The sequence below is a fragment of the Leptosomus discolor genome, chromosome 24 (genome assembly GCF_034619465.1).
Source record: "Leptosomus discolor isolate bLepDis1 chromosome 24, bLepDis1.hap2, whole genome shotgun sequence".
In the NCBI taxonomy this organism is placed as follows: Eukaryota; Metazoa; Chordata; class Aves; order Leptosomiformes; family Leptosomidae; genus Leptosomus; species Leptosomus discolor.
The window spans coordinates 6995428-7117323 of NC_141414.1; the positions used below are offsets into that span (position 1 = coordinate 6995428).

Consider the following 121896-nt stretch of genomic DNA (forward strand, 5'->3'; position numbering starts at 1 on the left):
TCACTCCAGATAATAGTTCCTCCAGAAACAGCATTACCTTTAATTATTCAGAGGTAACTTGATCTCAACCCTCCTGATGTTAGGACGCTGAGCTGATGGCCACTTTTCCCCCCTCAACTTGTCCTCTCACTCCCCAAAACCCAAATAGAGCCAGTATGCTACACGACCGTGTTCACAAATTAGGGTATCTGGTACAGGATCACAGACATATGGTATCTCTTCAAAGTCTACCTAAACCCGTGCAGCCACTCCATCCATTCAAATGCATTCTCTTGTGCATTAGCAGCAAAACCACTAAGTCAGCCAAAATGTATTCTTCTCCCATGGATTAGCTGGCACAAATTAGTACGAGAGTGACGCATGCAGTCTGTCCCTTCCCATTTTTCAACATGCACAAACACCAGGGATTTGGAGACGCTTCACAAGTTTATGCTTTCAAGTTACAGGCAGAACCGAGTTCAAATCGCTTGAAACGTGCAAATTGTTGAGGAGATAACACGTTCATTTACGAACGAGACCTCAAATGCTTTTTCAAACAAACTTCTCCTCCCTCACCAGCAATAAAGGCTCTTCTGCTATCCCAACAGAGTCGGCACTATGCAAGTGCGCTATTTCAACAGTCACCATCCCTCTGCCAAGCAGCACTATGACAAAAACTAACTAAACAGGACAGAGCACTTCAGACGGGTTCAGAAAAAAACCCTGATGTTGGAGGATCACCCGTAGACTCCTCGCTCGGCGAGCTGACTGGCTCGGGGCGAGCGCAGAAGCCACTCGAGGCAGGACCGGCCGCAGCACATGCTGGCCAGGTAAGAGGTCCCAGGGAGACGGACCGCTCTGAAGACGCTCGTCTGCGCACCGTGTTTGATCAGATCTGCTTCAGACAGAAGTGAAAAAAAAATTATAATAGCTTTCCCTTCTCCCTCTGGTGCTGTTTAAGTGGAATAAGAAACCGACTATAGAATATGCCGAAAAAGAGTGAGGGTTTAGTCTTGCTGGGTAATGAATATAATCGCCAGGATCCAGCTGCTAGAGCCATTGCTACGAGTGCCAAAACACTCCACTCGCCTATCTTAAAAACAACAAACAACCCCAGCCTCATAATCTAAGGGTTAATCTTCAGCCTGCTTCCCCCAGCATTGCTAGAGAGCAAAAAGTTATTAACGCTCAAATTCAACTTCTCCTGGTTAATGGTCTCGTACGCTTTGCTGATAAAAAGCAGATCACGTTTGGGGCGGGGTGGGGGTGGGGGGTGGGAAGCACCGTCGGTCACAAGCATTCTGTCACAAACTTTCTATTTTCCCTTGGCACGTCACCAATTAGACCTACTTCTGCAGTCTGCTACCACCAGTATATAAAAAAAAAGGCATAATGGGTTTATAATTTGCCACCGAATCCCATAGCAACTGTACGTCACTTTAGATGTAAATTACAGACAATTCTTTCCCCGTGCAATTTGAAAACTATAGAGATGAATCTATAATTTGAGCAGATCCAAATGGTATATGGTTGAGAGAAAAAGCTACCCTAAATAATTGAAAGGAAACTGCCACAGGCCAAAACATTCCTCCTGCACGAATGTTAAATGTCTCTTTGTCCCCTTCCTTCAAATGGGAGGTGCCACATTCAGGTCAATGTTAAGAACATTTAGCAGGAGTTTAGCAGTTCAGTACGTTCTGCATATCCTGTCCCATTTTTGCTGATTGCGAGGAGAGGTACGTGTACAATGAGCTTCCTTTCCAGCCAGCCTCTCTGATTCATTTAGTCATGTCACCGACTCATGTTCCCGATGTCGTAATAGCTTCAATTTTGACGGACTACAGCATCAGTGAATTAATAGGACAGGAAAAAACAGGTTACAGGAAAGGAGGAATGATGCAAAAAGCTTTAAGATAATTCAATGAATTTTGATTTGAAAGCTGGGTGGTTGTTCTCCTCCTGACACCTGCAAGCAGCTTTCAATTCCCCAGTCAGCACGAATACGCATTACCCTAAAGACCCTGTAACGACAGCAGGAGCCTTCATTTTGTATTTCGTGCTTTAAACACAGCAAGATGAAGGCGTCTGTAACAACCTGCTCTAAAAGCAAAGTCTGAAAAAGTTCTTTCAGTAAGTGGGGACTACAAGGGGTCAGTTTAACCCGAACCTCTGAGACATAACTTCTGTCACAGTCGGTTTAGGAAGAGCAGGGGGAGATGACTTGGGAAGCCACGTCTGTTCCGAAATTCAGCTGGGCTAGTAGAGCACAGGGGCAATGTGCTTTGGTTATCTTGGCTTAGCCCCCAGTAAATATTTGTGCATCTGCCAAAGTTCACCAGTGAACCAACCGGTGGCTTCAGTTCAAAATACTCAGTGTAGCAGGGGCGGAGAGGTACAACGGGAGCAGGACGGTGGAGGAACAGGGGTTCGGCGGCTGCCACCACGCACTGACCGAATCAGGGTTCTACGACCCTCTTCACATCCTCCTAAAGTCACGAGGCTGCCGGGCAAGGCAGGACTAGGGCTCAGCTGAGCCCAGCCTGGCCTCCATCAGCCATGGTGAGGCCAACACATACTACAGATACTAGAGAAAGGCGGGCAACTGCCGTCACGTCGTCTGCTATCAAAAGACGATCCATCATGCAAGCTCACCAGTACTGCTCCTCAAGCCACTGAGAGTTTTTAAATAAATATGTGAAAGTCAGGAAATTCCCAGGTAAGGGTTCCAGGAACAGCTCTAACACTGTTTACAGGCCATCGGCACCTACACCGCAACAGCGTGAGGACACGTACCCACTGCCCAGCGACATCTGGGTCTGCCCTGCAGCATTTTAAATCATCTGTTAAGATTTCTACTTACCCCAAACCCCCCACAATGTTGCTAAAAAAACATAGGCGTGAAAAGCAAAGGATGAGTGCCATGGATGGAGACCTGTCTAGGTTGATTAGGAGAGGACAGATAGATACATCTCCTGCGGATCACAGGGTCCAAGATAAAGAACGAAAGAGGACAACGAGGCAGGGGCACGAGGAGTTCCCTTGTACCTCAACACGGGCAGCAACAAAGCTGGAAGCGGACCAGAAGAGACAGGCAAAAGTCATGCCCTGCTTTTTTGGGGGGTGGAAGGGCCTAACCAGAGCCTGTACACACCCCCAAAGGGAACGCAGAAAACTGCAAGCTACTGCAGAACTACGCTCCTTGGAGAACCAAGAGCTGTTTCAGGCTAACACACCAGACCGGCTCCGCTTCATCAGTGGACAAATCGACCTGGGACGCATTTTCCACCGCTCGGCCGTCAGCTCTGGAGCTCAGCAGTCAGCGCTCGCTGTTTCACAACGGCACGGAAGCACTTTCAGGGGCAGCAAGTTTCACAAGGAGCCGACGGGCGACATCTTAAAGCGTCCCCTATGAAGCTGGTGTTATTTTTAAGGCTCTTATTTCTTTCAGGTGAGCGTACCCCCCTGCTACTGGAGAAAGAAATCCTTTCACAGCCCGCAAAGAGCCGGCAGCCCTGCGATCCAGGACCTCTTCAGCAGCAGCTCCACGTCCTCCGCACATGACGTAGAAACAGCTTGCTGAAACACAGGGTCGGGCATCAACGTGCGGACCCGGGACCATGTTCTTCACCAGGACACGGCCAATTTAGCAGAGACCCAAGCAGGTCAAGACGACAAGTATCTGTTTCTCCATGGACCTGCTGCCCGATCCACACACGGTACAGCTCCACACCAAGAAGGCAACTGCTCTGGCACAAGGGACACTAAAAACAAATGGCAGCTCGCCCGGCTGGGTGATCATTTTTGGATTATGTAATCCCAATACATTATTATTAGACCAAGAACAAACTCAAGCAAGCAACTGAAGACATTACCCTGCCCGTTCTGGCAAAGAGACAGAGTCTTGTCGCAGAAATCGCACCGACGTGGTATCCCGGCGCATAAAACAGGTCAGACTGCACACATGTTGGACTGCAGGTAACACAAACAACAGTATTGGATTCCAGGCCATTATACATATTACACAACGCTGTCGTCAGTTATACCACATTTCAAACCAAACCAAGCAGAAGAAGCCTTAGCAAATTTTTTCCATTTACCTACTGGAGACTCAAATTAAATCAGAGCCTAGACTGGACAAACACACGCTCCAAAGGTGTGTTCTGAAGTCGCTTCTTGGCATCGCCAGAGCCGAGCGCTTCAGAGGAAGCAGAGACGTTCAACAAGCTGGAGAAACTGTTTATAGAACAAATGCAGAACGAGCATATGTGTTTAATAGCCCACTAATTGTTGCGTTATTCACTATACAAACAAGCGAGCTCTTCTGCCCTTATCCTTTCCTGCCCATTTAATCACCAGTAGCCTTTGACTATTTCTCTTTTGGGTGGTGGTGAAGGAAGCAAAGTTCATTAGTGGCCGTTGGCCACCAAACAATCTAGAGACCAGACTTCATTTAGAAAATAAACACCACTATTCATGTGTGACACGGACTCGGAATAGCTTCCCAAAATATTTAACACAGCTGCCTGTAGTCTTCCTACTCTCCCTCCCCCAAAAGAAAAGGCTTTCCTAATATACAGGAAAGCATTTCTTTGGATTTTTTGTTTTCTTTCTCAGAGGGAAAAAAAGCTGATAACTCAATCTATCCAAGGCAGTTATTGCTACTGACTTCTCATAATGGTGATAAACACTCATTAAAATATAAGTTGATAAACCCTGGTACAGTAATTACCTTCGTCCTCATACAGAAATTGCCCAATTCGGTGATGTGATGTAACCAACACCCTAAATTAAAAATAGTGTTGTGACAACATATGGTTTATCCTACAGAAGCTGGCAGGCCGGACGCTTCTAATGACAAACGGGTTAGGTTCCCAGCTTCCCCCAGCTCCCTGGCAAGGTGAGGAGACAGACATGCTCTTTGCAGGGTCGGAGGCAGAAAGAAAAAAAAACTAAAAACCCAATAAAAAGGACAGCTTTTAATCCCTCTCCGGTCCATCCTAAGGACAGATGCCAAGTATTGCCATTATTCTTTATTTACATGACTAATAATCTCTCTGGATGCATTTCAAGGAAATATCTCAGAAAAGACAATCTGGAATTTTCAAATTACAGCCCCAACCTGAAACTGCCTCCCCCTGGGGAGCAGAGCACCGGGTCCGGGGGGCGGGGGAGTGGGGAGCACACACACAACCGGGTGCCCCGGGGAAGGTGACAGAGTGGAAGGGACACCCCCCCCACACCCCAATCCGGGATGCCAGCACCGGGGGGTGGACCCACCCCACCCCCCCACGACACGTCCCCAGGGTGAGCCCGGCCCCCCCCCGGGCCCTGGAAACCCAGGTCACGTTCACCGGAGCGGGGGGGGGGGGGGGGGGGGGGGCCGCACCCTCTCACACACTCACCGGGTGGGTGCGTGGGGGGTGGGGGATCGATGTCCCTCGCCCTCCCCAGCCACTTACCGGGGACTGACGGTGGCTTCCAGTCACCCACCGGGAGGGACACCGAGACCTCCACTCCCGGGTCCCCCAGTCACCCACCGTGGCGGGGGTGCGGTACACTGGGGTCTCCCCAGCAGTTACCGGGGGGTACACCGACACCTCTCAGTCCCCCTCAGGCACTTACCGGAGGATCACGACCCCTCCCCAGTCACCGACAGGGGCCCCTCAAGCACTAACGGGGGAGGGGGCGGACGGGGATGCCCCTGGGGCGTTACCGGGGGCGGGGGCTGGGGGGGTGGGGGGTGTACAGCGAGACCCCTCCGGTCTCCCTCAGGCTCCCGACAGCAGGACCGTGCCCCGCCCCCCCCCCCCCCCAGCTTCCCCAGTCACTCACGGAAAATGGGGGGGGCGGGAGGAGCCCCCCCGCATCTCCTCAGTCTCTCACCGGGGAGGGCCTCACACCGAGCGACCCCCCCCCCCCCATTTCCCCAGCCATCCACCGCCGTCCGTTCCCCCCTCCCCCCCCCCCGTCACACACCCCGCAGTGGCAGGACCGGGCCCCGTGAGGAGGCCTTCCCCCCCCACCCCCCGACTCTACCACAACGACGCCGGTGCCAACCCCGCCGGTGCCGCCCGCGGGGCTCCGGCCAGGGCCTCGTGGCGGCCGCTCGCCTCGCCCCGCCGCGGGGCCGTGCCCACCGCCCCTCGCCCGCCGCCCCTACCTTACAGGCCTGGTAGCTCTCGAAGGCGCGCAGGGCGCTCTCCGTGAGCTTGACGTGGAAGACGGAGACGCGGGTGCCGCGGCCGAGGCGACCGCAGGACAGCCCGTACCCGCGCTCCGCCTGCAGCGCCGCCATCTTGGGACCGTCTCCCCCTCCGCGCCTGGGCCGCCGGGGCCTCCCGCCGCCGCCACGCCCCCCCTTATACATTATTCATGAGTCACCCGGCCGCCTCCCCGCCAGCCCCGCCCACCCGGGGAGCCTGTTGCTGGGGCGAGGAGGTGGGGAGCGAGCTCTCCCATTGGCCAGGTCCCGCCGTCGGCCGCGTCGGATTGGGAGATAGGGAGAGGAGGAGGGGATATGCAAACGACGGCCGCGGGGCATGCCGGGGAGGATGGTTTGGTGCAGCCCTCCAGCGCTGGAGGACCCCGGGGGAAGGGGCGGCGGGCGGGCATCCCCCGGGCACAACCCCCCCCCCCCCCGGGCACGGCCTAAGGCATCCCCCCCCTGGGCAGGGCCTGCAGGCTGCGGGTCCGTCTTCCCCCCTCCCCGGGCAGGGCCTGTAGGCCCAGGCCTCCCCCTTGGCATCCCGCCCCCACCCGCCCCAAGCAGGGCCCGGAGGTCCCCGTTTCCCCCCACCCGCGGGGCAGCAGAGCTTGGGGACACCCCAGGGTGCAGCTCCGTGCTCGCCAGGCCTCTCCAAAGCCAAGCAACCCCGGCCGTGGAGCATCCCTTGCAGCAGAGGTTGCTCCCACCTGCCACGGCTGCAGCAGAGCTGTGCAGGGGTCCGTAAAAATTGCCCCCCCCCCCCATTAAACACCCGTTCCCCAGCCCCCGGTGCAGCCATGGACGCGTGGCAAGTGGTGGGGACAGCCAAGAGGAGCACCCCCCCCCCCTTGCTCGCAATGAAGACGCTCGGGTGCGAAGGAATTGTCCTTTATTTGGGAAGTTCACAGTCGGTTGGGGTGGGAGGACAGTGCTACAACCCCCCTGTGAGCAGAGCTGAGACGGGGCAGCAGCAGGGCCCTGGGGGTGGCCCCAGGCTAGAGAGAGCTACAGGGCAAAGAGGGACCCCCCAAGAGCTTGGACCTACGAGAGACAGCCTAGAGAGGAGGTCTCCAGCGCTCCCCTCCCGCCGCAGGTTTCTTTGGCTTCCTTTGGACATTGCACGCTCCGGGGAAGTGCCGAGGAAGGGAGTGGGTGCCCGCGGGCGGGCTGAGCCACCAGCAGCCCCCCCAGGACACGGGGAATCTCGCTGCACATGCCCCATGGCACGTCCCTACTGCTTCCCTTCCCGCAGCTGGGCCCAGCTGCAGAAACCACTGTGCCCGCTCATACCCACGCGGTTTCCTTCCATGTGCCTCCCCCTGCCCATCTCGCCGTGTCGGCAGGACCATGGCGCCTGCTGGGGCTCATGGGGCTGGGGACAGCCATGGCGTACCGGTGTGCAAGAGCTCCCGCTCCCCCCCGACACACTCGGGGCTGGAGGCTGAGCCCCTGACCGCCGGGAGGGTTCTTGGGGGGTCTCTGCTCTGCCTGTGGCTCGGTCCCTGCAGCCGCACCCCGCCTGCGCTGGGAGGGATACGGGGGTGGCGTTGGGAGGGGGATCCGGCACCTCTGGCAGAGAAAGCATCTGTATTTCTGCAACTTTGAGTCCGTGGGGAGGGGTCAGCGGAGCCCCAGGGAAGCCCCTTGGCAGGAGAGAGGCACGTCCCAGCGCAGCTCCCGCGCTGCAGGGACATCGCCGCCATCCTTAGTTCCTTGCGGCGATGACCACGGACAAGGCCACGCCGCCGAGCGCGATGGCTGTCGCACCGAAGAGCCACTTCCAGGGGATGGACTACAGGGAGGAGAGACCGGCGAGGTGATGGGGGTGCACGTGGCGTGCCGCGAGCCCCGCCGGCAGCGGGGACGTGCAGCCCTGCCTGCGCTGGCGCGGGGCCACGGGGCAGCACCGAGCTCCCGACACGCATCCGAGAGAACACAGCCCAAAAAGGCAAGCGCCGCCGTCGGCTCTGCCCAGCGCGTGGCCGGCACGTCGGTGGGGACAGCGTGTGCTGCCGGCAGCCCAGCTGACAGCCCTTTCCACCGGCGCAGCCAGCGGGCTCCCGAGCACGGCAGCTGGGAGCAAGGTCCGGATCCTCCAGCTGGCATCGCTGGGACGCGGCGGGCAGTGCCAGGAGCGCAGCCGCACTTATCGGCGTGTTCCTGGCGAGGCTGTCGGAGCGTGGGCCCTCCCCCCGGCTCCCGGCAGGCTTGCTGCCCTGACACGGCCCATCAGCACCCCTCCCCTACCTGGAAGCAGGACTGTGTTGACCCCCCAAGGATGTAGGGGATGCTAACCTGACCCCTGTGCCCAACCCAGCCCTCCCCACCCCAGGGATAACCCCCACACCCCTGGGAGGTCAGCATCAGCCCTTACCCAGGGCAGCTTGTCTTTGCACTTCCCCGGGGCGCCGGCGGCGCTGGGATTCCCGAGCATCTTCCTGTACATCTCTGTCTCCACGGTCTTCTGGTCCGCGTGCTTCTTCACCAGCTTGGAGAGCTCAGCGTGGATGGTCTGGGGAGGAGAGGGGGGTGCTGCGGTTATCAGCCCCACGCCATCCCCGCGGTGCAGGGGAGGGGATGGGGACCACGGTGCACCACCACCACCAGGTCTGATCACTCCAGGGCCGCGCGGGAGCATCGCGGAACAGCTTAGAAGCAGCTGGCGTGGAGGGGCTGATGGCCTGATCCTGCCCCACGCCCCTGCACGGAGGAGCTGCATCAGGCTGGCATCGGACACCCAGGCTGGGTGCCCTGGGAGCAGAGCCCAGGGCTGATGCCAGACGTTGGGAAAAGGATTTTATCCATTCATCGAGGCAGAAAAGTGTCTGCCTTGGGGACAGACATGCCTGAGCTCTCCCACTTTTCTATCTGGAAGCAGGCTGGAAAAGCAGGCTTAAACTCAGCCTGGTCTGAAGCGGGATTGCAGCAAGACCCAGGAGCGTGTCAGTGCCTGCCCGGCTCTGCCAAGCTGTGGCGGTGGCTGGGGCTGGAGGGAGCGCCGCAGGAGAAAGCTCCGCGTCCTGCGTGGAGCTCACAGGCTCCCAAAAAAGCAGCCAGAAGCACCGGTGAGCCGAGCACGACCCTGCCACCCGTTCCCCGAGCCCACGGCGGCAGGAAGGACGTCGTGGTGGCCGCGGTGGCGCAGCCATCCAGCACCACGGCCATGCTGTGCCCTCTGCTGGGGAACGCTGCCCCGAAACACCAGCACTGGTGACCCACGCCAGCTCCGGCCCACGTCGGCTCACCCAGAGCCCGGCCAGGGCTTCACCACGCCACGCTCAGCACCGCTGCCTTGAACACGAGCCTTTGGACATCTGGAGGGTGCAAAGCACCAAAGTGCCACAGGCTGCCCCGAGCTCACCGGGGCTGGCACGTCGGTGTAGGACAAACGTTGGCATCCCCTCCTGCTCCCAGAACGTGCGTTTCCAAGGGGCTGGGAGAAGGGAGCCCAGCGGGTGACGGTGTGTAACAGCTGAAAGGTGCTGACAGCTCCAGAGAACCAGGTTTCCTCACCCACGGCAGGTGGAGCCGAGCATTTCTCGAGTCTGTTTTCACCACCGGTAGCCATAGCCCCGTGACTCACCGACGCGTGTTTAACGCTGCCGTCTGGAGCGGCACTGCCACTTCCCCGGGAGTCCCGGCAGCCAGCCGGAGAGGCCAGTAATTTGCTGTCCTTGTGGTTTCACTGGTAACGTCACTGCTGGGCATTTTGATTTTTCACCCCTCTCCAATTAAAAGCTTCACCCGAATGGGCTGACGAGCAGCTGCCCCACCAAAACGACGGGCCGGAGACGCACAGGGGGAATTGCTCCCGGTGCTGCCCGCATCACTCGTGCACCACGACTGCCCACTCTAACCTCACTGGGAAGCAAAGGGTTTGAGATCCTGCTCACCCTTCCCCGTGGGTGATTTCAGGCCATGAGCTCTGCAGGTGCTGTGCCCGATCCTACTCGTGCCCTTCAGGCACCGGATCACGACACAAATCACGACGGTCTGGTGAAATTTCCAGAAAATAAGTGGATAAAACAACAGACGCGGTCGAGGGCTAAAGCCCACCTGTAGAACCAAGCCCCCCGCCTCGACCCTGCACGGGCAGCACCTCCCTGACTCTCCCCCTGCTCGCCCAGGCTCATTCCTGCTGGGACCATTTCCTGGCACCAGTTTTTGATTTCTCCCGAGGCTCCAGTCCTGCAGCTGATCATTAACCGACAGGAAATTCCTGACCCAGAGCTTGCCCTGGCCCAGGCGCTGGACCGAGGTCTGGGCTGCTCCTGCCGCCCAGTGAATCATGCTCTGGGCTGCTGAGCGAGTCTGAGGGGACTCAGCTCTGCTCCACTTCCCGCAACCACGGCACGAGCTGCTGGACCCACCCGGGGAAGCTGGAGCAGCCAGGACTGTACACCCAGGATGACTGAAGCAGGGACGGGTTGGCAGGGAGTCCTGTCACCGCAAGGACCAAAGGGCAAAGCAGGAGTCTCGTAACACGGAGATAAGGAACCCACCAGCCCAGCCAAGCTCAGACGTTGCACCACAGGGTGCATCACCGCATGGCTGCCCAGGTCCTAGGGGCTATTTCCAGCCTCCCTTCGTGGAGGAAGCTGGGAACAGCTACAGGGGGCTTCAGCCCTCCATGGTGGACACCAAGGTTTGTAGGGACCTGGCCAAATTTCACCAGCCAGCTCAGCAGGATCAGCAGCAGCCTACCTTGTTTGAAGGCTCCAGCTTCAACGCCGCCTTTAAGATGGGGATGGCCTCTCTGTATTCACCCTGCTGAGCCAGGACCTGGAAGGTGACATACGGCTTGAGCAGGACATCTGAGCGCTCTGTCCCTCATCCCTGCCCTTTGTCACACCGCGGAGGAGGGACAGCAGCGCCGAGCCTCACCTTGCCCTTTCGGAAGAGAGCCTTGATGTTCCCTGGCTGGTGCTCCAGGACGAGGTTACAGGACTTGAGGGCTGCCTCGTAATGGTCCAATTTAAGCTGAGATGCTGCCAGGTTGTTGAGACATTTCACCTTCACATCCAGCAGCTCGGCCTCCTCATCCGGGCTGAAATCGACTGCAAAGACCCCAGAGCCGGGTTACAGCAGGTCTGGATCCCAGACAGCCCTCGCTGGGCGGGAGCAGGTACCTTTCGAACTGGAGCTGATGATCTTGAGGGCGATGTCGTAGGAGTTGATGGCCAACACGTAATCTGCCTGCTGGTAGAAGAAGTTGCCACGCTCCCGCTTGCGGTTGGCCAGCTCTATCTTCTCCTTCCCGCTGAGCAGCTCCATGTCCGGCGCGTCCCGAGCCGCCAGCAGCTCTACCTCCAGGGTGAGGGCCGCATTGGGTGGGACGTCAGGGCTCCTGGGCAGAGAAGGGTACAAACCCGTGGCACAACCTCTGCCAGTTCCACCAGCCACCGCGCCGTGTAGATTTAGCCCCACGGCCCAGAAATCAGAGCCATGGAAGCTCCCCGGGACAGGGTGCGATGCAGATTGTTCGCCCCCGACAGGACACGCTGCCATCCCCTGCATGTGGCAAGCAAGCCGGGTCTCCCTGCCCCGTGAAGCTGTGGCTTGCCGGCTGGGCTGTCACCAAGAGAGCTGGGGACAGCTTCCACAGCCCTGTTTGGGGCCATCCTGCTCCACCCTGAGCTCTCCCCGCTCACCTGCCCTGCACACCGTAGCAATACTTTGCATCTGACACAATCAAAGCCGTTTCCCCCATTTCCAGGAGCTGCACACACAGGTCCAGAGCCTGCAGGGAACAACACGGTGGGGAAGGAGCAAAAGCAAGGGCAGAGGGGCCGCTTCCCACCTGCAAATGGGGATGTCACCAACCCCAAACCCTCCCCACACCCCCCAAGACAAGGTCCTGCTCCACAGGGTGAAAACAAGGCAGCGATAAAGCCAGGCGAGCTTTCTCCCAGCCCTGACCTGCAAGACATCGCAGTCCCCCAGCGTGAAGGTGAGAGCGGGGTTCTCCTCCACCACGCTGCCGTCCTCCAGCGTGGCCTTCAGGCGGATGGTCACGTCCTGGCCCTTGCGGGGACGGGTGTCCACCCCCTGGCCCGGCACCAGCGTCTTCTTCTTGAGCAACCCGCTCCCTGGGCAAGGAGAAGCCAGAGGCGCGTCAGTGGAGAGGGAAGAGCCCGACTCCCGCTGCCCTGCTCTGATGCCGGCCTTCGTGGCGCAGGGAGCACTGGCAGAGCCGCAGGGAAGCCCAGGAGACCCCACAAGGCGAGGACCCTCTTTCCCCAGGCTCTCACCCAAAACATCGAGCCACTCCTGGGGGTCCTCAGCCGCTTCCCCCCCGCCCTGCTCCGAGGGCTGGGTGTCCTCCCGCGGCGGGGCCGGCGGCCTGCCTATGTCCTCCAGCGGGGGCAGCTCGCTCATGTCCTCCTCCTCCTCCTCCTCTTCTTCTTCTTCCAGCACCTCGAAATCCTCCGCCGTGTCCAGCTGACCGGCGTCGGCCGTCGGCGACGACTCGGTGCCGGTGCCTGCCCGGCCCGGGGAGCCGCTCCTCGGTTCCTCCCCGCTGGAGGCCATGGCGGCGGAGCAACCTGGATGGGGGGGGGGGGGGGGAGAGAAGACGGGGGTCGAGCCTGCGCTTACCGGGGGCGGGGGGCGGAGGCAGCCGCCAGCCTGGGCAGTGCCGGGACCCTCCGGGGGGGATGCGGGGCTCGGGCAGGGGAGATCCCGCCGGCCCCGGGGAGGGAACGGGCCGCGGGGGGCGGGGGGGGGGGAGGAGACGCGGCCCCGGTGCCGGTACCGGGAGAGGCCGCCCCCCACCGCCACGTGCGTTCCCCCCGCCCGCGGGACCCCACGTCACCGTCACGCGCCGGGACTCCCCCTAGCAACGGCCACCGCCGCCGCGCGCCCCCCGCCGCTCCCACCTGGCCCGCGAACCAGCGAGCGCCGGCCCCGCCCCACCGTTCCTATTGGACCGGTACCGCCCACTGCGCTGACACCATTGGGTGGTGAGAACGCTCGTCAGCGAAACGCCGGAAGGGGCTCGGCGCCGCTTTAAAGGGGCCGCCGCGGGGCGGTGGGAGGCCGGGCGGTGCCCGTGCCTGGGCCGTGGGGCGGGGGCCCGGGAGTGCCCGGAGGGGCGGTGCGGGGGTCCCGGCACTGGCGTAACTCCCGACCCTCTCCCTCCGCCAGTCGCCAATACTTCCGGCTCGGCGCTAGGACGCAGAGGCGCAGTGACGCCACGGGGTCGCGTTTGACGTGACCCCACACCCGGAAGCGAGGTGCGGCCGCCGGTGCCGCCCCCGGTGCTGCTCCCGCTCCCATCATGTGAAGCGGCGGGACGGGCTCTACGAGGTGCGCGGGCGCTGCCGGCGGGAGCCTCCGGGGTCACCGGGAGGCGCACAGGCCCGCGTCCCCCCGAGGGAGCCCGGTACCGGGAGGGGGGCGCTACCGGGGCCGGGAGGCGGCGGGCGGGCGGGGAGAACCTCGTTACCGGCGTCGAGTGCGTGTGGGGCCGCCGCGGGACCGGGCACGGCGGCGGGGGTAGCTGTGGTACTGGCGGCATGGCAGGGCGGTGGGAGCCCCGTTACCGGGGACGTGTCGGGAGGGGGGGGGGGGTTCTCCGTTACCGGTCCTGGGGGCGCGGGAGGCTCCCGCCCTCCGGCTGAGCCACCCCCCGCGGTCCCGCAGGCCACGATGGAGCCCACGGCCTCGCAGGTGTTCTGCGGGCGGGTGCTGGGCATGGTCAACGCCGAGGACGTCAACGCCATCATCCTGGCCCAGAAAAACATGTGAGTCCCGAGGGAACCGACCCGCGGAGGGACCCCGGTACCGGCACCGGGAACCTCTCGGGATCTTTGCTGAGCTCCTCCTGCTCCTCCCGCGCAGGTTGGATCGATTCGAGAAGACCAACGAGATGCTCCTCAACTTCAACAACCTCTCCAGCGTCCGCATGCAGCAGATGAACGAGCGTTTCCTCCACCACACCAAGACGCTGGTGGAAATGAAGAAGGATCTGGACAGCATCTTCCGGAGGATCCGGTGGGAAACGGGGACGGGAAACGGGAACAGGAACGTTGCTGCTGGGGGGGAGGGAGACGGCACGGAGAGCGCGGGGTGGTTCATCAAGGTCTGGGGGGGGTTAAAGTGGGAGACGAGCAGGAGCTTGGGGTGGTCTTGGGAGTAAAAATCATCAGAGAGGGGGGAGACATGCGGCCAAGCGGCGTGTGGAGGCAGCGGGAGCGGAGCTGCAGAGAGCAGAGCTCTGGGATTCCCCGGTTCTGCTCCGGGGGGGAATGGTCCGTGCTCCCTCGGGATGGCAGGAGGAACTGTTGTGAAAAGGTGGGGCTCGGAGAAACACCTGATGTGCTGAGAGGGGGGCGCTGGGGGATGATGAGGGGACTGGGGAGGAAGCCCCTCGGCCTGAGGAACCCCCTGGGATTCGTTTACGTTGTCTGGAGAGCAGAGGGAGGCAGCTGGGCGGCTCAGCTCTGGCTTGATCCCCTTCCCCGTGGATTTAGCTCTCTCTCTCCTCCCCCAGGGCGCTGAAAGGGAAGCTGGCCAAGCAGTACCCAGAGGCTTTCAGCAGTGAGTGACTCCTTCCGGCTTTCCCGTCGGTTTTCTTCCCGCGTGAAGGGTCCCTTTTCCCAGGAACGTGCCAGGCGGCTCTCGGGAGTCAGGAGAGGCCGACACGACGTCCAGGCGTGTGGCTGCTGTGCTGGGAGCCTGGAGAGCTTCTAGGCTTATATGAAAGGCGGTTGCACGAAGTTACAAACCGCCACTAATTTATGTGCCATCGGGTTTTTTTTTATTATGATGATCAATTACTGCTACAGGCAGACAAGATTTAAAGCTAGAAATTAGCAAATTGTTCTGCTGGGGCGTCTCTCGTCCCTGGTGTCTCATCTCGTGTGGCCGCAGCAGCAAAACTAACGTTTGAGCCTTCCCTTCCAGACATCCACGAATCTCCCATCCTAGAAGACGACGATGACTTCGACCCCATCCCGAAAAGCACGACGACCACCATCGCTACCTCTGAGCAGAGCACGGAGTCCTGTGACACCAGCCCTGACATCATCTCTCCCACCATGAGTCAGGATTTTGAGGATTTATCCCAAGGCCAGTACGATTTACCGGCTGTGAACGGACAGAGTCTCACAGATGAAGACACGGCCAACGACCTGGACTAGGCGTGCGGGGTCTGCACCCTGGAGAACTTTCTATCCTGTATTTATATTTGTGTCTTTCTTTTTTTTTTTTGGGAAGAGGGAAGCAAAGGCTGTGAGAAGCGCTGGCCGAGTGAAGAAGGCTGCCCTTCTGCCTCTAAACTGCCACCGTAGTGTAAACCCCGCGACTCGCTTCGGGGTGAATCAGTAAAACGTGGGTTTGAAACGCCTCTTGTCCCTTCTCGTTTGTGAGGTCAGGAGAGCGGCGAAACCCCACCTTCGACGGAGACTGTGGTGCAGAAGAGCTATTTTGGGGCATGGGTGTGTTTTTTTTTCCTTTTCCTTAAGGAATGTTGTCTTTGAGGCTCAGGCGTGTGCCCACCAGCGCTCCGGCTTTCCTGCGGGGCTGTCCGTGCTGCTCGTGGACTCGTCTCCCTGCGGCCACCGTGTTTCCCGCCAGCGGGAAGAGCCTCAGCCGGGTTTCCCTTTGGGGCTCACCTGCCCTGTAGCACAACCTCAGCCCCCACCCAGGGCCGCCCATCGCCGCACGGGCGGACTCACACCGGCCTCTTCCTTCCCTGGCTCCTTCACGGTGTCCCGGGGGATCGGCCCGGGCTCTTCCTGCCCTGCTGCTGCCTGCGAGGGGAGGAGGTGGCCAGGGCTGAGGGGGGAGTGTGGGGCTGGAGGCCCGGGGTGGGGCCGGGGGGGGCCGGTTTGGGGTCGGTCAGGGGAGCGTGGGGGGAGCGTGGGGCCGGGGCCCTGGGGTCGGTTTGGGGCTGGTCCCGGGGCCGTGGGGCCTGTTTGGGGCTGGCCGTGGGGTCGGTCAGGGGAGCGTGGGGGGAACATGGGGTGGGACCAGGGGGTCGGTTCGGGGTCGGTCAGGGGAGCGTGGGGGGAGCGTGGGGCCGGGGCCCTGGGGTCGGTTTGGGGCTGGTCCCGGGGCCGTGGGGCCTGTTTGGGGCTGGCCGTGGGGTCGGTCAGGGGAGCGTGGGGGGAACATGGGGTGGGACCCGGGGGTCGGTTCGGGGCCGGTGCCGGGGCCCTGGGATCGGTTCGAGGCCGGTGCCGGTCCCCTGGAGGCCCCGAGGGGACGCGGCCTGTGGCACCGAGGCGGGCGGGGACCGTTAGCGCCTGCGCATTGCGGCTCCGCGAAGAAAGGGGCGGAGCGAGACGCGCCGGTTGTGACGCAGCTACGGGCGGGTTCCGGTTCCGGTCGCCCTTTTTTTCCTCAGCAGCGAGGCGGCGGGTGCGTGCGGTGCGGATCCTCCGCCGGGGCCGGGAGCGGGGCTGGGGCCTGGGCCTGGATCCCGGATCCCCGGGGGCGGCGTGTCGGGGGCCCGGGCCCGGGAGCGGGGGAACGACGTCCCGGCTGCGGGCGGGCAGGGCGGTGGCGTGGGCCCTGGGGGGCGGGGGGGGGGGAAGGCGGGGCGGGGACACCGGGGCCTCCCCCCTCAGGGCCTGGCCGGGGGTGACGGTGCCTCCGCTCTCCGCAGGCGCGAACGGTGCCAAGATGCAGATTTTCGTGAAGACGCTGACGGGCAAAACCATCACCCTCGAGGTGGAGCCCAACGATACGATCGAGAACGTGAAGGCCAAGATCCAGGACAAGGAAGGTACCGGTGGGACGGGGGAGCCGCGGCGCTCCAGGGCCTAATCGAGGGACCACGAGGCTCTCCGCAAGGTTGTCCCCGGGAGAGTCTCTTGGTTGCTGGTGGCGAGATGAGGACACCCTGGAAAAGTGGCTGCGGTGTCCCAGCTGCCCTCGCCACCACGGGAGTCCCCTGCCGCCATCGCTGACCTCCACCCTGGTGGTTTTTCTCTCTCTCTCTCTCGCAGGGATCCCCCCTGACCAGCAGCGGCTGATCTTCGCGGGCAAGCAGCTGGAGGATGGCCGCACCCTCGCAGACTACAACATCCAGAAAGGTTCCAAAGCCGGCCCCCTCCCGGGGTGCTTTTTTTTTGGGGCGGGGGGGTGTGTGGGGATGATGCTGATGCTCTCCAGCAGCCCCTGACCCCTCCGTGACGCTTGTTCCTTGTTCCAGAGTCCACCCTCCACCTGGTGCTGCGCCTGCGGGGGGGCATCATCGAGCCCTCCCTCCGCCAGCTCGCCCAGAAGTACAACTGCGACAAAATGATCTGCCGCAAGTACGGCCCCGCACCCCTCCACCCGGTCCCCTGCGCCCCCTGTGCCCGGCCCTACGCCCCCCCCCCACGCCCGGCCCTGCTCCGGGCCCCCTTCTCCGGGGAAATGGGGCTTTGGTGACGGGTTTTCCTCTCCCCTCCGCAGGTGCTACGCCCGCCTGCACCCCCGCGCCGTCAACTGCCGCAAGAAGAAGTGCGGGCACACCAACAACCTGCGCCCCAAGAAGAAGGTCAAGTAGAGCAGGCAGCGGCAGCCCTGCCTGCACCCCTGCCTGCACCCCCCAATAAAGCATCACGGCGTTCAAGGCCTTCGCGTTTGGTGGTGGTTTTCTTTCCTTTTTTTTTTTTTTTTTTTTTTTTCCCGAATTGACGTGTTTTTCAATAAAAAGTGGGGCGGGGTGCTCTGGAACAGCCTGGGGCTGGCGGGGTGCCCGGGATCCGGGGAGGGAAACGGAGGTGGCAGCGGCGGCGGTGATACCGGACGGTGCCTGCAGGTGGCGGCGGAACCGCGCTCCGCTACCGCGCTCCGCCTCCGCGCCCCGCCGGGCCTGCGCGCCGCCGCCACCGGGGTTGGGGCCCGGCCATGGTGAGCGGCACCGGGGCACCGCGGTGGGGCGGGGAAGGGTCCCCGGGGCGTGGGCAAGGGGGGTACCGGCCCGCTTCGAGCACGCGTGGCTGGGGGGTGTCCCGGTATCGGGCCGGTTCGAGCACGCGTGGCTAGGGGGGGTCCCGGTATCGGGCCGGTTCGAGCACGCGTGGCTAGGGGGGGTCCCGGTATCGGGCCGGTTCGAGCACGCGTGGCTAGGGGGGGTCCCGGTACCGGGCCGGTTCGAGCACGCGTGGCTGGGGGGAGTCCCGGTACCGGGCCGGTTCGAGCACTAGGGGGTGGGGGGTGTCCCGGTACCGGTCCGGTCCGTGCACGCGCGGCTTGGGGGGTCCCGGTGCCCGTGTGTATCGTAGGCATATGGCGGGGGGGTCCCGGTGCCCCGGTACCGGTCCGGTTAGTGCGTGCGGGGGCGGGGCCGTGTCGCGGTGCTCCTCTGTATTATGTACACATGGCGGGGAAGGGGTCCCGGTGCCGGAGTGTGCTCAAGCACCGCAGCCGGGCTCAGCCCGGGTTCCCCCGGGGCCAACACCGGGGATGGGGGGGGGAGCCTTGAGGCCCCGGCCCCGGGGGGAGACCCCCGGGCGCTGCCCCGGAGGCCCGCTGGCGGGAGCAGAGCCACCCCGCGTGGTGGCGGGCGTCGTGCCGGTGGCACCGTCGTCCCACGCCGCCACCGTCCCCTTCCCTCCCGGCAGACGGGCGAGGCCGTGAAGGCGTTGCTGCGGCGGCTGCAGGCGCTGCAGGGCGAGCGGGCCGAGGCCTACCGGCTCTTCGAGGAGTGAGTACCGGCACCGCCGCCGCACCGTGGGGACGGGACCCACCGGGGTGGGCAGGGGCACACGGCCCCTCCCAGGGCGGGGGAGACCCAGCGAGGAGCGGAGTCTCCCCATCCCCATTTTTTTTTGGATGGGAAGAGGCTGTTGGGGCGGCTGATGAGCTCCAGCTGGCAGGGGGGACGCCCGCGCCGGACACCTGTATCCTATTTTAGCATCCGACAGGAGATGACGGACTTCCCAGGACGCAGGCTCGCGAGGGAAAAGGAACAAAAACCCCAAAACACACCCCCCACCGCACCCCACCCCCCAAAAAAAAAGCAGCTGCCAAGCCTGTCCTGTGCGAAGGGCGAAGCCGCCTGGTTGTGGGGGATCGAGAGCTGCCAAATCTGGGCAGGAAAACTCTCCCGGTGCTGCCTGCGGCGGGGTGGCCAAGGGAGCTCCGCACTGGGATGGGGACCATGGGGGGTTGCCATCCCAGTGCCCCCCAGGTGTGGTGACGGCGGCTTCTCCCACCCCCCTCAAACTTGTCCCCAGGGGCCACCGGGCGTACCTGAGCAGTGCCCCCCACTATGACTTCCCCCGTTACCGGCAGCTGGTGCACGAGATCACGCTGGCCTTCAGCGGCATCTCCCGGGAGGTGCTGAGCATCGCCGGGCGCCTGCGGGATGAGCTTGCCCGCCCCGACCTGGCCCAGCACCTCGCCCGCCTCCAGGACCGGGAGCAGGAGAAGCTGCAGCTGGTGAGTGCTGGGCTAGGGGGGCACCACAGCCCTGGGGCAGGGCTGGGGCTGCTTTTGGGGGGGGGGGGTGGTGTGTCTCAGCTCCCGCCGTGTCCCGTCCCCCCCGCAGACGGCGCAGCTCCAGCTGGCCCGGCAGCAGGCGCAGGACCAGCCCGACGTGGACGCCCATCAGCAGGAGGTGCGGGAGCTCAAGCACAAGTAGGTGGTGGCCCCACTGCCGTCTCCCCCCTGTTTTGGGATGGCTCCCACCTCCCTCCCCCCGCTGCCCCAGAGCCCTTTCCCCGCGTTTCCCCTCCTTCCAGCCCAAGGGGGGCCCAGATGGTGCCTTCAAAAGCGCTCTCGGCCGCAGCCCCGGGGAGGGTTTGGCGATGCCGCGCGGCCACGGTCCCCTCGGCCTCCCCGGGCTGAGTGTTTCATAAACAGCACGGGGAAGGCGAGGCGGCCCAGATAATACGCTCCATATGGGCTTTATTTATAGTTTCCATCCGCTCTCGTAGGCTAATTAAAACCATTGAGGCAATCAGCGAAATTCTCCAGGACCTCAAGTACGATTCGGAAGAAGTTGAGTGATGGGTGTCCCCGTGGGAACGGCTGGAGGGGCCAGCCGGTGGAACGGGGGCCTTGCTCACTCCCTCCAGCCCCGAGCCGCTCCCGGTGCAGCCCCCTCCAGGCGCCCACGCCACCCCTACAAGGTGGGCATCTTCCCCTCGCCCCCTTTTCTTGAGCACAGGCTGGAAGGGGTAGAGAACCACATCCTCCCGCCCTGGGAGAGGTGGGAGTCCCCCTAAATCCTGAGCGTCCCTCAGCAGAGGGGTCCAGCGTGGGGCTGGTTCCCCTCCCTGGCTCTGCTGGCCACACTGGGGCTTTTCCCAAGGAAAACCACAACCCGCAGTGCCAAGGGGCTGCCTTGCTTTGACCCCCCCATCGAGACAGGCACTGGCCAAAAACCCCCAAAACCTCCTTCTGGAGATCAGCTGTCCCCCAGCCCCACGGCAGCTCCAGTGCCCCACAAGTGCCCTTTCTCTAATCATCCAAAATAAACCTGTCCCCACAGAGCTAGCCTGAGTCGTGCGGTCTAAAGGGCTTGTCAGCGTCGTCGTCCCCCCAGTGCCACCCCCTCCCCCTTGGCTCGGGCCCCTGGGAGCCCCGGGACGGGGTGACGAGGGACACGGGTGCCATTTGGCTGCCCGCTGCATCCCCATCCCCGCGCGCTGCTGCCGCTCCGCTGACGCAGACCCCGGTGGGGTTTCAGAGGTTTATTGGCATTAAGCTTAAATCTGTTCCTAATTGACTGAAATGGAACCAAAATAAGGCTGGTTTGAATCAAAATTGGAGCAAGCACTGGGCAAACCCCAGCAGCCTCAAACCAGCCCCTGTGGCTCCCCGGGGACTGACTCCCCCCCGCCCCACCTTCCCCGTGCACTCGCACGTGGGTCCCCGGGGAGAAAAAGAGCCAAAATTGCTTCCCAGGGGTTGGGTGGGCTGCGCGGAGGATGAGGGGGGACACCCCCGGGGGAGCCCCCACCGCCCCTTTCATCCCAGAGGCTGCTCTGGCTGGCGGTTAAAGAGCAAAGCCTCCGCGCCCCCCCTGGCCGGGCGAGGCTGGGGGGTCCCCTTGCTGCCACGGGGTGCGAGCGGCGTGGCGGGGGGCCGCGGTCCCACGGGGCCAGCGGCACGTGAGGGGCTCCCGGGGCTGGCCCAGCCCGCCCTCCCCACCTCACCCCATCCCGTCCCCCAGGGCTGCGGGGCTGCGCTTCGCCCCGGCCGCCTTCCTGCTCCCCCCCGGCGGGGCCGGGGCAGACGCGGGTGGTCCCGGGTGGGTGCCGGGCGCCCCATGTCATCCTGCCGGCGCTCGGTCCCCCGGGGGCTACAACTTATCGCCGGGAAGAACCTGCAGAGAGGAGCAGAGCCCCGCGTCGCCGCCGGCCGCGCGCCCCAGGGTGGCTCTCACCCCGCATCCCCACCACCCCCCCCCCCCCAGCATCCCAAGGGTAGGGGGTCACCCCACGTCCCCCCGGATCCCCACCCAACCGGGGAAAAGAAGTGCGAAAGGCTCCTTACCTACCTGGTTGCGTGTTTTGTGCGATTTCTGCAGCCACACGCGCCACTGGTCGTAGAGCTTGATGCCGAGGTTGGAGCAGCCGTAGGCGTGTTTCTTCACCCACCCGAAAAACTGCTTCAGCTCCCGCCGCAGCGTCGTGTTTTGCTCCCCCCCTTTGGGGTCGCAGCCCCCCGCCGCTCGCTCTGTGGGGACAAGGAGGGGGTCGGCACCGCCATGGGGGGGACACATGCTTCAACCCCCCCCCCTCAATCGCTGCCGTGCCGGCGGGCGAGAGGAAAAACGAGCGGCTTTGTGGCTCCCAGCTGGGAAAGCCGAGCTCCAAATTGGCTCCTTTGCAAGAAATCCAGGTGCCGGGCACGGAGCGGGGAAGGGGGCCCCCCCTCTCAACATCCCATGGGCGCAGGGGAGGGGTCGGCGTCCCCTCCCTGCCCGCCAAACGGTGCCCACCCCCGGCTCACCGCTGCGCGGGGTGGAGGCGGCGGTGGGGTTGCTCCAGTCGCTCCAGATGCCGGCTTTCTTGGAGCCGTAGATGCCGAAGGGATTGCAGCGCACCTGGACGAAGTAGACGGTGCCGGGGCGGAGGCCGGCCAGGCGGCAGGACGTCTGGTTGCCCACGTCATCCACCACCTGGAGAGGAGGAGGGGGAAAGATGGCAGCGCCGGCGGCGCGGTCAGGCATCCCACGCCGTCTCCCACCGCCGGTGGGTGACGCCGACCTGACCTTCCACTCCGAGCTGTCCTCCACCCGGTACTGGATCTGGTACTTGGCTTGGAAGAGGAAATCCTTGAGGGCCGGCGGGGAGCTCCAGCGGACGCTCAGCTGGTCCTCCAGGTCGCCCACCCGGCTGACGTGCACGTCCGACGGCGGGTCGGTGGTGACTGCGGGGACAGGGCAGGGGCTGGCGGGGCCGGCGCAGGCAGCGCCGTGGGGCCGCGGGGGTTAAGGAGCCGCAGATGCGGCGGGGGAGGAAAAAAAAAAAACCCCAAACCAAACCCAACCTCAAAACCAGCCTAATTCGATTAGGAGCAATTCTGCTCACATATCGCCCATTTCCTGCTGCCCCTCCCCAACATCCCACCGGCGTGAACCCGCCGCCCCGCTTCCCCCCTCCGTGAGGTCACCGGCGTGGCGGTGGCGTTTGCGGCGCCATCGCTCACCCACGTCGAGGATGTCCAACATGACGACGTCGGAGACGGCCACCCCCAGGCGGTTGGACGCCTCCACCCAGATCTCGTAGGGCGTGAAGAGGGCCAGGTCCTTGGGGATGTGGCAGGAGTAGGGCCCGGCCGTGTGGTACTCCTGGCACGTGTTGTCCCGGCCGTACCACCTGCGGGCGGGCGCTGAGTGCCGGTACCGGCACCACCGGGTGCCGCGGTCAAGCCGGGGATGCTCACCCCCCCCCCCCCCCCCCCCAGGGGGAAACAACCGGTCCCGGCGGGGACCGCGGCTCGTTTATCTGCCGCTTGACACCACCGGCACCGTGCCGGTGAGGTGTTGGGTTACCGGCCCCACGGCTGTTTCGCCTCGCCCTCCTCCTCCCCGGCACGCACGAGGCATGGCTGCCCGCCAGCGCCTGCGGCGGCCGAGACCTGAGGAAACTCATCACCCCGGGCAACACCCCCAGCCAGGGGCCAGCCAGGAGGCACCGGGCTCCCCGTTCCCTGCCAGCCTTTAAATCCCACGCTGGCAGCGTAAAGAATAACAGGAATTAAGGCAAATTAATTAAGGAATTAAGGCCCCCACCTGAGCTTGTACTTGAGGGTGTAGTTGGTGTGCAGGAAGGTCTCGCCTTCCGTCCCCGGCGCCCACTTGCAGGTGAGGTCCTTCATGTTTTTAGACCAGCAGGTGATGTTGACTGGTTTTTCTGGGGGTACTGGGAGAGGAAAAAAAAGAAAAAAAAAAAGAAGAAAAAAAGTGTGGCAGAGTGGGATGAAAAGGCGCAGTGGCAAATCGCAGCCCCCCCGTCCCAGCGGGTGATGCCATTGCGGTCCCCACCAGCCACAGGTTTCCAGCCCCGTGGCTGCGAACGTGTTGGCTGGAGGGGTTTAGGCCCCTGCCCGCACCCGGCCCCTGCCCGCACCCGGCCCCGGAGCTGTTTTCTTTCAGCAACAGCAACCCAAAAAAATCCAAGCTGTGTTCCCAGTTAAGCCTCTGTATTCCTAGGACGTAGCATCGTCCTTAAAATAGCCCGAGATAAAAATCTTACGATTATTGATTCGGACAAGTGTAATTTTACCGAGGGTTTGCCAAAACAGCCTTTCTGCTGCGCGCTCCGGCGAGCCCGAGGCCGCGGGTTGGGGCACCGGGCGCGAACCGCGGGGAGGTTAAAATCGAGCAGCCACGAGCGACCCTTGCAAGCTCACGGCGCATTTTGGCAAGAACCGGGGGGTGTTAATCCTCGTGGGGATCCCCACATCCTCCCGTGGCTCCGCCAGGAGCCCCGGCTCTCCCCGCTGAAGCGGTGCAGCCCGGCCGGCGAGGCCATCCCGGCACGGAGAGCCGGGGCTCGGAGCAAACCCGGCACGTGCGACCGCGCCGGCGCCGCCGACGTACGTCCAACGTAAAGGCAGGAGCCGGCCAAGATGCCGCCGTCTCTGCTGTGACACACCAGGTTGTCCCCCGACTGCTGCTTGGAGCCGTTGAGGCGGGCGAGGGCCACGCTGAGCGTGGTGGGGCCGAGGGCGGTGTAGGAGGCGGCGGGCAGGCGCCGGCCATTGAGGGTCCAGTACAGGTCCTCGGCTTTCAGGTGAAAGTCCGGGCTGACCGTGCACGTGGCGACCAGCGAGGAGCCGATCAGCAGGGTGGGGTCTTGGGGGGAAATCACGGCGGGGTCTGCAGCCGGAGAAACAAAAGAGGGGGTAAAACCAAAAAAATGCATGTAATTTTAGAGAGAATATTTTATCTATCTATACCTAAATGTATTCTCTATACCTAAACGTATTTTCTATCTATTTTAGGTATACTTAAATGTATTTTCTATCTATTTTATGTATACTTAAATGTATTTTCTATCTATTTCTATACACTTAAATGTATTTTCTATCATTTATATATACTTAAATCTATTTTATACCATTTATATATATTTACATGTGGTTTTTATCCATTTATATATACTTAAATCCATTTTATATCCATTTTTATATATCTATTTTATATATATTTAATTTTTTTGGGTGTCTGTTTTACATATACTTAGATGCACAATTTTTAAAGTATATATCTGTTTATCACAGTACAGCCCCCGGCAGCAGCGCTCGCCCTCCTCGGAAGCCGAGGCAGGAGCACACGAGGCGCCGGGCTCGGCCGCGCTCTCCCTACGAGCTCAGGGGCTCCTCGGCTGAGCCGGGAGGGGCGGGTTTGGGCTGGGAAGCGCCGACAGCCTTTGGGGAGCTTTGCAGCACGAGGCTGGGGGGTCTCGGCGACGCTGTGGTTTTTCCAGGGCTGGGCGGGGGCTGGGTTGTGGCTTTCTGAGGTTTTCCACCACTAAAGGATTTCGAAAGCAACTATGGAAAGTTTTTGGGGGTATTTTTTCCCCCCCGCTTTTTCCAACGAGGCCGGCCGGCAACCCCCCCCAGAGCACGCTGCCAAGGGCCAGGCAGACCTTCCCGGCCAGGACCAGCACTGACCACCCGCCTAATCCCCCCCATGTGCCGCCGGGCTCTGCCAAAACCCATCGCTCACACCTCGGCGCCCCCAGGGGCCCCCCCCGAGGGTGGTCCGCACCGGGCAGCCCCTCCGCCATGCGGAAGCCCCCCACGCTGCCTTCTTTCGAGACCCCCCTCTGCCACGAGGCTTCAAAGAAAAGGCTTCTCCGACCCCGCGCCGGGGTTTTCCGTGTCCATCAGCCTTATCGGCTCCATCCGCACGCGCCAGGCTAATATCCCAAATTACCTCCCGGAAAGTGCCGCGACCTCCTCTCCCCTCCGACCTCCCCGGCCCCGATCGGCTTTCAGCGCCCGCCGGCTGCTCCGGCTACCGCCCCGGTGCAATTAATGCTCCAAAATCCTCGTTATCCTGGTGATATCTTAATGAGCAGTGCCCCCCGTCACTCAGGGGATGCTGGGGTGGGTGTAAAAGCATCCGGGTGTAAAAACATCCGGGACACGTTGGCGCTGGATACCCCGGGGTACCCCAAGCACCCATGGGTGATGGCACGGATCCATCCCACCCACCCCCAAGCAAACCCTTCCCCAGGGGGGTTCAGCCCCCACTTCACCCCAATCCTCCAGCGAGGCCTCCGAAAAAAGCATCCCCAGCTCTGCCAAGGCGCCCACCCAGCCCGGCTCCTCCATTAGCCGAACGCCGAGCTGCGGCTGCTCCGCTCCGCCGATAACAGACCCGGCGCTCCGGGCCCTAATTCTCCTAAATCTTAATCTAAACAGCACCAGAAACACACACAAGCGCCGTAAAACAGACACGTTTCCCGTCCTCTAAGCAGGACCCTCTGGAGGGGCAAATTTTATATTATTTTTTTTTCTTTTTTCCTGCAATTTTTTTTTTTCCTCCTCCAAGCACAAGCCTCTGGAGGGGCCAATTTTATATATATATTTCTTTTCCCTCCCCCCCATAATTTCCCCCCCCTCCTCGGTACAGACACAGCGCCGAACATGTGTTTTAAAAGGGAAAAGTGTGAAGTTTTCAGATCGGAGAGGAAAGGGCCGGAGAGACGCAGGCAGCCTGTGGAATGTGCAAGTCGCAACGAAAATACCTGCTTGGGGTTTTTATGGCTTTCCTATTAAAAAAAAAAAATGTTGATCAGGTGCTAAGTAATGCTATAAAGTAAAACCACATTTCCAAGGTGTTGGGAACGTTTATGCTTTTCTTCCGAAGGGCCGGATTTCATTTTATTTTTATATCAGGAGTTTTAAGGAGTTGGGAAAGAAAAGAAAAAACCCTCCGATAAGTGTTGGAGATCACACAGTTAAAAAAGATTTATGAAGACGTGCAGAGGGTTAAGGAAAAATATAAATAATTGCCCTGAAGAACAAAAGGGAATTTGGGCAGCCCTGAATTCTTCAAGAAAAATAAATTTTAAAAAAAAAATATATATATTTAGAGCTCTGCTAAAGCTCAAGCAATGAGGTTTGCAGGCAGATACGGCACCCGAAAATGCTTTCTCCCTCCTTTCCACTATCTTTTTCACTTTCTCTTCCCCGAGTGGCATTTCTCGTGCCCATCCCTCAGCTCGAGGAGGGATTTATAAAAAGCCCAGGCATTCCAGCGAGTGCGACCGAGCTGAACCGAGGGGAAACATTCGCTCTCTAAAAGGAGATTTGGCTTCGCCTTTCCCCAGCGCCGCACGTCGAGGGGCCGTGGGGCGAGCGCTCGCCCCGCTCGGCTGCGCTGGACCCCGATGGGGGAAAAACATGGGGGTGAAACCGGCTGCGAGCAGCACCGGGCATCCCCTTACCGGGGTGAGCCGAAAGATGTGGTGTCAGCCCCAACGGGGGGCTGGCCACGGCCCCACATTGGCCCGGGTGGGATTAACCCCTCCGGCCCCCTGGGTGGGCACCGCTCCACACCAAAACCCGCCGCGATCCAGAGGCTCTTGTTAATGCTCCTAAAGGGATTTTTGGAGCATTTTTCTTTCCTTTCCCACTGCTTCTGCCATCCCTGCCCTAATTATTGCTCTTTGAGACCTCCCCGCTAACGATGGGTTTGGGTCAGGGGGTACGAGACCTGGGTGGCCGGGACCCAGCGGTGTCGCTGGTGCCGGGGACGCGGGAGGTGCCGAGCGGTGGCTTTTCTTGGCGGGACCCGTTTGCGCGTCGGAGCGAACATCCATCGCCTTGAGAAATTCCCATCATAGGGAGGAAGCCAAACTTCCTGCTGCGGGGAACGGGACCTCGCCTCCCCTCCACTCGGGCCGCAGGGGAAGAAACGAGGAGACGGATGGGACAAGGGCTAATCTGGGTTTAGGGCTCTGCAGGATTGGGAGGGGACACCCCTGCCCCTCCTCCTGTGTCCCCCACCACCACCACGGCAAGGGGGGACCCCGATCCCCACGGGGCTGAGGCCGCCCACAGCTCAGCCCACAGGTTGCACCTCCCGGACCTGCCACGGCCGGGTGGGACCCCCAAATGGGCATCATTGCGGAGCCCCTCAGGGGTATTTTGGGGGGGGTGTTCGTTGTTCTTCGCGGGGGGGGGGGGGGGGGGGGGAGGGAGCTCCCTATTGTTCTGGGTGGGGAAAAGGGGATTCATTGTTCTCTGGGATGCGGGGTGGGGAGGGGGGGGTACACAAGGCTCTCCGGGGGGAAGGGGGGTCCCTGTTGTTCTCAGCAGGAGGATGGGGAATCTCAGAGGCTCTTGGAGGGGAAAGGGGGGTCCTCGCTCCCGGGGGTGGGAGGGGGTCGGGTGGGGAAGGGGTTCGCTATTGTTCTCCGGACGGAGGACAGGGGTTTCCATTGTCCTGGGTGGGGAAAGGAGCCGCATTGTTCTCCGGGAGGGGGGGGTCTGCTCGGCGGGGGGGGGGGACACGGGACACACCGACCCTTCTCGGGGACGGGGGGGTCCCTCTTCTCCGTGGGGAGAGGGGCACTCGCTGCTCCCAGGGGAGGAGGGGGGGGGGGGGGTCCCTGCTGCTCTCGGGGATGGGGGGGGGGAACAAAAAAAGGTTCCTCTATTGTTCTCTGCGGGGAAAGAGCGGGGTCCCGGCTGGGCTGCGGGGCCGGGGAGGGAAGGACGGACCCCGCTGCCTACCGGGGGGTGATGGGGCGTCCCGGCTGCCCTCCGCGGGGGGGTCCCCGTTACTCCGCGACGCGCAGCCCCGAGGTGCGCCCGGCGATGCCCCCCGCGGCTCCCGGGGCCGCTCCGCATCCCGGGCGGGGGGTGGGGGGGAACGGGACACGCACCCCACATGGACCCGCACCGCCCGCAGCGAACGGGGGAGCCCCGGGGGGCTCCGCGCAGCGCCCGCCCCGGCCCCGACGGGACCCCCCGGCCTCGCCCCCCGCGCCCACCTTGCGGGAGCCGCCCGGTACTCCCGGTACTCACAGGCGAGGGGGTCGGCACGGAGAAGTCGCAGGCAGAGCAGGAGCAAGGCGGGGAGCAGCGGCAACGGCGGCATGGCCGGCTCCGGTGCCCGTCGGTGCCCGGGGCGGCGGAGCGCACCGGCACGTCCGGGGAAGTCCCGAGCAAGTCTGAGCAACCCCCGGTAACCAAAGCCCTAAATGCCGCCCTGGCCCCGCCCCGCCCGGCCCGGACCCGCCCCCGGGGGGGCAGAAAGACACCGGCCCCGGGGCCCCACCGCCCCACTCCGGTACCGGCCCCGGTACCGACTCCCGACACGCGGTGCCCGTCCCGGCGGCTGCCGGTGCTGCCGCGGGATGTTGGTCCCCCCCCGCCCCGACCCGAGGCCGGTGTCCCGCTCCCCCCGAGCCGGCGGTAGGTGAGTAAGAGCCGCCCCGGGGCCGCCTTCCCACGGGTGACTCATGCGCGGCCTCCACGGACCCTCCCGTGCCCCCGGGGCTGCTCCCGGTGCTGCACGGGCGGCCGGGCCGGGGCCCCCCGGGGGACAGCCCCCGCCCAAGAGTGTCTTTAGGGGGCCAAAATCCTGTTATTGCTTTTTGTGGGGGGTGAGAACAGGAATATCTTCCCATAAATCCTGATGTTTTCTATCAAACCCATCATCTCTGTTTTTTCCCCAAAAAGGTGGGGAAAAAGCCCCAAGTGGCTTCAAGCTCCCACCAGGTTGGGGCTGTGTTTGTCCCTGGGGGTCCTGGTGGTGGTGGTGGCGTGTCTGGTTGTGCCACCGGCACCATAGCAAAGCCATCCGCTCGGGCATCACCCCCCCGCCCCATCCCGGTGCCTCCTCCTGTCCCCCCACCCGGGACTCGGTGGCACCAAGAGCTTTGCAGACCCCCAGGTGGGTGGCAGACCCCTGGGACAGCAGGTCCCGGTTGTGGCAAGGCCACCGTCCCCAAGCATGGGCTGTCCCCAGCTGCGTGTCCTTTAGGTCTACCTGTCCCTTGGGGTGCAGGATAGGGTGCAGTGGGGTGTCCCGAGCGCACCCCATGCCAGGGGGCGCCTCGGTCCTGTACGTCCCCTCCCAGCAGCAGAGGGGACACAGAGGGACCTGGTGGCCCTGACCCTGAGGTCGGGATGGGGCTGGGAGCCCCAAGGCCACGGGACCTTGGCTGCTGTGGCCAAAGTTTGTGGGTGACTCTGGGGGCTCAGAGCTGGGGGGGGCCGTTTCCAGCCCATGAGGACATTGTCCGGTGGCTTTCCCTGTCCCTTTGCTCCCTGTCCCAGCCCTGTGTCCTGCATCCCCTTGGCCGCCAGGACAGGGTCATTGCTCCCTGCAGGGAATGGAGTGTGGGGGGACAGAGCCAGGGGTTGCAGGGACACCTGGGTGGCCCAGGGTGCCCCTCCCAAAGGGGTGACACCATGAGTCAGCCCCTGCCCCATAGCTCCGGGGGGGGGAGGGGGTGGGGGTTATGCAGTGTCTGAGCCCCGCAGACGTGTGGGGGTCGCTGCAGGGCTCCGAGGTGTTGGGCACTGACCGAAAGAACTGCAGGGATTAGAAAATAAAATAAAAAAAAAAAAGAGAGTGGGAGGGAGACAAAACAATGCCTTTTCCCATCGTCCTGTTTTTTGGAAGCTTCTGAACTGTTTTTGTTGAAATTTCCCAAAAATGTCAGGCTCCGGGAGCCACCCAGCCTGAGAAACTTCAGCCCCAGCGTCCGCAGTCTGGCCGAGTGAATCACGGCCACGCCGGGGGCTGACGGCCGCCCGCGCTCCCGACCCACCACCCCGATATTCCCCGGGGAAGCCACCCTGGGAGGGGAGCCAGCAGTGGGTGCTGAGGAGGGGGGAGAAGGAGAAATTGCCCCCTTGGAGCCGGTGTTGGGACCAGCAGCCAGCCCAGCTGCCCACCTGCCCGGCTGCCTGCCCGCACCGCTCCCCCCATCTGCCTTCTCCTTCCACCAACGATAAAGTGGGATTTAGCGCGGCGGTTTTGGGAAGCAGGGATGGGTGGGCTCCCAGGGGTGGGGGGTGACACCTGTCCTAGTGCCGGCGGAGGGGACCATGTCTGGCTCCGGCAAAGGCATCATCAGAAGGTGGCTTGAGGCTTTGCTGGGGGGGCCAGGGGGAAGGTGAGGGGACAGTGGCATCGGGAGGAGAGGGGAGCGTTGGTCCCCGCTGGTGTCACCTGGGACATGTCCGAGGTGTCACCCCAGCTGGCTCGGGGATGTTCACCCTTCCTGACCCACGGCAGCACCTGGACCCGATGCTGCGGGATGGGGACAAGGTGGGGGGACAGAGCCAGCCCTGAGCGAGCCCTGCCGTGCCGGTGGTCCCCAAACCCAGGCGGTGCCAGGGTGGTGTCAGGATCCGGCTGGCGGCAGCGCCGGGGAGCAGCCGGTGATGACAGAGCCGCTCTCCCGCTCTCTGAGTCAGCGGGCAGATGTGGTCAGCGGGCAGATGTGGTCAGCGCTGCCCTTTGACAGTGACCTTTAAAGGGCTGCTCCCTCCTGCCCACGAGCCGCCGCGCTCGCAGGCACCGACCGGGCTCCCGCCGGCAGGATCGGGCCTGGCAGCCCCCTCTGACCCCTGGACCGGGGCTGTCGGCGTCAGCGCGGTGGTCCCCTGGGGCTGGCGCGGTCCAGCTGTCCCCCCCCGCCCCGGCGTGGCTCCGTTCCCAGGGCCTCTTTGCCCTGTCGCGGTGCAGGATCTGGCCGTGGGGCCCAGCTCCCCGGCGGCACAGCCCGTGCAGCCACGAGCTCCCCGCTCTGCCTGGGTGGGGTGTGATTCCCCCCCCCCCCGGATGGATCCAGGACCCTGGGGTGGCCCTGGTGATGTCCCCAAACCCAGGCTGAGCATCCTTGGTCCGGCTTCCCACCAGCCACCACCTTCCTGCCAGCCCTCCATCATGTGTCACCGGGGCTGGGCCCAGCACATCTACCCTGAATTAATCTAATTACTTGATTTCCCAGCCAGAGCCATAAAGTCCTTGGACAGAGACAGCATCTGGCTCAAGGGCCAGGGTGTAAAAAACAAACAAGAAAAAAACCCAAAACCCCAGAAAAAGCGGGAGGAGAGGCGCAGCGGAGCTGCCTCTGACTGCCTGCATCCTTTTAAAGTGACCTGGGGGAAAAATAAAGAGGCTAGAAATGCAAAGAATCCAGCAGTCAGAGTTTTCTTTATATTCCTCTCAGTCACATTTCCACATCCATGGGTAATTTATAACCCACTTAACCCCTTCCCTGCCACCCCCCCCCCCAGCAAAACCCCTTCACTCAAGAGCATCCTCGTAGCGGGCGGCCGCACCTTCCCGCCTCTGTTTGCTTTGGGAAGCACAAAAAGTCCCGCGACCGAGTTTACTGATCTCTAGAGGGGAGAAAAAAATGTGGTTGATGTCAAGGGGGTGCTTGAGCACAAGGGATGGGCTCTGCGGGGTCAGGACATGGGGTGACGTGTCCCCTGGCCATGGCAAGGAACATGGAGACACCCCGGCCAGCGTGGGGGGAGCCTGTGGCTTCACGAAAGGCTCGGGGAAAAAAAATGTAGGTCAGTAGTGGTAAATGCAGAAGGCACCGAGTGTTTCTGGAGAGGGGAGGAGGAAGGGCAGTAAATATTTGCCAACTTGAATATTGTTGCCTGGGAAGGGGGTTTTTCTGGTACAAGGGGAGTGGATGGAGCGTGGGCCGGCGCCAGGCGTGGTGCGGGCAGGTGCGGTGGGAGCGGTGCCCACCTCAGCCTGCGGCACGGCGCTCCCGGCACTCGATCTGGTGGGTTTGGGTCCCTCTGGGGTTTGGGGCTCCGGCTCTGTCCCTGCCGGCCGATGGAAACCTCACCTGCAGTGCAGCGCCGTGATTTATGGTGACAGCCCCCAATCTATCCCATTTACTTGGCCATTCGTCACCGGTGCCGGACACGAGGCTGAGGGGCTGGACGGGCTCCAGGAGGGGGAAGGGGGGAGCGAAGCCGACCTGGCAGCCCCACCAGCCCGGCCGGAGCACATTTTCTCCCGGCCCTGGTTTGATTAACAAGATGAATAAGCTGGCGGAGCGCAGCGGGGCGAGGAGAGGCCCCACTCCCTGCTCCCGGGGCGGGGGGGGCACGGGGCTGCACTCCCCCAGCCGGCCCTGAGGGAATGGGGTCCCATCCACCCCTCTCCCCCTGCCCCAGGGTGCAGAGCACCCCTCAACCCTAAGCTGGGACTGGGAAACACCCCCCCCCCCCCCCCCTTCCCTATGCCGGGGTCCTGCCATGTGTTCCCCATTAGGGCTGGAGGTTAGTGAAGCCCCCAGCCCTCCTCCTCCTCCTCCTCCCCCCCCCGGGCCCGCTTTGGGGTGCTGCCATAAATAAGGCTAATGGGCAGGGCAGCGGCGAGGCGGTGTGCGGGGCCAAGCCTGCGCCTTTTATGTGTTTTAAACCCTGGGAAATCAAAGCTGTAAATCTGGGGTGTCAGGGAGAGCCCAGCGTCCTGGCTGGGAAGGGGCCCTGCGGAGCGAGGGGGTGGGTGGGATGCGCGAAGGCGACTTTGGGGAGGCCCTGAGGGCCACGGGGGTGGCACGTTTGGGTCAAACGCTGGCTGGGGACAAGGGGTTGAACCCTCCTTGGGGGACGGTCCCTGTGGGGGTGCTGGCCCAGCAGGTGGTGAGGGTCTGGTGCTGCTGCTCGTGGGTGCTGGTGTGGTCCCAGCACCAGGGCAGCCCCGTCCCACTGCGCCCCGTCTCGGTGTGCTGCCACTGCCAGTGTGCTCCCCCCTGGTCCCCATGTCCCCCCCCAGTCCCCCTGCTCTCGCCAGTCCCTCTGTGCTGCCGGTGTCAGTGTGGCCCCAAGTCCCACTGCTCCCCCCATCCCCCTGCATCCCCTGGGCCCCTGCAGCCCCCAGTGTCCCCCTACACCTTCTGGTCCCCCTGCATCCCCCGGTGCCTCGGCACTCCCCCATCCTCCCGCGTCCCAGGGCACCCCTGCATCCCCCGTGCTTGAGCATCTCCCGGTCCCCAGGCCCACCCTGTCCTCCCTCATCCCGGGGTACCCCCGCACCCCCCAGTGCCCGTGCCCCCCCATCCTCCCGCATCCCCTGCTACCCGTGCCCCCCCATCCTCCCGCACCCCCCGGTACCTATGCACCCGCACCCCCTGGTACCCGCGCACCCCCCAGTCCTCCCGCACCCCCATCCTCCCGCACCCCCCCCGGTACCCGTACACCCCCCCCATCCTCCCGCACCCCCCGGTACCCGCGCACCCCCCATCCTCCCGCACCCCCCGGTCCTCCCGCCCCCCCAACCTCCCGCACCCCCCGGTACCCGTACACCCCCCCCAACCTCCCGTACCCCCCGGTACCCGTACACCCCCTCCCCATCCTCCCGCACCCCCCCCTCTCCCAGCATCCCCGGTCGGCGCTGCCCGCCGGTGCCGCTGGCGGGGGCTGCCGGTGCCGGTGCCGGCGGAGCTGCGGCAGGGCTGCGGCGGCTCCCCCCGCCCCCGGCTCCCCCCCGCCCGGCGCACGGCGCGTCACGACGGGGCCGGCAGCGGCGGCGGCGGCGGCGGCGGCGGCGGCGGTGGGTGCGCTCCGCTCCGCGCCGCTCCGCGCCCCGCGCCCGCCATGGCGGCCCGCCGCCCCCGGGCCCTGCTCGTCCTCGGCCTGGCCCTGGCCGCCGCCGCCGCTGCCGCTGCCGCCGCCGCCGCCACCGACCCCTTCTCGCCGCAGCTGGGAGACACCGCCGGTTGCCGCGGGCAGTGCGGCCGCAGCCTGCCGCGCCGAGCCGCCGCCGTGAGTCCGGCCGGACACCGGGGCCACCGGGCGCCGGCGGGCACCGGGGGTACCGGGGGGCATCGGGGTACCGGGGGTATCGGGGGGTACCGGCGGCATCAGAGTGCAGGGGGTACTGGGGGCATGGAGAGCATCAGTAGCATCGGGGGTACCGGGAGCATCAGGGGTAGCGGGGCGTCAGGGGTACCAGGGGTGTCAGTAGCATTGGGAGTACTGGGAGCATCAGGGGTACTGGGGGTACTGGGTACCGGGGGCATCAGGGTACAGGGGGTACTGGGAGCATGGGGAGCATTAATAGCATTGGGAGCGCTGGGAGCATCAGGGGTACTGGGGATACTGCAGGCATCAGGGGTACCGGGGGTATTGGGGGTATTTTGGTTATTGGGGGCATCAGGGTACTGGGGACATCAGGAGTACCGGGGGTGTCAGTGGCATCAGGAGTACTGGGAGCATCAGGGGTGCTGGGGGTACTGGGGGCATCAGGGTACCAGGGGTATCAGTAGCATCGGGGGTACCAGGAGCATCGGGGGGACCAGGAGCACTGGGGGTACTGGGGGTACTGGGTACCGGGGGCATCAGGGGTACTGGGGGTGTCAGTAGCATTGGGAGTACCAGGAGCGTGGGGGGGGACTGGGAGCATTGGGGGCACTGGGGGCACCGGGAGCAGCAGAGGCACCAGCCCACCCTGCACAGGCATCGCCGCTGCACAGCCCCACACTGGACCGCCCCCACGGGGAGAGCTGTGGGAGCACAGTGGGGGGCACTGGGGGAGCCCCAGTGGTCTCCTCCGAGATGTCTCTAGGGTGCCCCTGGTGAACGCATTCACCCCGGTTTGGGGTGCCCGCAGTGGTTTCACCCATCCCAGCTTTGGGGTGCCCCACGGGTCTCACCCGTGCCGGGTTTCGGGTGCCCTCGGTGGTGGCAGCCGCCCTGGGTTGGGGGTGCCACAGTCGAGGCCCTGCCCCACAGCTGCCCTCCTGCACCCGTCACCGACGGCGTGGCAGAGCTGTCCCTGGCCGCGGTGGCACAGGGGGCTGAGGACAGCCGGGGCGAGCGGGTGCCACCGCAGCGGCAGGGTGGGCCAGCACCGAGCCACGGCAGCGGGGGTTGAGACGGACCCAGAGCATCATGGAAAGCCCCGGCTCAGAGCTGCCACGGCCGTGCCGTGTCGGGGGCCACGCGGTGACCCCCGGCAGCATCCCCGAGGCCCCGCGGTGGCAGGGCCGTATCTGGGCCAGCGCCTTGGCAGGAGCCCACGCGGCCTCCGCTGCCGGGGGTGGGATGGAGCCGTTTTCCCATCTGGGCTTGAGTTGCCTCCCTGCCGGCACCCAGCCCTGCCCGCGCTCCCCCGCCGCGGGCACACAGACCCCCGTGGGCGGGAGGACCCGCGTCCCTCGAGCCTGCTCTTGCACACGCAGGGCCCCTCACGTAGGCTCAGTGTCCTCCCCATGTGCGTCCCCCCCAGTGTGTTCCCAGCCCTCCCCCCCAGTGCATGCACCTCCCTATTCGAACACCCCACCAGTGCAGCCCCCACCTCCTGCCAGGGCCTGGCTGGTGCCAAGCGCCCCGACAGAGACGGGGGGACCTGCCGCATCCTCGATGGCGATGAGGCCACGTGCAAACCCCACCATCGGGTGCAAACTGTGGGGGGGGGGGGGGGGGGGGGGCGAAGGCAGCTCTCCCTCCCTTTGGGATGCCGTTGCCGCGGGTTCAGGGTGCCAGCCCAGGCCGTGGTCCCGCAGGAGGGCGGCGGTGCCCGGTGCCCCCCAGCTGGGTGCAGGGGGGCCATGGCGGGGGTCCGGCGCAGTCACTGGGCTGAGCTCGGTGCCAGCTCCGCGCTCTCCTCCTCCTCGCTGCAGGATGCTGTTCTCAACGCCTGTTACCGGGGCTGCCGGCTGTTCTCCATCTGTCACTTCGTGGATGCGAGCGCCGAGCTGAACACAACCCGAGCCGAGTGTGAAGCAGGTGAGGAGACGGCGGCCGAGCAGCCCCTGCACCCCAAACACCATCCCGGGGGGGTCCCCCACATGCCGCTGGCACCACCACGACGCCTTCCACCCTCCCGAGCATCCTGCCCCTGCTCAGCCCCGCGCTGCGCCCCAGGGCCTCTTGCGGACCCCGCTGCTAACCAAGGGGGGGGTTGCAGATTTACACCCACTGGGTGTAAATCGGGAGCAGCAGGGGGGTCCTTGGGGTGTGGGGCTCATCAGGGGGCTTGAGCACCCCCTAACCCTGACACCCCCCCCCCACCTCTGCCTCGCAGCGTGCGCCGAAGCCTACAGCAACGCGGAGGAGCAGTTTGGCTGCGTGACCGGGTGCCGCAAGCAGCTGCCCGAGGTGGAGAGCAGGAAGGAGAAGGTGAGGGGCCGGGGAGATGGGGAGCCCCTTCTTCCCCCCCCGCCGCTTAACCTGTCCCTGGTGGCACCAGCTGTGGCTCTGCCCCGTCCCTGCATCTGGCTCCTTCCCCAAAGGGTCAGCTCCGTCCCTGTCACCCTGTGGGACTCCTGGGGACTGGCCAGGGAAGCCATTTGGAGCCTGGAGTCATGGGGCTGCCCCCGAGGTGGCTTCTCCGGCCACTTCGGCCCTTGCCTGACCCCTGGTGTGGGGACACGGGGCATCTCGGTCGCCCTGGGCATGGCAGGGACCGAAGTTTGTCCCGCTGCCGGGCAGAGCAGGCAACGCCAATGCAATGGGGACCCTGCTGAGCCCACCGGCCACCTCCTGCCTGGGACCCCACGGGGAGACGCTGGGATGTGGTGCCTTGGCCCCTGGGTCCCACTTTAGGAAGGACCCTCCCATGGGATCTCAGCCCAGTCCCTCCTCTCCCTGGGGGTGGAGGCTCTAACACCCCACATGTACAGCCCATCCATCCCTCCCTCCATCCCTCCCTCCCTCCCTCCATCCATCCATCCATCCATCCATCCATCCATCCATCCATCCATCCCTTCATCCCTCCATCCCTCCATCCATCCCTCCATCCATCCCTCCATCCCTCCCTCCATCCGTCCATCCATCCATCCATCCATCCATCCATCCATCCATCCATCCATCCATCCCTTCATCCCTTCATCCCTCCATCCCTCCATCCATCCATCCCTCCATCCATCCCTCCATCCCTCCCTCCATCCGTCCATCCATCCCTCCATCCCTCCCTCCATCCGTCCATCCATCCGTCCATCCATCCATCCATCCATCCATCCATCCATCCATCCATCCATCCATCCCTCCATCCCTCCATCCATCCCTCCATCCATCCATCCATCCATCCATCCATCCCTCCATCCATCCATCCATCCATCCATCCCTCCATCCATCCTCCATCCTGCTCCTTGCTTTATGTCCCCCGTTACACGTTCCCCTGCGGACGGCTGCTCTGGGCGTGCTGGGGAGCGACGAGCCCACTGCTGTCCCGTCGTGCTCCTTGCTCCAAAGCACAAAAAAGCAGATTAACTGGGCTCGGCCTGGGCTGCCGCAGATTTGGGCCAGGCAGGGCGATTATGCCGAATTCCCAGGGTGAGAGGTGCTGACTGGTGATGGTTGCAGATTCCCTCGGTTTTGATCTGTTATCATCCTTCCCAGCAATTAGCAACGCTTTTCCCTCCTATGTTTAATTAATTCAGCTTTTGCCCAATTAATTAAATTAGACTTTGGCCCAAGGTAGAGGCTTTTGGCTTTGTCCATGTGCAGACGAAGACGATTTTGTGCTGTAGAAAGCTGCGGCTCCTTTGAAAAACCACTTTGCAGCCTGTTTTTAAGACCTTCCCAGTGTCTGATCCCATTTCCCAGCCTCTGAGGTCGAGGATGAGCATCGCGGGGGGGGGGGGTGTGTGTGTGACCGGCTGACAGTGGAGGGCCATCACCCCCTTCACCCACCCAAAGCATTTTTCCTTCGGGTTCCCAGACAAGCAGGCAAAGCAGATTTAGCATAATAATTAGATACAGAATCTGACCTATTTATTTCCTGTTTGCTGGTTTGACCGTGCAAGGGGCTGTCGGAAAATGTTCGAAGCCAGTGGCAGGGAGCAGCCAAGCGGATTCCAGCAGGGATGCTTTAAAAATAACAAACCGCCGCGACGGCCAAGAATCCAGGGCACGGAGAGGCTGCCAGGAGAGAAACGCCCTCGGCATCTCGGCTGCTCCGCTCCTATTGTTTAAAGAGCTGGTGCGAGGGAGTGCGGGGCTGCCGAGGGGCTGGGTGATGGCTCTGGGGCTGGGTGATGGCCCTGGGGACCACAGCCCCGGGGTTCGGTGACCCTCCTGGGGCTGGACCGCAGGTTCTGCACCTCCCCGTCCCTGGGAGAAGCAGGCTGAGCCCCAGACCTGAGCGCCTCCTCGACCTGGCCATGTCCTCAGGGTGGGACGTCATCCACCAGGGTGGGTGATGAGGGGACGGCGGTGACGTGGTGTCCCTCCTCCTTTGCAGAGCCTGGAGCTGAAGGCGCCGTCGTTCTCCATGTTCGATTTGGTCTCTACCTTCTGCAACGACATCGTCAGCTCTGCCCAGAGCTTCATCTCCTCCACCTGGACCTTCTACCTGCAGGCGGACGATGGCAAAGTCGTGGTGTTTCAGGTGGGGGCGTCCCACGTCCCCTCTCTGCTGGGTGCTGAGAGGGATGGGGACCTCTTTGCTCACCACTTTCTCCCTCTTTCCCTCCCGACTCACCAGTCCCAGCCTGAGATGGAGTATCCAGTACCCGAGGCACCACTGAAGACCCAGCCGGCGCGGCCGGGACCGGGGTCCAGCCCCCGCGTCCCCCAGCCCCATGCAGGTGCGGGGGGGGGGTGGGTGGGCTGGGAGCCTCGGAGCCCTCCTGGCTCTCACCCAGTTTCTCCAGAGCTAAACAAATTACCCGCTTCTCGGGTCTGATTCGCTTCCCGCACCCCGCACCCACGCAGAGGGGGTGAGTCCGGACTCGGGACCCACTCCAAGAAGCTGCCGGGATCCTTTGGACCCCCGCAGCGGGCAGAGGGTCCCCGGGGGGAGAGGAGACCACCAGCCCCCCCCCTGCACCCGATCATGTGCTGGCAAGGGGATGGGGAGCGGGGAGGGTGTGCCCATAGTGGGTGCTCGGGCTCAGCATCACTGTCCCCCACCAGGTCCCCGGGGGAAGGGGGAGAAGCCCCCCGTGAAGGAGCCGCGGGGCAAAGCCAAGGTGCAGCACCCGGACCCCCCGCAGCCGGAGCACGACTTCCTCGGCTGCATGTCCAAGTAGGTGCAGCGGGGCTGCGTGGGGACCTGGGGGGCTTGGATCTGTCACAGATGCTGGAGTAGATGCTCCCCCTTGCCCCCCCCCCCCCCCCCAATTCCCACCCTGTGCCCTGCCATAAACTCGTCCTTTCTCTTTGCCGGGGGGTGGTGGGGTGTTACAGGCGCTCGGGCCTTCCTCGCTGGATCCTGGCTGCCTGCCTCTTCCTCTCCATCATGGTGATGCTGTGGCTGAGCTGTGCCAGTTTGGTGACTGCCCCCGAGCAGCACGTCAAGACCCAGGTACGGGGTGAGCGGTGCTCAGCACAGCCCAGGGGGGGTCCTGTGGGGGTCGCCGACACCCTGGGTCTCCCCGTCAGGGCTGGGTGAGCCTTGAGGGGCTGAGATGTGGCCGTATGGTCCTCGGCCATTGTGCTGGGCTTGCCAGCCTGTGTGGTACGTCACACGGTGTTCTGGGTCTGGGGACAAGGGGGTCCTGTCCCTTGCTTCGGGGCTGGACGGTCCCCTCTGCCTCTCTTCCAGACTCTCAGCATCAACGGGGACAAGGAGTACCTGGAGGACCTGGACGGCCCCGGCGCCTTCCCCCTGCCTCCCGTCATCGCCGTCACCCTGTGCCCTGCGCACGGCGGCGAGGACGCGGGGCCGCTGCCCCTCAAGGTCGACCTGGACAAGACCGTCCTGTAGCGCTCCCACCCCTTCCTGTCACCTCCACGCCACCACCCTGTCACCGTCCCCACCGCATCGTCCCCAGTCCCGCTCTGCTGCCCCTCCAGCTGCCCCGTGTCCCTGGCTCCTGGAGGGACACCTCTGGCTCTGGCATGGAGGGGACCAGGGGTATGATCTGGCTCGGTCCCACTCTCCTCCCCAGGGACGGGCGCTGCGGAGGAGGCTGCCGGGAGCTGGGCAGCGGCTTTGCCTCCTCCGTAGATGTGCTGCTTGCTGGGATCCTGGTTTCCAGCTCTTGGGAGCCGAGAGAGGAGCTGCCAGAGTGGGGAGGCCGGGGGGAGACCATCCTCATAGCGGGGCGGTCCATCTCCTCCCGACCGGAGCCCCCAGGGCCCCGCAGCCCTCCGGGCATGGGTCCAGCGCTGGGCAGGAGGGAGCCGGCTGCGGTGGGGGATGGAGAGTGTCTGCAGCGTTCTGGGCTTTGGCTCGGCACATCCCCGGCCTCCCACCTTGGGCTGAGCCTCCAAGGCGCCGTCTCCGGCCCTGGGAACTCCCTTCCGCCGGCCGGAGCCGATTGCCTTGGGGAGCCGAAACGTGGCGAATGGATTTGGCGTTGGCAGCCGGAGAGAGGAGCGGATCTCGCTCCCTCCATGCCCACGCGAGGACCCAGCCGGCCCCTTCCCGGAGCTGCAGAGGGGCCCTGGGGTGGCTCCTTCCCCTCCCTGCTCCGTGACGCCTTTGGGGTGGCTGGCCCCGATGCCGACGGGTTGCTGGTGGGACCGAGCAGGGAATGAGGTGATTTCCCTGCCTCGTGCTGCTGCGGCACATCCGAGCTCGGGCAGGAGGTGGGAGCTGCCGGACGCCTCCGTTCTGGGCTCAGCATCCCTGCCCGATGCTGGGAGCGGCTCAGCCCGCGGGGCTGCAGCTGATGGCAGGACCTAGTGGCAGCCAGCCTCCAGGTCCCCAGGCTCACAGCGCTGCCCTGGAAGCGGGAGGCCAGCCCTGGGGTCTCCCATCCAAGCGAGGACCCCCTCAGCTCACCCCAGCGCAACCCCTCGGCGTGGAGGAGTCCCCTCCCTCCCCCTGCTCCATAGGGCTCTGCTCCCACGGCCGGGGTCGGTGCGAGCCAGGGCACCTCCCCATCTCCCTGCTGTTCTCCGTCACTTGACTTCGTGCATCGTTTCGTGGTTTGATTTGCACCAGCATGTGGTTCATCGGCCCCTGGCGCCCCAGGGGGACACCCCTGCGCTCGGGAGGGACAGCTGGGTGGCGGCGGTCCCTGCCATCCCCGTGTCCACCTAACACGTCTGTACAGATTAACTTATTACCCGCGATCCCCCATCCTTGGGTTTTTAGGCTCTTTCCGTGTGCTGGCCGCTCCCCGGCGCTGAGCGGTCTCGGGGGGCCATGGTGTGGTGGGGCGGGGGGCCCTCGTCCCCATCCCTGCCGGATTTGTGCTGCTCCGTATCACTTTCACCCGTGCAACATATCTGGGTTTGGGGAACTGGGTTGGGGGGTGGGTGGGTGGGGTCTCGTGTCCGTTTTGGGGTACACTTTTCGTTGTCGCTTTTTGGCCGCTCGGCTCAGTGTAAAGCTCGGTGGAGTCTGTGGTGTTGTCCCGGCCACGGCGGCTCTCTCCGTCCCTGGGGTGCAACCACACCAGGCTGTGAGCTCGGGGGAGAGAGGGCAGCTGCGGACCCCCCCCTCCCCGCCCCAGCTTCCCTTCCAAAGGGCAAACCCAGCCCCAAGCTGGCTGGGCGCTGCGGGTGGAGGGAAAATAAAAGGTTTGTACCAGACCTAGAGGAGTCGGTGGCTTCGTGGGGTGCCCGTCACCAGCTGGGGAGCAGGTTTGAGCCCCCACGTGGGGCCAGTGGGAGGGCACAGGTCTGTTTCCAGCTCGCCGTCCCATCTTTGCAAGCTGAACTGGGATGAAACCTCCAGCAAACTGGAGAGGAACCCTCTGCCTGGACTGTTCTGCACCGGCACGGAGCGATGCTCCTCTCTGCTGCAGGCTGCGGGGCCGGCAGAGTCGCCGGCAGATTCAGCATCACACCCAAAAGGAGATGCTGTGTTCCCTGGGGAGCTGGTACCCCACGCCTGTGGGGTGGGTGGGCTCGGTGCGTGCTGGGAGGACACGAGGTGGGCAGGGGGCCGTGCACCCCGACACGTCCACCCAGGGAGGAGGAGGAGGAGGAGGCACGGCAGCGGGGAGGGCTGCGGGCACATGTCTATGAAGAAGGGCTGAGGAGCCAGGCCTTTTCCCACTGAAAACCACCCACCCCCACCCAGGGCGCCCATTTTGGGGAGGGAATGCGTAAATCGGGCTCGAGGGCTGGGACGCGCTCGCACGTGCGTGCGCCCACCTTTCCCCCGCGGCGAGTGTTTTTCCTGGCACGGCACCCACGTCCACGCCGCAGCCGAGCTCTCCCCGTGCCAAGCACGACACAAAAGCTCACGCAAGGGCCTGGAGGCTCGTTTTTAGCACTTCAGTAGCTCAGCGGGGTCCCATCCTCAGAGCCAGCAGCAGCGCGGGGGCCCCCGAGGAGCAGGGGCTGGTGCTGGCCTCGACTGCTTGTTTTTTCTGGGATGCGGAGCTGGGGATGAGGAGGTGCTGCCTGATCCCCAGGAGGGCTGCGGGTGGATGCTGAGGTGCTTGACAGGAGGCTCAGCCAAAGAAACATCAGCAAAGGGGATGCAGAGCCTGGTCGGCTGCCTGCCAGCAGCCCCTGCTGCCGGAGCACGGCCCCTGCCTGTCCCTAAATTGGGGGTGCGATGTCACCCCCACGCAGCACGGCCATGCTGGGCGCTGGAAGGGGGTGCTGTGCTCTGCGGGCTCAGCTCAGCTCACTAAACGGAGGGGAAAGGGATGGTGTTCTCAGCTCGCTGCCCGCCCTGCGTGGGCAGCAGGCTGGAGCCGTGCGGAGGATGCTCCGGGCAGCCCTGGCTGTGCAGGGCCGGCAGCGGAGGCAGAATGTGTGCCCAGACGATGGGATGTGGGGGTTTGCAGGGTGCCTCGGGGTCCCAGGGCGGGCAGAGGGGTGTCAGGGGCTGGCAGGACGAGAAGGAAGGGCTGAGACATGGGAGCCCGGCGCTGAGCAGCCTTTGGGGTAGGTGCAAGCTGGTGACCCAGAGGCAAGAGCACCCTGGCCAGGGCCAAGCCACCGAATGCACACCCCCCCCCCGCCCAGATGGCGTGTCAGGGGGTGTCTTTCTCTGGCATTTTCCATACGTAGCCCAGGGCATCAGTGCTGAGCCCCGTCACGGGTTGGGCGAGGCTGCTGGCAGCCACTCACCCCCAGACACCCTGCGGTGACAGAGCAGCGGTTGGGTGCGAGCAGGAACAAACAGGGAAACCCCAGGATGATGCTGACCAGGGCTGAGACCCCCAACACGGGGCTGTCACCCCCATCACAGGGCTGTCACCCCCAACATAGGGCTGTCTGCATCCCCCTGCCGCGGGCTGGTGCAGAGCGAGGTGGCAAGGCACAAGATCGGTGCGGACAGCTGGTAAAAACCCTGCCCGCCGCGGGCAGCGGCTCCGAGCGGGTCCCCTCCTGGGATGGGAGCCGGGCTACAAACCGTGGACAAGCTCCTTGCCTTGAAACTGGAGTCAGATTCCTTGTTGCTGGCTCGGGGTGCAGGAAACCGTGCCCAGGAGCAGGTGAGGAGGGACCCCACTCTAACAAGAAGGAGACGCATGAAATTAGCTGGTTCCACTCCCCCCAGCAGGCAGCCGGGGTGTTTTCCATCCGACGCCTTCTCCTCCTCGCTCCCTCTTTTATTTTTTCACAGGGGAAGCAAAATTCACGGTGTGTGGCCCCATTCGGCAACGGGCAAGCCAGTCCGGGGTGGAATCGCACCCTCCAGCCCCTGGCCAGCGGGGGGGACATGGGGGACCGTGAGCCCACGGCAGGTCCCACCCTCGCAGCGAGCACCTGCGCCCCCACGCTCGGCTCTGCGCGTCCAGCCACAGGTCGGCGAGAAAACCCAGACCGCTCGGTGGGGGCTGTTAGACACGCTGCGGCAAGAAGCAGCCCTAAAAAGCAGGGGGAGGCCAGCAAGCTGCCCCCCACGCCTCCGCCACCGATCCCCGCGGCGTCTCCCCGCCCGCGAGATGCCGTCGCTCGGCCTCCGTGGCGGCAGCGGGTGCTGAGGGTCGCAGGGGTCTTGCTGGCTGCAGTTGGGGTCAGCAGCCCCCGCCCGCGGCTGCTCTCTCTGCGGCTGCTGTTCTCACCTCTGGGAAATGTCCCCTCCTTTCTCCCCCCCCTGCAAATCTCAGCTGCCGGGAGCTGGCCCGGCTCCATCGCCGCTCGCACACTCCAGCTGAGGAGCCGGGCCACGCGGCGAATGCATTTGCTCACGGATTTCCCTCCCCTCTTGCCGGCTGCTCCCAACGGTGTCGTTCGCCCCTAGTTCTCATCACGCTCTCCCAGGCGGGGGATGACTTCGGGAGCACTCGCAGCTCCTTGTCCCGCTGTCGGGTGCGCGGAGCCCTGTACCGTGTCCTGCCCGGGACAACTCTGCTCGGGAAGAGCTTTGGGGCCCGTGGTCCAGGGATGCTGCACAGGGCAGAAAGCCCAGGAGCGGGACAGCACCGTGGGGAAGGACTCTGAGAAGTCCCTGCCTCGCAGACGCACGTGCCAACCCCCATTTTCATGATTTGCGACTGATTGTCCCGATTCGGAGCGGGCACGGTGTTGGCTCACCTGCATCCGCACCCATCGCTCCCCTTCGCCCCTTCCCACTCGCATCCCGGGGAGAGGCTGCTGGACACAAAGCAGCCGGGGGGAGGTTTCTTGGTCTTGTCTCGCATTGGAGGAACGAGGATCTTTCATGAGAAAGCACAATCTGGGTGAAACAACGGTTTTGGGCCCTGCCAGAGCAGGGCTTTTGAAGCTGGTGGAAAAAAAGCCTGGGCTCCTATCTCAGCTGGGGAAAAGATATTTTCTAGCTGCTCCAGCTGCCTCTCGCTGCCCCTGGCCCGGCTCCTGCTAGCACATGGCTGCAATCCGGTGCTGTCCTGACCAGCACACAGAGCTGTAAATTCAGCTTTAACCCCAACGGAGGTACGTCTCCATCCAGAGATGGAGCGAGGATAAGGAGGCGGGGTGGGGAGTTGGGCAGGGGTTCAAAGCAAGCTCTGGCAGCGCTGCTGGCTTGCAGCACCTTCCCAACCCCACGTGTGGGAGCTGAGCCATTGCCCTTACAAACCCTTCCTTCGAACTGCACCGGGCACCATCCTGGAGCGGCAAAGCTCATGGGGCCTTCAAAGATGGAAACCTCACGGTGCTGCCGAAATCGGGCAGCCGGACTGGCAGGGGAGCGCCATCACACATCCCTGGGTTTCCTCTCCCCATCCTCCTTCTTATGACCTACCCCAAAGAAGCGGAGCCACGGGTGATTCAGCAACAACAAAACCGAACGAAAAACAATCTCCTCGTGCTAATGGGATTGGTTCTGTCCCTACCACGCACATTCCAGCCCGGCTCGAGGGACCGCTCGGGGCGGGGGGGAAGCGGGGGCTAATGAAGCCAAATTATTCTCCGTCTTCAAATGTCAGAGTTCAGTGCGGTGCCGCTGGCTGGGCCTGGCGCAGCTGCTGTGCCGTGGCGATGCCGTGTGGAGGCGAAGCACCCTCTCGGCGGCCGGCACGGAGCGCCTGCGCGCATCCAGCCCGCCGCCAAGTGACGTGCATTTTCCATTCCCTGGGCTTCATTACTTCTTGGAACGCAGACCTCGCTCGCTGGGCCATGAGGGGCTTCGCTTCCCTCCGTGTTTATTTTCGCTGCCGTGTGTTCTTTTGCCAGGTGAGGAGCGCAGCCAAGCTGGTCAGGGAAAGCGGGGATGTATGGTTGCGGTTTGGCCGGGCCGATGGGAACCGGGCTCCCTGAAGGGCCAACGCGGCGGCGCGGCGCAGCACCTGCTCACCTTGAGGCGCTGGAGCCGTCCCGCTGAGTGACCCGCGACACGTCCCGCGACACGTGTGCTTAACGCCGCAGCACGTGCAGGAGGGATTGGCTGGATCGTGGCCTCGCACCGGTGCCGAACGGCGCTGGGGACAGCCAACGCCTCCAGCTGGCGCGGGAGCCGGCTCCCGCGGGTGCCGCGTGCGTCAGCTCGCCCCGCCGCGCGTGGGAGTGGAAGGAGCCCAAGGTTCATAAAGGAAGGTGTCTGGCCTTCCCCCAAGCCAGACCCCGCGTGGCTCTGCTGTCTGCTTCCCTGGCTCAGGCCCGCTCCTCCCGCTCGCTCCTCAGCGCGGGGCACAGCAATCCCTACGCCTCCCGGACCAGGCGTGCGTTATCTGCGCTGGCTGAGACGGCACCGCTGCTCCACGGGGCGGGAGCGCGGCCCAAGAGCCAGGTCGTCTCCGTCGCGGCAGGGAGGGGATGGCGCTCGGCTGCTCGGCAGCGGCTGCTGTGTCGCTTCGGCTCTGCAGCAGGAGATCGCGGCCCTGCAGGGCTGGTCTGCGCCCCAGGGTGGGGGGGAGCCGGCAGACCTCATCCTGCCGGGGGGGGTTCGGGTACCACCGCGTTGCTGGGAGTCCCACGTCCCCCAGGGCTGGTGGCCGGTCTCAGCCACAGGGTTGTTTGCGGTGGTAACAGGCAGAGGTGGTGCTCAAGAGAACCTTCACCAGGCTCCCAGGGGAGACCAATAATGTCTCAGGGAGCTAAAATGTCTCCCTGCCTGCACACGACCGTGGGGAGTCGCCGGCAGAGTATCCTGGTGGAGCAAAATAAAAGGGAGGAGAAGAACGCGCTCGCGCGACGCCGCGGCCCATCCTTACAGGGAGAGCCCCGGCTCCGCCAGCACGCCCAGACGCACCCTCGGCGGGCTCGCCGCGCTTGCCGGGATTACACGGGGATTAGCAGAGAGCAGTCGACCAGAAATCGAGAGGGAATGAAACCAGCCAGAAGCACAGGCACCGAAAAAGCCCACCGCACCCTCCAGACACGCATGGCGAGCGGGAGACGGAGCAGTGCTCGTCGCCGATGCTGGGCGGAGGCAGGGAGCGAGAGGGAGGTCACTCACAGACCCCTCCATAACAATAGCAAATAGAGGAACGGAGAGGCTTCGTTGTGCTGGGGAAAAATCTAGCAAGAATTGGGGGGAAAAAAAAAAAAAAAAGCTGGTTGTGGCCAAGTGTTCCTTCACCCAACACAAACCGCGTGGATCGATAGCGCTGCGAGCCGCGAGGAATTCCTGTTTCCGAGCGCTCGCAGGATGAAACGAAGAGGTCGGAGGAAAAGGCAGCGCTGCCAGCTCATGATTTTATCATTAGTCTCACAGTGCTGGATGCAGATTTTAAAGCCCCAGCTGTGGGAGTCGTGGGATATGCGAGCTTGGCTGGCGGTAAAAGGTACATCGCTAGACCTCATGTTTTGTAGGGGGGGGGGAAAGTGAAAATATGACTCAAATACATCCTGATGGCTTCAAATGAAGATCAGAAAGAAGAAGAATGTCGATAGTTTGGAGTTCAATCTTTTTTATTTTAAGCCAGTACGTTAGACTCGTGATTTCAGGAGCAGACCACCACAGTAGGAATACCAGCACTGCCTTGATATACTGTGTGTGCGGGATAAATATATTAAAGTTGTGCGAGGTGCTCAGATGCTGTGCTAACACTGGTCATAAAAATCACCTTAGATATAAGGCAGGCTCCTTGGGGAAGGGGCTAAGTGCACTCAACAAATAATGAATAGAAATAAAAATAAATATCAAATGGCCCATAAAATCAAAACAATAATGGTAACTAAAAAGTTCCTGGATTTGCTGCGAGAGATAAAATCCCATCAGCGGGACGAAATAACAAGAAATACCCCCTTTTGCTTCCTTCTCCACATGACACAAGTCAGCACGCCTGGTCACCAGAGTAGTTATGGAATACATCTTCCTCCCAGCCTCTTATAAATGCATTTTTCATGCTTTGAGAGACCTTCTGGGGTTCAATTTAACTGGGATCTGGGGAACATGTGAAAGGCATTTACAGCATGCGGCACAGCCTGGTTTTCCTGCAGGGGAAGCAGAGGTGTAACGTTCACAGCTCCCATCCGCCAACCCACCTGGGACGGAGAGGTCTGCAGCGAGCGGGCAGCCCGGCCGGGCCAGCCGTCAGCAGGGCTGCTTTATGGCTGTGCTTTTATTGAACCAAAATAGATGCACTTAAAATATCTATATGGACCTAAAAATAATAAAGGGAGAGCATTTATTTTAAACCTTTCAAAGAGCGGGGTGTGCTACACAGCTAAAGGTCCAGAAAGCGGCCCCAGGAGAAAGCGGAAGGTACCAAATACAGCAGAGCTGGCGTCGGAGGAAGCAGGACAAGCGCGAGGGGTTGGTCAGGAGGGGCAGGAGCCCCCAAACACCAGCAAAATGCAAACTGGAGAGGTGAGGGGGAGAGCTGGGGTGGGAGCCACGCTTGTTCCCGCAGCTCTGCCTTGCTGGCAGCTCTGCCTGGCAGAAAGGGCATCGTGGTGAGACGCCGGGGACGGACCGCTGCCAGCTCTGCCGATGACTTACGGCATCGACTTCCATCCGCTGCCTCTCCGCGCCTCCTCCCGCTCTCCTCGGCGCGCTGACATCTCCTCTTCTGTGTAGGTCGAGTCTAAAATAACAGGGCCCCGAGGTCCTGGCTGGGGTCTCCGTGCGCTGCAGCAATACAAATAGCAAATTAATAAGTACTGCTTCCCTTTCTCCCAAAGGTTTTACAAGGCTTAATTAATGAATGTCTGTAAAACGCATTTGGAGCTGGGAATGAAATGTGCTGTGGAAATGCCAAATATTTTTAATGCTCCAGCAGATTTAGAAGGTTTAAATAAGAAAAATACACAGCTTCGCCTCTGAAACAGATTGCTCTCCTTGAAGCAGAGGGCTCCAGAACATGAAGTTTTCATCAGGCTGACTTGAAAGAGTATTTTCACGGCTTTCCAAGTGCATCTATTCTCATGTACGAATTCCCCCTTTCCCTTGTACAGATGTGGACACCAAGGCATGGGAAATCAAAGAAATTTACCCCCGGTCGCTGGCAGAGCCACCGCTATGAATAATTTCCTGATTTCCACTGACGACTGGAATGCCCTCTAGACCGTCCGCTCTCTCCAGATGCAGGCCGGCTTTAAAAATTACACGGACCCCGCACCGCTTGGCCTCGTCTCCGCCGGTTGCTTCGGGGAGAGCCGGGAGCAACTCTGATGCCGACCATGTGTGGGGACGCGGGGCAGCGAAGGCATCTTTGGCACCAAGAAGGCGCAGCCGGAGCGCTTCGATCTCCGACGACAAGACTGCACCCTCTGGAGGGTACTGTTGCTCTTGCACAAAGCGCTTATGGCAATAAAACCTGGTCCATAATCGTCCAGATGGCGTGGTGGGAAGCTTCGTCCCCAGGGTGATGGAGAGGAGGGTTGTCCCCGCAGTGTCAGGCTGGTCACACGCATGACGGTCGCTGCAGGAGACGTTTGATGAGTCTCACGTGAAATCCCGAGGGAAAGCGTTAAGCGTCAGGGCGCAGGCTGTGGGCAGGGGCCATCGGCTGCTGTTCGATAATGGTCGGCTGGAGGGTGCTGGCATGAGGGGGCCCGCGGCGGCTGTGGGGTGGTGACCAGACCCCTGGGACTTCTCAGCTGTGGGGTGGTGACAGACCCCTGGGACCACCTCAGCTGTGGGGTGGTGACAGACCCCTGGGACTCCTCAGCTGTGGGGTGGTGACAGACCCCTGGGACCCCTCATCCACACGACAGCGACAGACCCCCCCCCCCCCCGGACCTCCTCAGCCGTGAGGCGGTGATAGATCCCCCTGCAAGTCCCCTCAGCCGTGGGGAAGCGACAGCCCCTGGACCCCCTCAGCTGAGGGGTGGGGCCAGACCCCAAGGTCTTCTCAGCCATGCGGCAGTGACAGCCCTCAGCGACCCTGTGGCCGTGGGGAGGTGACAGACCCCCGGGGCTCCACGGCCATCAGATGGTGACAGGCCCCTGGGCCTCCTCAGCCGTGGGGCAGTGCCAGCCTTCTGGGACCCCTCAGCTGTGGGGAGGCGACAGCCCCCACGTCCCCCCAGCCGTGGGGAGGTGACAGCCCCCCGGGCCCCCTCATCCGCGGGGCGGTGACAGGCCCCGGTGGCGGCGGGGCGGCGCCAGGCCCGCCGGGAGCAGAGCGGTTCCCCGGTTCCCGCCGCGGGCCCCGCTCGCTCCTGCGCCTTTAACGCGGCGGCTCCCGCCGCCTCCCAGCTCGGGGCCCGGCGGCGGCGGCGGCGGCGGCGCAGCGAAGATGGCGGAGTCCGGCGGGGCCGAGTTCGCCGCGGAGCGGCCGAGCAGGTGAGCGGGGCCCGGGCGCGGCCTAGGCCGGGGGTCCGAGGGCGGGCGGCGGCGGGGCGGGGCGCGGGGACCCGGCCCGGCTGGGCCGCGGCGGCGGGCGGGGGCCGGGTGGGCCCGGCAGCGGCGGCCGCGGCGCTTCGCCGTCTTCCTCCGGCGCCGACAAGCGCCCCTATATTAATTTATTTCACCTTTATTTTCGGCGTTGCCGCTCCTCGGGGGTCCTGGCGAGGCGGAGAGCCAGGCCTGGTGTCTGGGGGGGGGGGGCTGTCCAGAGCAGGGCCCAGGGGCTGAGCGGCCTCTGAAAGATAACGATAATAATTAATAATAACGCTTTACCTGGTGGAGTTTATGAGGAGGAAGGCTGAGGTTTGAGGGACGCTGTAAAATAGAGAATATTGTGATTCACCCCTAGACCCCGCTTGGGTAGGGTTTGTGGAGCCACTGGCTTTGTGGGTTTATAGAGACACCAGGTGCGCAGGTTTACAGAGGCACCAAGTTTTTGGTGTTTCAGGCCCATTCTCTTGCGCCCGGTCCCTTCTGCCGTTCCCTCCAGGCTGCAAACCCCTCCCTGGGTCCCTGGTTTTGGTTCCTATGGGGTCACTCAGCCTTCGAAGGCAGCACAACGTTGGCGGTGGTACCCAGGAGGATGTGGTGGGGCATGGGTGGTTGTAGCTGGTACCTGTTTGTGGAGGAGTTTCTGTTCCCAGGGCTTTTCTATTTGTCGTCGTCCAAAAGTTACCGTGTTGGACAGTGTTCAGAAAGTTGTGTTGTCTGTCTCTCGGATGTTACGCTGTCAACCTGTCACTTTGCTTCAAAGCATCATTTATCCTCAACTCTCTCGGCGTTCGCTTCTGAAATAACCACCCTGTATGTCGCTCTGCGGAGGGGGAAGCTCTCACAGTCATTGTTCAGTGCTGGAGAAGCCTGTCTGAATTCTCACCTTTATATATGTATTTTTTTTTCCTAATGACCGCCTGTGTAAACTATATGCTGTGTTGCCCGGGGCGTTTCATTTTATCTCTCTGCACCTACCTTTTTCTTCCCTCTCAGAACAGGAACAGCAGCACTTCTTTCACACGGGTGTCGGTAGGGCCGCTCGCTCGGCGCTTGGGATTTTCTCGGTGCTGGGTGTGTAGCAGTGAGAAATGGAAGTAATTTGTTTCAGGGCTGTGATAAATCACCCAGACTGGAGCTGCAGCAGTTTTGTTCCCTGAGCCATAGCTCTGTTGTGTTCCCTATTGCTCTGTGTCTATTTTCTTTGTTAATTTTAAAGTAAAGTCCGTTGAAGTTTGGGTACTGCTTCTGGTTGGTCGTTAGTCTTCTGTTTTAAAGGCTGGATTTACTGGCGAAGACAAGGGAGAAACCTGATGGGGGACATTGGACATGCCACATCGTCTCTATAGAGTGAGAGGAGAATTTCAAGGACATTCCCTGTCAACAATGATTCCTTGTTAGGTGCTTCCACTTGTGACTTTTTTGCACTTACTGTGTATTTACTCTCTAAGGCAAAAGGACAAAGTCCTCTCTTGCTGTTGCACACGTGCCATTTCGGTGGTGCGCTGTTGCTCAAACAGCACGGACAGAATTTCCATCTTTGGAGTTGCTACCGCGTGGCTGATGCTAGTTACCCGTGAGTGTGCAGGCTTCCCCAAAGCGAGAAAATTAGCTTGTCTGCTGCGGATCCCGCGCTTTCTTTCGGTAAGGAACTTGCTGTGCAGGATGGTGGGGACAAAAGGTTTTTGACACACGGATGACACGTGATAAGGCCGTTGCTGTGCATTGAAAAGTATTTTGAAATAAACTTGTGCTTTTTTTTTTGTTTTTCCCCCTCCCCTTTCTTCCTCTGTGGATGGAATTTCTTGAGTTACAAATGGGTTTCATATTTTACTCCCAGCCCTCCGTATCATGTGGAGGGAGAGTTTCAGGCTACAGAACTCACTGTGTAATACTGTGCTGCTCCTGAAGATAGGCGTTGAGGTTGGTGAGCAAGTAAGTGAAGGGGAAACGGTGGAATCCTCCGGTACCCTCGGTAAGAGGAGCTCTCTGTGCTTTAGACAGAGGCGCACAAACTCTGCTGCAGCGTTGGCGAGGCAGGGTTGTACAAAGCAGGGTGACAAAGATCTAGGAAAAACATCTTCTCAGATGCCGGAGAGGATGTTACTGTCCAGGCCTTTGAGCAGGAATTAATTGGGGTGTCCAGACAAGCTGTTGAGGAGAGCTGTGTGTCTCTCCAATTGGGAATAATCCCTTGAAGAAAGGAAGGCAGCCAGGTGGTATAAACACTTTTTAAAAACCTCCCTAATACTGTTATGCACTGGCGTGTTTGCTGAAAGCAGTCCCACCTGTCAAAACCAGAATGAATGGGCGAGGGAGACCTGCAGGTCTTCCTTATCTAAATGTACATGTGTCTGGGTTCACGCCCAGAGAAAGTTGACCTGAACTCCCTTAACCTTAGTCCTTCTGAAGAAAGTGTGGGAGAGAGAGCAAATGTACAGGAGGATGGAGTAAAAACTGTGTCGGGGGAAGATAATGGTAAGGGCTGTGAGCCTGCCTCGCTTTCGCGTTCCTGTAATCTCCTACAGCTTCAGTTTTCAATTAGACTTTTTTTATTTTTCCTTTTGAAACTGTTCAAAGTTTAGGTTTTTTTAGTCCTTTCTCTGATCAATGCTCTGCCACATGGCAATTTTAAAACAGATTTAGTTGTTAGATCTGGTAGACGTGGTGTAAATGTTTACGCTCTAATTGAATCACTGTAAAAATAACTGCTGCTTTCTTTTTCAATATTGGGAGCCTTCTGAGCTGGAGGTTTTATTTAGACCAAAAGTAAACTTCGGTGATTCTTTAAAGTTCCTGCTTTGCCTCCAGGTGTTGCGTAGCATTAACTGCTTTGTAAGGAAGAGCCTTGCGTCACGGGATGATGGCTGAGGTGTCATTTCCAGTTTCTCATTTATATGGAGGATAAATGCTGGACTTGCACAGAAATGGGTGACCTTTAAGAAAAGCCTTTCCTGTACTTCTGGTGGTCTTGGGTCGTCCCATGCAGGTGACACAGTGAGGGTGGCACGAAGCCTGTGCAGAACTGACCTGCCCAAGGAGCTGGGAAACACGATGTTTGGGATGGGCGCAAGCCTGTCGGAAGGCGAGTGCAGAGGATTTAGGTAGCGAGGGAAATGGGCAACAAACAGCCGCAGCGGTAAGAGGGTTTGGTCCTGGAGCCGAACTGGAACTGGTGTTGGGATGGCAGGTGCTGGGGCAGCTGCTCACACCTGCTAGAAAACATTTTCTTTTGTTTGCATTAGAGGGATGGTGGGTTGTTCTTCTGTTGTTTGTGATTTCATCATTTTGTGTTGCTTTTGCTTGAGATCCCGAGCTGCTGCGAGGCGATAATCTGGAGGGTGGAGGTACAGGGAGAGGAGCGGCGTGCTGCAGGTCACTACCTACTCTGCGTGTTGCTAGTCCTGTCGTTTCTATTGCAACACTGCCCAGAGGATGCAATCGGGTGCCGCAGAAACAGGCTGAGACAAAGGCTGCTCCAAGTCCCTCGTAGTCTGATTTTGAAGTTTTTCTAAGTTTTTCCAAGGTGTGGAGCGAAGGGCCCGGTACGGTTGCGTGGGAGAAGGTCGCAGAGTGATTTGCTTGGTGTGGGGAGCTTTCTGCCCTGCTAGGAGCTGCTAGCAGAGCCGAAACGGGCTGTCCCCAGCGGGAACGCGACCCAGCCATTGCTGACCTGTGACGAGCCGGGAAGCTGAGACAGGTCCCGACGGGTTTGTGGATGAAAGCGGTGGTAGCTGTGCCACGGATCAGCTTTGCTCTCTTTCCAAAGGTGAAAATGTGGTGCTGGAGTGGGGTGGAGGGAAGAGCAGGGTGGTATCTAGAAGGCCAGCAGCGAAGCGGTGCTTGGGGCTGGTCTGGGTGTCACTTTTGGGGTGGCCTTGGTGGCTCTGCTGTGCTTCCCGACACCACTAGGTGCCTCTCGGCCTTTGCACAGCGGCTCTGCCACGGGTGCTGCTGGGAGAGGTGTGCAGGGGATGGCGGGCGCAGAAGATACCCGCTGCACGACGGCGGTGGAGTCTTGTAAAAGGATGATTCTGCTTTTTGCTTTTTTTTTTTTTTTTTTTTTTTTTTTGATCCGGCATCGCTGTAGCTTTCCTTTTTCTAGAGCCAGGGGTTGGCAGGGTTTGACCGTAAGGGCACGTGGTGGGGGAAACGTGGAACTGTTTAAGGCAGCGCTGTCAGCAGGAGTATCAGTGTGTGAAGAGCCTGTATGTAGCCGAGTACCGTGGATACACAGGCAAATTTTACGTGGTGTAAAATCCACCGTCCTTCTGGGGCTCCTTGTGTGGCTGGCTGAGCTTGGGAGCAACAGAGAGCAGCTGACTTTCTCCTTGCTGCGATACTGCCTGTGGCTGCCAGCGTAATTTATATGCTTAGACTGATTTTTATATTTGCTCAGTTTGTTCCTGGCTCGGCGGGCTTAGGTTTGGGGCTGACAAGAGTATGATGACGGTAAAGTTTGGGGGCTGGGGTAGTGTCTTTTCGTTCTCGGTCGCTGTAAAAATACAGGTGGCGATTGTGGAAGGGCAGGGTGTTGTTAGGGATGGGTGACGTGTGTCGCCTGCTCCACGCTCTCTGCTGCCGGAGGAGGTTTGGGGCAGGACTGAGGGTGCCCCAGGAAAAGCCCTGTCTAGGGCAAGATCCTCTGTAGGTAGGTATATATAGCTCTGGATATGGATAGAGAGAAGGGAAAGGGCAGATCCTGATAAATGATCTTCTCAGCCTGACGTTTGGTGCCCCTCCGAGACCCTAATGCACCAGTGTGCAAATCTGGGCTCACAGAGCCCTTACCTGAGGCTCGCATTGGCCACTTGGGTTGCTGAACAAAGAGCACCAAACTGCTTCTCCCATTTGTCCCTGCACCAGCATAAAGATGACTCTTTAGTAATCTAAACATCTAAACCCAGAAATGTTTTTAAGAATCTTGTTCTTTCTAGTTCCCCCCCCCCCCCCCCCCCCCCAGTTTCTCCTGGGTACAGCACGTACTGACCAGGCCCTCACATTGAAACTCCGTGAGGTGGCACAGAGTTGATGTGTTCAGATACTTCACCCTCTGCTTTTTTGTTCTGTGCCCCAATGCTCCATTTTACCAGGCCAGCCAGCTTTTGACAGACATCCAGTTTTATAGTGCTTTTCACAGAAACCAAAATCCCACCTCCTTTGGCTTGCGAACAACCTACTGATTGAAGCCTGGGAGCAGAATATCCTTGTGTGTGTGTGTGTCTGCTGGGCCCTGTGTGAGTCCAGCTCAGGAAACAAAAAAAGAGAAGCAGAGGTTTGGAAATGTGTCTGGGACTTCTCAGGGGACATAAAATAGTATTTAAAAAAAATAAATTGAGAAGCTTCAACTCGCTGCCTTACCTTTGGGTTATAGAGTTTCCTTGGTTCCAGCTTGGGAGAAGCAGGATGCAGATAAGCAAGTAAGGGGATCAGTAGGACCTGATTCAGAAAGCACTTAAAAATGAAGCATTAAGGTACCTCTTGGCTTCTGTGAAATATGTCTTTAATTGCCATTTTCACTCAATGCAAGGCTGAATCAGGCGTGGGTTGGCTGGCAGTGGAGAGCGTGGGAGCCCAGCGGCGCCCAGGCCCGTCCCAGCGTCGGGCAGTCTGTCTTCTGCAACCTCAGTTCCCTCTTTGTGAGAGGGCCCAGCCTATCGGGTCCCTGTAACACAGACAAAACCGCTTGGTTTGCTGGGCTTTGTGCTTTTTTTTTTTTTTTTTTAAATAGTGAATGTTACTTGTTGTCCCTTTGCCAAACATTAACTTTCCTTAAATTTTGAGACTTGAAGCGTAAAAGATAAAAGGCGAAGCTTTTCAATTTTTGCTATTCAACTTCAGGCGTTTTACAGAAGACCATTTTTTTCGCACAAAGTATTACTCCTTCTGAAACTCAGACCCATTTACAATCTCTTTATTTGAGCACTCCAAATTGCTAGTCGCTTCTAAATAGAGATATTAGGCTCGGGCTTTCTACTTGTATTTATTGCCTTTGATGAAAGAGAGGGTGTCAGGAGAAGAAAATGAGTGGAGGCAGAGGAGAGAAATAGGAGAAATTAAGGGAAGGAGGTGGAAAAGGGAACAAAAAAAAAAATCGATTAAATGATTTTGCTCATGTATCTTTCCCGAGGATGATTATGTTTCTCTGGAAAACATCCCCTTCATTCCATGTGTTAATGTTTAATTAGTTGCTGATCATTAAGTGCTTATTGTTGTTCCTAATTTGGACGGGGAAGCGATGGTAAATGTTGTTTCTGATGGGGTGCTGGTGACAACGTTGCTTGCTGCTGGGAATGTAAGTAGGTTAACAGGGCAGGTATTTTTAAGTCTCGCTGCCTGGCAGCATCTAATCTTCCTTGCACCCAAACTTCAAGGAAACCTCTCGATACCTTTTCGTAGGGGGGTGCAAAGGCCGTGGGAGCGTTGTCCGAAAGTCCCGACAAGAGTCTGTGAAACAGCAGATCTGCAGCAAAGGGTTTCGCCTTTTTGCCCTAACGTAACATTTGTTAGTGTGAGGTGCTGAAAACTCATTTTCATCATTTGGGCATGTGATATAAAGCCTCAGGATCTGAAATATTACAGTAACCATGGCTACCAGTGACTTATCTGAGGGAGTTTGACTTTTGTTTTGATTTTAAGTGTCTTAATTGTAGTTTAAAAATCAGAATCTGAATGTGTTTTTTACTTAGGCATGAAACTAAAGGCATTAAATGATTTGCATTATTAAAATATCTATAATGCTGCCTTTCAAAGGTTCTTAAAGAAGGTCCTTAATATTCATAACCTATGTTCTAAATAAAGTTGCTCTTCAGCTTTATGTTAGTTCTGCTGCTCTCGCCATAAGAAATTTCTTGCAGGCTTGAGTGCTCAGAAGGTGCCTCGCTGGCTGTTTTGCAATCCCAAGTCCTTTGTTTCGCCACGGAAAAGCTGTGGCACTGTGGACTAGATGCATGCGAACACACACACACACACACACACGCTGCTGCTTTTCCTCCCTCCTCTTCTGTACCCCAGCCATGCCCTGCGGGGTCCTACCTTTAGAGCCTGTGTTTACTGTAGAGGCTGGCTGTTGGAAGTTTGCCCTGCTTAGAAATCTTGCCAACCCCCTTGAGTTTCTCCTGTATGAAAAATTACCAAGCACCACCTGCCCAGAGAGTGGGAAAACGTGGGTGGATATTAGCAAGGATGCTGAACTGGGATGGAGGGCAAGCCTCGCAAGCACCGAACTATCCCTCCTTCCAAAGAGGACCGTGTTATAAAAGAGGAGGAGGAAGACGACAGGCGGTTTTGTAGCAAAAGATTTTTCTTGTTTAATTCAATCACTGAAATGGTATAATCTGGCCTGGTATAATTCTCTCCATTTGTACTTGTGCAGTAGTTGCAAACATGCTGAAATATGAACTCATGCTTGGTAAGCCTTTAATTCCAGCTTTGATGTTTTTAATCATCAGTGCAGATTTGGTAAAAATGATTCATTAGTTTGAAATGCATTTTGGATTACACGTGATGTTGTGGAGAATCGAGGAGGCAGAGACAGGGGACGGTTGTTCTTTGGGATGTTCTTTGTGCCTCTTCTGATTCTTGAAGTAGGGCCCTTAAATACCTCTCAGCCCATCAGCTTTAGAGGCCTCTTGGGCATCCAGCCCTGCATTCGGATGCCTCCTCGCTGCATCTGTTCCTGGTCAAAAATCAAGCAGTCCTTGCTCAGAAACATGTCAGCTAAGGATGTGGTCAGCGTGCTTGGGGCAAGGCGGAGCACGTGGCCCAGCTCCTGCAAGAGGTGCAGCGGCACAAGGAGAGTTTCCAGGCTTGTTTGTCTTCCCTGCCTGCTGTCTGCCTGGAACCACTCCCTTAACCCTTGCGTTCACGTTCTCCCAAGCCTGCGATGTGCGGGTGGCGTTGGGTTGATTTTCCCCAAGCCACGGTCACGTACGGTATGCTGAACTGTATCCTGCAGTGACTGGGGAGGATTGAAAGCAAGCTGGATTCAGAGCTGCGGCTTGGAGACAAATCCTCAATCCCATTACTTGTTCCCTGGCAGTCCTGTTTTGAAAATCGGGTACCAGGGATGTTATCGGAGTCGCTGAGGCTCCTGCCCGGAATGGATCGCCCTCTGAATCAACGTGGCTGTTGAATTCCAGCTGCCCCCACTGCTCCATGAATATAAAGATGCCTTTCACTGCTACAGTCGTTTCCATATGGAAAGTGGGATTTTGTTCCTGTAAAGTCACCTTTATACCAATATATTCATGTCAGAGGCGCCGATTGTGTAAACATTTTCAGATCCCCTTGCAGATCGCTGTGGGACGTGCAGTGGAAGTGCTGCTTGATGTGAATGTGATTTTTATGTTTTAGATTTTTTTTCAAAGGATAAATTTGACTGGGTGCAGCCAAACACACTTGACCCTGCTCCGAGCTAGCGTGCTCGGCCCCTGCCGAAGGACGTCCCAGCCACAGCAACCTCCGCAAAGCTCTGCGGCAGGGGAAGGACTTCACTCAGTACCGTCCTTTTGAAGACAAAGATGAAAAACCGAGGAAAATTCTGGAAGCTCTCCAGCCCTGCCTCCGTCAGAAAGGGAAGGGGGAAAGAGTGAAATAACCACTTTGTCACTATTGTGTGATGAAAGGCTTGTATCTGGAAGGCATGTTCTGAACGGCTGAGGAGTAGATGCAACTCTTCCCAAGTTTGTCTGCAAGGCTGTTTCTTCTGTAACAAATTGTTAAGCAACAAGTACACGGCAGATTCAGATCTCAAATAAGATAGGGACAGCCTCACAAAGGCACTTTCCGATGTTCAAGGCTTCCTTTTGTGCTTTTTTTTTTCTTGTTTTCTTGGTTTTTTTTTTTATTTTTTTATTTTAAGTCTCTGACATCCAGCTGCTGCCTCTCTTCTTCCTCTGTTCTTAACGCAGCGCGAGGAGCGGAAGGCAGGGCCGTGCGGCATAATGCATCGTGTGCCCCGTGGTACGGCAGCCCGGGTTGAGCCAAACCTGCTTTTACCACAAATCCCTTTTTTACCAACCGCGGTGCGAACAGCGCTTGTTGCTGTTTTCTCACCTTTCCGCCTCCCGCTTTGTTTTTTGTAAAGGCTCTTACTGGATTCCTCATGCTTTGTGCGGATTTTATTTTGCTTCCAGCTTGTGTGTTTCTTCTAAAAACTCTTTTTTTTTTTTTTTTTTTTTCCAGACTGAAGAAAACTGGACATTATCAGTGCTTTTCTTATTGTTAGGTTTGGTTTTGGTTTGTCCTTTTCTTTTTTTTTTCTCCCCTGGAGGATTGTGTAATCATTGGATCGTTTTATTCTATAGCTGTAAATAGACAAAGGAACTAGTACAGGGAGTTTTTCAGGGGTAGCTGTTCACAATTACCTATTGAAATGAATCGCACATGCAAACATGTTTATTCCAGCACAGAACTACCTACTCGCCCAGATTTAGTCCTCCATCTACTTTACGCTCGGGTTATTAACAGTGCCTGTAAAAGTTAGCTGAGGAAAAGGAAAGAGAGAGGAATGTTTGTTCAGGTAAGCCTTGTTGTTTGAAGAGGCACCCGCACGGGGAGGGTTGGGGATATAGTGAAAGCGATCGTATGTGGGTAAGCCCGTAGGCTGGGAAAAGGAACATTTAAAATTGGTCTGAAAAAAATGCTGAAGAAAACTCCCCTGAGAAGAATCCTGCGGGAGATCAAGTCTAACAAAGTTACGGTAACCTCGGGAGTTGCCATCTCCCAGCTGAGCCGCCGGAGCTGTCTGTGTGTGTTATACCTGTCTGGTGTGAAGCGAAATGGGTTTCCTCGGTCAACGATTCTGCGCTCAGAGGCAAGACCATTTCCTTGCTTAGGGTCGATGCTTCCTCCTTTCGCCTCCAGTGACTCAAAGCCACTGCTCCAGAGAGGAGAGTAAAATGGGTTTGACATGATGAATATTCATGCACTCGCTCACTCCAATCTCTTTCCTCTTTTGCCATGGGAAGAGCTGGAGCGGAGAGACATTTCTTGGCTCGCAGAGTGATGGATAAAGGTCTTGTCAGCAACTGACTTTTTGCTAATCCTTTTTATTATAGGAAGGATGTTGTAGCTGGACTCCACTCTCTGAACTAAGACTTTTTAGTATGCTTTGACTTTAAGGTAGGAATTCCAGCTCTGCGCTACAAGAAGCGCAGCTGACCGGTATCAGTCATCTCAGTAGGAACTGGTGTGAATTTTGAGGTGCGTTCCCAAGCCTGCAGAGTTTCGAAACAGACTGCAAAGGTTTGATATCTGCATCCTGCAGCATCCCAAAGAGCTCTAGAGCTGCTCGCACAAAGCGGCTGCTCTCTCGGTGCTCTGATGAACATCGCAGATTTCCCCTAGCTCGCCTCTTCTGTAAAGCCTGCAGGAAATTGCAATCCGATAAGTTAGGCAAGTAGCAAGTCCTGTCCATTGTTCCTTATTGTTTGGGGATTGTTTACATCCCCTTTTTTGTTATCCCATCTCCCTGACTCTTCTCTGACCTTGCCTACTTGTTTCGTCCATTGTGTGTGGCATTTGTTGTTGTGGTGAACTCTTAGGGACAGCTGCTAGCGAACGACGGGATTATACAGCCCCTAGCACACTGGGGTTTAGTCTCTGTACTATTTTTTTGGGCTGCTGTGGTTTATTCTACCGAAATAATAATAATACTACTACCCTTTAAGCACAGGACTAAGTGCACTCTCCCACTGTGGACTTGGGAGCAAGTAATGCGTCTTTCCAGATTTGGTATCACCTGCTTGGGATTTTTTTATGTCACGCTTCCATAAAATATTTCTTCAAATGCAGAGACCAAATAGCAGGATGCTTCTGAAAACCTAAAGCCCATCCTGAATACTGGTCCTTGTGCATGTTTTCTTCCCAGAAGGGCTTGGATCTTGATCCTGAAAAGTAGTTCAGAGTCGGATTAAATTTGCAAATGAATTTAGGATTCCCTGCTTCTGTTGGCGTGAGTGGACCCCGTTTGGTGGGCAGGGCATGCTGGCCCACTATCACCTTGCTCAGGAAATCTGCAGCATAGTTGGAGTTATTTTCAGAGGAGCACGGAGCATCTAACAGTCCTTTCTGCTTGTGCAGAGATAGTGCTGATGTTCACCTCCAAAGGCAGCGTTCTCGCCGACAAGTGCATCTGAGGCCAAGTGAATCTAAGAATGATGCTCCCCGCGCGGGGGGAACATGTGTGAGAGGCATTGGGAAAACCAAGGAAATATTTACACTGGGAGGGGACTGTTTACAGTGCAGTTCAAACAGTTGATGTTATTTAGAGCAGCCAGTGCTGTGTCGTATTTTGCTTTTGCTCTTCTCATGAGGGTCAGGCACAAGGAAAGGATCAAATAGGGCTAGCAGGGCTGTCCTTGGACGGTGTGGAGTATCTAACAGCTGCAGTCAGGATAGGTGGTGAGAAGAATAAGCAACTGTGATTCAGGCTCGTGGTTGAAGTCAAGGTCAGGGTGGACTCTGGGGTAGTTGTAGTGTGGGGACACCACTGTTTGTTGGAGATTTTGGCCCTGCTAGCTGATGTTTGGATGGTCTCTGAAGCCCATGTGTGCTGCAGCGTGACGGGTTGTCAGTAATGCAAAAGTATAATTTCAAAATTTGGAAGTCTCTTTTGTGTTGGGAGAAGGGAATACAACTGAGGTACTGATGTCATGATGTTCCGTGTGGCTGTTGAGCTGGGAATTTGCGTTCAAACTGCTTCGTGTTACAGTATCTTCCCCAGCATGCTTTGTAGGTATACCACATATTGTTTTAATTTAAAACCAGCCTGTCTCTCTTGTTCTGTTTTTAGCATGGCTGACAAGAACAGCACCCTGAAATGCACGTTCTCTGCTCCTGGCCACAGCACCACTCTACTGCAGGGACTGGCCTCGCTCCGAGCTCAGGCTCAGCTGCTTGATGTCATCCTCACTATAAATAATGAAGTGTTTCAGGTTCATAAAGTTGTCTTGGCTGCCTGCAGTGACTATTTCAGGTGAGAATCCGATAGGGAAGCAGGCATTTTTACCTTTCCCATTGGTTTTCTGTTTCCCCATCCTCCCCCACCCCAACCTTCCCACCGCACCCCAAAATCACACCCACGCACAACCTTTTGGAGGTACCGTTTGCCCCACGGAAGGATTCGGTGGGATTACCTGCGGGCACGTAGAGGCTCGGAGTCAATCCCTCTGCACGCAGATGAGGTTTGTTTTGACTACAGCCGCTGGGCCAAGACTCAAGTTCAAGCCAAGGTCTTGAACCCACCTCGGCAGCGTTGGTAGGTGCTCTGCCTGCTCAAGGAGACAGGCTTTTTGCCCTGGAGCTCCTCGGGCCGATTGGGAAGTGGCAGCGAGGGCTCTGAAATGAGTCATCCCATTGAAGGGTTGTGGCTGGTGGCGCCGGTTGGAAATAGGGCTGGTGTTATCTGTAAATACCACTGATCTGTCTGCAGTGCTTACTGTTCCCAGGCTGAAGAGTATGAAGCATTTTGGGTGTGCATTCCCCAGACCCCCGGGGAGATGGGGGGGGGAGAATTGTCCCATCCTGTGTGGGTAGAAAACTGAAGCGTGGAGATGAGTTTTCTCAGCCAGGTGAATGCGGAGCGAGCCGACTGTGGAGCAGGAAATTCAGTCTTAAGCGAAAATCTGTGTTCGTCCATCTTGCCTCTGTTGAACTCCTTTGTAATGGTTGTCTGACTTGGGATGACTTCTCTTTTGAGTTGGGGCTACTGGCAGCACCAGGAGCAGTGTCAAGTGAGGTGCGTGCTGGAGGCAATGGGTATAGGGAAGGTTCAAAACAAAGCAGAACTCCTCCGGGGTGTTCTAGGCTGCAGGTAGGGGTGGAGAAGGGACGTTTGGAGAGGGGGGATTTGCAATCCCTTGATGTGTAGGTTCCTTCCTGACCCGAGCAGACTGGTTTGCTGAACAGGTAACCGAGAGCAAGGGATTTCAGTGTCCCTTGGCGTATCTCTTGTATCCCTTTGCCCGTTTCTTCAGCTGCTCTGGCGATGTCTGTCTTATGTACACACGTATTTTCTAGGCTGTTCCCTTCTCACTCCCTTTGGTAACATAAACCTTCCAAGCTTATCACTCTCCCTAACAGGCATGCAATTAATGATGGAGCTGATCTCCCACCAAATGCTAATAGCACTATTTGTATTCATAAATGCTGTATGCAGTGCCACTGCTAGTGTGTTTTCACTGTCGAAACATAATTGCTGAGTAGGTTTCTTGTTATAACTTCTGTGGTGCTAAGGAAGGTTGTCCTGGGGAACAATGGCAGAATAATCTAGCTTTTGAAAATACTCTTGTTTTTATGCAGAAGGGGGGAGGAAAAGGAGTGAAATTGAGGCATTTATATAATCAGCATTTTAGAACCGTAACACTTTTTAAAGGAATTGCATTCTATTTGATGATTTGTTTTCATCATGGCAACAATAATGCTTTTCCGTCCTTATGCACGTTCAGCTCTGTACAGCTAATGCACGAGTACACGTGTGCCTGCATATCCTCTGGGGCGAGGGATCAGGGCAGCGTGCTGTTCTGCGACATGGGATATGCGAGGGGATTTTAGCAGAATGCTCTCATCTGCTATATGGACAAATAATTGCAAACAGTATTCCTGGTCACTCGGTTACAGAAAGCTGATTTCATATGCAGGTATTTCCTTATTTAGGTCATTTAGGATTTCTTGGGTTTATGCTGGACGGCAGCAGGTTTTCTAGCCTGGTTTGGACAGGAAACTCGGAACTCCTGTCTTTTGACAGTGTTCCCAAGATATTCCTTTATTCCTGTGCGGATGCAGAAGAGCAGGGTCTGTTCAGCATTTTTTCTGAGTAACTTGCACCTTGGAGTCCCTGCAGCTTCCTAAGGCAGCTGTAATGACACCAGGCCTTCACAGTGAATTTACCTTTCCGATGCAAAAGAGTTGGTTATCGATGGTGGAAAAACCAGCCCAAAACGTGCAGGCCGCTGCCGGCCGTTCCGAAGGTCTTTTGTGTGACAGTCCGTAGCCTCGCCGCGGTGTGCGTACAATGGCAGTGAATGGTGAATCTCCACGTCACAGTTCTTCCAGCAACCTGTTTTGACTTCGGCTTCCCCAGAACTGCTCTGCTACTGCTTGTTGAGTGCTACCCAGAGCGCAAACCTTTGCCCCCGAGCTCCCCATATATAACAAAACCTGCTGAAATTTAATGTAAACGTATAAAAAAAACCAAATGTGCAGTTATGTCCCCATCACGCCCACAGGCCCTGTAGCTGGGAAATGCAGCGCCGCTCTAGAAGAGCGGTTTACGAGATGTCTGTGCGCAGTCCTTGGCGCGGTCTGTGCTTCCTGTGGAATTTAGAAGCCTCCCAAGGAGGTGATCGAGGGCCTAATCTCTGCGTGGCCTGGTCAACTGATGTGCTTGCAGCTGTGCTGTAACAAAATCTTTTTTCTTTTTCTTTTTTTTTTTGTTTTAATTGCCTGTTAGCCCCCTGCCGTCGTACTGCAACATGACAGACATTTTCTGAAGTGGCTGCAACTCCTGTTTTCTTAAGGCGTTGGGAATGCATCTTGGAGGGGAGGTTCTGTTGCGATTACCAAAGCTGTTCACTAAATGTGTTGTGTCTGCAATATCTAAGTCATTTCACAGCTCGCCTACGATACAATGGGCTAGCTGAAATCTTGGCCTAAAGGCAGTGCTGCAGGCAAGCTCAGAGGGTCGCTGACCTCCTGAACACGGGTGTCTTCCAAAGGGTATTCTTACTTTGTGCTCACAAGTCCTGCGTTCTTAAGCCCTCTAGGGCATGGTTACCAATCTTGGCTGGTGCAGACCCCGTTGTAGCCTTTGATTGTTGAGTGTCGTGGATTCGTTGGTGTCCAGCGCGCTACACTGCCGGCTCTGGTAGCTCTACCTACTTCTTGAAGCTTCGTCCTGTGGTCCACTCTTATTTATGCTGTCAGTAGGATTGAAAGCCTTAACTTTCTGATAGCTGAAGATTACTTCTCTCTGGACTGTTTATGCAAGCTTTACGTCAGTAATTGCATACTCTAATTTCTCCTGGCTTTCAGAGATTTAGCCTTGATTTATTCTCCCCCTTCCCCATCCTCCCTAAGAGAATCAGTATGTTTAAAGCAAAAAAATAATTCTGAAGTGATGCATCATTATACGTGTATTTAAAGGGAGGAAAATTTTTGTTTGTGTTTTTGACCTCCAGGGCAATGTTCACAGGCGGGATGAGAGAAGCCAGCCAAGATGTGATTGAACTGAAAGGTGTATCTGCAAAAGGACTGAAGCACATAATAGACTTTGCGTACAGCGCTGAGGTGACTCTTGATCTTGACTGTATTCAGGATGTGCTGGGAGCTGCTGTCTTCCTCCAGATGGTGCCCGTCGTGGAGCTTTGCGAAGAATTTCTGAAGTCTGCCATGAGCGTAGAAACGTGTCTCAATATCGGGCAGATGGCCACCACCTTTAGCCTCTCATCCTTGAAGGAATCAGTGGATGCATTCACTTTCAGGCATTTCCTCCAGATCTCCGAGGAAGAGGATTTCCTCCACCTGCCGCTGGAGCGCCTTGTTTTCTTCTTGCAGAGCAATAAGCTGAAAAGCTGCAGTGAGATAGACCTCTTCCGTGCTGCCGTCCGCTGGCTGCAGTATGACCCAACCCGCCGCGCCAATGCCAGCCAGGTCCTCTGCCACATCCGCTTCCCGCTGATGAAGTCCTCGGAGCTGGTGGACAGCGTCCAGACCTTGGACATCATGGTGGAAGACGTCTTGTGCCGGCAGTATTTGCTGGAAGCGTTCAATTACCAGATCCTGCCCTTTCGCCAGCATGAGATGCAGTCCCCTCGGACCACCATCCGCTCGGACGTCCTGTCCCTCATCACCTTCGGCGGCACGCCCTACACCGATAACGACCGCACGGTGAGCTGCAAAGTCTACTACCTGCCGGATGCCAGCGGGCGCCAGTTTAAGGAGCTGACGGAAATGGAGGTGGGCAGCAGCCACTCCTGCGTGGCCGTGCTCGACAACTTTGTCTACATCGTAGGAGGGCAGCACCTGCAGTACCGGAGCGGCGAGGGAGCGGTGGATATCTGCTACCGTTACGATCCGCACCTGAACCAGTGGCTGCGCATCCAGGCCATGCAGGAGAGCAGGATCCAGTTCCAACTCAACGTCCTCCACGGCATGGTGTACGCCACCGGTGGGAGGAACCGCTCGGGGAGCTTGGCCTCCGTAGAGAAGTATTGCCCCAAAAATAACGAGTGGACTTACGTGTGCTCCCTGAAACGCAGGACGTGGGGGCATGCCGGAGCCACGGTAGGAGACAAGTTGTACATCTCAGGTGGGTATGGCATCTCGGTGGAAGACAAAAAAGCCCTGCACTGTTACGACCCCGCCGTGGATCAGTGGGAGTTTAAAACCCCCATGAACGAACCCCGAGTTCTGCATGCTATGGTCAGTGCAAATAATAGGATTTACGCTCTGGGAGGCCGCATGGACCATGTTGACCGTTGTTTTGATGTTCTGGCTGTGGAATATTACGTGCCTGAAACAGACCAATGGACAACGGTGAGCCCTATGCGTGCAGGTCAGTCGGAAGCTGGCTGTTGTTTACTAGAAAAAAAGATTTATATCGTAGGAGGGTACAATTGGCATCTGAACAATGTTACCAGCATTGTGCAGGTGTATAACACAGAAACTGATGAATGGGAAAGGGACCTCCATTTTCCAGAATCTTTCGCTGGGATAGCGTGTGCTCCTGTTATCCTCCCGCAGGTAACGACCCAGAGATAACTGTGCCCGACGGCGTCAGCCCGTGAGATCGCCTCGTGTTGCATGTTATCAGGATGCTGTGTTGTTCCTTTGTTGTTTGCAAATGGTATTGTGCATTTTGTGGGTGAGGGAAGGAGAAAAATAGCTTGTGTTCCCTCCTCCATAAAGTCCCTCCTCCTCTTATGTAGTGTTCTGGCAAGCGTGTTTCATCAGAAGCACTTGTCAGCTAGTTAGACTTAACAGATGTTACAGCTGGAAAAAGCTTTTCTCTTTTTTTTCTTTTCTTTTTTTTTGATGGGGGGTGCATCTTCACACAGAACCACCGACTTTTCATCTTTTTAACAACATTACGCATTGCAAACATTGACAGCTCAGGAGTAACTAAGTACTGTGGTAAGTTTAAAAGAGTTCAGGTGTGATTTTTATTAATAGCTCCAACAAATCATTGTATGTCACTTTGTTGTTTTTTAGCAAACAATAAAACCAAAACCTGTATAACAGACTGACCTCCAGAAGCAATAAAGGGACAGTGGGAGCTAGAAGAGCTCAGGTGCTTGGGTTATGAAAGCATATTCTTGCTTTCCAAAGGTGACTTTTTTTTTTTCCCTCCCTCCTAAAAGGGGAATACTTACCCCTGCACACCTCTGGTCTCCGTTGGTTCTTCATTGCTTGGATTATACTGCAGTCCCAGATCGCTTCCTCACCCCTCCAGGTCGCAGCATGATACTTTACTCCAGAAATTCTCCCTTAATTGGGGCATCCAGAGTTTGCGACACTAAAGCCATGTTGATAGCTTGATTACATATAAACGGGCGTGATTTTTTTTTGTAACTGCCAAAAATTTGTTTGGCTTCACTGGCAATAAGAGCTCTGGAACTGTTTGCCTGGGCTGAGCCGCTAAAGCAGAGAGCAGCCGGCGGTTCTGGTTTAGGACCCCGCTGCCTTTGTCTTTCCGATCGCTCCACCGATACGTGTTCACCCCAAGTCTTTTTGTACAGTAAAGGTTCATAAGCTTGAAGGTTTTCTCCCTTGACTTGTAAATGAGGTACTTGGCATCGTAATATGGTAGAAATCTAAGTGGATTGGGTTTTTTTGTTGTTGTTGTTGCCAGTGGGTATTTCAAATGAAGAGATTCGTTTTAAGATGACACTGTCATTTTTGTAAAATCTGTGTTTACTGCACAGAATACTGTTACTTCCTGAACTTCCCTTTCCTCCAAGCCATTTTTTCTAATTAATTTGACCGATTAATGAATCGAAAGTTTCTCCTTTTATCAGGTATTCTGTTTCAAGGGCTTTGTTTTGTATCTGTGTAAGTTTGAGTTTGATGGACGCAGTCTTCTTTTTAGAGAAACTGTTGCATTCTGCTGTTAAATAAATACTGTGCTGTAACCCTTAGAGACAATATATAATGTCTGTTTTGCTGATGAATCATTGAGCAGGTCTGTGTAAAGCATGAACTCCGTACCTCAGATTCACTTAAGGATATTTTTCTCTAATAATGAAATCAAAGCACCTTTGGGTGCGATACGGTGGGGGCACATGCTCTCTCAGTTAAGCTCTGCATTCTAAATTTTAGATAAAACGATGCGTAGTTTCATCTGTTCCTACCTATTTGCTGATTTGCCAATAATAAATTAATGAAAAGTACTTGTTGTTGTATAGTGTGCTAGAGTCAGTGGGCAAGCTCCGCTTTCGAGCTCTTAGGCAGTTAATTTACTCCATTCTCTGTTCATTTGGTCTGGCATAGAAGCTAGAAGCGCTGCAGAACAGCCTTGGCAGATAACAAGCAAATTTTGAGAAGATGAAATGTAATTCGATACAAGCTTCAAAGTTACAAAATAATGGATTTTCTTTTTTTTTTTTTTACTGCTTCCATATGTTTATGAAAAGGGTACTTTCTGAGGTTGGTAACAAATGGAAGGTTACTTGCTTTCCTATTTACGGAATATGATTAATCCTCTTAAAAGTATGTCATTCCTTCATCAGTGCCTTCCTAAAATACTGAAGTATTCTTCCCTATTTTATTTAAATTTTCCTACCAAAAGGATTTCTATGGCAGCAATTGATGGTTTGGGTGTTCTCTAATAACTGAGTTTTTCTGAACGTGCAGCTGTAGTGCTCATAAGCCGCACCACATCAGATGGCTGGAGAACCCATGCGATCACCATAGTTGGCATCTCTTCATAAGGAAACCGTGCTTTATTTTTCACTTCCAGCTTCTAAGGTACGTGTGTGCGTTGGGTGGGTAAAGGAGGGGGAGGGGGAAATCCTTGGAAAAATGAAAAAGCGTCTTTGGTCTCACTTTTAAGGTCAATCTTGCAAAAATAAACTTACCCTCTGTATTCATTCCTGTCGGAACGGTGGCAGTGCAGATAGGAGGGTACACAAAGCCATAAGTGACTGTATTTAATAAACAGACGGGCTGTTGCCGGCCGTGCAGCACACCAGCCTGGTACCCGCGTTCCCGTTCCCTGGCGCTGCGGAGCGGGAGCTGGGAAAGGTTTCCAGCTTCTTTCACCGAGACTTGCGACAGAGCGCTGCTGTGCACCCCCTCTCTTTGTAACCGGAATGTTCTTTTTGTAGCAATATAAATAACGATTTTTCATAACGTTAGCTAGAAATATTCTAGCGGTTCTAAATTTAGCAGGGACTGGCTAAAATGTTTGTGGAAGTGCGTATCATCCAGATTGATAATAAAGTTTGTTTTACCCCCGTGAAGTATGTGGTTGTGGCTCTGGGCTGTTCTGTGCATAACCTGTCCGTTATTCTGAAAATAAACAGGTTTGATTCTTTTGCTGTATCGCAACAACTGGCCTGAGGGTCTTCACGTAGATACCGAAGGGATCGTGCTCCACGGCTGGGTTGGAGAAAACGCTTTGCAGGATGCCCCACGTGAAGAGCAAGTGGACTGGGCTCCTCTCCTCTTCAAGAATGAGCAAAGCCAGATAAATGTTTGATTGAGCTCGGAGTCATTTATTAGTCTCAGAGCAGCCATAAACGTTATAGGGGTAAACCTGATTTGGTACATTTTAAAATACCCTTGAACAGATGGGGAACAGTAAAAGCCCAACGTCATTAGTTCTAGGTATTTGCAGAGTATGCATGTCCCATTAGGGACTGCCGTCATGGCCAGCGTAATAGCTTCTGTCTTCTCTGATGTTTTATGGGCCTGAAATTGTACTTAAAACTGTAAAGAAAGAAAGCACTAGAACTCTTGGCAGGGTGCAGAATAGCTAGAGATTGGGAATGTCTGCATCCTATTAATGGTGTCATTGACCCTTTTCCAGAGGGTCTGCCGGCTCGGCAATCCGACTGTCATGTCTCCCTACCCTAGAACCTTGCTAATTCGTGCAGACGTGTCCCAGCTCTCGTACCGAGGTCTTGGAAGTTTAATAGCGGTGGAAAATTTAATTTCTTTGATTTACAGTGAATGAAGGCACTCCCACTAGCTCTTAGTACCCTGGTGCTGATTTAAAACGATGCTGCGTAACAGAACTGCTCCGGACCTCTTGTGAGCCACATCAAACCTAGTCAGACGTTTCCACTTCCATGGCTGCGATAAGGTCTTTAGTTGCTGAAACTCTCCAAACTTTAGGGACGTTTATCATGCTCGGATTATTGAAGCCAGACTACTGTCAGAATAAATAAAACATGTTTCCCAGTGCAACTCTAATTATGATTTTTAGCCAGTTGTGTAATGTGCAGAACTTTATTTACAATAAATCTTCCAGTTGCTTGCATAAATGAATGAGATTTCATCACTTGTGACTTAAGGACCAGGAAAAGTTAATGTGGCTGAATAAATTTACAGTCTAGGCTGGGTGTGTTGGCATGTCAGGCGAGTGAGGGAGCAGAGCCGGCTAGCATTGCCTTCCTAAGGGGGCTCAGCTATCTTGAATTTCACCTGGGAGCATGTATCTATCATATAGACATCTCTCCCTTCAAGTTATTTTTTTACGGAGACAGCTTAGATTCTGCTCTGCATTTTAATGGTGAGTAGGCACAGTATCATCCCACAGACTCCAGAAGTTTTGTTTCTTATTCCAAACTAATAACTGAGTTTCAGTTACTCAAGTTTGGCACTTTGCAGTTTAATATTTCAACTTCAGGGAGTTTCACGGAGAAGCTTTAGAATTTATTTGTGGGGCAGGCACAATTTCAGCTGCACCGACACTGAATGTTCCATAAGATGAACGCGAAATATGCTTTCTGCTTGGAAACAGCTGCTGGTTTAGCTGTGCAACCCGAAATTAGCCTCAGGTTGTAAGAAAAAGGGTCAAGATTCAGCAGAGAGCGATGGTGGGGGCCTGCAGGGGGGCAGCACCGGAGTAGTGTGTGCAGTTTGCAATGGAAAGTAGAAAAGCTGTTAGAGCAAAAGTTTTCGGAAGGTTTTATAAGCTGCAGAGAGCAAATCAAAGGTTCTTGGCTCTGTCCCTGAGGCTTTGCAGTTGCTATTTCACACCCAGCCCCCTGTCACGTAATTAGCTAGAACTAGTTTGTATGGCTTCTTAAAAAATGAAAATCTTTTTCGCTTGTTTATGCAGGCTACCAGCCAGTCTGCTTCTGGCTACACTGCTTTCTATCTGGAGCAATTCCTTTGAAGTCACTGGAGTTGCGCTACATTAACACTGGAGTACCTGGAGCAGAATTTATCCTTTTAGCCAAGTTTAATATTTTTGATGTATTATCTTCCGGTCACAATGCTTTGAAAAATGTACGAAAAAGTGGTTTACATATGGTTATCTGATGTTTGTAATCAGGCTGCTAATCTGTGTCTCCCTACAAAGTTTGCAATTACTAGCTTTAAATATATCCTTCCTTTTTTTGTGCTCACTGTGGCCCGGGGTCTCGTTTAAACATGTGATCCTCCTTACGGATGCAGATTTGCTCTTTGGCAGTATCAATACCTGCATTCAGTATTAGTGCCTTAAGGATAGTGGTTTACAACTGGATTTAGAAGGAATGTATGAATTTCACTGAGGTTTGGAAGAGAGAAATTTGCCCTGCGGTGCAGTTAGCGTGTCTGGACCTCGGTTTCGCATGCTTCGGGGTTCTCGCGTGATGAAAGCTTCCTGATGCCGAAAGCGAGGACTTGCTGTTTCTTAGGAAGAAAAGCGGAGCATACACCATGGAAGGGGGTCAGGTTTAGTCCTCTGATGAGCAGAGATGCTCTCCCCGCACAAGCATCTGGGTGTTTGCCCAGTTTGCCCTGGCTAGGGCAGTTGTCCCAGGCTACTTGCCGCAGCCTTCCTCTGCTTTCTCGGGGGCTGCGCCGTGCTTCGGGCTTTCCCTTGTGGCATCGGCGTCTCTCCGAAAGCCTGGTGCTGCCTGTGGGCTGCAGCTGCTGCGGTTACGCTGGGGGGTGAGAGGAGGAAGGAAGAGGGACCCTATCCTTCCTGCTTTTGTGGGCGTTACGAACCTAGAAATGTGCCCACCCGTTGTACCATGCGTGACCATCAAAGCAAACCTTGATCCCAGGCCAGATGTTCGGCAGGTTTGGAGCTGAAGGCTTACAGCTTGCAGCGGAGAACCTCCCATTTTCACAGTGAAAAACAAGTTGTTACATTCCTTCCGAGGCTTTTCCAGGACAGCAATTAGAGTTCGAGTGAATGAATTGCTGCCGCTATCCAAGAGGCCTGAAAAGAACTCCTTAGAAATGCACTTTTCTGGAGGCACAGATCCTTCATCGGCAGAGCCCAGAGGCTTGCGAGCAGCGCCAGGCACCCCGTCCTGCGGGGCACTTGAGATGGTATTTCAGTCCAGTGTAGAGTTTGCTGTGAAATGCCCACGGAGGTATTTTGCTGGAAAAGGGCATAACCACGTGTTTGGAGTTGCCGTGTACTGATGTGCTCTGCTGAATCGCAGCCTTAAAATGGCTACAGCCAGCGACCAGCTCCGCACTGCAGACTTGGCGAGGGAAATCTGCCGGTGTCCTTGAAAAACACAATTTGTTTCTCCCCTGTTGAATTGTCCCATTCGGCAGGTTTATCGATGCGGCTTGTTTTGCTTCGGTAGCAGGAAGAGGGAGGGAGAAACGAGGCGCTTTTCCTTGGCGGCTACAAAGCAGTTTGATGCACGACTGCATCGCAGAAGAAATGCTTTGCTGTCGGGGCACGCCGCTGCTCCTGTCCCGGGGAAGCAGCCCTTGCAGAGACCTAACCTGTGCTGCGTTGGCCCCTTGTTCATTTGGTGTGTGGCTGAAATTGGGGTGCGTAGGGCAAAGAGAACAGCTCAGTCCCAGAAGCCACAAAAACGAGTGGTTGCTTAGCCTCCTGCTGAGAAACCAGATGTCTGTAATGCTCCTACTTTACTGAGAGTAAAATGATTGAAACTCGGAGGTGCCTGAATTTGGGTGGCACGTTGGGCTAACTCAGGTTTTCGTGCCAAAATTGCCTGTACCTGCAAAAACCCCACGCTGAATTCTCCTTCGCCCTTAGATTTACTTTTTTTAATTCCTTCAGCATGAAAATCGAGCCTTCAACTTGTGGGTAAAAAATCTGTCCTAAGGCCTGGAAATAGCAGAGGTTGGTTTTGCGCTGGGACATGAACCAGAGGAGTAGGCAGGTAGTTGCCCTGTGCAGCCTGCTAGCCATGCTGGAAGCCAGCGGTTCATGGTGGTGTATTTCTGCTCGAGTACAGTCGGAGAGGGCAGGACAAGGCCTGGTCCGATTGTTGCCTACCCTATAGCTGTTCTATTAGACACAAGTGCTCAGGAAACGTCTGCAAAAAAACTTGGGGTTTTAAATCTGTTACTTGTGAGCTTTTTAGCCCCCGTCTCTGAAGCTGAACCGTGAAATTTAAAAAGGAAGTATTTTCTGCTCCTTTATAGGTACAATATCACCAAATGATCTGAACGTGGATTTGACCAAAGGCTATGGAGGGAAACATCTTGCTCTCTGACGCGCTGCTCTGATCTCCAGCTTGATTGGCAATGGTTTAATCTCTTAGTGGTAAAAAAGTATTTCCCGGTTTCCTGTTTGTTTCAATAAAGTGCACGAGTCTTACTGGTGCCTCGCTCTGTAGCCCTGACCGTGACTGCGCCCGCACAGAACGCTGCCTCCCGTCCAAGGGCTGTCTTTGGAAAGACCTGGAGTGGCTGCCGGTTTGCCGGCTCACCACATCACCTTAGCATCACGGGAATACTTCTTGCTTCAGTGTGGCACGAAGCCAAGCCTTGATTCTGGGAAAAATAACCGTAACAGAATCCTCTGTGTGGTTGCCAAAGCATTTCAGAGCACCAGGAGATAAGACCTGTAGAAATGAGAAAAGTATCTTGTAGCAGTCAGTGTTTGCTTTTTGTCATTTTAGAATTGACAGGGAATGGTGGAGAAACTAAACTGGAAAGACGACAAGGGAGCGTCGGTTTGGAGAGCAGAGCCGAGCGTTCTGTGCGACTGCGGGTTGGTTTGCTCGGGCTGCTCGTCAGATCCGATGAGCGGTACCCAGAGCTGCCCTCTGGAACCAAGGGTATCTTAAATTAAAGAAATAGTCACAAATTCCAAGGGAAACCGAGAACGTTTTCCCGCTGCAACGACAATTTGGAGCTCAGTTCAAAACAGCGCTGGAATGAGGGACTCTGTGCGCTGCACCAGACATTCTTCTCTGAGGATAATGGGAACGTCAACAGGAACATTAAGTAGGAAGTGTGAGAGATCAAAATCTTTGTGTCTGTAGGCAAAAAAAATGTCAGCTTCTTTGTCGATCATGGCACAATCTCATGCTGTCTGCTCTTGTGTAAGCCTCACGCCTTCCTTTGAAGCCTCTAAGGGAGAATATGGAAGTAGCTGGGTCTCTTCTGCCAGAGCAGATCCAGAGGAGCTGGAGGATAACGACCAAGCGATAAGTAAACACAGCCTCCTCCCTGCAACCCGCTTGCTCTCGCCTGCATCTGCTCGAAGAAGCTGCAGGTTGCTCAGTAAGGAGCTGTTTGCCACAAAAGCAGATGTGAACACCACGGCCCGGTCCTCTGGTGACTCTTTGTTTGCTCCAGAGCAAAGCTCTGATTCTCAGTTACAAGAAACTTTTTCCTAACACGTCTGGAAGGCTGGGGGAGATCGAGCTGCTGTCTCGGGGGATCCCATCGCAGCTTTCTAGTGAGATCAAGTTGTTCTCACATGGCCCCATATGTGCTCAAGGTGAAGACGGCAGGAGACATAAATAATACTTAGGGTATGAGCTCATCATTTTGTCAAACGCATGGCATATCTCCTTCGGTGGAGGAAGAAGGAAACCTGGCACCCGTCTAAAATGTCTCCTTGCCAATGCCTTAATGCAGTCAAGATTTACATTGTCTGCTGGGTCATGCACTTAGCAGCCATTCAGATCCACCCACACCCCAAAACGTGGAGCTGAGTGGGTGAGAAATTCCAGAAGCGACTCGGGCAAATGCAAATGTTGTGTGGAAGAGATGTTTGTTACGCAAATGCTTTTAAAATCGGAGAATTGAAGGACAGAAGCAGGGTCCAGGATGCACACCGGAATTCAATCTGATAAAGCTGAAACAATAAGAAAAGGGAGTCTTCTAAAGGGAGGAAGTTGTAAACCCCCCCCCCTCCCCAGCCATCTGCGTTCCTTCCCTGCGAACCACGAGCAGGAGCAGCCGTCGGAGGGGAGATTTCACCCTCTTCCATCTCGGGAGATCCAAGAGGGGAAAATTTATCAAGTTTCATCTTAGGCACTTAATCTTCTGGTGCTGTGGAAGAGGCAGAGTGGCAGCTGGGTCTCTAGATGGTTGATATTACCACCTATGGTATTAAATCCAGGATAACTCAACAAAGTATTTATCATCGTCTCGCTTCTCGAGCAAAAACAATGTGGATAATGGGTATCTTCGTCTTATATCTTTATGATTTATGTGCTTTTAGCGTGACAGGCCAATTTTGCAGGTCATACGCTGTTCATGTACACAGCTAGAGGGTATTTAACCGAATGTGCGTGCCAGTTGTTTATTCTTGGTGAAAAATGCAAGAAGTGGTTAGACTAACATCTGTCAGGAATGACAGAGGAAGGGCTGATCCTGCCAGGGCCTGGCTGATCTTTTTAAGTCCCGGCTCTGTTTTCTGCGATGGTATCTCACACCGTGTTATGAACTTTAAGTGCAAGTTGGCAACTAGAATTTAGGGTAGGACGTGACGTTTGTGGCTAATGCTAATCCTGACAGTTGTTGAACGGGGTTTCATCCATCCACCTCTAACAGCCTTGCAGCGGAGGGTAATTGCAATCTCTTATTTTTACGTGGGCAGGAAATACTTAGAAACGAGTGGCAAACTGCCTGAACCACGGCCACAGGGGTGATCAGTAGTGGAAGTGAGGGCAGAGCCTAATTTCTTTGATCTGATATTCAGCCGTGACAGGAGTGAGCGCTGTTCGGGCGCGGAGTGATGCACCGAGAAAGGAGAGGGACCACTTTATCTCTGTTGCTGTGTAAAAAAGAAAGCGTAAAGGGCAACGTGTGGGTGTTGGGGAAACAGTACTGTCAGGATTTATTACTGCCTAACGCGTGTGTCCTGCCTATCCCAGTGCTTTGCACCCATCTGATGTTAACACAGCTGGAATGAATGGTTTAGCAGCCCAAGCTTGTGTTTCGACATGGCCGTACTCGCTAGATCTGCCCGCTCTCATCCCAGCAGGGTCATCTCTGCCTGTCAGCCCGTCCCCGTGACAGACACGCTGCGTCCCACACACATCACCGGCTGCATCGGCCAAGGTCCTGACACCTCCGGGAGGGGAAACAAGTCTCTGGTGGTGTTGACGTAGAGTTGGGGTTCACCAGGAAGGAGCCTGCGTACGCAGGACGCCAGGGGAGAGGGAGCAGGGTGGGGCTGGCTGTGCTCGCAGGAGTTTGGCAGCGAGGATGTGCTTGCGTGGGAAGACTGCACCGGTTTGTTCTGCGGAGTTCAGCGCAGAGCTGCGTAGCATCTTCTGCTTCGCTGTACACCTGAACGGTCCAGGAAAACAGGAGACTTTCCCAGCTCCTAAATCTTTCCCAGAAATAATGCCTTTACTTGGTATCTCAGTACTAGATTTTCACTAGATTTCTGCTGTACGGGTATCGCCTGTCTTGTAGCTTCACGTCTCTTATCTTGCAGGAAGAGGCAGCAATCGCAGAGCAGGAACTGTTGCTTATCTTAAAGAGACTGGCTAATGAATTCGTAGCTTGTTTTCCTCTCCCTTTCTTTCCCCGGAACGAACAGGAGCTGCGTGTCTTCCTTCACCTCCTGCCTCAGCAGGGCCCAGCCCCATCTCTGTGAGGTACTGGGACAACTGGTTTGTTCAGGAAATGCTCCCTTTTCCGAAGAGGCGGGGGGGGGAAATCCCTCTGCAACAAGCCAAGTAACCCCTCAACTTTAGGCAGGAAAAAAAAAATGTAAAATTGAGATTTTAAATTCGCTGTTTAAGAACCACCTGGTTTAATGATTTGGGAATTTACCTCCCACTTCAGGGCAAGGCGTTTGCTACTTGAGCACCCACTGGGGACACACGAAGGCACACCCGCACCCCCCCCCCCCCCCATTTTTCCGCCCGCCATCACCCGCTGACGCCTGGCTCCGTGGCCAGGCCTGCTCGGCCCGCCGCGGCGGGCACCGGGTTTCGGCGGGAAGCGCCCTCAGCCGCGACGCGCGGCGTCTGCCCGAAGACGCCTGGTCGCGACCGGGGCAGCGCAGAGGCTGCTTCGGCCCCTCAGCGGGCCGCCCCCCGCCCCGGGAGAGGACAAGGAAAGCCCCGGGGATGGCGGGCGGGGAACGGCGGAGCGACACCGGCCCCGCCGCCGCCTCAGAGCGCCCGGCCACCAGCGCGCAAGCGCGCCGCGCGCCCCCTCCCCACGCACGTCGACGGGGGAAGCCCTTCTGCTGCGCAGGCGCGCCGCCGGCCACCTCCTCCCGCGGCGCTTCCGCGCATGCGCCCCTCCACCCCCTCACCGCCCCCTCCCGCCCCGCTCCGCCGCCGCGCAGGCGCCTTGCAGTCCCCCGCCCGCCCGGCAGGCCCGCCTGGCGCATGCGCTTCGCCCCCTCCGGCGCGGGGAGGGGGATGCGGACGGGGGAAGATGGCGGCCTCGAACAACCCGCGGAAATTCAGCGAGAAGATCGCGCTGCACAACCAGAAGCAGGCGGAGGAGACGGCGGCCTTCGAGGAGGTCATGAAGGACCTGAGCCTGACCCGCGCCCACCGGGTGAGCCGCCGCCGCCCGCCCGGCCGCCCGCCCGCGCGCTCGCGCGCCCCCGCCGCCGCCCGGCGCGCGCCCCCCCGGCGGAGGCGGGCGGGGGAGGGGGGGAGGAGGAGGAGGGGGAGGAGGAGGAGGAGGAGGAGGAGGAGGGGCGGCGCCCCCCGCGGAGCCCCTCGGCCCGGGGGCAGCGGCGGCGCGCGGCGGGCGGGGCGGCGGGCAGCGCCCCCTGGCGGGGGCGGGCGGCGCCCTCGGTGCGGGGCGGGGGGCCGCGCGCCGCCCCCCCTCGGTGTTCCCCCCCCCCCCCCCCCCCCCCCCCCTTCTCCCGTTTCCCCGGCACCGGGCCCGGGGCCCGTTGCGGGCCGGAGCATCCTCTCGAGAGCGGCACCTGCCACCGGGCGGGACAGGCCGGTGCGGCGGGGGCAGGTGCGCTCCGCGGGGCCCCGGGGCAGGGCCTGGGAGGGGGGCCGGGAGCTCCCGGTCCGCCCCGTTGCGGGGGGGGTGGGAGGGGGCTCTGCCCCGGGGTAGACGCACGGCAGCCCCCTCACGTCTCCGCCGGAGCGGCCCCGGCTGGGAGGGGGCTTCTCTGGACTGGGGCGGGAGGGAACCCCTCTCCGCTGGGACGGGTCTGAGGGGGGAGTCCCGGCTCCTCGCCCAGGGACAGGCCCAGGGCTGAGGTGGGGGGGTCCCGGCTCCTCACCCCGGGACAGACCCAGGGCTGAGATGGGGCGTCCCAGCTCCTCACCCCGGGACAGACCCAGGGCTGAGGTGAGGGGTCCCGGCTCCTCACCCCGGGACAGACCCAGATGAGGGCTGTGGGGGTCTCAGCCTTGCACCCGCCTGCCTAAGGAGCGCTTCCCTCCGGGCCCTGTGGAGCATCCCCTGCTCCTCCGGGTGCGGCAGGGCCAGCTCCTGCCCCACGCCGCCGGCAGGTCAAGCCCGCGTTTCCCCTCTGCGGGTGCGTGTGGGCACGGAGCACCCATGGGCACCCACAGACCCGGCGGGAGCTGCTGGACTTGGTGCCACCACCGTTGTTCCTGTTATGCTTCAGTTATTGTAGGTGCAAACTGCCGCACTTCCAAATCCTCCTTGGCTTCTGATGTCTCTGCAAAGCCCGTCAGCAGAAATTAACGGCGTAACGAATGCGCTTTCCAAGCATCAGATGCCTTTTCTGGGTTAGATGTAGGGATGTCAGAGCTTTTCTGTGTGCTGCTTGTCTCACCTGCTTGTGTCAAACGTTTTTGGTTTTCTTTTAACTGTTTAAAGAAAATTCACAGTCTTGTTTGTGGCTGAACCTTCGCAGGAATGGGAACAAGAGAACATACAGTTGGATTTGCAGTAAAACGTTTCCTTTTCTTCCTCTGTGTCAGGATAGGGTAAATACTTGTTTTGAATTGGTGCTGCTGCTGGTCAGAGGGGGAAGAGAGGCGTGTGGCTTCTGCCCGCTCCCGCCTGGGAAGGTGCGAGGCCGAAGCTTTGTTGGTGCTGAACGGTTTGTTGGTGTTTCGTAGAGGATGCTGCTGGAGTTACTGGTGGAGTCCGTTGAGAGCAGAGCGAGGACAATTTAGAGATGTTTGCAGTCACTGGAGTCGTCTTGTGTCTTGCAGTGCTGTCACGCCTGCGTAGCTGAGCACCCCAGGGGTTTGCCTTTTGGGGGTCAGGCCTTGGCTGCCACTCGAGAGCTGCGTGTTCTTGAGAGAGTTCTTGAAGGCTGCAATTACAGGTTGTCCTTCAATTCACTCTCAGGTTTAGCATTCGCCTTCCGCAAGAGAAGTCAGAATCCTGATGGAGTTTCTGCCGAATCTGGGTGTCCCTAACCCAGGTTTTGCAGGTGGAAACCCATCTTATTTTCAAGAACCTGGTACTGAGAAAAGGACACAAAATGAATAAGTTGTCTGAGGATTCTGGGTACTGAAGTGGTGGAAACACTGACCAAATAGCTGAGTAAAATGTCTCCTTTGTAGACTTTTTCTTATAAATTCCATGATTTCAGCTGCGTTTAAAATGCAGTATAAAAGCAAAAAGGGGTTAAGCACAACTTTGCTGTTTGCTCTCATTTTCATTTGGCAACCGACGCTTTGCTGTCAGTTTGAAAATGCGTTACTCAGTTTGTGGAAGCAGCCCAAAATTTCTGCTGCCTTTTCGTTATTAGTAATTGTCTTTTTGCAATGTTTACCATCTTGGCTGTTTTCTTGTTAGTTACTGGTGGTAGCAGAGGCAGAGAACTGCTGTGCCACCATTTCTGGTGCGTACACATGCTGGTTCTGAGCTTGCTTTCTGACTTGGTCGTCTTCCACCTATTTATGCTGTTTGGTTCCTCTGAGATTTTTAAGTTATGATACATCTTTCTTGCCCGGGACAAAACAGAGCGTGATATTAACTCCTTGTTCTGTTGCACTCACCGTTCAGTTGGAGAAAAAAAAAATTAAAATAATTCCTTTGAAAATGAGATCGCTTTGGTTTCAAAAGCGTTCCCCTGTTCTTGGGAGCCACAGAGTCCTGCCTTTCAGCGGGCAGGTTCAAGAATACGTTTTAGCTTTTCTGGGGGACGCAGACCTTGCGGAGAGTCGTGGAGGTGGGTGGCCGGCAGAAGCACTTGGAGCTGCTTAATTGTCTTGTGAGTGGGACCTTCGTGTTTATAATCCAGAGATTTCTGCAAGTCCCATAGGAACGAAGTGGGTGAGAAGAGGGAGAGTTGTGGGTTTTTGTTTTGTTTTTTTTTCCTGTGTGACATTGACTCCTGTATTTTGCTTGTGGTTCTGCTCCTTTCCTTTTTTTATGTGAAGCACGGAATTTTAGACCCGCGCTGATTTCAGTGTTTTAAGGAGGGGCCTGCTCGCCGTTCCCGTTGTAACACAGCGCAGTGATGCTCGCTGCGTTGCCGGTATTTCCTCCTGCAGGGCTGTCGCTGCCTTTAACATTGTAACGAACAAAATAGTGACCTGTAGGATAACACAGGTAGTCCTGAACTCCTCAAATGCTAGAGAATGTAAGATTTTTAAAGAAAATTTGGGCGTAGCTTGTGACCTGCGGTTTAAAGGTGGTTCTTGTTCATCTCGGAGACGTTCTCAGCTTTCCACGGTTGTTTTTTTTTTAATCTACATTGTTAAAGTCACTTGGTTTTGAGGGATTGCAGCCGGAGCTGTGTTTGAGCTCCCTCTTATGGACCTTGCAGTCTTACCTTAACAAAAAGACCCCCCCCCAAACCCCTAAGTCAAAAACTTGCCAGCCGGTGCTGTCGCCCAGCCCCACCTGCCTGGAGAGCTGTGCTGACATTGATGTTACTGGAGTGAAAACAGGGAAGAAAAACCAGGTTAATGGTGATATTTGGAAACATTCTGCAAAATTTCGGCACCACTTACCCGTGTGTTTCCTGCACACAAAGCCCCCCATGCAGGCAACTTGCGGGTGTCTCAGTGAGCTACTAACAGCATTTCTCAAAAAGGGGATCTTTAGCACTACCCTATGTTCCTCAGTGACACATGGCTTATGTTCTGTGGTCCCAAGAACACAATCCAACGTGTTGCCAATGGGGCTGTGACAGGGTTTGCTTGTGTGTTTTTAGGTGTTACCAAAAGTTGTGTGTGCCTGCCTTGCTCTTTCGACTTCTTGAAAACTACGTGAGGGAAAAAGTTGGTGTTTACATTTTAAACCTGAATGGTTTTGATACAAAGATCCCGTTTTGGTTTAATTTTTTCAAGTGCAATGTGTTGTAAGGGCATAGCTAGCCAGAGATGGCCATTTGACTGAAGTGAAATTCAGTAAAAATCAAGTAAAAACCCCCATAGTTTGTGTGTGTGTAAAACGTCTACGCAGGCACGCACCTCCCTAGTTTGTACTTACATGTGAGACAGTCACTCATTTGCTTGTTCCTGCAGCTGCGGAAGAGAGCAAAATGTCTCTTTGTAGATTCACAGATCATCGTTGGATGTGGACAGTCTGCAAACCAGTATTTAAAAGCTTAGTTAAATCAGGAATGCTAATCTGCGGGTTTAAAAACGAGAAACGCTAATGATGATGATACAGAGTCGCGATGTTTCCTAATGGCTTCAGCATGTCTTTATTAAATAATTTGATAAAAAAGAAATTCCTGGCTATGTTAATAGTCTTTTTGAGTGTCTGAAAGATATTAAAGAAATGCATCAAAACCAGGGCTGAGCCCTCCAAGCACGGAGGTTAATGCTTTCAGCTGGAAGTAGTGTTGTTCAGGTGAATAGCGTCGTGAGTTTCTCTCAAAACAATTGTTAATTTTTCAAGCTCTAGCCGGTGTTTTTCTTCTTTGTTACTTTCCCAGATACAGGGTTGGGACCCTGAATCTGCACATTTCCAGACGAAGAAATAGGTCGCTTAGGCTTCATCCGTGATCTTCCTCCAATTCCTCGGGTGGAGCAGGACACGGAACCAAGTCGGTTGGTTTCGGTACCACCACACGCGCTCCCCCACATCGCAGCACCCGTAGTGGGGCTTCACCGTTCCCTTGAGAAACCCGGGCTGGGCGAGTGACGGCGTGGAACGTGCTGAAATACCAGTGCAAACCCCGTGAGAAGAAGGGTGGTAGAGCCGAGCGTGCAGACGCAGCGGTGAGGGCACAAAGCAGCTCTGTCCTGGGGCAGTGCTCGCCTTTCCTGCGCTCCTCTGAGCTGTCCAAGGTAAACAGGCGAGTCGGCGGCTGATCTGCCACGCCGGAGAGCCCGCACGCTCCAGGGTCGTGTTTCTGCTGCGAAACCCAGGCAGGGTTTTGTGCACTTGGGTTTGTTTTTTTTTTTTTAAGGAGACAATGACTTTTTTTATTACTATCCCATCACTGCCGTGCGTTACGGCTGCTTCAGCTCTCGGACAAAGTCTTTTTCTGTGCCGTGGCCAAGTCCTTCTGTTTAATGAGGCAGCAAAGCGGCGAAGGATCTGTGGGCACGTGCGACTGGGACCGTGCAGCCGCTGGATTGCAGCGTGTTAATTGTAATTCGCGGGACGAACGTGTGGAGCGCGGCTCTGGGCGCTGCTTTTCGGTTTTCTTTAGCTTCAGCGGCGGAGAGCATTTGTGGTGATTTGCATTTCTAGAACCTACTCATTTAGTAAGAGAATACGTTTTCAAGGTGTTATGTACAGTCAGCTCTTTGAGGGTGATTTGGGGTTTTCCCTTGGAGTGAATTACCAAGCTGCAGAGCCGTTCCTGCAGAGCTGAGCTTTGCCTGTAGTTGAGGTCCTGAAAAGTTTTAGGTATAGATACTGAGTTTCTCTGCCCTCTACTTACAAACCAGTGTACGTAGCTTTTACAGCTTTGAGTTACAGTTGTGAATATAGGAGCTACAAAGCTCCTGTAGAAGTTACAGACGTGGCAAACCCATCAACAGGAGGAGTTGATGCTGTGTTAAGCTGAATTAGGTGCTGTCATCGGTAGAAGGACAGAGGTAGACTCGCGTTGTCTGCGCAAGGAAAGCGTTAAACCACAAAAAGGTACAACAGGCATCGTTCCTTAAAGTATTTTTCAAGAATATGTTGTACTGAAAAATTATTTTGGTAGCCCTGTGGCCTAGATGCAAACTTTCTTCCGTATCTGTTAGCTGAAAGAGAAAAGAGCTGTTCTTTATACAGCACAAAAAAAAAAAAGGAAGGAGGGGGGAAACCCCTAAGCCCTGGAAAGCCCATAATGTGATTGTGTGAGGACGTGGTGTTGAAAACCATTTTTAACTGTGGTTAGGTTCCTCAATCAGATGGCTTTTTATTTATTTATTTATTTTATCATGTAAACTGCGTTTTTATTTGACTGTCTTGGATTACCTGCGCTGCTTTGGAAAGGACGTTCCTTTTAAATCTGCCGTTCGTCGAACCGCCGCCTTTAGCCCTAACCGTTTGGTTTCAGTTTTATAATCAATTGATCGATGTCATGGATTTTCGCTATGAAGCACTTACCGTGCCTTATCAAGATCAAGACTCCGATTCTTTGCTGAGGCCGCAGCGTCGTGCACGTTTCAGCTCCGTCGGCTTTCGTGCCTGCAGCTGCCCAGCGCCGTGCGAGGGCGAGCTCCAGCAGGGCCCTGCGGTGGGTTGCGTCAGGGCTTGACCATATTAAATCAAACCGATTTGGGGTTTGGGGTTTTTTTGAGGTGAGCTTTAGCCCAGGCAGTTTCCTGCTCTGACGAGACGTGTAAGTTGTTCTGTAAAGAAATTATTGAGTATTTCTAGACACTTTAATTGTAGCGGTAATAAAATATTAATTTGGCAAAAAGTAGATGTCTTCTCAAAAATGATCAATAGGGATTTAAACAAAATGTCTTAAAGGCTAAATATCAGTCTTTGGTGTCTGTTATCTACCTCTAATTGCAAAGGGGTGGTTTTTTGGGCTGCGTTATGGTGGTTTTGTCAATCTCCCTGACGACATCGATCAGTCTCTAATGGCGTGTTCCCCACTGGCACCAATATTGTTGTACCTAATGTAGGATCTGAAAACTCAAGTGTGCTTCGGGGCACTTTTCAGCAGATGTAACACTGTATCTTAAAACAATAAAGAAAAGAAGCTCTTCTTTTTTAAAATAACATTTCCGGTTGCGATGGCTGGAATTTTACCCCGGTGTTTTTGTAGATGTGCTGGAGTAGCTGTTGCTTTGTAGTCGAGGGTATATGGTAGCTGACAGGATCGGAGTAAGTGGGTGACAAGCAGCAAACTGTCAAAATCTGGTAGATTTTTTGTGAACATAAGCTTGCAGCAGTGTTCATTTTGTGACAGCGACTGGTTGCGACCTCAGTGCTGCTTCCCTTTTTTTTTCCTGAAGTACTTGCATTTTGATAAACAACTGTGGTCCCAAAGGCTTTGGTGTGAACCTGAGGTGGTTGCCAAACTTGTGAGTCTTTATTAACTCATTAGCTGAGATCAGCGTATCTGATAGCGCGTAGGAGTTAATATTTAAAATGTTGCTTTAATTTGTTTTAAATAATTTGCATAGCATGTTCAGTGCTGTGTAAGTGATATCCAGGACTAAGAATCCTGTCAGGATCTGCGTTGGTGCTTTTGCTGAGCCAAACGAGCATTGCAGATGTCCACCAGGGATCTTTTTGCGTGGTCTCGTTGGTACTTTGTAAAGTTGTAACTGAGTGCTGATGATAGTCTTGTTTTGCAGATGATTTCTTGGGAACTGAAAATTCTTCCCCTTGTACCAGAACAATCCTTCGCTGTAGAACACCACCACACCCCCACAAAAAGTGGGTCTTAAATAATGAAGTAGAGGAGAATGAAATGATGCGTTCTGGCTTTAGGCTTCAGTGATAATTCTACAGCACTTCATGATCCGTGTCTAAAAGTCTGTATTTTACAGGCAGATTTCCTCAATGCGTATTTACGTTCTTGCCTGCTTGGTCTATTGCTTTTCTTGACTGGGAAAATATCCTCGGTGATATCCCTGCTGGGCTGCTCGCTTGTGGGTTTTGGTATGTTGCTTATCGCTACGTAATAGTAAGATGTGTTAATGGCAGACTGCAGTTCCGTTAGATGAATTTTCAGTTAATTTTAATACCCAACTCCCACTATTTATGTTAGTATTATTTTCCTTGGAAAGTAGCCGAAGCCTCAAAGGGGAGGGAATTTGAGTTGATTTTCCAAAATATGTGTATTTTCAGGCAGATGGTGATAGTTCTCAGCTCAGGAGGTGGATCGGTTACTTGTGACCTGCCTTTCTGTGCGTTGGTGCCTCTTTAGGCCTGCGGTAGAAGGGGCGCCTTGTAGCGATGTGAAGCTGTGCAGAAGATTTTTCTAGCTCTGGAGTCCTTAAGTGGTGTTTCAAGATCAGTAAGCTGGATTAAGAGGGAAAAAAAAACCAACCCACCAACCTCAGTGGCAAAAGGGAAGACAGTGCGTGTTTAATAAACTGACTTTTCACCTTTTTTTTTTCCCTTGCAAAGCCTTATGTAGATCGTATCCACGGCGTCCACGCAGCAGCCAGCGGTTACTGCAGTGGTGCTGCTGGGTTTCTCCCAGTTCTGTCTGTACCCGCCGTGGATGAGGATTGTCCTTGTTGCAGTCGTTCAGTCACAATTCCACGAGACCCTGTTTGCCCCCCACCGCCTCTGTGGCGTTTCTCCACTAGTGAGCGAAGAGCAAAAACAATATCTTAAAAATTGCACGAGTTTCCACCAGCCTATCCGGATTCAGATGTCTTATTGACCTTCTCATTGTCATTCGATTTTTCTCTTGTGCAGTGGAATGATTACATTGTACGAGCCTTTTGCATTCCAAGAATTTTGACTCTAATGGCAGGTATTTTTAATGCCTAGAGAATTGTCTGATGCCTCGTCTTAAGAGCTACGAGCAGTTTCTTGAGCTGCAATAGGAGGGCTTAAGGTTGAGCTGCTGCGGGAGGAATTGTTGGAGGGAAGAACGTGCTGCAAAGGCCACGGTGGTTTTGGGGGACTTGGTATCACGGACTGAAGGTCGTCGTGAAACGGCTCCCTCTGCGTGTGAACCAACGTGGGCCTCGGCAGCGGCTAAATCGCACGTTTATTCTGTGCTAAGAGGTTTTTAACTGAACGAGCTGTGCTTGTGCCGAGTGAGGTGCCCTCCTGGTGGCTAATGAACTCCAAGGAGTGCCAACGTGCCCCGCTCGGCTCCTCATTTACGAAACTCGTAGGGTTACATAACTGAATTTTCCTTCTTTAGCTAAAAATAAAAAATGGAACATAAAAGCTATTTTTATCTCCCTTAATGAGGGCATCTCTGCTTTTATTTCATCTTTTCTGAGACATTTCAATAGGAGGAGTGGGGTTGGTTTAGGAATGTTTTTTTTTAGCCGGGACACTCATTGTCTGTTGTTCCCTGAAATGTTGTCTGTCAACCAGCAAACAGATATGTTGGCCTGCTGAGAATGAGTATTTGCTTTACAAGTACGTTGTTAGCTAATAATGACCATGAAAATAAATAGGTTTGAAGAGCATCGCGCTAGATTTAAATATATCGGGGAGGCAAAGGATTCTTTTTGCTATCAAGTAATCGATGAGCTGCAAGGATGGGTCCTCTGGTGTGTTGTACTGGATTATCAGCAGCGCACAGGCCTCTCTTTTTTTGAAACGCTTTCAGAAGAGAAGGGTGGCATTCGCAGAACTGCCAGGGGATCTAGTTTGTTTTTAAAAGCAGTGCAAATCAGGTTTGGTTCATATTGTAGCTTAGCTTGGCGCTCTGCCCAGCGATAGAGCAGAACTCTGAAGAATAGTCACTATTTTAAGTCTCTAGTTGTGCTGTATCCTGTTTTTACTTGCTACTCAGTTGTGACTGTTGAGTTTTAAACAGTAAACCTTTGTTCACCAGAAATAGCAAAGTGTTTTGAAACACAGAGTGACAGCCTGTCTATTAAATGTTATTATTATTCCTTTATTTACTTATTCAAATTCTGCAAGGTGTGTTCGTACCGATTCTTTGCCCTCGATCCCAAAACATCAGGTAGTTCATAGTAGTTCATGTTTTGGAGAAAGTTGAATGCAGCTAACGTGTAAAGAAGCGCCGCTGTTCAAAGTTCTGCTGGTGTAAAGCAGAAGTAAATAATAAAAACAGATCGCGGCATTAAATGCTGCTGCCTTCTTCCCTCTCCCCGCCCGCTTTCTCCACAAAAGTTAAACGTTCTGGTTTGTTCCCTTTGGGTTCGGAAGGAAAAGGATTTTTGTTTTGGTGTGTAATGTGGATTTGGGTGGTGTATAAATAGTGAGTGTGCCTTGGGGGGTGAGAGCTTTTCACTTTCACATGAATTCTAGAAGACATCTGGGGTAGAGGTCCGAGTACGTGTGTAATTGTTATAACCCCGTTTCCTACAGTTTTATAGCTGAGGCAGGCTGGGGAGTTGGTTGCAGCTCCTGAAGGAGAATCTAACGGTGCCTCGGAATTTGTAGATGACTCATAACAGGACAAAACAATCCAGTTAAGTGATTTGAGGTCTTAAATAATCCCTTCAACAGGAAGGTGAAGAAAACACCATGAACTCATGAGTAATAATTGGCTCTCTTGGAGTGCTAAAAGTGCGGTGATCGCTAGTTGGCAGGGATTCAGATGATTCCTGTTTGAGCTTTGCTGATCAATATATAACACAGCTCTTAGGAATGAAATTTATTTGACTGGACTATGGTGCTTTTAGCAAGGCAGTATTGCAGTTACCGGTTGGGAGAAGTTTATTTGAAGTTGGTTCAGAGTAGTGACTCTCTGCATCTCGGCTGCGTGGGCTGGGGCTGCGTCTGATCTTTTCGGGTTTGCTTTTTCTCCTCTTTGCTACACGAATCAGCCAGGTGACCGAGGCTGCTTTCCAGTGAGGAGGAACCTACGATAACGGCTGCGCCTCGAAACAAAGAGAAAGCGATCTTTGCCGTGGCAGTTCTTTGCTTCATGGACTTGCCAGCTGCAAAAATGAAATGGTTTGAGATAGTCCCAAAACCAAACCGACAGGAATACCTTCCCCAAATGACTGGCATTGTTGTAGGTACTGGAGAGAAGAACTTACTCCATCATCTCCCTTCTCCTTTTCAAAGCACAGAACCATTCAGGACTGCTTTAATTTTGTAGAGGCTCTTAGGCAATGCAAGGGACCCACGCACGTGTTCCAGTGGGTGCACACCCTTTGAGACCTCATGTTTTACTGGTAAGCAACTGGGACCGCAGCACATCTGTAATACTGTCGGGTAACCTTTAAGCTTCATCAGGGCTACAAAATCTCAGGTTAGCTGCCTTGCTGTCCCCTTTCCCCTGACTAGCAGTTTTCCTTACTGTAATGGTGAAAAACCTTCTGATTCCCAGTTTGTTTTGGCATCTGGAGCGAGCTCCTGTTCCACTTCAAGCTCTGGCTTTGTGAGATAGAGGGGGAAGGTTCTACTTCCCCTTCCCTCCGGCCAGAGCCTGGCACTGACTTCATGTGAGCTGGGACACGCACAGGCTGTAGCAGAATCCCTTTGGTTCTGGTCCTTGAATATGTCACCTCACGGTTTGTTGTTGGTTTCTGAAGTCTTTGAGAAAATGTGGGTGGTTTAGTGCGTTGGGAAAACCCTCAATCCTTGAACAGTGTGCTTGGTAGCGCTGTAGCTGTCTGCGGGTAAAAACCGAGTGCGGTGCTGGCCTCGTGTTTGCAGCTCTGCGCGAGTAGAGAGTTGGTTGTGAAGTGTTTCAGGGCGGCAGAAGCAGAGCTGTTGCTCTTTTGTGGCTGCTAAATTCCAATATATTGCAACAGATTCCTTCCCTAAACAAAAAAAAAGAAGCAAAAATGCCCTTTTTTTTTTTCCTCCCCCCTTTTCTTGAATTTTTGTTGTTAATGACTGTGTTTGGCTGGCCTGCAGAGTTTTGCTGTTTGTGTCCTGACATGTCGATGTGATAATGGAACAAATACTTGAAAGTGACTTCAATGACAGTTATGGTGATGGAAGAGTAAACAATGATGTAGCAGTTCTAAAAGCATGGGTTCAGATCCAGTTCATACCATATGTCTGGATTTTTTCGTGGTAATTTTCACTTAGTTTGTAGTAGACATTTGGCTTCCTGTTTTGGCTTGGTGGTGCTTTTCTCTGCACTGGCTCTTGCGCTGGGATGCTAACAGCATTAGAAGGCCAGCTATGATTGGCAGAGGCAACAAGGGAAACTTTTGCTCGGCTTGTCTGCACTTGCCTGTTTCTGGCCAGTGTTAAAATCTTCGCTTTTATGAGAATAAAAACATAACTAAAATTAAAAAAAAAAAAAAAAACCAACAAACCACCAAACCCAAACCGTTGCAAAACATTTTGTTACAAAGCTGCTGATGGAATATTTTAAATCCCAAGTGACCCAGACAGAGCAGCTGCTATCACTGCGGATTATACCTTTCCTCTAAACTTCAGACTTCATTTCCTTTACCAGTCTTCCTGGGAGGAACAGCTGTGCGTTTGGATCCACTGCTGCTGTTGGATCAGTATGTGAAACTGCAGGAAATAAGTTACTTTAGAAATCTGGCTTGATGGCGTTTCTTCCTGATTGTGACAGCCCAAAGGAGGGAGAAATGCGAGGGGTTCTCTTTTCTTTTTCTTTGATAAATTAGCCTGTGTAGTCTGTCTCCATTAGCCGGGAAGAGTGGTGGAGGAGCTAGCTGTGCTCTTTCTGTTCTAGCCTTACTCTGTGTGCTGTGTTCACTTTTCCTGGTTGCCCCGAACGGTTGATTATTCAGAAATCAAAGAACAGTGTCATTTGCTTTGCAGCAGGCGCATTTCAGCGTGTTGTGATCTTGAGAGGAAGGAACGCAATTTTCAGAGTTCCCTTCTTCTGCCTGCAGCGTGCATTAGCTTGAAGGGACTGATAGCAGACTGCTTACTTGTGTGTGATGGGAGATGTGTTTTATCTAGCTCTGTGGTCAAGCCTTTTTCTAGAGAATCGGTGTCTTTTATCAAAGCACTTGAACTGTAGTTTCCTGGTGCTGCACCTTTGTATTAGGCAGAGGAGCATTGGGTGCTCCGAACGACAATTTAAAAGGAGTGGGTTTGCATCCTAAGGTTTATTTCTCCTCTCTATCGGGACGTTCTTTGGACTGAAGAGAAGCGTCTGTCATGTACACGCTTCTGTGGGTGCATGCTCAGATGAAAGGAAGAGTATGGATGTTAATAGATTTCATCATCTAATTTTTAATCACTTGGAAAATTAAAGTAAAGGGCTAAAATTGCAGGTAGAGATCCATCTCTTCTTTAGCCACCTGTTCAGCTATTCGATAACATGTGTAGGTGGGTTTTAATCTGTAGCATCTAAATAATCAAAGTCTTTTTAATTATTTGCAATAAATTGTCAAAAACCTGATAGAACTATAAAACCGGTCAGTATTAACTTCTCAGTTACTCAAACTATAGAAACATTACAGAGATTAAAAAGTCAGGCATTCCAAAAGTCTTTCCAATCTTCATTCATCTGCTTCTGCGTGAGCAGAATGATAGTCTTTAATTAATTTATCATAGATTCCCCACTCCCCTAGTGAGACTGAGACCCCTGCCTCTTTCAGCACAAACCCAGATAATGGTGGCTTACTGGGAGGCTGTTAAATATTTTGATTTATCCACCTTGTTCAGTGTATTGCTCTGAGCCTCAGAGTGCAACAGTCAGACTTTGGTTTGCCGATAGGATAGCTGAACCCCCGGGGAACTGCTCCACGTCTTACACTGTGCAGGAGTCTGAGTAGCTAAAGAACAACTTCATCTTTACAGGATTCTTCTGGTGCGATTATTCTCATTTTATAGCAGGATAACTGAGATGCAAGCAGTAAACCAGAAGAAATTGATCCTTTTGTTGGCTCCCGCTGTTCTCTCCTGTTTCCCTTCTACTATCAAAAATTCATCTGGTGTGGGGTGAGCAAGTGAAGAGAAACCAAGCTAACCCACCAAGTTTTTCCGCTAGTTCAACTGCTTTAACCAGGTTTCTTCCAGGTCATGAGAGTTCTGGTGCAAGGAGAGGGGCACGGTTACACGGCTTCCCTGGGAAAGGGGAGGCAGCCGGAGCACTGGGACTGCGTTCTCCACAGCGTGATCAGCTTGGGTGTACTATAAAACCACATCCTCCGTTGCTCGTGAAACTTTTTTTCTGCTAATAACTTTCTGCGTCTTCTCATTATTGAGATTAATTTTAAGTTCTTGGCTTTAATGAGATTGCGTCTGGTTCTGTTGATGTAGAGAGGGACTGGCAGCTGAATACCTGCTATAATTAATGAAATTGTGGCTAACATTTAAATTTTCTTTTCCCTGGCTTAACCAGGATTCTCTTTTATTGATTTTGAATCCTTCCTCGTTTAATTAAATAAATTCCTGACAGCTTTCATGAAGGGTGGTTTTAGTAAACGAGCAGTTATTTTGATGTACATTAATTTTAGAAATTGGTTGAGTAGCAAGAGTTTCTGAAATTCAAATTCTAATGCAAACTTTAGGGTATTGAAAGAAGAGGGTTAGTTTGAGGGGCAGAGAGGAGCCAAGCTCTTTTGGTGGTCAGAGCAGTTAGTTCGTTGATGGATAGTTTTTGGCAACTTGGACACAAACATAAAAAACTTTTAAAATTTAATAGTTAGATGGGTGATTGGGTGATTTTTAGCTATTGGCTATGTTGCCACTAAATCTAAATGCAATAACTGTGAATCGTTAAATTAATGGTAACTTATCTTTCTTTTTAAGACTGTATTTGCTTTTCTTATCAACATGAGGATTGTGAATGGGAGGAAATCTCCCTTTGAAGAAAACACTTCCACTGGGACTCCACAGAGGGACTGGCTTGTCTTGAGGGTTTGTTTGACTTGGTGTTTAATTTCGTGCTGCAGAAAGAAGCCAGATGAGTAGTTTGGGAGAGTCTCTGCTGGCTCGCGGGAGAGGCAGAACGTGCACACTTGACCTGGAAAGTTTCTCTCTCGCTGCCCTACCTGTGGAACTTGAAAAGTCCGGTTCTGAGGATGAAAGGGCCCTTGGTCTCTACTGTCTATCTTTGGCTCTTCTGCAGAGAGGCCCAAAATAGTAATTGAAGTGCCTTTTCATTGAAGTAGACCTCTCTACCAGGAGCTGGGCTGCGAGTTCGTCCCTAGGGAGAGATCAGAAAATAGCAGTGACACGTTACTGAGGATGCCGGATCAATCCCAGTCAGTTTATAAACTCTGGGCAACTCTGTGTTCTTTTCTGGGGCAGCTCCTGCCTCTGGCTGCTTTCGGAGAAAGGCTTCCTGAGAAATTTCAGACGTGTCCAGCTGGGAAACTTTGAACTGATTTGAACAACGGGATTTACCTATAATGCAGTCTCTAAAACGTCCAGTTAATCCTTTAAACGGAATTTAATTTCCAGTTAAGCTTTAATAATAAATTTCTAATTTTAATCTGCACTTGTTTGGCTGCTTATTAGCCTCAACATGCTGAAGAGAAAGGTTTCTGAAGTGGAAAGCTAAAATTTATAAGAAAGCCTGGTATGGAAACTGCAAGCCAGCAAAAGAACAGTTATCATGAAATCTTACTTCCTGTACTCATCAGATACCTTAGGGGTTTTTTATCAAACAGACACTCCACCCTTTTATTATGGTTATGGGAATCAAATTTTTATGTATTAAAAAGGGCATTTTAAAATAAACAGTTGTAGGGGGTTTTGATTGACTTAATTCCAGTGTCAGATTTGCCGCTTGATTACAGTTAAGTTCTGTCCATAAGTTTGTAATTTGCCAGAATTTTTGGGGAAGAATTTAGAGAAGTTGAAGTGTTGAATTTTAATAAATGCTTCCTTTGATTCCCGTCTGCCTATTTTGGAAATTTAGAAAGTCTGTAGGAAAACTGGATATGCGTTTAGGGATATGTTTCTCTCCTTTTTTTTTTTTTTTTTTAATTGTATAACTTGAATCTCTCCCTACAAACACAGCTGTATATCCAGCAAACTTTACCCAATCTAGCTGGAAAATTTGAGGTGGTTCATGTAAATGGGTTCACATAAAAGCTAGTCTCTGGAAGAATGTTCCATTGTTAGCAAGTCAGTAATTGTGTTAAATCTAATACTTTTGGTTTCTTACTAAAGTTCTGTGTGTTCAGTTCCATTAACCAGAGTAAGATCATGTCATGTTACTCAACTGCCAGCTGAATTAAGAATGTGATTGCTTCCAAATTCCTAATTGCTGCATGGGAAGGTAATGGTTCCTTTCCTGTTTGCTGTAAAGATGCTGCTGCTGCCTCACAGGTGGTTACTCTTGCACCTTTGCAGAAATTTGTTGGTTTTAACATAACTTCAAGTTTGGCGAACCATCAGTGTGTCAGCCTCTTACCTGGGGAACGTTTTCAGCTATTCTGGAAAACTGTTTGTGCAGAAGTATTTGGTTTATAACGATTAAATTGGATTTTAACTTAAAACTTTCTTTTTTTTTTTTTTCTTTTAAGTAGCATAAGAGAAATGCTGGTGGAGGGAAAATTACAGATTCAGTTAGGATCTGTCGTTTGGGAAACATTTCTCCTGAACAAGAATGCCAAGCAGAAATAAAGTGGATTAACAAGCAGAAGCTTTTTCCTTACCAAAAGCTTTCTCAGGAAAGGACTGGAATATTTAGCAATATTTTCAGCTGTCAAGGAGCTATTATCTTGGCCGCATAATACATAAGCAGAAAAGCTGTAATGTAGTCGCTAAGTTCTTGTGGTTCAAGAAATCAATATAGCTGGTGAACACGAAGTAATTCATTATCGTACTTTGCTATCTAGATTCATACAGAAAGCAAGTTGCCACTAATTGAATCGAACCCCAGGAGATAACGCTAGAGTTGCCAGGAGACTTGTTAACATTTTGAAAGTAATCTGAATTTTTCCGTTGAGAAAAGGCGCCTTTTTTTTTTTTTTTTCCCCTCCTTTTAAAATAAAACCCCACAATCCCCCTCTTCAAACCCGATCCCCGAATTGTGCAAATACCTAATTCACCTCACGAGGTGGTGGTACAGAAAAAGAGGAAATGTTTGTTCATTTTAGTCGCCACCGGCGTCTGCTTTCGTTGTCAGTGCTGCCTTTCCGTGTGCTCAGGCCTCCTTAATACGGCTTGAGGCTCCCGAGTTACCTCAGAGCTCGACAGTGAAATTTGCAGGTGTTTTTTTTTTTTTTTGCTGATACTCTTTGAAAAACTTGAGCTGATTTTGCTTGAGATCTCCTGCTGGAATGACAGTAAGGTCTAACGTCGCAGTACTTAAAAATACTTTCTTAGGAGCTAAAGAGCTGGAGATTTGAGGCGCTCAGCAGCCCGGCCTGCTCTGCTTACACTTGATCTTCAGAGATTGCAAGTGGCAGTTGTTGATGGTCTCCAATAAACCGCGTAGTCTGGGGGCCACTCGCTGTTAAAAGGCAGGAGGCTGGAGAGAGGAACAAACACAGATCTACACGCTGGTGTGATGATGTACGACAGCAATAACGAGCAATCAGTTGTCTGATTTTTGGCACGGATCTCCGAAAGTGTTTATCGAAGGTAGCGTTACTAAAATTAATGATACAGCAAAGCCATTTAACGAGCTCGTTTTTTTAGTTCTCGATCTCTTACGTTTCCTCATTTCCATGTTTAACTGCAGTGGAAAGACAAATGGTCATGACCTCCCTGTTACATTATGCTTTGAGGTAGGTACGTACTGGGGAAGGCCAGAACATTAAAAAAAACATAAAGCAACCTTCCCCACCCCCCCCCCGGGTGCCTTATAGTAGATTTTTTGAGGAGAAACCAACACCTGTTGAAATAGTTACTTCAATGTTTGGCACAAATCCCGAGCAAGCCTTTTTTTAACAACAAAACCATATGTACGGGCCAGGCGAAAAGCACAGCTAGTTCTGGTATTGTGCTTTTAGGGATCTGCAGCTCGGAGTTAGAGGGGCTGTGACTCATTAAGTGATACCAGCGCGTTTCTCTAATTTCGTGTGTTGCTTAGAGAGCACTGGGTTGTAACTGCGTGTCAGAAGATTGCAAAAGAAATGGGGGGGGGGGGGGGGGGCGGGGGGCCCTTTCCTACCTTTTAGGTGGGGTTTTTTGAACCGTTGGTTACGGCACGCTGTGAATATTTTGTGAGTCTTCAGGCTGAGGGGATTTATCTGCCCTTTGGTTAAGAAAAAAGCCATCAGCCGCTTTGTGACTGGTATCTTGCCCGAAGGCTTTTGAGAGCCTGTTCCACGGAGAGGTTTCGTCTCCGAGCGCCGTCTCGTAGGTTTTGGACTAATGCGGTCCCTCAGCTAAAGCATGAAGATTTTGGCAATTTGGGAATTGGTGGCTTCTAGGGGAGATTCGGTGAACAAAGGGTATTTGGGTTGCTTTTCTAGGGGTGGTTTTAAAGACAGAAGAATGTGTGTGCTGTTTTCCTCGGGGTGATGTTGTTTTCTCCTCCTCTGTTCAGGGCCTACGTTCGTGTACGTACCCCTAAGCGTCAGCATGATCTAAGCGGCCCGGTCCTTTTTCCCTCCGTGGCTACCTTGGTGCTGTCAGCATGCGGTGTGAGGTGGCCACTGCCAGCCCCGCTCAGCATCCCCGCTCGGGTAGGACCGTTCTGCGCGAGGGCTCGGCACAGGCCGCGTTGCCAACACGGAAAGTGCCAGCTCTGCCTTCCCTTTGCTAAAAACATCTTCGCTCAACCTCAGGGCCTTTGTGGTAAAGCTGTAGAGGCAGAGCCCCTCCTTTCCATCCCGCCGCTTCCTTTACTTGAAGAAAAAACCCCCGTGTGAACATCCAGGTTTGGGGATGCCGCGTTTTCTAGCCCTTTTCCAAACTTTGCTCTTCAAAATTCTGGCATGGTGGGGCGAAGGCTTTCGGATCTATTTGAATGAAACTAAACCAGATTTGTTGATGTACACACGACAGTACCTTAGCAACCAACCTGCATCTAGTCCAAGATCTGAACGTTTAGTCTTTAAACAATTCTTTGCTACCAATCTAGGAATGTTCTTGTTTTCAGAGTGCAAAAACAGCCAGTTGACATCTAGTGAGGAACAACATACATTATAAAATATGTACTCCTCCACAGTGGGAGGAGAGGGAACTTATGTAAGCCCATTTCTTCTACTTTAATTGTAGTTTCTTGAGTCCTTGCAAGATGTGCATCCCTGGGAGCAAGATTGTTGTGTTCTGGTGGTTGAAAATTCCACTTTATCAGTGTAAAATAGGGCTTCCGTGGCAGTGTGGTATTAAATCTAAATGTGTTGAGTGGGAACATTACAGAATTGAACGAGAAATTTTGAATGCTAGTATTTACTAATTCTAAATGCTAAACTGAAAAACCAAGAAAGATCACTAACAAAAGATTAATCAAAAATTGTAGCTCTTATTAGTGAGCTGTTGAGACAGTCTAGTCTTCTGAAAGAAGTGACAATGAAAAGAAGTTGATGTTTGAGTAGAAAAGACGCAGCTTTCTCTCTTGCACACTTTTTTGTACACTAGAAATGTATGCAACGGTGGGAAAGCGTCCTAGGGTATTTTAGTAGAGAGGTATCATTCAGAACTGAAGAGTGATACCTGGCATTTAGTGCAACTTTGCAGACTGTCACGTTTATTTCCATGTATACCTGTTCAGTAAGGAATTGTTTGTGGTTTGTTTTTTTTTTTCTTTGGTTGGTCGGGTTTTCTTTGAAAACCTGCCTTTCTGCCCTTTCCTGGTGGAGAAACCAGAACAATTATCTAATGGTGGAAAGCTACAACTTGCTATAACATCTCTGTTGCCTGGATTGTTAAAAGGTTGACTGTTTTGTTAAACGCTGTTCTCCATGTACTAAATTAAGATGACTTTCTTCTTTGTGTATCACACATGAACAGCCGATTAATTTTGCTCCTGGAGTCATGATCAGACTGACACGGGGGTTTTTTTGTCCTGGTTTTCACAACAGCAGGTGACATGAGAACGATGTGGTTTCGTGTGGTTGGTTGTTGGCAAGTGAATATGGTTGCTGACCACAGAGCTGGTTTTTCTTCCGTCCCTTTACACTATCACACGAGACCTAACGGGGCCGCTTGCCACCCGTGCTCCGTGGAGAGCTTGACCTTCACTCGCAGAAGTTGAGTTCGTGCTGTTGGTAGATGGTGTCCGTTCTCAGTGATAACAGACATGGTGTCAAGTCGAGTCAGTTAAAACATTTGAAAGATAAATGAGTTACCCTTACGCTTTCCTCCCTCTTTTCTTTTAGTTACAGCTGCAGAAAACCCAATATTTGCAACTGGGACAGAGTCGTGGCCAGTACTACGGTGGGTCGCTGCCAAATGTGAATCAGATTGGAAACAGTGCCATGGATCTCCCCTTCCAGGTGAGTTTAACAGGGTGTTTCTTCCTTTTTGTTGATTAATACTCTGCCTGGGTGCTATTTTTCCCTCCCAGGAGACCGTGAACCAGCAGCTGGTTCAGAACATAGCACCGTGGCCTCAGCAGATCACGCTGCTCTGCAAATTTTTGCTCTTTTGGAATGGAGTACGCTTATGTACAGCATGTGTGGATATTGTTGTGTTGTATCTATCTAGTGTTAGATGTTAGTTCTGTCCCCAGTCGTGATGCTTTCGTGTCAAGAATAGGCAGAAGCGATGCAATTTCTTTGTCAGTGAATATTCACGGTGGTGGCGGTTGGTTTTGTTCAGTACCAAATTCCTAACGAAAACTTCTGGGGAGATACGAGACTCAAAGCAAAAGTGGAAGCACAGAACGCGAGGGGACGTGGAAAGCCCTGAGAGATGGGGGGTGGAAGAAGGTACCCTGTGGCGGTGTGCGTGTTCCACGGGAGTAGTGCCTGGATTTGGGAGAGGAGAAGCGGGAATGGGGGACAGACTGGAATAGTCAGTTTTCTTTGGGCTGGCTGAAAAGTAAGCGTAGGGATGTACTGCCTTTTCTTTCCCCCCCTGCTGTTGTGACTCCAGAGGTAATGCTCTGTAAACAGAAAATCAGTGTTTTCTCTGAATGTTTCACTGTCGGTAAGCACGTTCAGACAGAAGATGTTGTTTAGTGGATAGGACGAGGTGATGGAGGCTTTCGTGACCCCTGGTTTCTAAAGTGAGTTGATTTAGGGTGCTCAAAACAATAAAAATTTCTGCATTAGTTTTCATTTTTTGAGTAATAACATTTACATTATATCTCACAAGGATGTGGTAAGAATTAAATCTTGCAGTTTGTGGTTTTCTGATAAAGGCTGGCTTAATAAATATGGAGAAACTATTGATGACACCCTCTAAATACGCCTTTCAAAATACACGTGGACAGCTGAGTTTGTGGAGGTTAAAAGCTTGAATCTTGTGCAAGAAGAGAAGCAAACGTCTGTTTTAATCTGCTCGCCTTTAGGGCGTACAGTGCAGAGGTTTGTGATGTTATGGAGTCCTTCGTATGACTCCACAAGCGACTGGTCTCGTCAAGATCTTCAGTTTCTTGTTAAGGAGGTTCATAGTTGCTGTTCTTTTTAAGCGATAGTATTTCAGTGTTTTTGTGCTAGATGGCCGTTACTGACGGTTATTCCATGGACTCTTTCAATCCTGAAACTAACAGAGTGCTTGAAAGTGAATATTCAGAATTTACGGATGACTGGGGGAGGGTACGGAAGCAAATGGTGCTTAAACCCCAGGGGTTTATGTATTTTTTTCACACACACACACACACACAAATTCAAAGCTGATACCGTTACAGATAACAAGTGGTGACAAGCAACAGAAGAAAACCATGTGTGTTTATCAGTGATGAATACTTTCCAGGTTTTTCAATTTTAAGCTAAAATACGATGAAATTGCCGAAAGATATGCTTGTATGATGTGCTGATCGGGTGAAGCCTGTCGGGTTGTCTCTGCTGAGAGCGTTAGTGTCTGAGAATCTTGGTTCTTTGCATTTACAGCACAACGGAGCTCTGGCAGAAGCCTTTGGAGCAGTTCCTGTCTCTTTGGTAAACAAGTATTTAGGTTTGTGCAAATACGTATTTAGGACTGGTGTACTGTTTGCCCAGGTAGATACGTATTTTAGCACATGTTACACTTTTTTTCTGGTATGCACAGTATTTATTTGATTCACCGTCCCAGCTCCAAAGGAGTTATGGTCTGTCACATAAATACAGGTTTTGCCATGCATCCCAGTTCGGAACATGCATAATAATTCCTGTACAGACTCCCTGGACTTGCTGTGGTCTGTCATGTGATTACTTCTGATTGATGGGGGATTAATTTGATGCAGACGGTGGTTTATTTGGCGCTGTCTTGGCCTGTGATTTAAGCAATCTCTGAGCATGTGCACTTAGCCTGCATGTTGAACTCCATCGGGAAAGGCAGAATGAGCGCCCAAATGCTGCTTGTCACCAGGAGGCACCGAAATGTAACCTGGCAGTAGGTACCGCTCCTCTCCTTCCCCCTCATCCCCCTCGCTCGTTTTTATTTCTTCAGCCAATGCCTTGATAAATCTTAAAGGGACACTGGTGCTCCAGAGCGCTGAGCTTTTTCCTTCCTGTCTGTACTCGGGTGGGGGTTTTTTAATTAATTGTTTTGTGCAGTTTTGATTCTGATCTCAAACCCTTGAATATTTTTCAGGGAAGCGAAACAGTCCTAGTTCTTCATTGTCCAAATAAAATCGATGCTCAGATCTGTTCGGTGGTTTTCTTTGGTTGGTTGGTTTTTTTAATCCCAGTTGTAGCGACGTATCAGGTGCCCTGGCGGGACGGGGGTTTTAACGCAGGCGCGTTGCCTGGTGTTTGTCCAGAGGAAGTTTCACGGGATGGTTGTGGAGAGAAGCCAGACCTGTTGGGGGTGACACCCAATTTCTCCAGTGTTTGTGTTCTTTTCTGATTTCCCGAAGCAAGTTAGGGATTCACTTGGGATCTTTGCTCCTGGAAAGCCAGAGAACAGCGTCACCCCAAAATTCCTTGCTCTGTAGGTTGTAACCTAGTGGCAGGGCATGGTCCATGTTTACTCGTGCCACTGTTGCACTCAAATTAGATCTTTTTGTTATGCTTTTAATATGGAAGTTGTGCCAAAAAAAGGGAAAACTTAAGAAATAACTATTTTTGTGTTCAACTTTTTGTTTGTATACTCATCTGCGTTGGCTTCCTTTTAAATTCCAGGTGAGGTCTGCATTCTGAAGGCTTCAGACGGGCTTCTCCTTTTTTAGTAACGCTGTGGTTGAGACCATTGCCATAGGAAATTGCTTTTCCTGTTGACCTTCTGAGCACGCATGTATTTGCAAATTTTGCTGCCTCTTGGGGTAGAATTCATGTAACAACAGGGCGAGGAAGTTGTTGTTTTGGATATTCCCAGTTCTGTGTGGTGCCAGTTAGGGAGAACTGGGTGGTTGTTTAGTGTTTGCAGCAGAGATTAAACCAACGTGTTTTAATTTTAATTTCTTAAACTTGAGATGCTATGACTTGAGGGTTTTGAGTCTTCCTACAAGAAAGTCATCCTTGCTAAAGAACTGAAGCAGAACACCGTGATCTTAATGGCTGAGAGTACAGCAAAAAGGCACTGTGCTTTTTTTGCTAGTCCCGTGTTGACTTAAGCAATATTCTGCTGCATATGAAGTGTTGGCCCTGAAACGAGAAAATAAACACCACAGGCACTTTGCATCCATTTATATTAACACAGGTTGTGTGTGCATAGAGGGAGAGGAGACTAATATTTGCTAAATAGCAAAGAGTTTAAAATAGTAGAAAGAGTCTTTAAAAAGTGATTACAAACAAAACACTTAAAAATAAATGTAAAACTTTTTAGGAATAATCATTTAAACAGCCAAAGCTGGACACTTTAAAAAACAAAAAAAAGATTAATGTGGAGGCCAGATGGTTTCATGGCTTGGCAGACAGGACAGTGCATTTGCCACGTGCAGCACCTGAATGGAGGAGGAAATTTTGGATTTCCAAACAGATGGTGTTGAGGGACTCAGCAAAGCTGTTCGCATTGGCAAGGAGTGGAAGACTCTGTAGCGTTTTTTCCCCAGGGCCCCATATATTGCTGTTGAAGTACGAGTAGAGGTTGACCATTCGGTACTTCCTTTCCCTCCCCCCTGCAGGTATCAACTGGGAAAGGCTTTTGTAAATGTAGATGTTTTCCAGTTTAGCCTGGGAATTCGTCTTCCCTGTCCTTTTTCTGCCGTCCTCATTCTCTGAAATCACTCGCTGACAAGTAAACGCTCTCAGGATATCGGCGCTGATAAGATTCAAGGTGGAATCAACCCACCTTGGTTGGCTGCGCAGCCTGAGTGGAATGAAAAATCACTTAAAAAATATTGGATGCTGTAACTTTTTCTAGACAGAGGAGGAAGGAAACTGCTTTTCTTTTAATTCTATCAGTGTCCCCTTAAAATAATTACGCTTGAAAGGAGGGGTGAAAGGAATTTTTGAGAGAACGTGGCGTGTTCTGGTGAATGTTAGGCTCACTGCGCATCTTCTTCCTGCATCTCCTGCCCTTGTAGTTGAAGCTCTGGTTGTCGGCATGTTCCTTCTGGATGCATGCTGCATGCTACACCGAGGGAATGTAAACAGCGGCTGTCAGCAGGCTCCCTGCCACACTCACTTGTGGTATTTTAGAGATGCAAAGGTTGGAGGGCAGCGCTGATCTGTGAGGGGGCAGGTCTGGCACCGTCTGCCTCCGCTTGTCTCTAAGCTCTGTCTGGAAGAAATAGCCTTGGTCATTGCTTTCCATGGCTGTAGCGAACATGTTGGAGGAAAAATTTACGTGGTCACACTTGTCCATATCTTTTGTTTCATTCCTTAGAGTAATACAGCCTTGCACACGATAGGAGTAGGTTGTGGGCAGACTGCTCGCACGTGCGTTTTTCTGCTTGTAACTTCGTGTGTCTCTCTCAGACTCCTTTTCAGTCGTCGGGGTTGGACACGAGCAGAACCACTCGGCATCACGGTCTGGTGGACAGAGTGTATCGTGACAGAAACCGTCTCGGCTCCCCGCATCGACGCCCTCTCTCTGTGGATAAACACGGAAGACAAATATCCTTTGGCTCATGAGCTGGTGGTGATCACCTGCCTTTTCAGCAATACCACAGTTACCAGTTTTAACAGTTCCCTTCTTCCTCCCCTCCTCACCTGTCAGCGAAGTTGCTTCCCATCTCAGTTAATGTCACCTGCTTTTTCTGAACTGTGATCTAGTCTATAAATACCTGCTATTCTGTGAAGTAAGCATTTACCTCTCTGTTTCCTCAGCTCCAAGTGGGGATAATGATGCACATGAAGCTGCGAGTGGTTGAGATCCTTTGATGGAAATGGCAAGGCAGTCTTGGTGAAACTGAGTTTCCCTTCAGAACGGAGTAAATCCAAACCAGAATAGTTCTTTGCAGTTCATTGTGCATTTTATCCCAAGTTGATTCATCAGTTTAGCATTTGCCAAGCGCTATTTCTTCGTGCCATTTGTGAAAATGAATTAGCTTATTATTTCTGACTGGCTTACAGTGTGCTGCAGTCAGACTGGCTTGACGGGGCTAAAGGGGGTGTGTGAGTGGGAGAGTGGAGAGATGACGGCTTCTCTGGGAACAGTTAGATGCTCAGAAAGGGAAAAGGAGGGTGGTTGTCCTGTTGCTGAAACATTACAACAATCCAGATAATATTTTGAGTGTCCTTTTAAAGTCAGCGTGTTCCCCATAGGGGCGCTGCTCGCCTTTCTCGTCTGAGCGTAGTGGTTCCGACAGGGTAATTTGAATGGTTCTTTAGGAAAAGATTTCACGTAGGCCTCCTGCTTAAGTGAGAAATGGTGTTCTTCCCCTTAACTGACGGAATCACGTGGACAGCTGTCCGTATGGCACTGTGTATCTGTCACCTCCATCAGACACAAGCTGGAGAAGGTTCGTGGCACAGTCTGTGTGTGTGTTCGTGTGTGTGTGTGTGTATTTGTATTTGGACCGTGTTCTCTGATGCTTTCAGGTGCAACAAAGGCCTTTATTGTTCCCCGCAGCAGTTGGCCATCTGAATTGCATTCCTGAATTTAGAAATCGATTCTTTTCTTCTGTTATGCTTATTCTGTTAGATGACCCACTTTTAAACTCAAGGCGTGTTAGCTAACGTGATGCTTTTAAAGGTAAATCTTGCCAGATGTTCCAAGGCATACCGCAGAATTGTTGAGTTGTAAAAGACTTGGATATTTCTCGCTGCCCAGAAACTGGGTTAGTTTGCCCTCGCAAGCGTTCGAGCGGAAAGGAGCCCCGAGTTGCCTGTTCCTGCCCCTCACGCTCCCGACACCGGAGGTGCCGAGTCGCCTGGGTGGTGGCCTACATTCCCAAGCGCAGGACGGCTCATCACCAGGGATGTGCTGACTGTGGAGGTTCCCGTCTCCACAACATACCTGCATCCTGAGCCAGTTGTTTTCCCTCCCTATGAAGCAGGGAGGCTTTCTTTTCAAAGACTAGGATGACCAAAGTGTGTATAAGCAGCTTTCAACTTAAAAATTGCCCTATTTGATCGTGCATAATCTTAGCAAAGCGTGTCAGACTATTTTCTAACGATGGCAACCAATTTGCCCTGTATTTCTCTCAATCCCATTATTGAAAGAATTGCTCTTAAAACTTGAACTAATTTGTTCTGCAAATTGATTGTTTCACAAGGAAATTGTGCCTGGCATATGCCAGATATAGATTTTAATGCAGACTATTCAGGTTTTACTGAGCTGGTTGCATTTATCTGAGATTAAGCGTTCTTTTATTCAGAGAAACTGGCAATAAATTTTTTTTTTTTTTTTTTTTGCCTTCCTTTCAGGACAAATTCCGATTCTGCCTTGCACCAGAGTACTATGACTCCAGCTCAACAAGAATCCTTTTCAGGAGGGTCACAGGACATGCAGCAGAAAAGAGGTAAAGAGAGAAAACCAGTAAAAGTATTTCTAATATTCCAAGCCTTGTACTTCGTCAGAGTATATGCCCAGGTACTGGTATTCATCTATTTCTATAAATACATGTGTGCATAACACTTCTAGGTTCAGTTGCACAGGAATTGGAACAAAGGACCACATTTATTCTTCTGGGTCCTGACAGCCAGAAAAGATTTTACAAAGCTAAGACAGAACATTTTCCTGAGCCCCGTATTCTGTGATTCCAAGGCCTTGCCCACTGGGGAAAAGTCATCTGGGCTGGTGGGACGCCGGTGGTCGGACCGCTCGTGGCAGTACTGGAGGTTTGCAGTTCGTAGTGACTTGTGGACCAGTGTAGAGACCACGGGTGTTTCATGGTCAGTGATACAATATCGTAAAGCAGCAAGACTTCATCTCGTCTGTAGTTGTGGGATTGAGATCACCAGCAAACACGCCCTCAGAGGCGATGCTTACAAACACCACCACGATAACGTTTCTGGTTAGAAGCTGGAGCAGCGCAGCCCTCCGGCACTGACAGCTCTGGTGCCCTCTGCTGGCCCTTGTTCCTGCTGTCAGGTCAAGAAATACCTTAAAAGCTCTTAAATCTGTGTAGAGAAATTTAATCCTTCAACAACCACCCAGAGACAGGTGAGGGGCGGTGAAACATTAAGTGACGATCGTCTTCAACAGCGTCACCTAAACGTGGATTTATGATCATCAGCGTGAAAGGCTTCTGTGGCTGCCTCTGACTGGCTTTGTGGTGGTGTTTCCTTGGCACCTTGCTGTTCACCTGGTGAAAGAGTTGGTTGCTTCGAACAAACAAACGTGCTTGGGATGGGGAGAAGCATCAGCTTTATAGTGTTGCTCTGTCCCAGGGGAGATGGTCCGGATTTTTTGCCACTGGAATCATCCCGTTGGCCGCGCGTTAGGCGTACCAGGAGTACGTCAACCTGTGCAAAATGCAAAAGATGGGGAAAAACTGGGTCCCAGGATACACTCTTCCATTTAGATCTAAGCAGACTAAATTGGAGGCTCAAATTGTTTGAAGTGTTGTTTGGGGGTTTTTTGGAACTGATAATGTCTCCTTGCTAACGAAACACAATTTTAGACTCTTCTGGTGTTTGGTTTTTTAAAAAATTTTAATCTTCTATAACAGTAGAGGCACTGCTTCATGTTCATTGATAACAGGTTACTTAAGAGTTTTCAAATGGTCAGACTTCCTTACTGAGAAGCTTCGTATTATGATATGATTCCTTTTGTTCTCGTTTTTTAGTTTTATTACTGACTGTGCCTGGTATGGAGGAAACCACCTCTGAGGCAGACAAAACCCTCTCTAAGCAAGGATGGGACACTAAAAAGGTAGGAATCTCATGTTTCGAAGTGCAGAGATTTTATTTTCTAATCATTTTCGGGTATAAAGTAATGCTCTACGTGTTGTCCACCAAAACAAACCACTTGAAGAGATGAGAGATGAAATGCTCTATTTAGCAACAAAACACTAAACATTAGGTCAGAAGGGCACTTCGTGTGTGCTTGCACGTGTTTGATTGTGTCGGGAGGAACTCTTTAAATTTGAGCCTTGTTAGGCCAATAAAGCAACAGAGGTGACAGATATTTTCTAAGAGCTTCACAGAGCTCTTGTGTAGAAGAATAGCTCTTCTATAGAGAAGCATTAAATAAAACTTAGGAATTGAAATCTAGCCGTAGCGTTCACCTCTAGCAGTACGTGTGCCTTTAAAAATGTCTTCCTTCTATTCTAGACTGGGTCATCAAGACCTAAATCATGTGAAGTTCCAGGAATCAAGTAAGTTTTGAGTAATCTTTTTTTTTTTTTTTTAAAGAGCATTGAGATCTTTAAGACAGAATGTGGTCTATTGAATGTCCTCTTGCTTCGGAGTTTTCTGAAAAGCCCTTAGATGGTACGACACTGCAATAGATCCAAGACAAGCCAGAACCTCTAAGAGTGACCCATTGGCTGTTACATTCTCTTGGTTTATCAGAAATACAATATTTAGTTCTGTATATGGCACCTTCCTTTTTTAAAAAGGTTTTATAAAGATCTGTCCAGGCTGAACATTAAATTGAGATGTGTCTTTTTTCTTTCCCCTCCCTCCCCGCCCTCTCCCCTCTCTCTCTCTCCCCCTTATTTAGCATCTTTCCATCAGCTGACCAGGAAAACACTACAACACTGATTCCTGCTACGCATAACACAGGTGGCTCCCTGCCAGACCTGACAAACATCCATTTCCCTTCCCCTCTCCCAACACCGTTAGATCCTGAGGAATCCACGTTCCCGGCCCTGAGTAGCTCCAATAGTACCGGAAATCTTGCTGCCAATCTGACTCACTTGGGCATCAGCACTGCCAGTCAGGGTAAGATCGTAACTGAGGTGCTTTTACAGATTGTCCATCATGTGTCACTTGTCTTTAAATTGTGGAAGTTGCGTTGCTGAATATTACTGTTTTGTCTGCGAGGTGATTGCGCTTCACTGTTGATTGACATTTCTTTATAAACAAGTTTTATCAAGCCGTTTCTGCACGAATAAGTGAGAAAGCTGTATTTAGTTATATGACTTACACATTGTCTTTCATTTTTCTCATATTCTTGGTGCCCAAATCTGCCTTTTTATTTATTTTTTTTTTCTGGTTTATTTTGTGGAGAGACTAGCTTCCAAAGCGTGCCTCCCTCGTAATTCATTGCACTTAACCCCAACAGCTCTGGAGTTCTGGAAATACCTTAAGTAGGTCCGTTGTTTTCATGCCTGTAGAATGTTTTTTGGGTTTGGGTTTTTTTTCAGTGTGAGGATTCTTTTGGAGGGAAAACATTGCTTGCTTCATCTGAAGCAGGTTTTCTCTTTTGAGCAATCAAGAATAATGTGGAGCCTCCACAAGGTGCGCTAGTTTTTGTAAGCTTGGCTGCTTAAGTTTTGAAAACATCCTGAGTATTCAAGCTGCATAATATAGTGGGGCTTTGGGAAATAACACCAAGCGCACACCTTGATTTCTCACAGCTCTCGCTGCGGTGCCTTTGTGTTGAAATTGGTGCCTTCCTAGTTTTTCTTGCGAGTTCTTCTCGAGTGCAGTTGCTGTTTGAGCTGTTCGGCGTGGTGTGTCTGAGTTACGTTTGTTGGGCTTTTTGCACTTTGACATTACTGATAATTTAAAAAACAAAACAAAACAAACCCACAAACAAACATTATTTGCCATGCTGGCAATTTATCGTATACTCACCGCCTGATAATTGCAGGATTAAATTTAACTTTATAGGCAAATAGCCTCAACTGGTGATTGTTATTTTTCGAATAATTTCACTGGGTCGCACCCGAACAGGTGCGAAAAGGGTTGTGGGTTTTTTATTGTCACTGACAATTGCAGTCAGTTGATTCCTAGAATAGAAATAAGGCGCTGTATCCAAAAATACAAGTGCGTTTCCTGTGTTAGGCAGGATTCCCTTACCCACTTAAAAATCTCATATATTGGGGAAAGGAAATCATTCCAATCAGGTTAATGTAGTGTTGTGACCGAGCAGTTCTGTTCGAGAGTGAAGCGAGAAGGCGGTTGAACCGTTGGAGTACAGGGTAGGTCAGCAGCTTTCAGCATCCCTTCACAAGTTTCCTGGTCTCCGAAGAGACTGCACGGGGTTTCAGAGATGGGCTGTCGCTCAAGCAGAACTTCACGGCTGGGCTCAGGCAGCTAGTGTGTGCATAAAAAGAAACAAACTGCTCGCAGGGAATCAGGCCAGATTGGGTCGCTAGATTTTTTTGCCGTACCCGTAATTAGCAAAGCAAACGGTGTAAAACCGAACTGGTAAGTACAGAGTTGCTTGGAAAACATTTCCTGATCTGTCAAAGACATAACAAGTTAAAAAGATAGACTCATTGATGATTTTCCTGGTTCTCTTTGGAGTCTGTCCCATAGTTTAATCGTTGGCATAGTCGGTGTTTGGTGCTTTTTTTAACTGATTTTTCCAAACCTTCCTCGCCTCTCTTTATCTCCGAGCTCTTTAGCAGAAAACGTAAAGGCTTTTGACCCCTTTGTGGGAGCTCCGTGCGTTGCACAGGCACGCCCTCAGCAGCCCCGAGAAAAAGGTGGGGAAACAAACAGCGAACTGCCAGCGATGGAAGGCGACACGCTAGTGCGTTTGGGATTGTCAGTTCGCTGACATCCTCCGTGAGACGGCGTGGATTTTGAAAACGTCGCAGGGGAAGCCAGGCAGTCTTCAGAATCTGCGTGCTTTCAGCCAGTTTGCCTGCTGGCTCCTTGGCAGCCCGGACTTCCTGGCTCCCTGGCAGCTTGCCTGGAAGCCCTGAACATTTGCCAAGTGCCTAGGAGCTCGCAGGCTCTTGTGAATTCCTCCTTTCTGGCAGCTCTGGAAGAACAGCTCACTAGTTCGATGGCCCTGAAATCACTTTGCAGGGTGTCTCGGCTCCTCTAGGTTGAGGCAGAAAATAGGGGAGGTTCCAAGACTTCCAGATTTTTGTCTTGAATTTGAAGAAAATGACAATATTTGAGTTGTTTATCCCTACCCCCTGCTGGGCCGTGGCTCTTCAGAGTGCGAAGGATGTTTCCTGCCTTCCTGTGCACTGCTACGCCATTACAAGTGGAGTACGTCCCGTGTAACCAGTTTCTCTTCTGAATTTTCCCGTTAAATAGGTGTTTGCTTTTCTAATATCGCAGGTGCCCTCTGGTTAGTCTCGTTATATGATCTGTTATCTTCTTCCTGAAGTCTGAGCCCTTGCAAACAGAGCAGAACGTGCTTCTGCTGGCTTCCACGCGGGCAGCCTGGGCGGCGTGCGAGGGCGATAACCTGTGGTTTCTGTAAACTGCCGGAGCTGCTCTGCCTCTTCCAATTTCCAGTCAGGATCTGTGCGCCAGCCTCAACAACGTGACTGGTTTTGGTCCAGGCTAAACCGTAGGGATCTTCCTCTCCTCCTGATGCTCTTCAGCCTGACAAAATTCACTGCAAATTAGCTAACGAGTTTCGGCCTGGTTGGCCGAGGGGCGTTCAGCGCTGTGCCTGAAGTCGTTGTCCGCTTGCGCCGTTCGTTTGTCGTCGTTCAGGTAATTACCTCCGTACAAGTATCAATCAACGAAACTGTTCCCGTTTAAGCTGGTTTGTTCCTTCCCGGCAGGAATGACGACGACGCCAGCCCCTTCCCAGCAGCACCGCCAGCCAGCCGTCAGTCCCCTCTCCTTGAGTGCAGACTCAAGACGACCACAGTCACAGCAAATGTCTCCTACGCTTTCCCCTTTGTCACCAATTACTCAGGTAGGAACTTTCTCGGAGAATTAAAATTTTTCAATCACAGGTTAATTATTTTGCCTAGGGAGAAGCTGACCGTAACTTCAACTTGTCCTGTAACTTTCTTCTTTAAATGTGTTCATTAAATTCAGAGCCTTAAAAAGGGAGAAGGGACAGGTTTTGCTTCCACTTTTCTAGACCGTGGTGAAAAACATCTATTAGGACACTTTTCTGTAACAGTATTGCCCCAAAGTTAGCTGTGAAATTTGAGAGACATTTCTCTAATTCAGGAGAGAAGCTCAATTAGCTTTTTAAATTGATTTTGTAAGTGTGACTACGACTGACTAGGTTATCAGTTTCTGACCTGGACATTCAACTGGGCTTTTAGAGTTATTTGTTTATAGTGCACTGGAGGTGATACTCAGTCTTTTGAGACACGTTCTTAACTTGTTTCTGAACCTTAAGGTTAATTATTTTTAAATGCAAGATGAGATTGACTTAGCACAGTTCTCTTGGTGTGAAATGTGATGTGCCTGAAAACGAAATTACCTGCCAGCGCGGATGATTTTGATTCTTCTTTTTAAGGCCGTGGCTATGGATGCGTTGTCTCTGGAGCAGCAGCTTCCCCCATATCCATTTTTTACCCAGACAACTTCCCAACAACAACAGCAGACCCAGGTGGCAAGTACCCTGCCTCAGAATACTCCTTTAATGCAGACCTCTGGTTTACAGCGAGGAACACAGCTCCCCCCACTCTCCGTCACGGTACCTTCCTCCATCCCACAGTCACCTCCGGGTAGCCAGACCCAACCGTCAATGGGAATAGACATCAACTCGGTAAGCCTGGGCAGAGCTGGAGGCCGTAGAGGTTGCGTTTGGAGGTCCTGGTAGCGTGCAGCCTAGTGTGTCAGAGATCAAGCTGGTAATAAACCCGCTTGTGGGCAGAGTCGGAGGTAGATTTTGAACGGTTTTGGTTGAGTCCACCCTGAAATGCTTTAAAGAGGAAAATTGGGTTTTAACGTGCGCTTAGGGTGGCCGTAGTTTCGTAAAACGCTGTCCCTTACAGCTCCATGTTGGATTAGTCCAGCTTAAATGTATCAGCGTTTGTTTTGTGCCTTGCTGCTGCCGTGGCACTGGTACGTTTTCAGGCTGTTAAATGTCCTGCACCCCCAGGACGTTGTACGGTGTGCGATAGACTGGAGGAGTTCACAGAACTTTGATAAAGACACCTGCTAACAAGCATTTTCCAAAAGCTGGAGAGAACCAGGTATTTCCTATACTTTCTATATTTAGAACTCTTTGGCTTTAAGGAATTTTAGAGCTTACATTGTTACCTTCAGGAATTGGGTTTGTGGCTGCCTTCAGAGGCCCGGAAGAGACGGCACGTGTACATACCTACACCGATGACGTGTGGACAGGTTTCTCTTCGTGCTTGTTTCGACACGGTCTGTTACGAAACGTTCTGTCTGCCTCAGCGTATGAAGTTCCAAAATCCCTTTGGCCCTGCAGGCCAGCTAGGGAGGAATTTCCCAGCTTGTTCTCTGCTCATTCTGCCCTGCTCTGCAGGGCCTCGGTTGTGTCCTCCTAGTAGTGGTGTGGTGACAGTATCTGGTTTGAGAAAGAGAATGATTTCTTCTCAATCGATCTAGCACGTGGTCGTGGATTAAATTTTTAACAGTTTGTGCCGGTAAGTGCTTCTCGAAAGAAGCTGCTTCCCTTTCAGGATTGGAAAGGGAAGGACAAATCCAGCAGTGGAAAGGGTAGCGACCCACTCAAAATGTGTCCCGGTGGTTTGATCCCGTAGCTACCAGTACAGATGATTCTGATTTTTCCTTCTTTGCTTTCTGTGCTGCTTTCCTCATCCTAAACTTCTTTATGACCTGAACTTTTAGGGTGCTGTGCTTATCTTTTTAAAGCAACTGAAATCGTACATAAACGAACTTCCATTTAAAGCTCGTTTATGAAGAAGCTGTTTGAGCTGTGTTACAGTCTCGCTGACAACCTCTGTGCGGTGTTTGACAAGCAGTATTGAAGTGAATTTTGCTGTAGTTTGGAGGTCTGCTTCAAGTGTGTAAGTAGCCATGCATAGCAGAAAGGCTTAAGACAAACTGTCTTGAGCTTTACAGAATTCGGTGTCAGAAAGCAGCGGTAGCACAGCGTTCTCCCACCCCACGACACTCTCTGATTAAATTACTCCTTTTTAGCAGAACTACTGAATTGCAGGTTTTCCTCAATCACCTGTTAATTTTTAAAGGAAGTATAATGAGAAGAGCTGTACTTGTTAATTAGCGCAACGTTCTAGTTAAATGCCATTAAGATTAGTAATTTGTTCAAAGCCAGGGTGCTTTGTGACCAAAAAAAAAAAGGTAAATCTTTGAAAATGTGTTCTCAGGGCGACTGAGAACAATGTAAATGTGGCTGATATAAACCTGCGAAACATAGTGTGAATTCTCAGACCGTGTCTGTTCCCTGTCCTGGGGTAAAACGCAGCTTTGAGAAGGATTCCAGTCTGCATGGTTCTACACTTCAATCTTGATAACAGGCCCAGGCTGTTTGACACTAGGCAGAGAAATGGACAAAGGATTTCCAGAGCAGTGTAAACACAGGTTGAGAATGTTACGGGTCTGGCAGTTAATTGAAGAATAAACGATGTTATCTTCGAGTTATACCCAGCTTTCAAGACTTCTTTTCCCTAAATCGTTGGCTGACCAGATTTTTTTTTTTTTTTTTTTTAATTGAGCGTAACTGAGAACAGGGAGAAAAAATGTCACCAGTTTTGCTTGTACAACAGCACTGCTCTGCTCTCAGCCATTCGGCCAGACCAGACTGTGCCACGCTGATACCTCAACTCTCTCCTTTTTGCGGCCTTGTTCACAGTAATCGTGCCTTCATACATAGCCAAGAATTGCTGAAGAGGATGGTTTCTCCCAGCTTCCTCGAACTGTATACGCCAGAAGTTTATAATTTTCCAACCTTCCATCAATCCCATGGTCTTTAATTCTGTGTTGTTCTGTAGGCTTCACTCCAGCAGTACCGCAGTAATGCTGGATCCCCAGCCAACCAGTCTCCCACCTCTCCTGTCTCCAATCAAGGCTTCTCTCCTGGCAGCTCCCCTCAAGTAAGGGACTCTGTGCTTCCACAGGCCTTGCTTCTTGTGTTTGTTTTTAGTTGAGTCTCTCCATTACTGACCCATAGTTGTCTCACTGTAATTGTATGTGCCTCATGCATTACTGATGTCTCATCTTGTTTGCAGTTTCATTCAGTTCCAGAGTTTTTCAATAGCTGGTGAATTGCCTTTTTGTTAATCAAAGCTGCTATTTGAACGCTGTTAAAACTCAGTTACCTCTTTGGGGCAACCACGGGCAGAACCTCCAGGTAGACCCCGTTCAATTAGCAGCGTCACGTAGGGAGCCAGCGGGTAAGGCTGGGAGGGCAGGGGAGAGAGAGATGCCCTGAAGTGCCTCCTGCAGCAGGATAACTCCTCTGGCACTAAATCTCTCTTGCGTGGCCAAATGCACTTAACGTCAGGACCTGTTTGACGGGGGGGAACGTACACTTTGAAAGAAAACACTGGAGAAAATGCTCTTAAAATTAGCAGCTGTATCTTGTGGCTTGCAAGTCCTGGGTTAGCGAAGAGGCTTTCTCGCATGCTGGCCGGCTTTTCTTCCTCTGTGTGTGTGTGTACTCCTACATCCACATGTCCTGTACGCCAGGCATAGCTTGGGGGGGGTGTAATCCTGTGCAAGGAAATACTTATCTGCCAGCAGCAAGGCAGTTAAAAACAAGGCAGGCTTTGGGAGTGCCCCTAACGTGAGGGAGCGGGCGCATTTCCAGTACAGAAATAATCTGGTGCTGCTGAAATCGCTCCGTGGGGCCACCCTTTCCTTAAATCCCACCTGTAGAAACGAGGTGCAGGAAATTCTTCCAGAGCATCACAACAGAGTCTGAAAATACATTTTCTGTTTCATCGTTTAACGTTTAAGGCTGTAAGGAGGATCCTATCTAAATAAGTGCTGCCCCTTCACGGTTCCAAAGCAGAAGCTTCGTCTCTCCTTGCCATTAGCCAGAGACAGGTCACTGGTAAGCTCAGTAATAGATCCGAGTGTCAGGACTGTCTGGATTTTCTTAACCCTTGCTTAATTGCTTCTTAACTTCTCTCTCTTCTGCCTGCTTCTGCCAGTTCTGCTGTGTTCTGTGTGTGGCTCAAAGAAAACACGCAAACTTGCTCCTCTAGGCTGTCACGTAGAGCAAAGCTGCGGCCAGTCTTGCTGCAAATGACCAGGCCCGGTTCTCATTTGGGCACCACATCATCCGATTTTGGGTTTTGCGTTGATTTTCTTTCCCCCTTGCCTTCTCAATAACTCTTCCTTGGTTTTGTCCACGGACTTGCTGCCATGGGTCGGTCCAGAGTACTGGGGTGCAGCAGGCGCTGTAATTTTTCCTGCTGAGCCTGTTCTACCCTGTAAACCCTTGCTTGGGTTTTGCTCTTTTCAAGTGGGACACCGTGACTCTGCGTGGAAGGAAGAGGGTTTATTAATACTGCTGACTTCAGCGTTGGCCTCTCAAAAATACCCCCGCAAGTCTCTGTTTTTGCTAAATTAAAACCGAGACAGATTTCCTGCCTCCCTCAGTGAACCGCGAGCCGTCTGGTGACGGACCTCTTAAGGTGGCAAGCAGTAAGCGTGGAGAGAAGCAATGGGGGAAGAAAAAAAAAACAGTTGGGAAGAGAAATTGGGGTTGGTTGCCATTACGGGGGCAGCTCCCAAATAACAGGGTCCATTAGACTGTAGAGCGATCTGCCAGGAGGAAAGGCAGATGGGCTCCGGCGGCAGGGTACCCCCGTGGTGGAGCAGTCTGGCACTGGCTGACGAGAGTGGAATGAAGTAGGTGTGACTGGGTGGGCGTCCTCCACTTGCTCCTGCTCCTCTGATTAATTTTAGGTTAAATCGTTCCGCAGCCTATCTATCAGTGTGGTGAGTGACGCGCTCTAAAAACAGAAACCGGCGGTTTGATTTTTATCGCATACGGTTCATTCACCAGAAGTTATTTTTCATCTTTCCACATCTCCAAATCTATTTGCTCTTGTGTTTTAGATGTGTGTTTGTTATACGAAGGTCTTCCTGTTCAAACACGGATTGAAAAGCTCTGCTTGTAGTTCTCAGCTTGGTGTTTGCATGGCTTTTCATTGACAATGGCTTGTTTATTACTACTTCGCTTTTCTCCTCTAACACCTGGCATACTGTTCCAATTAGATAGAAATCTGCTTTTTTTTAGTAGAATGGCTGTATACTGGATAATATGGTATGTATTTTTAGATTAATAATTTAAGCCAGGGGTTTTGTGGTTTGGGGTTGTTTTGGTTTTTTTTTTTTTTCCCTTGCAGTCACCACATCATTAACCCAAGAAGATGTACTGTTGACAAAACAGACCTCATCTAGTGCTGCTGGAGGAGATGGTGTTAGCAAGATGTTTTTCACATAATTATTCTAGGACTCTGAAGTAATGACATTTCCAGTGGATTTCCTTTGGGAGCTGCAGTGCTTACAGATGTCATAACCAGTATACTTCAGAGCGGAGGGAAAAAAATACGGGCTCGAATGTTTGGTTAGGAGTTACTAACGCAGACTCGCACAAGCAGATTTTGGTCTCCTGTTCATTATTTTTCTTGTTGCCCAAACTTTTTAGGGTGGGAACGGTGCTTAGCAGAAGGCAAAGATTTTTAGGTTTTGCCCTACTTCTGCAAAGCTCCTGGACGAATGAAATGGCGAAAGTTACAGGGGAGAAAAAAAACCCTTGGCTCTCTTCGGAGCTGTCGAATAGCGATTGTATTTCTAGTGCTGGTCCAGACTGGCTTTGAGTCACGTTGAGGATGTGACATCCCAAAGCACAGATTTTTCATCAGAAACTGTTATAAAACGTCACACAGCTCTGACGCCGTGCCTGCCGCTTAAGATGGGAACGATTTTCCTGTGAGAGAGTCAAGCTTGGCTGGTCCTCGCCTGCTGGCTTGAGGTAGCTCTGCTCCAGTATTTTCTTTATTTAGAAGAAAGTAACACGTGTAGCAGGTTGAATAATGTAGAGTTTGAGTAGTAGATCAAAGCGTGACTGGGCAGCCAGTAAGACAGCAGTGGTTTAAAGACAAGCGTGGGTTTATTTTTTTTTTAATTTAAGGAATGTTTCGCTTTTTCTCTTACCGGGTGTGATGTGGCTCTTGCTTGTGGTGTTTGATAACTTCCTTGTAGCCCCGTCTCATGCGAGGGATAGAGCAGCCACTGTAGCGTAGATGATAAATTGGAAGAGTGGTTCCATTTATAACCATTTTCCCTTTTTACCTGCTTCTGAGGAGAGCGTCGAGTAGGGTGTTAAGCTGCAACGATGCCATTTTTGTTCTGCGGTCGTTGCTGTGGCAGACGATAAATGCCCAGGAAAGTGAATAAAAATCTTATTTTTGTCCATAAAACCCTATTCTTGGCTCGGGCTCCGTTTAATCAGCCTTGAGGATGAGCTGGCTTCATTTAGTTAAACCATTCCTCGCTGAGGAGTTACCGAATTATCTTCTCTGACGAAGATCTGGAGGCAGTTGTCTGCTGCCTTTCCTGGCGCTGCCGGGAGCGCGCTGTGAGTGCAGCGCCGAGGAGGGCGGTGAGGCTGGTGTTTCCAGTCCTGGACGTTACCCAGCAGCGCGGTTCCGCGGGGAATTTTCTCTCTTCTCCAAGTGCTCTCAGGTCGTCCCGGTGGGAAGCGCTTCGCGGTGCTGCTCGGGGCAGCTCTCGGGTCAAACGGGATCTGCTCAGCAAGGGGTTCTGTCGCACGCGCGGCGTGTGCGGAACTTTCAGCCGCCTTCCCCCACGGTGCCTCGTTCTCGGGCTGGGAATTCCTCCCTCGATGCCACTTTTATCCAGAAACATCCATATAACGCGATAGCGAGGATTCTGGCTGAAGGTGGGAAGGTTTTTGTTCGCTTTAAAGAGAACGTATTGTTGCTTCTTTCCTGATGGTCCCCTCTCGTGGAGGGTGTGGGTGATTTAGGGTTGGGGTTTTTTTTTTCCTGCAAGACTTCCTTTCTTTTCCTTGCATGCAACCTGCAAATAAGCTGCGCTGAGATACGCTGCTGGTGGAGGAGGGAGAATGTTTCAAATGTGATGTTTGCCGAAATTTTTACGTTCGTTGTTGTGGACGTCATCCACGTCATTTTTTTGAGTATCCTAATCCTTGGCTTTTGACTGCGGTGGCTGGTGTGACTGTTCTGGTATTTCCTAGGCTTTTTGCCCAATTGCACGTGCTGCTTAGGTTTGTAAGGAGAAAATTGGTAGCCTTCCCCTTTTAATGCGTGGATAAACCAGCTGGAAAACGCTGTGCCAAGGTATTGAATTTTTGGTTCAAGAGTGACACAAACTCTCTGTGCAAATTGTCGTTTATGGACACCCGTCTTTTACAGATGTGCTGCGCTCTCTCAGCAGATGGGGTTTTTTTTTTTCAGCTGGAGTATCAGAATTTGTGACAGCTTTAAATAAGAATTGATCTCTCTGTGATTTATGTCTGGCAATTCTTTGGGACAGCACTGAATGGTATTAAAGCATTGACCTCAAATTCTTGGTCACTTTTAGAATAATTGATGGATGATGGAGAATAACTGATGAACGCTTGTCGTGCTAGAGGGGACAGTAAAACTAGCGAGGCTGAGGAATTCCTCCCGAGATTCTTGCCTTCGAACTGCTGATAACCTGCTTTCCCTTAACTCCTCTGGTCTGCAGCTGAAGTGAAATGACTTTAAAAATGTCCCTTTTGTTTTGGCATGTTGTTGTCTCAGCGCAGCTGGCTGTTCGGTGAGCGCGAGGTGGCAGAGGCAGTGAGCTGGTCACCGCTGCGTGCTGGCGGTAGCTTCGCATCGCCTTTTCTTTCCACGTGCAGTTTACTTCTGTGTGGGGTTTGTCTTTCATCCAAAAAAAAAACCAAAAAAAAAAGTTCACAAAACAGCTGAAGTCGCAGACTGGGTTTTTTTTTTTTCTAAATGGTATTTCTCGTGTTAACCGAGCTCACTCGTCTGTTCTCATAAATCAGAAGTTTTCTGTGTTGTGTGTCCTCCGTGAGGAAGTCCGTTTGGTTCCTTGACTGTATTTCTGTGCTTACCAAAAGGCAGCGTAACGTGGAAGGGTTTGTGTGTTGGAGGGAAATGCTGACTGTTTCATGGATTTGCCGGTGGTTAGTGGTGGTTAATCGTGGCGGGCGCTGCTAACTAACGTGGAGAAGAGGCGGTCGGAAGGCTCGAGTCACTCGCACACCGTGGGTACGTCTGTTTGTGGGATTTTTGCACCATAAAGACTCTGTTTTGTTTTCAGCATTCTTCCATTCTGGGGAGTGTATTTGGTGACTCCTATTATGATCAGCAGATGACAGCTAGGCAGGCTAATGCCCTATCCCATCAGGTGAGCAAATTCATCTCGGATTTTCAGCTACGTTTCGGCCACTTTCAGCTTAAAATGAATATAGATCCACTTCTGATTATTTTACGTGAGATCACATTTTGTCCATATAGTTTTACTTCTGTTATTTTTAGTTTGCAATACTCAGGGGGTTATTTTCTTCTGTTTTCTTGTTTTGGTTTGGGTTTTTCCCCCACTCTTCTTTCCCCTCTGTCCCTCTTAGCCGCTGTAGCAGATGTTTTTAAAGGTGTTCTGCCACGTTTATTGGTTTAAAAATAATGAAAATAGATTTGAACACCCCCCCCACACACACACTTTTCTGGCCATAGTTGCATTTGGGAAGGATTCGCTTGTAGGTGGTAACAACTTTTACTCCTGAATGTGTCAAACAACTCATGGATGGTACCAAAACCCAGCGGGCAGACCCGTGGCTTCGTTAATTTGCCCAACCAGCACGTTGAATCATTCGGCTGTGCAATAGGCTCTGGTGGCAGGAAAAACTGAGATGGCTTCTGAGAGGCCGTGCTCCATGGGCAGATACCTGAGTTAGTAGCATGAATTTTTGGGTTTTGTTTTTTTTTTACTTTGGTTTAAAGCTACCTTTTCTTTTGTTCTTACGATACCAAAAGCAACAATTTTATTTTTGCATCCACCCTCTCCTCATTCCCCTCCACTCTGAATTTGGCGGTAAACTACTCTGGAAAGTTCAGAGAAAATAGACCAGATTTTGATCAACGAAACCTCAAGATGAATTTGTTTGCCTGTCTCTTTCAACGTTACTTCCCGTCCTTGAGCTTTGTAAGTTGTTTTGCTGTGTTTCCTGCTGGTTAGAAGTAATAATTCCTTTGTGCCTTGGTCTTCAGCTCGAACAGTTTAACATGATAGAAAACGCCATTAGTTCCAACAGCCTGTACAGCCCTTGCTCCACCCTGAACTACTCCCAGGCAGCCATGATGGGACTCACCGGCAGTCATGGCAGCTTGCAGGACTCGCAGCAGCTGAACTACTCCAGCCATGGAAACATCCCCAACATCATTCTTACAGGTAAGAAAACCACGGGCTTAACCGGCCGGTAAAACCGTCGCGGTGTCGGTGTTACCTCTTCGCTGTGCAGTGGCTTGCTCTGAGAGAAAAAAAAAGTGAGAAAAAAAGAGAAAGCGAAAGGGTGTCGTTGCCTTTGAAGGTTCGGTTTCGCCTCGTGTAACCGTTGGTGGTGCCGGTCTGGCGTGTTTCCCGGGTGCCGGGCAGCTGACGGCTCTCGCTTCATCCCAGCTGCGATGGCAGCACTAATTCTCTTAAATTCTCTCCCTCTGAATTTACTGGATCCTCGGCCACAGGGAGGGAGGAGCTGTGAAAGCCGAACTTCTTCCTCTGCCGCTCTGTCCGAGCGAGCCCACAGCGGGGGGTTGTCAGGGTCACATATGGTGGCGGATCTGGTCGCGGTTGGACGTTCGGAAACAATTTCTGCACAGGTGTCGCGGACCGACCCTTGCAACAGGCCGCTGAGAGAACTGCAGTTGAGTTCGTGTTTCAGCCCAGGACTCCTGCTGGTTAGAATAACCCAAATGGCAGGTTATTCCCCCTAAACCTAAGGGAGAGAAAAGAGCCTCACGTGACACCGCTTTGAGGCCCCCAAATAGACATAGGTGAATTTTGCTTTGCGTTCGGTCATCGTGGTGGGTTTGAGGCGCTCTGACAGGTCTGTCATTCGTCCAGCTGGAAACGAGGCTCGATGTTTCTCGTCCTCAGACTTGGTGCAATGAATTACTCCAGATTTTTTGCAAGCTGTTTTATGGCTCGTCTGCCTGGCAAACACGTATTTGCTGAGCCCTGCCGACACCTTTCTCTTCCTCTTCCCCGCAGTGACAGGAGAATCTCCTCCCAGCTTATCAAAAGAACTGACCAGCTCTTTGGCAGGAGTGGGAGACGTCAGCTTTGATACGGATTCCCAGTTCCCTCTGGATGAACTCAAAATTGACCCTTTAACCTTGGATGGACTGCACATGCTGAACGACCCAGACATGGTCCTCACCGACCCCGCCACAGAGGACACGTTCAGGATGGACCGGCTGTGAAGCGTGGACGCCAGGAGCGTGGGAATGACGCTTGTTCCTGGAGCCCAGCCGAACTGGAGAGCCCGATGGGTCAGTCGTGTCGGAACAGGAGCTGCCGAGAGCCGCAGCTCTGTCCTGTACAACCTGTACAATGAGTAAAGCTTGTCGTTCTAAGCTTGCAGCGCTGCAGACCCCCACTCCCTGTCGCGCCGTATTTCCCCCCTTATCCACTCATGGCCATTAATGAGTAAGGAGTTTCCATCAGCCTTTTCCCCTCCAGAGCCCCCCCGCTCCTTCCCCTCCCCACCAAAGCTCCAGCGTTCAGTTGTCGGTTTATCCGTTGCACTAGGAAAAGGGGTGGTTTGGGGCCGGCGAGGCGGGTTCGGAGCCGAGGGTTAAGAGATCCTGTGACCTACCAAACGGTTGGAGTTGCTGTTGGAGACGGAGGGGGGGCGGGGAAGCGCCGCCTACGCGCCCCCTCCCCGCGCTCTCTCCCCCATCCCCCTCCCCGATTGGGAAGCAAATCTCTGCGTTGCCGCCTCTCGGGGGGGAAGGGGGGGGCTTCGGTGGTCGTGACTCTGCTTTGTGACAGCTGCTTCGTCGAGTAAAACGCTTCTTCCTCTGTCGACGCGCCGCGTTTGTTTGCAGGTTTGTTTCCTCGGCTGTCGGTCCTGCACCCACCGCCGCCTCTCGTGCCCCGAGCAAACTCGCGTCCTTGGCAAAGCGGGAAAGCAGCCTGGCAGCCCGAGGGCCTCTGGTAGCCGGCTGGTCGAAAAAAAGCAACTGTAAACACTATTTTCAAAGCTTTTTTTTTGAAAAAAAATATATGTAATATATATATTTATAAATATATGTATACATATATACATACAGCATTTCTGAGCACACACAAAAGTACTATAATTCATTACTTGATTAGCACAGAGGAAGGATCGGAACATTTTAAAGCAGCGAAGAGAATAGAGGAGACGCAGAGCGTATTTCTAATTTTACTTTGTGAGAGATTCCTGGGCAACAGGAAGGGCATTTCTGTAGCAATGCCTGGCTCAAATCACGATGACTATTTTTTATTTTTTATTCTTATTCATTACTTACTCTGTTACCATTATTTATGATCCTTTTGGGTTTTATTTAAGTATTTGGATATTAGGAAAGTAGCTGAACTACATACAGCCAGTTGAAGCACTCTACATACTACTTGTACAGTACATCTTTTTTTGTGTTTTTATTCCAGAAATATATTATATATATTATATATATAGGTATTTTTAACTAACTGGAATTTTAAACAGATGTTGAGCAGAAGTGAGGAAGCCGGAGGCAAGTCTAGATGTTTTCCTTTGGTGTAGTCAAAATGGGGTGGCAGGAACTGAGGCATTCCTTCTTTCGCCCTGGGGAAGAACCACCTTGCTCCGCAGTGACCAGCACCGCGTCCTCGAGCACGTTGGGATTCCGTTAAATTTATAATTGACTGTT

General features: G+C 53.6%; 9 protein-coding genes across 13 annotated transcripts in view; 6 read left to right on the forward strand and 3 right to left on the reverse strand.

The window, feature by feature from the left end:
* ELL (elongation factor for RNA polymerase II) overlaps positions 1–6274 on the reverse strand; it is a 52943-nt gene extending 46669 nt beyond the window's left edge. The window contains exon 1 of the mRNA XM_086477373.1: positions 6140–6274. Coding sequence (XP_086333499.1) covers positions 6140–6274 — 135 coding nt within the window. The remainder of the gene's footprint in view (positions 1–6139) is intronic.
* Positions 6275–7056: 782 nt separating this feature from the next.
* Positions 7057–12715, reverse strand: FKBP8 (FKBP prolyl isomerase 8). The gene is made up of 8 exons (XM_086477300.1): positions 12436–12715; positions 12104–12273; positions 11836–11924; positions 11314–11531; positions 11069–11241; positions 10889–10966; positions 8559–8696; positions 7057–7976 (listed from the first exon to the last, which is right to left on the reverse strand). Exons 1-8 carry the CDS (start codon positions 12713–12715, stop codon positions 7890–7892), a joined length of 1233 nt encoding a protein of 410 aa, XP_086333426.1. The 3' UTR covers positions 7057–7889.
* Positions 12716–13543: 828 nt separating this feature from the next.
* Positions 13544–15533, forward strand: KXD1 (KxDL motif containing 1). The gene is made up of 5 exons (XM_086477601.1): positions 13544–13568; positions 13829–13929; positions 14027–14179; positions 14679–14725; positions 15092–15533. The coding sequence occupies exons 2-5, from the start codon at positions 13835–13837 to the stop codon at positions 15325–15327; spliced, it is 531 nt and encodes a 176-aa protein (XP_086333727.1). The 5' UTR covers positions 13544–13568; positions 13829–13834; the 3' UTR covers positions 15328–15533.
* A 972-nt stretch (positions 15534–16505) lies between these two features.
* UBA52 (ubiquitin A-52 residue ribosomal protein fusion product 1) lies at positions 16506–17754 on the forward strand. Its single transcript, XM_086477301.1, has 5 exons — positions 16506–16549; positions 16797–16916; positions 17140–17226; positions 17346–17448; positions 17591–17754. Exons 2-5 carry the CDS (start codon positions 16814–16816, stop codon positions 17682–17684), a joined length of 387 nt encoding a protein of 128 aa, XP_086333427.1. The 5' UTR covers positions 16506–16549; positions 16797–16813; the 3' UTR covers positions 17685–17754.
* Positions 17755–18409: 655 nt separating this feature from the next.
* REX1BD (required for excision 1-B domain containing) lies at positions 18410–20311 on the forward strand. Its single transcript, XM_086477440.1, has 5 exons — positions 18410–18445; positions 18745–18827; positions 19360–19564; positions 19674–19762; positions 20062–20311. Exons 1-5 carry the CDS (start codon positions 18410–18412, stop codon positions 20132–20134), a joined length of 486 nt encoding a protein of 161 aa, XP_086333566.1. The 3' UTR covers positions 20135–20311.
* Positions 20312–21431: 1120 nt separating this feature from the next.
* On the reverse strand, positions 21432–28697 carry CRLF1 (cytokine receptor like factor 1). Its single transcript, XM_086477647.1, has 8 exons — positions 28625–28697; positions 24180–24458; positions 23370–23499; positions 22784–22953; positions 22347–22504; positions 22085–22253; positions 21630–21808; positions 21432–21455 (listed from the first exon to the last, which is right to left on the reverse strand). Exons 1-8 carry the CDS (start codon positions 28695–28697, stop codon positions 21432–21434), a joined length of 1182 nt encoding a protein of 393 aa, XP_086333773.1.
* A 5489-nt stretch (positions 28698–34186) lies between these two features.
* TMEM59L (transmembrane protein 59 like) lies at positions 34187–40244 on the forward strand. Of its 2 annotated transcripts, none has more exons than XM_086477681.1 (8): positions 34187–34354; positions 36214–36319; positions 36618–36712; positions 38778–38924; positions 39021–39123; positions 39452–39564; positions 39702–39842; positions 40083–40244. In XM_086477681.1, the coding sequence occupies exons 1-8, from the start codon at positions 34187–34189 to the stop codon at positions 40242–40244; spliced, it is 1035 nt and encodes a 344-aa protein (XP_086333807.1). The 2 variants fall into 2 exon arrangements, with proteins under 2 accessions (XP_086333807.1, XP_086333808.1); XM_086477682.1 differs by having other exon boundaries at positions 39452–39563; positions 39725–39842.
* A 22139-nt stretch (positions 40245–62383) lies between these two features.
* Positions 62384–67349, forward strand: KLHL26 (kelch like family member 26). The gene is made up of 2 exons (XM_009949600.2): positions 62384–62565; positions 65768–67349. The coding sequence occupies exons 1-2, from the start codon at positions 62384–62386 to the stop codon at positions 67347–67349; spliced, it is 1764 nt and encodes a 587-aa protein (XP_009947902.2).
* Positions 67350–78335: 10986 nt separating this feature from the next.
* Positions 78336–120597, forward strand: CRTC1 (CREB regulated transcription coactivator 1). 4 transcript variants are annotated; one of them, XM_086477344.1, is made up of 15 exons: positions 78336–78500; positions 98093–98209; positions 99770–99817; positions 102719–102856; positions 103643–103704; positions 104612–104706; positions 105976–106061; positions 106463–106506; positions 106854–107082; positions 109812–109970; positions 110529–110780; positions 112960–113061; positions 118283–118369; positions 119230–119410; positions 120230–120597. In XM_086477344.1, the coding sequence occupies exons 1-15, from the start codon at positions 78375–78377 to the stop codon at positions 120439–120441; spliced, it is 1938 nt and encodes a 645-aa protein (XP_086333470.1). In that variant the 5' UTR covers positions 78336–78374; the 3' UTR covers positions 120442–120597. The 4 variants fall into 4 exon arrangements, with proteins under 4 accessions (XP_086333470.1, XP_086333467.1, XP_086333468.1 ...); XM_086477341.1 differs by having other exon boundaries at positions 78375–78500; positions 106854–107074; positions 109834–109970; XM_086477342.1 differs by lacking the exon at positions 99770–99817 and having other exon boundaries at positions 78375–78500; positions 106854–107074; positions 109834–109970.
* Positions 120598–121896: the final 1299 nt, after the last annotated feature.

What these genes read in the sequence shown, in the direction of transcription:
- TMEM59L (XM_086477681.1), top strand. Translation starts at nt 34,187, where the DNA reads ATGGCGGCCCGCCGCCCCCGGGCCCTGCTCGTCCTCGGCCTGGCCCTG. An exon ending in CCGAGCCGAGTGTGAAGCAG is followed by an intron (nt 36,320 to 36,617) that starts GTGAGGAGACGG and finishes TCTGCCTCGCAG; the next exon opens with CGTGCGCCGAAGCCTACAGC. An exon ending in GCAAAGTCGTGGTGTTTCAG is followed by an intron (nt 38,925 to 39,020) that starts GTGGGGGCGTCC and finishes CCGACTCACCAG; the next exon opens with TCCCAGCCTGAGATGGAGTA.
- CRTC1 (XM_086477344.1), top strand. Translation starts at nt 78,375, where the DNA reads ATGGCGGCCTCGAACAACCCGCGGAAATTCAGCGAGAAGATCGCGCTG. An exon ending in CCATGGATCTCCCCTTCCAG is followed by an intron (nt 98,210 to 99,769) that starts GTGAGTTTAACA and finishes TTGCATTTACAG; the next exon opens with CACAACGGAGCTCTGGCAGA. An exon ending in CTCCTGGCAGCTCCCCTCAA is followed by an intron (nt 113,062 to 118,282) that starts GTAAGGGACTCT and finishes TTTTGTTTTCAG; the next exon opens with CATTCTTCCATTCTGGGGAG.
- KXD1 (XM_086477601.1), top strand. Translation starts at nt 13,835, where the DNA reads ATGGAGCCCACGGCCTCGCAGGTGTTCTGCGGGCGGGTGCTGGGCATG. An exon ending in AGCATCTTCCGGAGGATCCG is followed by an intron (nt 14,180 to 14,678) that starts GTGGGAAACGGG and finishes CTCCTCCCCCAG; the next exon opens with GGCGCTGAAAGGGAAGCTGG. An exon ending in GTACCCAGAGGCTTTCAGCA is followed by an intron (nt 14,726 to 15,091) that starts GTGAGTGACTCC and finishes CTTCCCTTCCAG; the next exon opens with ACATCCACGAATCTCCCATC.
- UBA52 (XM_086477301.1), top strand. Translation starts at nt 16,814, where the DNA reads ATGCAGATTTTCGTGAAGACGCTGACGGGCAAAACCATCACCCTCGAG. An exon ending in CAAGATCCAGGACAAGGAAG is followed by an intron (nt 16,917 to 17,139) that starts GTACCGGTGGGA and finishes TCTCTCTCGCAG; the next exon opens with GGATCCCCCCTGACCAGCAG. An exon ending in GACAAAATGATCTGCCGCAA is followed by an intron (nt 17,449 to 17,590) that starts GTACGGCCCCGC and finishes TCCCCTCCGCAG; the next exon opens with GTGCTACGCCCGCCTGCACC.
- FKBP8 (XM_086477300.1), bottom strand. Translation starts at nt 12,715, where the DNA reads ATGGCCTCCAGCGGGGAGGAACCGAGGAGCGGCTCCCCGGGCCGGGCA. An exon ending in CATCAGCTCCAGTTCGAAAG is followed by an intron (nt 11,242 to 11,313) that starts GTACCTGCTCCC and finishes GGGTCTTTGCAG; the next exon opens with TCGATTTCAGCCCGGATGAG. An exon ending in CTCTCTTCCGAAAGGGCAAG is followed by an intron (nt 10,967 to 11,068) that starts GTGAGGCTCGGC and finishes GTCACCTTCCAG; the next exon opens with GTCCTGGCTCAGCAGGGTGA.
- CRLF1 (XM_086477647.1), bottom strand. Translation starts at nt 28,697, where the DNA reads ATGCCGCCGTTGCCGCTGCTCCCCGCCTTGCTCCTGCTCTGCCTGCGA. An exon ending in ACCCTCAAGTACAAGCTCAG is followed by an intron (nt 22,954 to 23,369) that starts GTGGGGGCCTTA and finishes GCCCGCCCGCAG; the next exon opens with GTGGTACGGCCGGGACAACA. An exon ending in GTTGGACATCCTCGACGTGG is followed by an intron (nt 22,505 to 22,783) that starts GTGAGCGATGGC and finishes CTGTCCCCGCAG; the next exon opens with TCACCACCGACCCGCCGTCG.
- KLHL26 (XM_009949600.2), top strand. Translation starts at nt 62,384, where the DNA reads ATGGCTGACAAGAACAGCACCCTGAAATGCACGTTCTCTGCTCCTGGC. An exon ending in GCCTGCAGTGACTATTTCAG is followed by an intron (nt 62,566 to 65,767) that starts GTGAGAATCCGA and finishes TTTGACCTCCAG; the next exon opens with GGCAATGTTCACAGGCGGGA.
- REX1BD (XM_086477440.1), top strand. Translation starts at nt 18,410, where the DNA reads ATGGCGGGGGGGTCCCGGTGCCCCGGTACCGGTCCG. An exon ending in GCCTACCGGCTCTTCGAGGA is followed by an intron (nt 18,828 to 19,359) that starts GTGAGTACCGGC and finishes ACTTGTCCCCAG; the next exon opens with GGGCCACCGGGCGTACCTGA. An exon ending in AGCAGGAGAAGCTGCAGCTG is followed by an intron (nt 19,565 to 19,673) that starts GTGAGTGCTGGG and finishes TCCCCCCCGCAG; the next exon opens with ACGGCGCAGCTCCAGCTGGC.